Source organism: Pipistrellus kuhlii, unplaced genomic scaffold (genome assembly GCF_014108245.1).
Source record: "Pipistrellus kuhlii isolate mPipKuh1 unplaced genomic scaffold, mPipKuh1.p scaffold_m20_p_3, whole genome shotgun sequence".
Lineage (NCBI taxonomy): Eukaryota > Metazoa > Chordata > Mammalia > Chiroptera > Vespertilionidae > Pipistrellus > Pipistrellus kuhlii.
In genome coordinates this window covers 11,971,463-12,090,024 of record NW_023425529.1, presented here as the reverse complement: position 1 = coordinate 12,090,024, position 118,562 = coordinate 11,971,463, and the positions used below count along the sequence as shown (strand labels likewise).

The window sequence follows — 118,562 nt, the reverse complement described above, 5'->3', positions numbered from 1 at the left end:
TAGGATAATAAAACCCTAATATGCAAATTGACCAATCACTATGACTTGCACTGACCATCATGGGGCAGACACTCAATGCAGGAGCTGCCCCTGGTGGTCAGTGCTCTTCTACAGGGGTAGCACCACTCAGCCAGAAGCCAGGCTCATTGCTGGCGAGTGCAGGGGTGATGGCGGGAGCCTCTCCCACCTCCAAGGCAGCGCTAAGTCTGCAGGCAGACATCCCCTGAAGGTCCTGGACTGCAAGGGCTTGCAGGGCGGACTGAGGCACCGCCCACAGTGTACAAATGTTGTGCACTGGGCCTCTAGTTTCCTATAAAATACAATGTCCCTGAATATTCATGTGTAACTTACAGAGTTTCAATCCCCTGCACAAAGATGGGTGACTGGGAGTCTGATGAGAGCCTCAGATCTGGGTCTGCTTATTGGGATGCACTTTGGAAAAAGGTTTCCCCTAATCTTACAGCCAAGGTGCTCTCGGCTCAACCTAGGATATCCTTCCAAAGAAAATGGGGTTGGTTTGCACTTGTAAAGCTTTCCACAGTAAAATTATGGCCCCAAAGGTGAAGTCCATTTTATCTATTTTAGATACGAAGACAAATTTCTCCTTACTCTATTTATAGACATGCAAAAAAAAAAAAAAAAAAAAAAAGTAAACAAGCCCAGGCTGGTTTGGATCAGTGGCAAGAGTTGGGCCTGTGGACTGAAGAGTCCCAGGTTCAATTCCTGTCAAGGGCACAGGCCTGGGTTGTGGGCTTGATCTCCATCAATGATTCTCTCTCATCATTGATGCTTCTCTCTCTCTCTCCCTTCCTCTCTGATATCAATATATATATATATATATATATATATATATATATATATATATATATATATAAATAAGATTTCTAATAAAAAGGAAAGACTACAACTAAGTGGATGTCATTCTTTTTTATTGAGGGCAGGTATGAAAAGGGACTTTATTCTCCTTGCCATAATTTATTATATCCCTCTATTACATGGCTGTGGTAGGAATTATTTAAAGATTTTCTTGTGATTCTCCATGAAAGGGATAATCCTAAATGCAAACTTGACTTCTGGCTCTAAGTTTACAAATGCTTGTTGGAAAGTTCCACTTGGATGTTCTATCTTTCTAGCATCTCAAGTTCCGTTTATCTCCCCAGTACCGTTCTGGGTGAGGATTGGCCACAGGGGAATTTGTGTAAGATTTCAAAGCAGCAGGTACTACATTCTAAAGGTTAGTATAGACCCTAACCACTCTGGCTCAGTGGATAGAGCATTGTTCTGCAGACTGAAGGCTCCTAGATTCCATTCTGGTCAAGGACATGTACCTTGATTGTGGCCTTGATCCCCAGTAGGGGGCATGCAGAAGGCAGCTAACTGATCAATGTTTCTCTCTGATCCATTTTTTAACTCTCTATCCCACCCCCTTCCTCTCTGTAAAATCAATAAAATATATTGAAAGAAATCTTGTTAGGACTTCACTGAAAATAAAATAAAATTAAAAATAAAACAAAAATAAAGGTTAGTACCACATGAGGTGCTAAGGCAGCCCATGCACATCGTTGCTAACCTGCTGGCTCACTTTCCAGTGGGGCTGTGGCCAGCTGTGGAGCTCTTTCAGCAACTGCTGGGCCTTCCTCTTCAGTGTCTCTGAGTCTTGGGCCAGATGCCTGTGCAGTACCATGCCTCCTGCCTCATCAGTGTAGGTGGTAAGAGACAGATGGCACAGTCTAGTTTATGCTCAGGGGATCCAGTTTGTCTTAGTGGGTTCCATTTTGTCCCTGCTCGTCCCCACTTCATGTCCAGCTTTAGATCCAACCCCGCCCCTCCTCCCCGGACAGAGGCAACTTTGCTAGCTCCCACAATTTTGTAAGGTCTAATTCCTAAATTAAATCTCTTATTGCATATGACTTATACTGGTTTTGCTTTTCTCTGGTCAATTCCAGGAGAGCCCAATATTAATAATGGGTTATCTGAATTTGATTTGATTTAAAGGCGCTGATGACCAGCTGTCAATATGACACTGGTTGCCCATGGCACGAATCAGCCAAAACACTTTAATATCTCACTTGTGGACACCTGTAATCAATAGCTAAAGAATCAAGGTTTTTGCTGACTAAGTCATCAAAATATTCTGCTTCCATAGAATATTTAAGTGAAAATAAGACATACAGTGGAGTTGGTTGGTTTCTCCTAATTATGCCTAACTTGGGAAAAGGAAATGATAAGCTTAGGGCTTTAAAATCTCAGTTCAAGATGAGATAAAGGATCAGAAAGTTTATATGACTGTCTTCCAGTTTCTGCAAGGCTGTAATTTCTAAAAACCAAATCCCAAATCTAATCCTGAATGCAGCTGAATTCCCAATCCTGCAGGTCTCATGTTAAAGGTAGAGAATTTTATTTTATTTTTTGAGGAGCAGTGACCCTCTGAACATCGGAATGGGAACAAATGATCAGATTCAGATGATGCTAAGCCTTGAAGAAATAGAAATAGCCAGTAGAAATAGCCCTCCCTCCCTTGCTGAGGAGCCTAGACTCTTCTTACCTATAAAACCTGTAATGGCCTCCCCTGATTTGGTTGCCTTGCAGAGTCTGCCAATCCTCCTCCAGACTAATTTATTGTCTACATCTCCCATTGCCTCTTGTACCCATGGCAGGAGATCCTAGAAGGTAAGAAGACTCTCTCCTTAAACAAACTTCAGGCTCTTCTGAGCCGTTTTTCCACTAGGCCTGCCATTGGGCATGTCCTTCAAGATCCCAAATGTAACAAGAATTCTGTCAAGTCAGCTTAACTGATAATTGATAAAATTCTTCACCCCAAGTGGTATCTGATTACCTTGGCTTGCCTTCAGCAAGAATCCTGTTAGACCAATTTAGCAAAAATTACCCTATCTTCTCTCTTAGTAACTTCTCATCCACTGACCCCCTCCCCAATCTAGCTCCTTAGCTAAAAATACTCACTTTTAGAAATCATCTGCGTTCTCATGAACTCTGAAAGATAGGCGTTATTCCCATCTAGCTCCAGCTACATAATCTGCAGGGCCCATTACAAAAATGCAGGATCTCTTGTTTGTTAAAGAGAAAACCACGGGCCCAAAATGGCATCACTCATGCTAAAAGCCCAATGTATCAGACCTAGATTTAATGCCTGATTTAATTGCAGTTTCAACCTCTCCAAGAAACATAATCTTAATCAACCAGTCTGGACTTCCTGGTTAATCAACAGTAAAGTATTTCTGCCTTCCCTACCCCACCCCTACCCCATAGAAAGAAGAGGCAATCTGATTAAAAACCCTGGCCTTTTCCTTTATCCCAAAAGAAGATATGTGGATCTAAAAAGAATTTTTAAAAAAATTTCTTTATTGATTAAGGTGTTACATATGTGTCCTTATTCCCCCATTAAAAAGAATTCTTTCTTTTCTTTTGTTGATAGTTCCCTTGCTCATCCTTCTTCCTACACAAACCTTCCATTTTGTATTGCCCTTCTAGTTGCTAGATAGGATGTTGCCCGAATCATGAATTGCTTAATAAAGCCAATTAGATCTTCAAATTTACTTGGTTGCATTTAGTGGATTTTTTTTAACATGTTCACAAATTATTAATAGTTTCAAATGGTGACAACATGGCATTAAACCAAGCACAGGGTCCTGTGTACACTATATAAGGTGGCAAGCCCATGAGGCTGGCACTGCTTCCAAGTCTAAGAAACAGGTTCATAGAGATCAAGTAAACTCCCAAGGTTACTTTATCAAGAGCTGAGAAAATGTCAGAGCCAGAATGCTAACAGATGTGTGGAAAGACTCCAAAAAGAATCTGGAGACTGACTAGAAAGAAATGATAAAAGATTTATTTAAGAGTCTTAGAGTTTGCAAACTTGAAACACAGCTAGTCAAAACCCCCATAAGTGTTCCTTCCAAAGAACAAAGAAAAGTTGAGAGTTCTTAAGTACAACTAGAGGCCTGGTGCACTTAATTTGGGGGGGGTGGGGAGAATCCTTTCAGCCCAGCCTGCACACTCTCCAATCTGGGACCTGTGGGGAATGTCTGACTACCGGTTTTGGCCCGATCCCGGGATCAGGTCTAAACCGGCTGTTGGACATCCCTCTCATAATCCTGGACTGCTGGCTCCTAATGGCTCACCTGCCTGCCTGGCCCCCCCACTGCCGGCCTGGTCGTAGGCAGTCATCTTGTGAGGGTGTGATGGTCCATTTGCACATTACCTCTTTATTATATAAGACATATATTCTAGAGAATTACAGTATCAGTCCTGCATTCATAGCCCTAGGATTAGCCTAGGATGATTATCAGTCAGATGTTAGGCAGTCTGGATGATGGCTGTCAGGCAGATATCAGGTCCTGGACCCCGAGTCCTTTTCAGGAAGTAATCAGAGGACTGGTTATGTCCAGATACATCTGTCTGGACATGGGACTGGAAAGTTCAAAAGTTTACGTTCCCAGACTAGTTGGAACAAGAATTGAATCGGTTTCTCATGCCTCTCAACCTTCATAATTTTACTTTTAGCAGCTTAAAGTGACTCCATTTTATATATTCCTTATTTTTACTCTTTCCTCAGAGGTTTGACCTCTACTAAACTCTTCCGTAATTAACGTAGGCCCTTCTCTGTTAGCCTGAATCTAATGAAGATTTCCTAAACTTATTCAACACACAAAAACCTGTTGCCAGCCACATTCACTCTAGTTCATCTCTGGACCCCCAGGGCTCACAAGGCGTTTGTCGAATGTCTCAATGTTACATCAAATACTGTGATGAAGCAGCAAGCAGTTATGTCTACCTTTCGAATTCTTTTTAATATATTTTATTGATTTTTTTTTTTTTTTTTTTTTTTTTTTTACAGAGAGGAAGGGAGAGAGATAGCCAGAAACATCGATGAGAGTCATTGGATGAGCTGCCTCCTGCACGCCCCCCACCAATGTACATGCCCTTTACTGGAATCGAACCCGGGACCCTTCGGTCCGCAGGCTGACGCTCTATCCACTGAGCAAACCGGTTTCGGCCCTTTAGAATTCTTGCTGCACATTTCCTTTTAAAATCCTCTCCGAAAGTCTGGCAGACCTGTCTACATGCCAATGGAAGTGACACTACATACTGCGGTGACATTCTAAACGCAACGCCCGAAATGATTCACATAAAACATTCCGTTTTCTTTTCTTTTTTTTTTAAGCGACTATTATACTGGAACTCACTTAAGTGGAAAAAAACGGAAGCCCCGGCGTCAAGGAGAGACTCTTCAAGGTGAAGGGACAGAAAGAGGAGGTCACGAGCGAAACACCCACACCGCTCCAAGCGCCGGCCCCGCTCGCGCGCCTGCGCAGAACGAATCCTGTGGCGCAGGAGCCGGACCGGAAGGGCTGGGGCCGGTGGGGCGGGGATAGGGTTGCTAGGAGAACGCGGTGACGTTGCGGCCGAGGCGCTCTTCTCCCCCAATGGGTGCCGCGCGACGGTAGTGACTGGCTGCGTACGTCACGCTGACGTTGCGCGAAGGACACTCTTCTAAGGGCTCGGAGGACGTTCGGCCTCTGTGAGCCGCTGCGTTTCCGCGGAGCGCCGGTGTGTTCGCCATCTTAGAGGAGTGAGTGTGGCTCGGCCTTGCGCGCGGCAGGTGCGGGGGACGGGGAGCGGGGAGAGGAGCCTCTGGCGGGGGGGGTTTGATGCTTTGGCGGTAGGCCCGGCCGGCTTCCTCTTTTGGGGGAGGCGACCGTGACCTCCTCAAGGACGCGGAGGCGGGAAAACGAAGGCCGGGATCGGGGACCCAGGCTGCCGGCGCCCCTGGCTTCCTCCTCTGACCTCCCGCCCCTCCTCCCCTAGGAAGATGTTCTCGTCTGTGGCGCACCTGGCGCGGGCGAACCCCTTCAACGCGCCCCACCTGCAGCTCGTGTACGATGGCCTCGCGGGCCCCTCCAGCAGCCCCGCCGGGCCCCCGGGCCCGCCCCGCCGCTCCCGCACCCTGGCAGCCGCCGCTGTGGAAGGTGAGCTCGGACCCTGCCCCGCCCGATACGCTCGTATTGCCCCCTCGGGGGTCCGCGGGGCCTGGAGGGCAGGGAAGGACGTGCCCTGGACTGCGGCCCCGGTGCCTGCGGGAGGATGTCAGCCCACTCCTCCTCCCAGGCCGGGTGTCGGGGCTCTGGCCCTCCCTCAAGGGCGGGGGAGGCCTCGGCGCCGCTCGCTCCGTGACCTCCACGTCCTCGAGGGAGCAGAGGCGGAGAGGCCTCGACTATTAGCTCCTTATCTCCGCCGTAAGTCCGCTTGGTCAGCAGTGGGTAAAGTCTCCTTCCTGTAACCCCTGGTCACCTGCAGGTCCAACTGTATTATCTGTCCTTTGATTTGGCCTTACTTTTATTCTTAGAAGTACTCCCTCCTCCGTTAGGTATTTCCGAAGTGTAATCATATTAGTTGGCCCAGGGTATATGAGATAACGGGGTTTCTTTTAATAAGACTTGTGGAGGCCCCAGATGGGCCGTAGAAAGGACATAATTGGCAGGATCCATTTGGTCTTATTTCTTGGGGTTCTTGGGTGGTTAGACCCCGTTTAAAGGAATTGTGTGTGTTTTAAATCAATTAACATCTGGAGTGGATGTACCGAGAAACCTGAAAATTGTAACTCCAGCACGGTTACATTGTACCTGTAAAATCCAGTGTTTATTTTTCTTAAATTAGGCATGTGTTTCTGTTAATCTTTTAAGTGTGGGTACAAAACCCTTTTACGAGCATTCCGTCCTTCCATTTTGAAAGTTAAAGCTAACCTCATTTGTGTAGTAAATGTATTGGAGTGCAGGAATTTATGTTTCTCTAGTTTTATGGTATAGGAATCCGTAAGTGGGGATGGTATTGGTTAGTGGCTGGGAAAACCTAGAATTTTGCAAACTGAGTGCAGGCTCCTCCTGAGTTTGATTTGTACTCTGAAGTGTGTTCTTAGCGATTAATGATTTGAAGTTTGATTTTAATAATTAATGTAAAAAACTTTTTCTCACAGAATCTTCATAATCTTTTAGTGATTGTTTTCATTGTGACAGTGAATTTCTTGTTACTCGACCTAGGTGGAAACTCATCTTTCAGCTTACTTGTAAACAGGTGGCCAGAGCTATTCTGTTGTGATAGTACAGTTATTTCACAGGGAAATAGTTCTCTTCGTTCCCATGGCCTTCGTCGTCTGAAGAAATACTTACTTGATTTTTTTTTTTTTTTCCAATCAGAGGAGTATAGCTGTGACTATGGATCTGGCAGATTCTTTATCCTTTGTGGAATTGGAGGAATTATTAGCTGTGGCACAACACATACAGCATTGGTTCCTCTAGATCTGGTTAAATGCAGAATGCAGGTTTGTTTTGCATGTGGGTCTGAATAAAGCATGGCTAAGTTGTAAGATGTAGTCATCTACTAACAAGCTGTGTGGAAACCTAACTGTCCAGGAGGTAAGTGGAGAGCCAGTCATAACATGAGTTTTATACTAAAATGCATGGTGTGTCTTGTCTTATTGCAGAGTACAGTTGTGAATATGGCTCCATGAAGTTTTATGCACTGTGTGGCTTTGGTGGGGTCTTAAGTTGTGGTATCACACACACCGCCGTCGTTCCTCTGGATTTAGTGAAATGCCGTATGCAGGTTTGTATTGGGATAACACTGTTAAAAGTTTTCATGTGGGACTTAATTCCAAATAATCTTAAAGGACTTGACAAATGAGAAGAATTTGAATACAGAAGAACTGCTAGAAATCTGAGTAGGAAACCAAACTTGAATATCTTCGTTTTAATTAGTGTTTTAAATCCAAGAAATGCCTCTTTTAAAATAAGAATGTGGGCAGATTGTGGATCTTAGACTCTGGCAATAAATGCTTTTTTGTTGTTGGGCTCAATTCTGGCTAGAGTGCCTCTTCAAGGCCTCCTGGTTCTTTATGTTCCAAATAGTCATTTTATAAGCAGTTACATGTCTGAGTGGGTAATCATTCTTTGTGTATTATGTGAAGTAACTTTACAACTCTTAATTGGTAAGATTAAGGGAGACAGTGCTATGTAGATTTAAAAATGTGTCTTAATATTAAAATTTTGTGGGTATAGCTTTTTATTCACTTACATAAAGGTTTTTAAATAATTAGAATATCTTGATTAGGATTATTGAAGCAAAAATAATCAAACCTTAAAAATTTATTTGTTCCAAACAGGATTAGAAGTCTACTTACCTAAAAGAGAAAGGAAGTGAAATATTAGCAGGGAGAGGAAGGTGATGTATACCAGCCCTTGTAGTACTGGCAGAAATAGTGAGATAAGATTTCCCCCCCATTTAATTACTAGAATGGATATGAAATATACCTTTTTTAAAACTTTATGCATGTCTCTTGAAATGTTGAGGTCAGAAGACGTACTTATTATGTTGATGTACCTTTTTAATTTGTATTAAGTTCACAAAACTTTGTTGACTTTATAGTATAATTTACTTAATGGGCTAGCCTATATTACAGATATACAGGCAAACAGGCAAGACCTTTCAGGAGCAAAAAGATTATGACTTGCTGAAAAGCTCAGGTGGTGGTTAGCATTTTTAGCAATAAAGTATTTTTTATTTAAGGTATGTACATTGTCTTTTTAGACAATGCTATTGCACACTAAATAGACAATAGTATAGTGTAAACAACTCCTATGCACTGGGAAACCAAGAAATGTGTGTGGCTTGCTTTATTTGTGGTATTTATTGCAGTGGTCTGGAACTGAACCTGCAATATCTCTAAGGCATGCCTGTAGACTTACCTGTTATTTAGACAGTAGTTTTGAAACTAAATCTTTAAAAGTGGCAAAGTTGGGTGGTGAAAACTCATTTAGAGTCAGTTTTGTTATGTAATTTTGTATTGTAGATATTTTATCCTCTGAACTAACCCTCCAAGACATAAATCTAACTGTAAAAAAGATAAATCTCAATGTACACCAAGCATGTCAAATTCATGGCTTGTGGGCCATGAGTTTGACATGCTTGATGTACTCATTGTTACAAAGATGATTATAAATAAGCAGTTACCATGTGGTGTGCTTGCATTGTTCTACCTTTTGTGTAGTTGCTGAAGTTTATTTTAGAACCAAATGGGAAGAAGAACTAATCAGGAAATTAAATGTTTATGAGAAATGTTAGCTCTTTGGTACATTTTTTCTTTCTTTCTTGTTTTAAATATAGGTGGACCCCCAGAAGTATAAAGGGATATTTAATGGATTTTCAGTTACACTTAAAGAGGATGGTGTTCGTGGTTTGGCTAAAGGATGGGCTCCAACTTTCATTGGCTACTCTATGCAGGGGCTCTGCAAATTTGGTTTTTATGAAGTCTTCAAAGTCTTGTATAGCAACATGCTTGGAGAGGTATGTAAGTTAACTTTGCAATTGAAAGTCCTGAGCTTTTAACTTAAAGTTTAAAACCAAAAGGGATCTTAGATTTTTGTTTGACCCACCTCATTTTAGAACTGAGGAAATGGTCTCAGAAATGGTAAGCAGCCGAAACCGGTTTGGCTCATTGGATAGAGTGTCAGCCTGCGGACTGAAAGGTCCCAGGTTCGATTTCAGTCAAGGGCATGTACCTTAGTTGTGGGCATATCCCCAGTGGGGGGTGTGCAGGAGGCAGCTGATTGATGTTTCTCTCTCATGATGTTTCTGGCTCTCTATCTATCTCCCTTCCTCTCTGTAAAAAAATCAATAAAATATTTTTTAAAGAAATGGTAAGCAACATGTTCTGAATCATAAGTCTATTTTAGCAATGAAAAGATGAAAAAAAATGTATATCATTATATTTTAGTGCTCTTTATTACACACTGCTGCTTTCCAAAAAGTTGGATTTTGAGTTTATATCAAGAGTTTTATTAAGGGAACTTACACATGAAGTATGGATGCCCTCCATACCACATGGCAGGCACTAAGGAGTTATTTAGGAGAGATGGTTGGGAGACTTGCATGTGAACTGCCCCAGATAAAGAGAAAATGCCTTACATGCTTGCCTTGTGGTAGGGCAACGGAACCCACACACCTAGGGTGTAGGGGACCAGTCCATCAGTAATTCTGGGTGAATTTTCAGGAAGCAATCTCTGTTCTGAATCTAGCATGAGGTTCCAGCAGTGGTCACTCATGGCCCAGTCTCTCCTCCACAGGTTCTTAGAGTGTAGTTCAGGGATCAGCCATTCTTGGTACCTAGATGTTAAAGCTATTCACATTGCTCTGTGGTTGATGAAGTTAGCAGAGAGAAACGTTCAGCTCATATCATGTGTTACCCATGGACAGTATGATAGAGAAACACTTAAAATGTCTGAAACTTAATTGTTTCCTAGAACTGTCCCTTAAAGTAAAATTGAAAACAGCCCATTCACGACCCTCGTGTTTTTCAATTAGGAAAACACCTATCTCTGGCGCACATCACTGTATTTGGCCGCCTCTGCCAGTGCTGAATTCTTTGCTGACATTGCCCTGGCTCCTATGGAAGCTGCTAAGGTTCGAATTCAAACCCAACCAGGTTATGCCAACACTCTAAGGGATGCAGCTCCCAAAATGTATAAGGAAGAAGGCTTAAATGCGTAAGTAAACATTTACCTAAGTTTGTAGTATGAGGTCCTCATCGGAGGGAACTGCATTTGTTAGCATTAAGCCTACCAGACTTCAAAAAATTTTTGTTTAATGTCCATCCTTTCAACCCCTTTACATAAAACATAAACTCCAAGGGCAAGAATAAATTCATAACATGGTTTGAGCCCTGAATTAAGGATTTTTTCTAAAGTAGGGAGGGACCATTTGTTTAATAGTGACTTGATATTTGACCTGAACATTAACTTAACTTTTGGGGAGACTTTATTAGAATTCATGTCATCTGTGTTCACAGTTAAGAATTTGCATATGGTCAGGTCACAACATGCTTCCTTAGATCCACCTTTGTGGATGCCAATCTTGAACTGAGTTCTACTTGTAAACTTACTGTTTCTTGTAGTTCCAGTCAAGAAACATCCAGCAACTTTCTGGTTGTACAGTCAAAGGTGCTTGAGTCATTGGCATGTGAGAGAAATATACCTGCATGTTAGTCTTCGGTTCTGATACAAATGACATGCAATTGTGCTGCCATTTTTGTATTATCAGAACTTGACTGGTGTGCGGACACTTCTGTTAATGATGGAAATTCTGCTAGATAAATATATGCAACTGAGTAAAATAAGTCCTGTGATTTTCTAGATTCTACAAAGGTGTTGCTCCTCTGTGGATGAGACAGATACCATACACTATGATGAAGTTCGCCTGCTTTGAACGTACTGTTGAAGCATTGTACAAGTTTGTGGTTCCTAAGCCCCGAAGTGAATGTACCAAGGGAGAGCAGCTGGTTGTAACATTTGTGGCAGGTTACATAGGTATGAATTACTTAGATTATGCTTGTCTGAAATGAAAAACAAAGACTTATTTTTATTACTGACCTCTTTTGTGAAGAAAAAATATTCTAAAGAAGCTAGTATATCTTCCCATTGCATTTCATATGACCTTCAGGATTCATGGTTCAGGGGTCCTCAAACTTTTTAAAGTGGGGGTCAGATCACGGTCCCTCAGAGAGCTGGAGGGCCGGACTATATGAACTACTAATTCCTACTGTAACACCTCGGCTGCGCTCACTGCCCAAAAAACCTGGCGGGCCGGATCAGACTCCTCTGCGGGCCGCATGTGGCCCGCGGGCCGCAGTTTGAAGACGCCTGGTACATGATTAAGCTTGGGAATACATTGATTTGACTGCTTCTATTTATTTTGTTTAAAACAGATTTAAAAATATAAGAGTTGATCAAAAGCTGAATATAAAAACTTTTGAAAGATTGGGTAGATCGCTTTATAACCTTTGTCAGTCTTACTCTAATTCTGATTTGTTCTAAGAACAACAAAATTTTATTACTTTGTCATGTCAAAATTGTTGGCTGTGATGTGTTTTTTTGTTAAGTGACTCCATATTGAATCATATTTCTTGACTTTTTCAGCTGGAGTCTTCTGTGCAATTGTTTCTCACCCTGCTGATTCTGTGGTGTCTGTGTTGAATAAAGAGAAGGGTAGCACTGCTACTCAGGTCCTCCAGAGACTTGGATTTAAAGGTAGGATTGTTCTTTCTCTAAAGAAAGAATAACAGTTGGGTGTATATTCTACTTTTCACTCATATTTCATATTTTAACCAGGTGTGTGGAAGGGACTCTTTGCCCGTATCATCATGATCGGCACTCTGACTGCACTTCAGTGGTTCATCTATGACTCCGTGAAGGTCTACTTCAGGCTCCCACGACCTCCTCCTCCTGAGATGCCAGAGTCTCTGAAGAAGAAGCTTGGGTTAACTGACTAGATAGATCGATGCACATATGGACTGAATCTGCTTTTGGTCAGTGTTGACGGAAGTGCAAAAGGAACTTTTATATATTTGACAGTCTAGGAAATCTCTTCCTGATATAATTACTGTAGTACTCTTGCTTAAGGCACGAGTTTCAAATTTGCTGTTGAAATAAATCCAACTGGTCATGATTTGTCTGTGACTTGATAATTATTTTTAAAGATTTAATCCTAAAATGAAAAGAACTAGTATAAAACCTCCAGAGAAAAATGCAAACTAACCACTTGGTTCGATCCTCCGATCCCTACTCATAAAATGTCATGTCTCATGTTTTGTCACTCAAGAGAGTTCTTATATTTTTAGGAAACATCCTAAATTTTAAAAAATTTGATTTAATTGTTCAATTTAAATATGGGTAAATGTTATATTTTTGAGAAGTTGATTTTGGCATATAATTGAATTTTTGCATTGTGTACTGTGCTCTTTAAAATCCATGACTAGCTAGCTGGTTTGGCTCAGTGGATAGAGCATTGGCTTGTGGACTGAAGGGTCCTAGATTCAATTCTGGTCAAAGACACATGCTGGGGTTGTGGGCTTGATTCCCAGTAGGGGACATACAGGAGGCAGCTGATCAATGATTCTAATCACTGACGTTTCTATCTTCCTTTCTGAAATAATAAAAATATTTGTCCTGGCTGGGTAGCTCAGTTGGTTATAGAGCATTGTCCAGATGCACCAAGATTGCGGATTCAATCCCCAGTCAGAGCACATATAAGACAGCCAACGAGTGCATAAATAAGTGGACCGACAAAGTGATGTTTCTCTTTTTTTTTAATCAATCTTTATTGTTCATATTACAAAAGTTCCTCATTTTTTCCCCCCTCCACCAGGTTCCCACCCCACCCTCTGCCCTTTCCCCACCCCCATTGTCCTCATCTATAGGTGCACAGTTTATGTTCAGTCTCTTCCCACACCCACCACTCCCCTTTTCCCCGAGAATCGTCAGTCCACCACTCCCCTCCCGTATTTCTGATTCTATTATAATCAACAGTTAATATTATTCATCAGGTTTTTTAATTTCCTTTTTTTTTAAATTAATAAACATATTTTTAAGAATAAATTTTAAAATCTAATAATTTTAAACCTTGTTTTTTCTGCCTTAGGGATTGAGAAGCAAACTTGTTTATATGTAAACTTGCCTTTGGGCTATCAAAAGGGGTAGTAGTCATTCAAATGTAAATGAACACATGTTTAAAGATAGCTGCTGGCTGGAATTGGATTACTTGTTCTGGGTGGGAAGGGCATGTCCTCCCCTTTCTCCATTAAAATTAAGGTGTTAGCTTTAAAACCTGTTTTTGGCAAGAGACCTTAAACTTTCAGAACTTTAAATTTTTCAGGTAGCAAGTTAATTATTTAGCATTTTCTCAAATCAATAATACCTCCACATGCCCAAGGATATACTTCACACAAAAGACACATCCAAATTGATCAACCAACCTCATCCAGACCCCACACAAGGCACTCACAGATCAACACCCCAGCGCTACAACTCAACACATCCAGATCTAAGCCTTCATCACTTGATTCAGCAGGCCCTCAAGTTCCCCCAAAAGTTTCCAGCCATGTCTGAGAAGCAGCCCTGAGGCATGGGCAGGCGAGGAGCGAGCTGTTCCGGCGAGCTGCTCCGGCGAGCTGCTCCGGGTCTGGCCTCTCTTGTCCTGAGCCTGGCCTCTGTTGCTCTGGGCCCGGCTGCATAGCACCCAGCTGCTCCCAACCTGGATGCTCCGGGTCCAACTGCTCTGGGCTCTGCTGCCGCTGCTCCGCGCTCAGCTGCTCCGGGCCCGGCCGCTGCTGCTCCGGGCCCGGCCGCTGCTGCTCTGGGCCTGGCTGCTCCCGACCCTGCTGCTCTGGGCCGGGCTGCTCCGGGCCTGGCTGCTCCCAGCCTGGCTGCTCCGGACCTGTCTGCTGCTGCTCCGGACCTGGTTGCTCCCGACCTGGCTGCTCCTGACCTGGTTGCTCCGGGTCCGGCTGCTCTGGGCCTGGTTGCTTCTGCTCCGGGCCTGGCTGCTCACAACCTGGCTGCTCTGGGTTCGGCTGCTCTGGGCTCGGCTGCTGCCACTCCGCGCCCAGCTGCTCCATGCCTGGCCGCTGCTGCTCCGGGCCTTGCTGCTCCGGGTACGGCTTCTCCGGGCCTGGCCGCTGCTGCTCCGGGCCTGGCGGCTCCGGGTCCGGCTGCTCCGGGCCTGGCCGCTGCTGCTCCGGGCCTGGCGGCTCCGGGTCCGGCTGCTCCGGGCCTGGCCGCTGCTGCTCCGGGCCTGGCTGCTCCGGGTCCGGCTGCTCCGGGCCTGGCCGCTGCTGCTCCGGGCCTGGCTGCTCCGGGTCCGGCTGCTCCGGGCCTGGCTGCTCCGGGTCCGGCTCCTCCGGGCCTGGCCGCTGCTGCTCTGGGCCTGGCTGCTCCGGGTCCGGCTCCTCCGGGCCTGGCTGCTGCTGCTCCGGGCCTGGCTGCTCCCGACCCGGCTCCTCTGGGCCTGGCTGCTGCTACTCCGGGCCCGGTTTCTCTGGGCCTGGCTGCTGCTGCTCCGGGCCTGGCTGCTCCCAACCTGGCATCTCTGGGTCCGGCTGCTCTGGGTCTGGCTGCTCCCGACCTGACAGCTCCCGAAGTGGCTGCTCCAGGTCCAGCTGCTCCGGGTCTGGCTGCTGCTGCTCCAGGCCTGGCTGCTTCCGACCTGGCTGCTCTGGGTCTGGCTGCTCTGGACCTGGCTGCTGCTGCTCCGGGCCTGTTTTGCTAAATTATGCATATGTAGTAACATATAAAATAAAATTGGACTGAAAAAGAAGTAACAGCTTAAATCTCCATTTTTATGAAAACTTCATGAAGTGTTTTGATCATATTTTAAAGTGAGTTTAACATTTCCATGATAACTTTTTTTGGGCTAGAGATGTCCATATGTTCATGATGTTTGGTGTATGACAGTCTTACTGCTAAATTAGAGTTATACACTGTTTCTTTAGCATAAGGTTATATAAGTGTTCATATAATTTTTTTTAATCATTTATGAGATAAATCACAAAATAGTTGTTAAAAATATCAGATACCACATGGTTAAAGAACAAACTGATTCCAAACTTCCAGGAGTCTGTAGCTCAAAAGTACTATGCCTCTACTGAAATAATAATGTGGTTGCTTGCCGAAACTGATTTGGCTCAGTGGATAGAGCATTGGCCTGCAGACTGAAAGGTCCCGGGTTTGATTCCGGTCAAGGGCATGTACCTTGGTTGCGGGCACATCCCCAGTAGGGGGTGTGCAAGAGGCAGCTGATCGATGATTCTCTCTCATCGATGTTTGTAACTCTCTATCCCTCTCTCTTCCTCTCTGTAAAAAATAAATTAAAAAAATAAAATTGGATTACATATATTGCATTATATGTTTAAAAATAATGTGGTAGCTTAGTAAGTCAGCTCCTCCTCTAACAATTCTTACTGCAGATATTACTGAATCATTTTTCTCTTAAAAGGCATCCATGCCTTCACATTTTTAGCAATGGTCATAGGAGTCCATGAGGTGTTCCCTTCACTGATAGAGTTTATGAAGCTTTGGGTTATTACAATGTGACGAGTTACTTAGAAAGCAACAATTTGAAAGTTTTCATGAGCTTCTATGCATGCAACAGTTAATAAATGCTGGCTATGATGAATGAAAAGACAAGACATACTGTAGTTCTTACCTAATACTGTGATGTGATGTATAAGTCTGCTGGATTTCTTTGGGGAATGTGATATATGTGAAATTGGAAAATGGAGGATAATTCATGTGAAGGACAATATTTCAAGACCCATGAATCAACCCCAGGGGGTTGTATTAAGCAAGACTTAAAACATCATTAACGTGAAAATATGATGTGACCCACTTTTACTTAGAGATAAACTGATTTACTGATATTATTGACAATTGATGAAACTTTCACTGATAGTGCGGGGAATTTTCACAGCTGAGGATGACACCCTCATAAGAGACCATATATATTATTGAAATAAATAAATTTACATTGTCTTCTGTTAGGGAACAGATGAAGTTTTTCATCCTGTATTTGCCATCTGACTTGAAGACAAAATCATGACCATGAGCTTAGTGACATTCAGATTTTAGGGTCCTTCTCAGCATGGCTATCAAATTACTGACAGATTTGTGAGTCATTATTTCAATGAGTAGAAATAGCACCAAATAAGATGAATGCCTTGTTAGAAACAAATATTCTTCATAAATGAATTTTCAGATAAATTTGTATTTTTTAGTGCAAAAAAATTTTTCATGTCTAAAATGCATGATTATATCTTAGGATGATTCCATGGAACAATTTACATTTCATTTTGTATCATTATGAACAAATACTGCTTAGGATGGACTACAATGACGATCTCCCTTTGTGACAGAGAGCTGTTTACAAAAATAGTCCATGCTATATAACTTTTTGTACATCACTTAATGGCTTTGCCCTTTACTAGATGTGCCAGGCAGTTTAGACATGTTAATGCTAGTATTCACAGCAGCCTTGTAAGGTAAAATTCTTATTTATAGATGAAAAAAATGAAGGTTCACAGATACTAAATTTTTCTGAGGCCACAGAACTAAGTGGTGGGAAAGCCAGATTTGGAACCCAGATATCTCTGACTTCAAAGTCCCTTGGTTCTACTCTGTTAAAACAGGATGACTCAGTCTTCAACAAGCCTGGCTTTGCCAGTGTAATTATGGAAAATCTATCACAATTATTATAATTTGGAACAAGAGAACTCAAATATCCAAAAGAATAAATTCAAAATCTAGTTCCACACACCCATGAAAGCATTTGAAAAATATGATGAGCACCCAGTGGTTAAGTAAAATATAAGCAATAAATTTGTTAAACTTCAAGAGGAACAGCAGTTCAAGAAAGAGAAGAGAATAATATGGAATCAAAGAAGCAGAAAGAACGTTTCTTTGGGTTCAATTTGGAATTACATGAATCAATTTTAATACTAATTATAGTAGCTAACATATAATACCAGACCTAGTCTTTTTAAAAATAAGTATGGCCCTACCTGGTTTGGCTCAGTGGATAGAGCGTCAGCCTGCAGACTGAAGGGTCCTGGGTTCAAGTCCAGTCAAGAGCACCTGCTGAGTTATGGACTCAATCCCCAGTAAGAGTGTGCAGGAGGCAGCTGATCAATGATTCTCATCATTGATGTTTCTATTCCTCTCCCGCCTCTCTGAAATCAATAAAAATATATTTAAAAAATAAACATGTCCATAGAAAAGAACATATACTAAAATATGAATAGTGTTGGCTGAGGAAAACCATTACGTCTTTTTAAAAAATATATATATATTTCACTGATTTTTTATAGAAGGATAGAGAGTTAGAAACATCAATGAGAGAGAATCATCGATCAGCTGCCTCTTGCACACCTCCTACTGGGGATGTGCCTGCAACCAAGGTACATGCCCTTGACTGGAATCGAACCTGGGACCTTTCAGTCCACAGGTTGACGCTCTATCCACTGAGCCAAACTGATTAGGGTGGAAAACCGCTAAGTCTTAAAGAACCAGGGAGATGAGGGCAAAACTTCACACCTCCACCCAAGGCGTTGCAGTCTCTGATCAGGTCAGCCTCCCTCAAGTTTCTCTTAGGCAATCCTTCTCAAACTTCAATATCCACATGAATTTCCTCAGAATTTTATTACAAATGCAGGTTCTGATTCAGCAGCTCTGAGGTGGAGCCTGACATTCTATATTTCTAACAAGTGCCTAGGTGAGGTTGATGCTCTGGTCTCTTTGAAGGAGAGAGAGCTCTGTCTATATTGGTAGTGGCCTTGTGGTTCCAGAACCCATGAGCCCTGGTTATTAGCACAATTCTTTCCTTAGGATACTCATGAAATTAATATATTAAACCATCTTCCCCTCCCCAACAGGAGATAGCTTGGATTACTGTTTCTTGCAACCAGAGCTTTGATTACTAGTAAACCCCCTCATAGCCAACTCTAAGTTCGTAAGATCAGGGGATACTTGTTAGCCAGCTATGTAGCCCCTGAGACACCTAAACATGTGCTTGGCACACATTAAGCATTCAATAAATGTTTTCAAACAAATGAATTAAACAACTAAGTTTGACAAAACTACCTCTTTTGCCCTAGCTGATTTGGTTCAGTGGATAAAAGCATCAGCCTGTGGACTGAAGGGTCTTGGGTTCTATTTCCGTCAAAAGCACATGCCCTGGTTGTGGGCTCGATCCCCAGTAGAGGGTGTGCAGGAGCCAGCTGATCAATGATTTTCTCTCCCTTCCTCTTAGAAATCAATGAAAATATATTTTAAAAAAACACACAACTTGCCAAAACCGGTTTGGCTCAGTGGTAGAGCGTCGGTCTGCGGACTGAAAGGTCCCAGGTTCGATTCTGATCAAAGGCATGTACATTGGTTGCAGGCACATCTCCGGTAGGGAGTGTGCAAGAGGCAGCTGGTCGATGTTTCTCTCTCATCAACGTTTCTAGCTCTCTATCTCTCTCCCTTCCTCTCTGTAAAAAAATCAATAAAATATATTTTAAAAAGTTAAAGAAATAATTTCTTCATGTTTAAAAAAAAACAACAAAAAATAAATAAATAAAAAAACACATAACAAAACCCCACTAAAAACAATCTCTTCTTCTAAATGGATAATTAATGTAACAACCCTGATTCTAATGGCAGGATCCAGTTAGGACCCCAAACAAACAGACTATGCTACTTGGCAGTCAGTGAGGATAAGTGGGGATTCAGATCCTGCCCCATCTAGTTTCCCAGTGCTAGGCTGGCAGATCCTTCTTCTCCCCACTTGTCTGTGTGTATACGTGTGTGTGTTTGTGTGTGTGAGGGGGATGCATAAGGTTCTTGCAAAAGAAAGTTTCAACTGCATGTTTTAGCATACTTATTTTGAAAAATCAAGTGATCAACCCTTTTCAATATTTTATTTTTACTGTACAAAACTGAATCATGTACAAAATAGTATTTACTCCAGAATTTCATTATTTCTAACTTGTCAATCTCTTCATAACATGACAGAGGTCCTATTTCAAAACCAACTTATTTCAATCTAACCTAAATAATTTCAAGCTAATCCGTACCTGAAATGTGTGTTATTTCATCTTTTATATCCTTAATCTCAGCTTGGACTATTGTTAAATTAGATATTTTTTCATGTAAGAAAGCAATTTCCTTCTCTCTTTGTAATAAGTCAGCAACAAGTCTCCCAATGCGTAGTGTTAAATCATTTACCAATGGTTCCAAACGGGAAAAGTCCTTCTTTAGATTATACACCTTAGGCTTTAGATCATTTGCAAAAGTCACTGTCTTCAGAACTTTAGCTCTGTCACTTTCTAAGCTTAACAACCTATCTGTATGCTTGTTGAAGTCACTCTTCAGCTCCAAAAGGATCTTCTTAACCGAGTTAATTCTCTGTGAATTTTCAGATGCTGTCTTTCGGAGCATTGATGTTCGGTCAATGCTGCTGGAAAGAAGATCACCTATGTCTTTTACTGTATTTTTTTCTGCTTTTTCTATTTTACTTTCCAGTTCTTGCACAGAGTCTGTCAATGATGTTGTATCAGATACTAAACCTGAAATACGGCGCAAATCTGTCTTTATAGTTGTAATCTTGAGACCAACATCTTTTGCCATGGAAGTTGTACTTTGGTCTACTTTTGTAACATCTTGTGAAAGAGTTGTCAAATTGTTGTTCACTATGCCCTGTTTTTCAGTTATCCTGTTGGACCAAGTTTTCAACTCATAAATCTCCTCCTGTAGATGCTTTAGATGAGCAATTATTTGAAAAGACTTCCATTGTTCCATGATAGCTTCAGACTTCTGACACTATAAGAAAATACAATACCACAGTAACTAAGTTGATTAAGATTTCAACAGTTAAAATTTAACTTAAGTTTTGTTAATCCTCACCCAAGGATATTTTCCCATTGATTTTTAGGGAGAGTGTAAGAGAGAGGGAAAGACAGAGAGAAACATCGATGTGAGATAAACACATCGTTTGGTTGCCTCCTGCATGAGCCCCAACAAGAAGAGAAGAGAAGCCTGCAACCAAGGTACCTGTCCTTGACCGGAATCGAATCCTGATGATCTATCCACTGAGCCAAACAGGCCAGGGCTCAACTTAAATTTTGTTAGTTTTTTTTTTTTTTTAAACATATTTTATTGATTTTTTTACAGAGAGGGATAGTTAGAAACATCGATGAGAGAGAATCATCGATCAGCTGCCTCCTGCACATCCCCTACTGGGGATGTGCCCGCAACCAAGGTACATGCCCTTGACCGGAATCGAACCTGGGACCTTTCAGTCCGCAGGCCGAAGCTCTATTCACTGAGCCAAACCGGTTTTGGCAAATTTTATGTTAGTTTTAGCCATAATTTCACTGCTCCTCTGGAAAGCATTTGGTAAAAAATGTATGAAGTATATTACTAATGAATAAGAAGGAAAACATTAAGGAAATAGAAATTGTTATTGAGAATGACACTTCAGTTATTATTTTTGTATTATCAATCCTCTGTACAGTTACAAAATGAGCTAAAGGATAGTGACTTATTTTTCAGTTGCTGGAGAAGGGAAGAGCCTTCTAGATGAGCACTGGTAGAATTGGGGGAGGGGTAGCGGTCAAACAAGCACTATAACTTCTGAGACATAAGTTGTGTGTAGTTATAACAAGTCCAGAATGGATGTCCAAGACACTTTATTTTATTTTTAAAAATATGTAGTTTTTTTACAGAGAGGAATGGAGAGGGATAGAGAGTTAGAAACATTGATGAGAGAGAAACATCAATCAGCTGTCTCTTGCACACTTCCTACTGGGGATGTGCCCGCAACCAAGGTACATGCCTTTGACCAGAATCGAACCTGGGACCTTTTAGTCCTCAGGCTGACTCTCTATCCACCGAGCCAAACTGGTTAGGGCCACTTTAAATACACTTATTATCCTATTACTTTTATGAATAATTTTCTGGGGTATCTAACTATCTTAAATAATTCAATTTAACTAATTCTTAAGTTCCTAGTATAATATATTATTAGGCATGTCAGGTGTGAGAGACATAAAGATGAGTACAGCTTAGACTGTGGCCTCAATTCAGTTTACTCGTTTAGTAGAGAAGACATACATGTGAAAAACAAAACAACAAATAAACAAAAGCTATCTCCACGGTTCTAAAATTCCATGATTCCAAATACAAGTGGCTCTTAGTTTTTGTATGTTTCAATGCCATTGTCCTTCCCCACCATCCACTGTATACTGATATCTCTGAGCTGTCGTTTTGGTTTAACTTGGTCACATTAGCTGATGGACATTTTGAGTGCCTGTCAACATTTCAAGTTGTTGTTGGCGGTGGAGTGTGCAGGAGGCAACCAGTCGATGCACCTCTCCCACATCAATGATTCTCTTTCTCCTTTGAGGCTGCCCTTCCACTTTCTCTGAAAAGCAATGGAAAAAATATCCTTAGGTGAGAATTAAAAAAAAAGAAGTCAAAGGAGCAGCTATGTAGTTGCAAAGAAATAGAAGGCTGAAATGGGCCAGTAGAACAGTTAATTAATTCAAAGCAGCAATCCAATTGCCCCATCATATATGTTTGTAAATTTTAGAATTTTTTTCCTCAACAGGTTTATGCTTCATTAATTATTTGTGGGGGAGGTGCCCCTCCCCCCCTCCCTTTTTTGATAGAGAAGTTAGATTGTGAAAATGTCATTGCAACTGTGGCAATAAGGGACAGCCACAAATGGGAAGGAAATCAAGTAGTAATTGCAAAACCACATTTTATTTTTAAGGGGGAAGTTTTGCAATAAAGTATATTCACTGAAACTGAAGATCCCCAAGGGTGAAAAGAGATGGCTTATTTTCATTACTAGGTTAACATTTATTAATGTATCTTCTCTGTAAATGTTGCTTAATAGCACATAATTAAGACACCTCAGAAAAAGCTAAGTTTATTCTTTTTTTTTTTTTTTTTTACATTTTTAAGATAAATTTTATCAGAATTGAATGATTCTTATTTAAGAAAATCACAAATCAGAGCCCTTAAATAAATGCCATGAATGCAATAACATCTGGCCACAGGAACATCAGGCCAAATGTCCTTTAACTTTAGCTATATTGACCTCTGCTTTAAATGTTCTACTCTTGTTTTAAACCTCCCCAAAGCACACATTTGTCTAGAACCTGATGAGACAAGAGTGTGCGTGTGAGATCTAAGACTGTGCTATAACAGGGAAAGGCTAACACTGATGTGCAAAGCGAAAAAGAAAAGACAGCGGCTTCTGCAAAAGGCAACAAAACAAAGAAAAAAAACAAGTCTTGCATGTGTCTCCATCTCGTTGCTTCCATGTTTGAAAAAAGGAGCCTGTATCTCGCTAGGCTGTGGCTGGAATCCACGAGGTGTTCTGTGTCCAGAGGTCTGGGCTCAGTGGTGCTCTCAGCAGCAGCCTGGCGCTGTGGTTCTGAGGCTGGGTGACCTGTGCTTTCAGAGAAGCAGGAAAGGATCCTCTGGGTGTGCTGCAGTCTCTCAGAAAGAAGTTCATCAAAGTAGCGAACATCGGAAGAAACTGGTCTTCTTTGATTGGTTTTCTGTTATTTTCACTGGTCCACCTGCTCCCGATGAATTGCTGTCGTTCATTTTTCTGTTGAGTTTTATCATTATATCTCGTGCAAGTGTAAAAAATGCCTCTTCTACATTTGTACTGGATTTTGCACTTGTCTCCAAGAATTTAATCCCATAGTCAATTGCTAACTTCTCCCCTCTTTCTTTTGACACTTGTCTTTTGTCATTCATATAGCATTTGTTACCCAGGATTATTCTTTCCACGTCTAAAGAGGCATGCTCTTCAATGTTTCTTATCCAATTTTTAATATTGTCGAAGGACTTTTCATTTGTGATGTCATAGACCAGCATGATTCCCATGGCTCCTCTATAGTATGCTGTCGTGATGGTTCGAAATCTTTCCTGGCCTGCTGTGTCCCATATCTGAAGCTTAATTTTCTTTCCATCAAATTCTATCGTTCTGATTTTAAAATCAATTCCGATGGTGGAGATGAAGGTGGTGTTAAAGGCGTTCTCCGAAAAGCAGAAAAGGAGCCAGGTCTTGCCCACCCGAGTCGCCGATCAGCAGCAGCTTGAACAGATAATCGTCCATCTTCGCCATCTTCTCGCTCTGGCCTGTCTGACCCGGGAGCGAGAGCAGTGGCAGAGCGAGGCGGAGAGAGCCTAAGTTTATTCTTACTATATAGTAAGCCTCTTTGCTTTACTTGGTAGTTTACAAAAGCAATTTATCAAGAACTTCCACTGAGATTTACTAAAATATAAACTCAATACACTGTAGGAATTGTCTACTAATTGTTTTTCTGAATTATTTAAAATAAATTCTTTAAAAAAAATATATTTTATTGATTTTGTACAGAGAGGAAGGGAGAGAGATATAGAGCTAGAAACATCGATGAGAGAGAGTCATTGATCAGCTGCCTCTTGCACACCCCCTACTGCGGGATATGCCCGCAGCCAAGGTACATGCCCTTGATCGGAATCGGACCCAGGTCCCTCAGTCCCTAAGCCGACGCTCTATCCATTGAGCCAAACCGGTCTCGGCTAAAATAAATTCTTTTGGACAGACCCAAAAGTTTGTTTGCAAGGTTCCCAATCTTGCTAATTTTCTATGTCCTCATTTGTAAAATGGGTCATAGTTAGCAAAGCTGTGGTGAGAAACTAATGAACAAAATAAACTAACAACAACAAAACATATAATTTATTAGCCAATGTTACCCCAATAAACTCAATTAAAAAAAGAAGAAGAAGAAAAAAAAAAAAAGACATGCAGAGTGCCTGGCTGACGTGGCTCAGCGGTTTAGTGTTCACCTAAGAACCAGGAGGTCGAGGATCCAAGATGGCTGCGCCCAGGTGAACACCTAGCCGCAGCCGCACACAACAATTTCAATAAAATACAACTAAAATATAAAACGGACATTGCCCAGAACTACAGGAAGGTTGACTGACTGGAAATTCTACAGTGAGAAGCAAGGAGAAAACCAGAAGGAGGCGCGGAGGAGCTGGAAAAGCCCAAGGTACAGAGACGCGGCGCGCGGAGAGGACGGAGCCGGAGAGGAGGGAGGCCGAGTGCCTGGCGGGCGTTCCCTAGCGGAAAGGAGAGAAAAGCTCCGACTGTGCTGGGCCCCCAACTGCTCTGAACCCCGGTTCTGGGCCAGACCCCGGGGACTCAGGCTCAGCCATAGGGAGCCGGGCTGTAAGGCGGAACCCCGGGGAGAGGCGAAAGGAGGTCCCGGAGGCGCGCACATTGCGCGCAGAGAAGGGACGGTCTGCTGTGCCGCGGGATTGCCCTGACGGGAAGGAGACTGGGGCTCCAGACTGCTCTGAACGCCACCTCCAACTCCATTTCCAACTGAACTGAACCCCAATACCGGGCTCATTGTGGGAGAGCATAGACTGTTTGGCAGCAGGCGAAAATCGAGGGCACCTTTCTCTCAGAGGCGCTGGCAGCAGCGAGCACTGAAGGACCCGCATAGGGCGGGGCTGACAGAAGCCAAAGCTGCAGGCTCCACCCTGAAACCCCGTCCCATCTGTAACTGCGAAATGCGACAACAAAATAGATCACAAACGAAAGAAATGGAGGACAAAAAGCGTCTGGATATAGAGTTCAAATCTACGCTTATAAGTTTTTTCAAGAATTTCTTAGAAAAGATGGATAAGGGCTACGAGGATATGAAAAGAGATCAACTAGAATTAATAAGGAGTCAACAAGAAATGATAAGGGATCAACAAGAAATAAAGAATACATTGTCTGAAATAAAAAATATTTTACTGAGTCCTAAAAACAGAAGGGAAGATCGCAAGAATCAAGTCAAAGATTTGGAACATAAAGAGCCAGAAGACACTCCTCCACAGAAGCTAGAAGGCAAGAGAATCCAGAAAATTGAAGATAATGTAAGAAACCTCTGGGACAACTTCAAGCGAACCAACATCAGAATTATGGGGGTCCCAGAAGATGAGAGAGAGCAAGATATGGAAAACATACTGAAAGAAATAGTGACAGAAAACTTCCCCTACCTGGTGAAAGAATTAGACTTACAAGTCCAGGAAGCGCACAGAACTCCAAACAAAAGGAATCCAAAGAGGACCACACCGAGACACATCATTATTAAAATTCCAAGAGCAAAAGACAAAGAGAGAATATTAAAAGAAGCAAGAGCAAAGAAGGTAGTAACCTACAAAGGAGCACCTATACGATTGTCAGCTGACTTCTCAACAGAAACCATGCAGGCCAGAAGGGAATGGCAAGAAATATTCAAGGTGATGAATAGCAAGAACCTACAGCCAAAAATAATCTACCCAGCAAAGCTATCACTCAGAATCGAAGGCCAGATAAAGAGCTTCACTAATAAAAAAAAGCTAAAGGAGTTCATCACCACCAAACCAGAATTATATGAATTGCTGAAGGGGGTTCTTTCAGAAGAGAAAGTAAACAAAGATAAAAATTATGAACAACAAATACATAACTATCAACAAGTGAATCTAAAAACCAAGGAAATTAAAAAAATCTGATGAACAATATTAACTGTTGAATATAATAGAATCAGAGGTATGGAAGGGGAGTGAACTGACGATTCTTGGGGTAAAGGGGAGAGGGGGGCGTGGGAAGAGACTGAACATAAACTGTGCACCTATGGATGAGGACAATGGGGAGAGGGGAAAGGGCAGAGGGTGGGATGGGAACCTGGTGGAGGAGAGCAATGGTGGGTGGGGGGAAAGGAACATTTGTAATAATATGAACAATAAAAACTTATTAAAAAAAAAAAAAAAAAAAAAAAAAAAAAAGAACCAGGAGGTCATGGTCTCATTCCCCATCAGGACACTGGGGTGTGCAGGAGGCAGCCAGTCAATGATTCTCTCACATCATTGATGTTTCTCTCCCTCTCCCTCTCACTTCTTCTCTGATATCAACAAAAATATATTTTAAAAAATCATGATGGTGTGTCAAATATGGTGATAGGCCAAAAAATTAAGTAAATAGAAATGAAGAATACAAGAGATCACATCTCTCTGACAGGATGGACAGTGAAAGAACAAATTCCAGCTAACTTTATAATCTATTTTATTAGTATGAAAATAAAAACAAACAAATACAATTTTGTCAGTGCACACAGACAAAAACTTAGACATTCTGAACTCGAGGAATTTAATGTTAAGATTTCAGAAATTAATGCTGTGACTTTTAATAGAAAGACTCTTCCACTTTTATGACCCACAGCTATCCACCGTAGTAGAACTTATTTGGGATTTCCCCCCAAATGTGCAAATTTACGTAGTACAACTAACTACCTGACCACAACTACCTTTTGTAACTGACTGCTTTCAAGTTGTTTGTGCTTAATTCCATTGAAACTGCATTACAAAAAGGGACTACAGTTGGTTATTGGCAAGAATCAATAAGAATAGTGCCTCCATATACAGTTGTCTTAGTTTTCAACACCAAGTTTGGACACTCTTAATGTATCAGTTTATCAATAAAAGTCTCCTGTGCTCCCCCAATCCTGCACATTTCTGATTATAGTTATTAGAAAAATACGGCTAGGTCTCTGCTTAATCACCTTAGCATGCCTGTCTTATTCCTTATGATCCTATTATGTAATTTTGAGTAAAATAAATCACTATGTGAAACAAATCTGGTTGGGTAATTAGTTTGGGGACTCTAAAATAATGACATACTTTTTTTTTTTTTTTTCAGCCTGTGACATTACTTTCCATAGAACTAAAATAATGACATACTTTTAATTTCCCTAATTGTCATCATTTCTCTCTCTTTTTAAAAATGTTTATTTTTTGTGTACTTGGCTCACTGTGGGGAGTGGCCCTGAGGCAAGGGAGAGAGGGTGGAGCCTGAAGAGCAGAGCCTTTTATTTATTTATTTTTTTAAAAAATGTTTTATTGATATTTAGAGAGAGGAAAGAAAAGGGAGAGATAGAAACATCGATCAGCTGCCTCCTGCAAGTCCCCTAACTGGGGATGGAGCACACAACCCGGGCATGTGCCCTGACCACCTGGGAATGGATGGGTGACTTCTTGGTGTATAGGTTCAGCCATACCATCTGGGCAAGCAGAACCTTTTAAATTTCTTTCATCAAATCCTGTGCCTGTGTGAAGAGGCCGAAGGTTGCACACAGTCTGGATAAGAAAGTAACTGCTCCGGCTTGGGGAAGGCGAGTGGAGGGGATGCCTGGAGAGCTGCAAGTCGGTGGGAAGCTGAACCGGTCCCCAGAAAGGGGAAGCAAAGGCCTTGTCCTCGGATCATTTGGCATGTCTGCCCGTGGCCTTAGTTTGCAGTCCTGTGGTGCACATTTTTGTTCGTGGTCAGTTCTCCTTCTGGTGCATTCAAGGCCAGTACAGTGTCTTACTTATCTTGGCTTTAACAAACTCAGCATGGGCCAGCTGCCCAGCAAACATCTCTTAAGTGAGTAACATTAATTCACAAATATTTACTGCACTCTTGTCAGGTAACTTGGGCTGTTCTGGTCCTTGGGAATGTATCAGTGAACAACACAGATAAACCCTTGCATTTCTAGAACTCATATTGGGGATGATAGTTAAAATAAGTTACATATTGTAGAAAGTTTCTTAGGGGGACAGGGAGTTGAAAGTTTACAGTTTTATACAGGAGGGGCAGTGGAGGGTTAAGAAAGACCCTCAAGCCCTAGCCGGCGTGGCTCAGTGATAGAGTGTCGGCCTGCAGACTGAAGAATTGCGGGTTCGATTCCAGTCAAGGGCACATGCTGGGTTGTGGCCAATCCTCCTCACCCTGTAGGGGGTGTGTGGGAGGCAACTGATGGGTGGTTTCCTCGTATCATTGATGTTTCTCTCTCCCCCTCTCCCTTCCTCTCTGAAATCAATAATATATACTTTCCATAGCTGCTTAAAAAAAAGAGAGAGAAAAAAAAATCCTAAAGGAGAGGAGGGAGCATTCTAGGTGAAAAATCAGTGTAAAGGTGTGAGCAGGGAGAGAGGGAAGGAGTGGAAAGTGGTGAGGCTGGAGAGTTAAGGAGATGGCAGGCTGGCTCTCATTTCTCATTTTGCTGCTTTTCCCTCTTTAAAACAGTCACAGACTTATTGGTGTATGTTCTAGATAATTTATCTAAAAATCTTGTATCTAGCAAACTCAGGAGTCTGTAACACAGTCAGAACCTTTATAAAAAAAAAAAAAAAAGCCCAGCTATACCGAAATATCCCAAAAGTCTATACTTCAAAGCATACATACGGCATTCATAGGAAAAAAAAAACTTAAAAAACAAAACAAAACAAAAAAATCCCAAAAACCCAACGATATGGGTGGGGCAAAAGTAGGCTTACAGTTGTTTGTATGGAAAATAATATGATAATGAATAAATAATAATACAAGAATAAATTTTTGCTTACTCACAACTGTAAACCTACTTTTGCCTCACTGTATGTTACTCTTATTTGAAGATTCTAACAAGTATCTATAACACAGTTTAGAACCTTAACAAAAAGTAAAAACATTTCCAAGGCTCCACAGTTTTCAAAAAGTGCATATTAATGCATACCAAAGTACCCCAATCTTGCTCTTGGGCATGCTATTTTTTTAATAAACAAAATTCCTATGAACTCTGTGGTCTGGACTCTTAGCCTGTAGTAAATTACAGAGGAAATGAAGGCCTGGCTGAGGCTGGCACTTCACCGACACACCTGACAGTAACAGGTCAGTGGGTCACCTTTTCAGGTGACAGAAGAGATATAAGAAGAAGACATAAGATTTGAAAAATAGCAAACTGGGGTCACTTAGAGGAGGTAAACACCCCTCATTAGCTACTAGAGATATTAATATATTTGGGTCCAATGGGTGAAATTCATAATAATGACCATTAATAAGAAGAACATGAAACATATGAAGGATATTGCTTTTTAAAAAGTAGAGATATATATGTATATATTTTAGAGTGATTCCTATTTAAAATGATTAAAATGGAATAAGTTGTATTGCTTAGAGATAAGCTTTGATTGTCTGGATAATACATTTCTGTGGACATCTCACTTCTTTTCCAATAATGTAGGGTAAGTGAGACATATCAAAATAACACAAAAGCAGGGAACTAATAAATTGATGTATAATATATGGTTCATCAGAATAAATGTAGTGCATTTAAAGGTCACTATCAATTCCTTTATTTTCTAGATTATGTTCTTTTAAAGTTCCCTTTTCTCCTGCACCTGAATATACCATAAAGTCATGGACTTTTCCTTTCAGAACATCCAGCTCATTTTGCATCTTTAATATGCTGTTGTCGTACTGAAGTCCTTCCAGAGTTTTCTGCATTTCCATGATCTCAGATACTGCTTTCAGCATATCATCTTCCATATTAAACATCTGGAGAGTTAAATCTTCCATTTTCTTTTCTGTCCCCATCAGATCCTGAGAGACTCTGAGAACAGAGCGAACTGCACTCTCAATGGTTGGCAAATGTGTCTTGCATTCCTCAACTTTGGGCTCGTAGTTGGAAAGCTTATTGGTCAGGTCTTCATCTCTGGCCAAGAGAGCATGCTGTTCCTCTTCTAACTTTTCAACTGCTTTTGCATCAGAGCCCAGCTGCTCCTCGACGCGCAGGAGATCCTCCTCTTCTTGTCTTTTCACTGTTCTGATATTTCTGAGTGTGCTGTCTTCCAGGTCTTTCAGCCTTTCCGTGAGCAACTTGATGCCTTGTTCAGCTGAGTTAATCTGAACAGTCACTTGCGAATGCATATGCTTTGATTCTGATTTGAAAGTGTCTGTCTGAGCATTCATTTCTTCCAGGCTTCTCTCCCAGAAATTGGTGACATTTTGGAGTTTCTCATTAAGGCTCTGCATCTTTTGAGCGAGCATCTCTTCACTAATTTGAATGTCATGCATGATATGCTGGAGGCTGGATACTTCCTGCTCAACCTGGGTCACCAAAGACATGGATGATGTAGCTTCTTGCAGGATACTTTCAGTTGACTCAAGCTGCATTTATAACACAAAACAATTCCCAAGGCTACTTAATAACTTTTATATTAGGGAAACATACTTTAACAGTTCAATGTGCCAATTTCAAATTCTAAAGATGTCTAAAATACCAAGTAGATCAGAGCCATACTGGCAAAAACATTTATTAATTTAACGTTGCTTTAATGTATTTGAATTTAATAGATTAGCACTATGGCAGAGAAATATACCTGAACTTACAATCCTAAATATTCGCACATTTTTATGAAGGAATATTTAAATGAAAGATAATGTTAAAGGGAGCCTGAAGTATAGCACTTTTTCTTTTTTTTACTCCAATGGAAAACAACTTTGTTATTTCCATGGTTATTTGGATTTTTTAAGAAATTCTAAGTTAGTTATAAAATTTGTTCACTTTTCTAAATCCAATGATTCTGGAAGAGTTTCTGCCTGAAAAAAAAAAAAAATTAGTTGACCAACTTCTGTGGAGAAGGTACCAGAATCAGATCTTATAAATAGCACAAAGGCAAAATGAAGAAAAAAACCAGTTTAGTGAGGCAACTTTGTCAATAGTAAAGTGCCCTAAATATCTGTAAATTATGGTAAAGCTCCTGGCATGTCCTCATATGTGTCCAGAACATAGATAGACCAGGTTGTACGCCTTAGTCTACACTCACAAAGATAGCCTTCACAGGAAGGACTAGAAATGAATATTAATTTATCAAATGTTTTCAGCCTTGTATTGAAGACTTAATACTGTTCAAGACACAGTTCTGCCCTTAAGCAGCTTAGTGTAATTGGTGTGAAAGCCAAGTCTATATACGCTATGATCGGAGAAGAACTGTGGAAGCACTTACATGGGGCACCCAAATGAGACTTTGATGATCAAGGAAAAGTATTCTAGAAGCATTATCTAGTATATGCTTCTAATTACTTCCTCTCTAAATCATCCTACATACTACAGTAAGATTAAGCTTTTAGAAACTGCTATGTATATCACGGTATAATATGTTTCCTAAAATATTGGTACAATATGATGTTTACTAGGATCAAGTCCCAAGTTCTATAACCTCTCTCTATGCTTGTCTTCCCTCCTCTTTGCTTATGAGTTCTGTCCTTCCTCCAAAGCTCAGCTCTTCAGTGCAGCATTCTCCCATAACCCTCGTCTGACAGCCTGAACCTCTGTACAGCAGCACATACTATATTATGTATTTGCCACCTACTTGGCACTCAGCACATATTATTCAAGAATTTTTGAGTGTTCACTCTGTGCCAGACACTGGACATAAAATTATAGATATAGTATAGTTCCTGGCAGGGGAGAGAGAGTTTTGGATCGTTTATGACATATATTCTAGAGTTCCAATAAGATTTATTGAGTGTCCTCTGTTCCATTATTATATAGAGATATAGGGATATAGAGATACAAGACACTGTGATTAGCCTAAAAATCAGTAAAGGAGTCAATTAACAACAACAAAATCACAATAGATTATGATTTGTATTATGACAGAATTAGCACAGGAGAATGGATGCTTAAGGAGAGGTTAGAAGTCTGGATCTCAATGAAGAAAGGCTTAGGAAGTGATTTGGAAATCGGACTGATGAATGAGACAGTAAAGATAGGACAGCTTCTAAATTCCTTAGGCAATAATGTACACCTTGTACATTTTTGTAGTCCCTGTATCTTGAGGTATAAAGAACATGTTTGCTGATAATTAGGAAGAAGATTGGTGCCCAGCTGGCACGGCTCAGGGCTGAGCGTGGACCTATGAACCAAGAGGTCACAATTTGATTCCCATTCAGGGCACATGCCCGGGTTGCGGGCTCGATACTCAGTGGAAGGCGTGCAGGAGGCAGCTGATGGATGATTCTCTGTCATCATTGATGCTTCTGTCTCTCTCTTCCTCTCTGAAATCAATAAAAATTTACTTACAGAAAAAGAAAGAAGAATGGCCATAAACCTTCTGGGCCCACCCCCATCATACCCGAAGCAGTTCCAGGTGACAGCGGGGAACAATGTGCAACCCCACTGAGTAATATAATAGGACCACTTCGAAACCTTGTTTACAAATTATCTTAAAAGCCAATTTTGAGAAATACTTGTACATTGGTAATACTGCTAGGTTTAGTTGTCTTGTTAGCAGCAATTAACCTACCCGGACTATTCATCAGAGGCGTATATCTCGAGTACTCAAAAGTTCAAAAGGATAGCTGGGACCAGTTTGGCTCAATGGATAGAGCGTCGGCTTGGGGACTGAAGGGTCCCGGGTTCGATTCCGGTCAAGGGCATGTACCTTGGTTGCGGGCAGATCCCCAGTAGGGGGTGTGCAAGAGGCAGCTGATAGATGACTCTCTCTCATCGATGTTTCTAACTCTCTATCTCTCTCCCTTCCTCTCTGTACAAAATCAATAAAAAATATATTAAAAAAAAAAAGTTCAAAAGGATAACAAGGTCTCAAGATTTAATCTGCAAACACATATATAGTGACTAGTATACCACAACTAGCTATAATTTATGGGCTGACAATATATTTTGATTGGGGCTATCTCACCTAGTCTCTTTCCTCTGTATAAAATCAATAAAATATATTTTAAAAAATATATTTTAAAAAAAGCATTTTATTTGCTACCAAAATTTTTCATTTAAAAAAGAAATCTTTCTTCAAAATTTGCTTTCCATAGTTTGTAAGCACATTCAGTTTCTGTTTCCTGCCATTTTTTCCCTATCATCTTCCCCCTGATGAAAGGAGCCTCCAATAATTATAACCAGATTCTAACTTGTGTTCTACATCAAAATACCAATTCTTGCATCTTCTTCCCAGAGGCCCCAAAGCTCACATTTGATCCCCTAACATATTCAATGGAATGTATGATTTTCATCCATGGCTTTTACCTTCTGAGGGAATATATGCCCATTTTGTGCATGAAACTGCAGGAACTTAGACCTCTATTTTTATTTCTGTTTATTTTTATAACATTCTTGCTCACCCTGGTGACAGGCACAAGTTCTGTCTACCTTATGACTTAAGTAAAGATTTAGCACATAAGAAATGAACAAACAAGGTATGTTTACCAATGATACCTTGGTCCCCAGTAGCCAGGCAAGGCCCACAGATGCCTCATTGATTACAGCAAACCCTCTCCTGAGAAGTGTAGTAGTTAACATTTTTAAAATCTGTTGCACATTCTAAGAATCACAGAAATAATGCATCTGCATCTGCAGCTTGAAGAAACACAACAAAGACCTGGATTTCAATTTTCATTTGGCTACACAATCAATATTTATTTTTTAGGTTAATCAATCTTATATGCACATATATATATGTTTACCAGTCAGAAAGTAAAGAATAAAACACCGATGAAACTGCCCAACAAATGCTTTTCCAATTCTAATTTTATATAAAAATATCAAGTATATACACTTGATATTTAAATAGAAAACTGAGGCCACCTCAATATGAGCATGTTAGTCTTCTCAAACAATAACAGTAGTTGTATTATAAAAAATTATTTATCTTTCAAAATGTAATTTAAGTCTAAATTGGATTGAAGGGAGAATGTAAAGAGGTAGGGAGACCTGTGAGAGTTAAAATAGCATTGTTTAAAAGGCAGGAAAAAAGAATTTATGAACTGGGGTAGAATGATGATAGGAGAAAGGAAAATGGAAAAAATCTTCCCAAATAAGCCAATTAATAATTACCTTTTCTGAAATTAAACTGATTTTACTTTGCAGCCCTTGGAATTCTTTGTTTTCTATTTTCAGTAACTGGTATTGGTTTTCCACATTTGTAAATTTTTCCGATTGTTGAAATACAAACCTGGAAAAGAAAAAAGACACATCACTATCTCACCTGTTTAAGTCTGAATTTTAAAGGAGTATTTTATACCCACTTCTGGTAAGGATGATAAATTCTGGTATGGGTTGTGGCAGCTATTATTAGTTTATTTCAATAAACATTTAGGTAGGTAGTGGTTTAATGGTCCTACTCATGCAAAGATGAGTGAAACTGCCCGTCTTCAAGTTCACAGCTGGCTCAGTGAGCAAGACGGTGTGACAGTTATAATAGATGTACGCAGAATATTTGAAGGAAGAAATAAGAAATTTAGAAAAAAAAAGTGCTCTCAACTATTTTGCCTAGGTTTAAAAAAAGCATTTTAAAATTAAAATGTAGAAGAGAAAAAAAAAGCAAGCAGTGGAGTGGAAGAAAGAGGACATGATGGTGATTAGAAGTTGCAAAATAACCGGATTCAAAAAGGAGGAACATAGGAGTCACTGTTAAAGTGACAATAGAACACAAACACATATATAATTATTTATAAGAAGAAATACAGCTGAAACCGGTTTGGCTCAATGGATAGAGCATCGGCTTGGGGACTGAAGGGTCCCGGGTTCAATTCCGGTCAAGGGCATGTACCTTGGTTGTGGGCATATCCCCAGTAGGGGATGTGCAAGAGGCAGCTGATTGATGACTCTCTCTCATCAATGTTTCTAACTCTCTATCTCTCTCCCTTCCTCTCTGTACAAAATCAATAAAATATATTTTTTAATAATAAAAAAAAGAAATACATGTCATATTGATGTACTTTGGATGATCTAAAATTAGAGTGTTTTCCCATCTGGCAGATAGTACAGGGCAGAAGCATGAAAAAGTTATCCCAGTCTTAAAAACTATAAATGGACTGTTGTGTTTTTATAACTTGAAATGAGCAAGCACAAAAGACATGCTTCAAATCTAGCACCATTCTGGTCCATCTACCATGACTCAATTCTTTGGGATCTGAAAGAGCAGCAGTTGAAATTCTTTGTGTGTGTGTGTATTTTTAAAATAAATATATTTTATTGATTTTTTATAGAGAGGAGGGGAGAGAGATAGAGAGCTAGAAACGTCGATGAGAGAGGAACATCGACCAGCTGCCTCTAGCACACCCCCTACCGGGGATGTGCCCGCAACCAACGTACATGCCCCTGACCGGAATCGAACCTGGGACCTTTCAGTCCGCAGACCGACGCTCTACCACTGAACCAAACCTGTTTTGGCTCTTTGTGTGTTTGAGGCATCAAAAAGCAGTGAAGGGTTGGGAGGGGGGTCAAAAAAAAGAAAATGGGCCATCTGTAATGCTGTCAACAATAAAAAGAAAAAAAGAACAACAGCATGACACAGCCAGCCATTTTTCAATCGTTATTCTATCATATTAAATTCTTTTTTTAACAAAATAAATCTTTATTGTTCAGATTATTACAGTTGTTCCTCTCTTCCCCCCCATAGCTCCCCTCCACCTGGTTCCCACCCCACCCTCTGCCCTTATCCGACCCCCCACTGTCCTTATCCGTAGGTGTAATATTTTTGTCCAGTCTCTTCCCACACCCTCACACCCCTTTTCCCCCGGATAATTGTTAGTTCACTCCTTTTCTATGCCCGATTCTATTATATTCACCAGTTTATTCTGTTCATCAGATTTTTTATTCACTTGATTTTTAGATTAACTTGTTGATAGATAATGTATTTGCTGTTACTTTGTTGTTCATAATTTTTATCTTTACCTTTTTCTTCTTCCTCCTTTTCTTAAAGAATATCCTTCAGCATTTCATATAATACTGGTTTAGTGGTAATAAAATCCTTTAGCTTTTTCTTATCTGTGAAGCTCTTTATCTGACCTTCAATTCTAAATGATAGCTTTGCTGGGTAGAGTAATCTTGGTTGTAGGTTCTTGATATTCATCACTTTGAATATTTCTTGCCACTTCCTTCTGGCCTGCATAGTTTCTGTTGAGAAATCAGCTGACAGTCATACGGATACTCTCTTGTAGGTAACTGTTTTCCCCTTGCTGCTTCTAATATTCTCTTTTTGTTTTTTGCCCTTGGAATTTTAATTATGATGTGTTTTGGTGTGGTCCTCTTTGAATTTCTTTTGTGTGCTTCCTAGACTTGTAAGTCTATTTCTTTCACCAAGTAGGGTAAGTTTTATGTCATTTTTTCAAATAGGTTTTCAATATCTTCCTCGCTCTCTTCTTCTGGCACCACCATAATTTGGATGCTGGAGGTGCTCAGATGAGGCCCAGCTGTGAAGTGTTGGTATGTTTGAAGTTGTCCCAGAGGCTCCTTATACTATCTTCATATTTCTGGGTTATTTTTTCTTCTCTGGTTGGCTGGTTTTTTGCTTCTGTATATTTCAAATCTTTGACTTGATTCTTGGGATCCTCTAATTTGCTGTTGGATCTGTGTATATTATTCTTTGTTTCAGTCAGTGTATGCTTAATTTCTAATTTCTTTTTTCATATCCTTGAGGGTTTCACTAAATTTCTCGGAGATTTCTAGAAGATTCTTGAGTAACCTTATAACTGTGGTTTTGAAGTCTATATCCAGTTTGCTTTCCTCAATTTCTGTCATTTGTGACCTGTTTTTTTTTGTTTCCGCTTTGTTGATAGAGTGGCTTTGTGTGCTAGGTGTCCTATAGGGCCCAGTGGCTCAGCCTTCCTAATTACCTGAGGTGGACACTCTAGGTGCACCTTTTTGTGGGCTGTGTGCACAGTCTTGTTGTAGTTAAGCCTCAATTGCTTTTGGTATCACTGGGAAGAATTGATATCCAGGCCAATTGGCTGTGAGGACCAGTTGTGTCTATAATGGGAGAACTTCTGTGCTGGAGATACCTTTATGGGGAAGAATTTGCTTCAGTGGGGTTTTGGTGCTCACTGAGTCTGCCTTGAGTGTGTCTCTTATGTATATGAGGAGTTGTAATCTGGATGGTCTCACTATGACCACTGGGTACATTGGCTCTTGGATCTCCAAGGAGGTGAAAAGTCAGCCACTGCCTGAGGCCACTCAGCAGGAGCTACAGAGAGATCTACAGACTTTTCCTCTTTGTTTGGGGTTTGGAGGTGCCCAGATGAGGCCCAGCTGTGAATAGATGCAAGCTGCTGTCAAGCCTTGGGCCTTCTTTTGGAAGCTCTCTGATCCAGCTGCAGTTTGTTAGGTTTTAGGTTACAAAAGGCCAGGCCATTCATATGTAAAAGCCTCTGCATACAGCTTGGGTTGGGTTGTAAATTGGGTGGGGCAGGGGTCTCAGGGAATCACTATGGGGGAGCAAACAGCAATGGCTGTCAGCCCTGCCCCTAAGAGGTCCCTGGGTCTCTGTGTCCCGCAGCACTGCGCAGGAACAATGATCATTGTGAGCACCCCTGAGAGAACGCCACCCTCGTGTTCCAGCCCGATGCCAGACAGTTCAGTTTCTCCCCATATGAGTCTGGGTCCCCAGAGTCTCACCCGGAACTGGAGTTCAGAGCAGTTGGGAGCTTGTAACTCCCTCCTGATTGAAAAACACAACAGCGTACCCAGTTGCCAGCTCTTTTCACATGTGCCTCTGTACTTCTGCACTTCTGTACCTCTGTACCTCTCCCAGTCTCAGTGTGCTTTTCTCTATCCTTCTATTTGTATAACTTCCACTCAGCCAGCCTTATCCATGGTTCTGGATGACATCTGTTTTGTCTTTTAGTTGTAGTTTTGATATGGTTGTGCGAGGCAGCAAGTTCAGGTGTTTATCTATGCCACACCTTCAGCTCTCCCAGACTTTTTAAACAAATGTTTACAATGTCAGATGAAATACATTTATTTATTTATTTAAAATGTATTTTATTGATTTTTTACAGAGAGAAAGGAAGAGGGTGAGTTTAGAAACATTGATGAGAAACATTGATCAGCTGCCTCCTGCACACCCCTTAATGGGGATGTGACTACAATCAAGGTAGATGTTCTTGACCAGAATCGAACCTGGGACCCTTGAGTCCACAAGCTGATGCTCTATCCACTAAGCCAAACCAGTTAGGGCTGAAATGAATTTATTTTAGTGATGGCTCCCATACATTCTATAACACTGAATATGCTAACATGAACTTTTAAAAATATATTTTATTAATTTTTTACAGAAAGGAAGAGAGAGGGATAGAGAGTTAGAAACATCGATGAGAGAGAATCATCGATCAGCTGCCTCTTGCACACCCCCTACTGGGGATGTGCCCGCAACCAAGGTACATGCCCTTGACCGGAATCGAACCCGGGACCCTTCAGTCCACAGGCTGACGCTCTATCCACTGAGCCAAACCGGTCTCAGCCTAACATGAACTTTTAAACAAAACTTCTGGTTATTAGAAAACGCCATTATTCTAATTTTTTAAAGATGGATATGTAGACTTAATTCTTTTTTGATTGGTTGTTTCATTCTTGGCTTTTAAGAGGTTCTTTTCAGAATATAGGCTTATCTGGGACCAGCAGACCAAGGATAGAGACCATTCTAAAGAAATACATCTAATTTCAAGGACTAGTTTTATCATTCATCACTCCAGTGTTGCCTCATAGGTTTATGCTGTACATCAGTGTGTTTATTCAGAATAAACTCAGTACGATAAAAAGGACTTTTTGTGAAAGTTGATCCACTATAATAATACATTAGGATTTTCCATTTTATTAAATATTTTTAAATGTTTATCTCTGCACTTCTCTTCAATATTAAGCAAAAGCTTGAAGAAAACTGCCATGCTAGTGGAAATATAATTTCTGATGACAATTTGTAGGTTTTCTTTTTCTTTTCTTTTTTTTCATGGTTAGCTGCTCATCAAAATAAAAAAAAGAGGTAAGATTCATCATTGCTACATACGAGTAGTGCAAGCATAAAGTTGACTTATGGTTAGTAATGAGAAAATGAAAAGTGGTTTGTTTGCTGGAGTATTTGCCAGATACTATTCCAAGTGCTTTATAAATATTAACTCTTGAACATAAGATGATGACTTTTTAGAAGTCAAAACTGTATGCTTAGAGAAGGTGACTTTAATTCTGAAAAACTAATTTTTAAAACAGGCTTTTTAACAGGAGCAGTTCAAAGCCTTTTTACACCCATCTTTTCTAGTTTAGATGAGATAAACAATTAGGGTCTGATTAGGGCTACAGCTTGTAATTGAAGATAAAGAAAAAAAGAACTATAAGTAGCTCTGGAGTATAGATTTCTATCTCTAGGGCCTTCACTATTTATTTATTTAAAAATACATTTTGTTGACTTTTTTTACAGAGAGGAAGAGAGAGGGATAGAGAGAAACACTGATCAGCCAGAAGGGAATGTGCTCACAACCAAGGTACATGCCCTTGACTGGAAACGAACCTGGGATCCTTCAGTCTGCAGGCCAACACTCTATCCACTGAGTCGAATCGGTTAGGGCCCTTGCCTCTTAATAATACTGGGTGAGTGTGGAGTTGGGCAACTTTGGCTCTGCCATTTACTAGCTATGTAACCTCTCTGGGCAAGCTACTGTAGTTATCTTGGCTAGTTTCCTCATCTGTCAAGAGGGGATACTACTACTGAGTTCATGGGACTGTACAGATTAAATAGGTTCTTATTTACAAAGCTCCTAGACCAGTGGTTGGCAAACTCATTACTCAACAGAGTGGCAAACTGCAGCTTGCGAGCTGGTTTGCTGACCACTGTCCTAGACAGTGCCTAGAGTGTAACATCTTAGCTGTTCTCTCGTACCCCTTGCCTTTTTTTTTGGACTGCATTGTGTAGCTGTTTTGCCATCCTTCTGAGAAGCCTAGAGTGGGTGATAGAAACCCCAGGCTTGTCTCCCTTTGAAACCAGGGTAGGGTTTATGGCAAATGAAGGATGCAATGAATTGGATGAGACCTCAAACAGGAAAGAGAATAGCTCTTATTCTGTTTTGGGCCTCTTCTCCTTATCACATAGGTAAAGGTCTTGAAGTCCAGCTAGTGTGGCTCAGTGGTTGAACATCGACCCATGTACCAGGATGCTGCTGGTTCGATTCCTGATCAGGGCACATTCCTGGGTTGCAGGCTCACTCCGGGGGGGGGGGAGCGGGTGGGGGGGGGGGGGGGGGGGGGGGGGGGGAGGAGGTAGGCCTGCAGGAGGCAGCCAATCAATGTTGATATTTCTTTCTCATTCATGTTTCTATTTCTCTTCCTTCTTCTAAAATCAATAAAAACATATTTATATATATATATATATAAAAGGTCTTGGAGGCTTAGAGATATGGGAGAAAAGGACCCAGGTTAATTGGCTACCGTAGTAGGGTTTACAAAAGGAACCTTTCTGACTCCATAATCCATTGGGACTTCATACAGATCCAGGGCCCTTTCGTATTATACTGCATTTCCATGTTGTATTGCCTCTGCACAGCACCTTTAAGACTTTGATGGTGGCAGACAGCTGATTGAGGACTAATATATTATAGGAATTTCCCTGGCTGTTTCAATGTAATGAGAAAGAGGCAAATAACCAAAGGCGGCTGTTATTATGGACCTTCAGCAAGAAATGAAGTTTCAGGGCTAATGCTAGGGCCAGTATCCCCTTAGTCCTATTCATTTTTAGCTTAATACTGAATGGTCAGAAAAATATTGATTATATTCCATTAAAAATTTTTTTTTATTGATTTCAGAGAGGAAGGGAGAAGGAGATAGAAACACCAATGATAAGAATCATTGATTGGCTGCCTCTTGCATGCCCACACTGGGGATCAAGCCCACAACCCATGCATGTGCCCTGACCAAGAATCAAACCCTGACCTCCAGGTTCATAGGTCGATGCTCAACCATTCAGCCAGACCAACGGGGCAAGAATAAACTATCTTTTATTTATTTATTTATTTATTTATTTATTTATTTATTTATTTTTAAATATTTTATTGATTTTTTACAGAGAGGAAGAAAGAGGGATAAGAGCTAGAAACATCGATGAGAGAGTCATCAATCAGCTGCCTCCTGCACATCCCCCACTGGGGATGTACCCACAATCAAGGCACATGCCCTTGACCGGAATCGAACCCGGGACCTTTCAGTCTGCAAGCCGATGCTCTATCCACTGAGCCAAACCGGTTTTGGCCACCAAACTATCTTTTAGATAAAACTTCACTAACAACAAAAAGCTGAAAAATGGTGTTAGCCATGATTTTGCTGTATATGACTTATAGTGTGTTAGATGATAGACAAAAAACAACAACAAAAAAACACAACAGAGTTAGCTGGTTGTTTAAAGAGCTTTTGACTTCTTATACATAATTATCACAAATGTGTTTAAAAATTTTATAAAGAAAATTTAGAAATCTGTTGAAACTTCCAAGAACACTTTTTTTTTTTTTACACTGGAACTTCTGGTTTTTATTTTTATTAAAAAATATTTTATTGATTTTTTACAGAGAGGGATAGAGTCAGAAACATCGATGAGAGAGAAACATTCATTAGCTGCCTCCTGCACATCCCCCATGGGGGCACACCCCCCATTGGGGGCACATCCCCCACTGGGGACGCGCCTGCAACCAAGGCACACGCCCCTGACGGGAATCGAACCTGGGACCCCTCAGTACCCAGGCCTAAGCTCTATCCACTGAGCCAAACCAGTTTCAGCGGGAACCTCTGGTTTTTAATTTACATAATAAGCTTGTAAAGTATCATTTATGTCTTATTTAGTAACTACATACACAACTTTTAAACTTTTTGAAAGCAGAATTTCTTCAAAAACTTTTTTAAAAAAAATATATTTTATTGATTTTTTACAAAGAGGAAGGGAGAGGGATACAGAGCTAGAAATATCCATGAGAGAGAAACATCGACCAGCTGCCTCTTGCACACCCCCTACCGCGGATGTGCCTGCAACCAAAGTACATGCCCCTGATTGGAATCGAACCTGGGATCTTTCAGTCCGCAGACCGACACTCTACCACTGAGCCAAACCGGTTTCGGCTCTTTAAAAACTTTCTTAAGAGTTTACAAACAGTATGAAGCTAACACTCAAAGCCATCTTGTTTTGAGTAACTGTTATCTCTAACATATTGTTAAACTGACAAGCCAGGACTTTATCTGTTACACTTTATCTATTTACTTTCTAAACAAGAATTCCAAGCCTAAAGGCCTGAATACACTGAAGTAGAGAAGTCTTGAAATCCTCTTAAAGCAGTAGGGGTTTAAACTTTCCCTCTCAATGTAATCTCAGTGTAAGAGGATGGATCAACTGTATTGACAGACATTCATATTCAGTGTTGCATTTTAACCATCAGGACAGTGTCAGTACAATAAGCATTAAACAGCTGACAAACTGACCAGTAGATGCTAAAGCATGTATTCTAGAGTTAAAAAATCTCAAGGCTTTGTTGTAAGTCTAGTATTTTGCGATGCCAAATGTTTATTTGGAAAATACTTACAAATATCTTGCCAGAATAATTTTTTATTCCTGAAATTACCATGAATAAATATTTGCTATAAACAGTGACTGCAGTATTTCTACTTCCAACTCTTGTGGCAAGAGATTTCACAAGAGTAATTAACAGTCAACTATTTTATTTTATTTTATTTATTTTAAAAAATATATTTTATTGTTTTTTTAGAGAAAGGAAGAGAGAGGGATAGAGAGTTAGAAACATTGATGAGAGAGAATCATCGATCAGCTGCCTCTTGCATACCCCCTACTGGGGATGTTCCCGCAACCAATGTACATGCCCTCGAATGGAATCGAACCTGGGACCTTTCAGTCTGCAGACCGACACTCTACCACTGAGCCAAACCGGCTTCGGCAACAGTCAACTATTTTAATAACTATCATAAAATCTGCCTATTTAAGAAAAAAGCTTTAGATACTGTTTTATCATTTTGCAAAGACAGTTCAAAACCTTCCTACTGAATGTAATTTCTTTGGGTCTTTAATGTAGGCACTAACAAATTAATTCTGTGGAAAGTAATCTCACAGGGTAATTTGATCATATATTCCTAACTGGGCAGGTCATGGCGGGTAGTCACATCCCAGGAATATAACTTTTTTAGTAAAGGTTTGCCTTTGCCTTAAGCAAGCCCTGTCCATTGTTAGCACACATTTGAAATAAATTATAATAATCTCCCTCAAGAGAATCAATCTTGTTAACTATCCTGTAATCAAATCCCCAGCTTGCTTTTCCCCACATTTATATATTCTTCCTTAAATTCTCTCCTTAATTTCAAAGGCATAAAAAAAAAAAAAACACCTGCAAAACTGTTACTCTCTGGGGCATTTTAGATCTTGCTTCCCAGCAATTGTCACCAGTTCTGGCTCAAATAAACTATTAATAAAAATTCTCTAGTTTTGGACATTTCTTATGCCAACAGATTATTATTAGTGTTATTCCCCTGGAACATGAACTAAATTTTTGAAAAAGTGAACAATTTGTGATATAATTTAGCTTCCATGAACATGTATCTTCAGATAAATAAATCCAGTAAGTAAATCCAGTTGTATCAGGTTCCAGAGAAAAACAACATATATCTTTGAGCTAACTAAATTCTATTATTGAATAACCTTCCCAATACAAAAAGGGTTTAACTTACCTAACGAAGGCCATGCATTTTAAGATATAAGAGCAGTTTTCAAAACAGTAAATTCAGTACATTTATTCCTTGATCAAAAAAATATTCCATAAAAATAACATTAGTAAAATGATAATATATCAAGGGAACATTTAATAATCAACATTTCACATTACTGTGAAAATCTTTTATTAAGTTTGACTTAGGATGAGTCACCACTAAAGTACAATTCAAAACTTAATAGCATGAAAAATGTTCTAGACTACAGGATGTCCAGGCCCCCTTCTAGAATTTGATTACTTTTGAAGATGAATAGCTAACTTCAAAATACCTTTAAAATCAATGAAAAATGGAGGGAAAGTCTAATGTAAAGTGTGTCTTGTCACCAGTGCTACATACTTTTGTAGCTTTCCAGTACCAAAACTCGATCTGCAGCTTAGGAATAGACTTTAAATTCATAACGCACGCACACTGATCAGAAGATGAGAAATCTTCCAAACTTAGACATAATCATGAACGTTTGTTGCTTTGAGATCATATGAATTCTTGAAGGATTGCAAACGTGGCCGTTAGGCATTTATAATAGGGCGGGGCAAATCTGTCCCAGACAAATACATAGCGGAATGGATGGAATAACGTGTTTATAAAAAAACAGTAAAGCTCCTAAAGTGTAGCAGGCACTGAATAAAAGTTTGGCCGGATCTGTTCTCTCTTAAGAAATGGCTGACTCGTTCCAAACTTTCCCCTCCACTGCAGTGGAGCGATCGGGACAGGATCCTAGTGCAAAGTTTAAAATGAGTCAGTTATAGGGAAAAAGCGAAAGAAAGAAGTTGGGCTGTCCCTTGGTTGAGGTCGAGGCAGAGGAACGGAAGCCGCAAAACTGGGGGTTTTGGAGATGTGTTTAGAGACGTGAGGATGCCCAGCCGGGTGGGGCCAGGGCGGGATCCCCCTGGAGGCCGGACTCGGGGCCCGTGGGACTCGCGTCCACTTACCAGGCCAGGCCCAGGCTCACGCCCAGCGACAGCAGGCTCACGCCGGTCCGGGGGTCCGCCCAGCCCCCGCTTCCACCGGCCCGCGCCTCGGCGCTCTTCCCGCCCTCGCTCCGCTTCCCGGGGTCCGCGGGCGCGCCCTTGGGCCCCGACTTCTTCCGGCTCTTCACCTCGGACATGTCTGGAGGCCCCGAGGACAGCTAACTCCGGGGGGCGGCCCTACACACACAGGGAGCGGGACGTGGCCGCCTCAGCCTCCGCGGGAAGCCACGGCGGTGACCGCGCCCCCTCCCAGACTGGGCCCCGCCCGCGAGCCAGGCCCCGCCCACGAGCCAGGCCCCGCCCTCTCCCGGCCATCCTCGCTGCTTCGCGGCTTCCTCAGTATTCAATGCTAGTTCCTCCAGCTGAGTCAGGCGGCGACCCCACTGCCGGCTTCCTCAGCATTCAATGCTGCCAACCCCAGGAAATCGTAGATTCCGGGCGCTGGCGGGCCGCGGGGACGGCGGGGCGGGGTGAGGCAGTGCGCGCCAGGTCCAGCGCGCCGCCGCCTGGGTCCTCCCCTCACGGGAACGCGGCGCGCCCCCGCCGCAGAGCCACGCCCCCCGCCGCAGAGCCACGCCCCCGCCGTGGGGCGGGGCGCAGGCGCTTTCTCCTGCGTGCGCGGGCTGAAGCGGAAGTGGGAGCGCGCGCGGCGGCGGCCGCCCGCCTTGGGGCTGGGCCTGGGGTGTGTTTATTTGCATGCGCGGGCGCGCGCCGTGCGGCTGGGCGGGCTCCGCGGGTTTTGACTGCTCCGCGGTCCCAAGGTAAAGAGGCGGCAGCCAGTGGACGCGGATGTCCCATTCCTGCACCGGAGAGGTGAGGGAGCCAAAGGTGAGGGAGCCGTCCGGGCCGTCAGCTCCCCGCGAGGACTTGAAGTAGCCAGGGCAGCGTCCAGATTGGCACTGGGCGGGGTCCCCCCGGGCGCAGCTGCCGTCCGAGGGGAGGGAAGGAGCGACCGTGGCCCTCCTTTCTTTGTGTCCGGGGTGGGTCCACCGACGGGGCGGGCCTAGGGCCGGGCCTCCTCTCTCACCCCGGGTCGGTGTTACCTGCCTGGGGAGGAGGCGCCCGCATCTCCGCGGGTCGGAGGTCCCCGGAGGCGTTCGGCGCCCGGGGCTGCGGAAGCCCGGGACTTGTCCGGGCCTCGCACCGGTCCTGCTTTCCCTTTCGGAAGTCCCGGTTACGGACAATACCCCGGCCCCCCTAAATTTGGTTTTCAACTCTGTCCCCGCAGGGCTGCTCTCCCCAATAAGATCTTGGGGGGAAGGTTTGGGTAAGTTTGCGCCTCGTTTTTCTCCCCAAGCCGGCTCTTTGGAGGCTCAGTACCCATTTCAGAAACTCTGGGGCAAGGTACTTTGTCTACCAGGAAGAAAAATTATCTAAAGAGGAAGTAGTCAACCATTAACGGGTGTCCTGGGGTGAAATTGCCCTCCTTTAGAAAGAATAAGAGCTTTTACATCTATGAAGACTTTTTTGACTTTTCGTTTTGATGTGTCTGCAAAAGGTGGGGTACTGAGAATCGACTCGGGATATTTCAATTTGTGCACTTTAAATTTTACTTATTACTTTTTGATAGATTTTTATTGATTTCAGAGAAGAAGGGAGAAGGAGAGAGAGAGAAACAGCAATGATGAGAGAATCATTGATCGGCTGCCTCCTGCACGCCCCCTACTGGGGATCAAGCCCCCAACCCGGGTATGTGCCCTTGACTGGAATCGAACCTGGGACCCTTCAGTCCGCGGGCTGATGCTCTATCCACTGAGCCAAACCAGCTAGGGCTAAATTTTATTTTTACTAAGTCTCTAGGTAATTAGAAATTAGTTGGAAATTAGTTTCAGATTGTCAGAATGTCTATTTTCCTAGACCAGTGGTCGGCAAACTGCGGCTCGAGAGCCACATGCTACTCTTTGGCCCCTTGTGTGTGGCTCTTCCACAAACTACCACGGTCTGGGTGAATCTATTTTGAAGAAGTGGCGTTAGAAGAAGTTTAAGTTTAAAAAATTTGGCTCTCAAAAGAAATTTTAATCATTGTACTGTTGATATTTGTTTCTGTTGACTAATGAGTTTGCCGACCACTAGGCTAGGCAATTGGACATAATTTTTAAAAAAATATATTTTATTGATTTTTTAGAGAGGAAGGGAGAGGAGAGAGATAGAGAGCTAGAAACATCAGTGAAAGAGAGACATCGACCAGCCGCCTCTTGCACACCCCACACCAGGGAATGTGCCTGCAACTAATGTACATGCCCTTGACCGGAATCGAACCTGGGACCTTCCAGTCCGCAGACCGACGCTCTATCCACTGAGCCAAACCGGTTTTGGCATGGACATAATTTTAAAAATTCATTTTTGTTTTGTCACATCGAGTTTTGTTGCTTACAATTAAGGGACTTTTTATGTTTAAATTGAGATCATAAAAACATTATTAACATTTAAGAAATCTGAAAGCCATGATTCTAATCATAACTTTTTCTTTAGCAATTTCATTCCAGGCCTGGACATTTTATGAATCTTGACAAGCATAGGCAAATGTTCTGCTTCCCTATATTTACAAGTGCCACACTTGGTGGCCCATTAAAAACATGGTAACTAGAGGCTCGATGCATGAAATTTGTGCAAGAGTAGGCCTTCCTTCCCCTGGCTGCTGGCACCCCCTTCCCTGTGGCACATGGGACTGGACTGGCTTCCCTCTCTTGGGACCTGGGCTTCCCCTTGCAGAGGGAAGTCCGTCCGCCTGCTATAGCCTGCTGGTCAGTAGCCTGGGTCTCCCTCCGTGGGGCCCGACTAATTACATTGCACCCACCTTGGATGGACTGGCACCTGTGCGTGTCACAGTGTCTGGGATGGGCGTCTGGATGGATGGTTGTCCAGATGGATGGGCGTCCAGATGGTTGTTCCGCTATTATCTGTTTGGTCGATTTGCATATTATGCTTTTATTATATAGGATAGGATAATTGAAGCTTACTGTTTAGTGCTCCTGCTACTTGTGTTTATCTCTGTTTTTGCTCTTAGACATAACATTCTAATTATCTCTTTACTTTTAATTCCGAATAGATTGTGAACTTCATCAGGGATATGATTTAACCTTCTCTGTAAATGTAGGGCTTGGCACAAGAAGAGGCTCAAATGTTTATTGAATGCATAAATTAATATACATATTTAGACACTCACTAATACATTGGATGGTGTTCTGTTACTGTTTTAAAACTTGCATACATTCTGATCTGGGTTTTATACCCATGGAATAGTTTGCATTATATTTGAAATAAAGTTGGTAGAAACTTAAGTAAAGAATGTTATTCTTTCTTTGTGGTCTCCTGATCCAAGAAATGACATCAGAGTGTATTTCCTGTTGCTTGGTCATACTTAGCAGCTCAGCAGAAACATCGGTGGAGTGAGCATATGAGAACTGTGTTTATCGTTGAAGACAGAGCTGACATACACGTGTGTGAGAATTATTATGCAATACTAATAATTAACGTTCTAATTAGTCTTATGTTGAATAAATAAAACAAAAAGGTTTTATTTATTTTATTTTTAAGTATATTTTGATTGATTTCAGAGAGGAAGGGAGAGGGAGAGATGGAAACCTCAATGATGAGAGAGAATCATTGATTGGCTGCCTCCTGCATGCCCCCTACTGGGGATGGAGCCCGAAACCCAGGCATGTGTCTTGACCGGAATCGAACCTGGGACCCTTCAGTTTGCAGGCTGACGCTCTGTCCACTTACCCAAACCAGCTAGGACGAAAACAAAAAAAGTTTTTCAACAGCCCTGGCTGGTTTGGTTCAATTGATAGAGCGTCAGCCTGGGGATGAAGGGTCCCGGGTTTGATGCTGGTCAAGGGCACATGCCTGGGTTGCGGGCTCAATCCCCAGGGTGCGGGGGTGGGGGCATGGTGGTGTTCTCTCTCTCCCTCTACTTCCTCTCTGAAATCAATTAAAAAAAAAAAAAGGTTTTTAAACACCAGGATTTCAGTATGATTATTGTTTATAAAATTTTAACTTAAAAAAGTAAGTTTTTTTTATTGTAAAAGTGACGATATCTATTGAAAAAAAATTAAGACAATATAGACCAGTACAAAAGAAAGATGGGGGGTGGGAGGGTGTAGGAAGAGGAAAGGAGGGAATCCCAAAGTCTTGCTACTTGGAAGTAATCCAGACATTTTGTTGAACAAACTTTGAAACATCTCCCTATATATTAAGTGCTACATATTTTGTGTTGTACATGGGATCATATTTCTAACACATATTTTGTGCTGTACAAGGGATCATATTTCTAATTTTTTCAACCAGCAATGTGTCATTAGCAAGCTTTCCATGTCAGTACATGGAGCTGTGTTTTATTTTAAATTGGAATGTATCTCATATACATATCCTAATTTTTAAAATCCATACTCAGTTTGGTGGGCATTTTGGTTGTTTTCATCTTAGTTGAGCACTCTCTGTTAACTCTTTTTGTGGATATTTTTGCGTATATATATATATGAATGTCTCCTTGGGATAAATTCTGAGGAGTGACATATCTGGGTTAAAGAGAATGCTTACATTAGCTGAAACCGGTTTCGCTCAGTAGATAGAGCGTCGGCCTGCGGACTGAAGGGTCCCGGGTTTGATTCCGGTCAAGGGCATGTGCCTTGGTTGTGGGCACATCTCCAGTGGGGGGTGTGTAGGAGGCAGCTGATTGATGTTTCTCTATATCTCTCTCCCTTCCTCTCTGTAAAAAATCAACAAAATATATTAAAAAAAAAAAAAAAAAAAAAAAAGAGAATACTTACTTTTGTATCCTAGTCCTAGATTGCCTTCCAGGAAAGTTGCATTCATTTTGTGCTCACCTAATGTAATGCATAAGAATACTAATTTTCTCACATACTTGAAAGCATTAGATTTTGTCCATTTAAAGAAATCTTCACAAAAAATAAAATTTTATTTTCTTTAAATATGTTGATTATCATTGAAGTTACACATCTTTCATATATTTATTGCCCTGACATATATTTTGATGTTTGCCTGTAGCTCATGGTTAACAGCTCAGAAAGAGAAAAATTTGAGGGAGAATGGATGCAAAAGCTCGAAATTGTTTGCTTCAACATAGAGAAGCCCTGGAAAAGGACATCAAGACATCCTACATAATGGATCACATGATTAGTGATGGAGTTTTAACACTGTCGGAGGAGGAAAAAGTAAAGAATGAGGTAAAGCCCTCTGAGGCAGTCTATACTTTAAAAATTAGATTTTATATGCATATATGCATAATCCATGAACACATACAATAGTGTTGTGAAGGCTTGGGGGGAGGTAAAAATAAAATGGAGGGGTTTAATGGGGAAAAAAGGGGGACATATGTAATACTTTTCAGCCATACAGATAAGTTTTTAAAAATTAAAAAAAGTTTTTAGAATTTATTTCAGAACTTGCACTGTTCTCCAAGGATTTGTTGCAAACATATTCTTTATAGTACACTAAACTACTCTTTTTTTTAGCCCACTCAACAGCATCGAGCAGCTATGCTAATTAAAATGATACTTACAAAAGATAATTATTCCTACATATCATTCTACAATGCTTTACTACATGAAGGATATAAAGATCTCGCTGTCCTTCTCCACGGTGGCCTTCCTGTCATCTCTTCTTCCAATGGCAAAGATTCAGTTGGTGGAATAACCTCTTATGGTTTGTATGCATACCACTTGCACCTTCTGTCACATTGCTATCACAGTGGCTGCATTGCTGCAGTTTTATCTTATTGTAGATGGAGTCTGCTGAAGACACTAATTAGTTCACTGAGAAATGTGTGTGAAAAAATTATTTTCCAACCTAAATATTTTTATTTGCATCTATAGTAACTCACATTTTCTTTTTGCTTAGTGAGCTATCTACTGCTCTGAGGTAAGACAGATATATCCTAATTTTTAGAGACAATAAGATAATTGATTGGTCTTTACTTAAGTTCTTCTCCAGTTCTGTGCTTTTCAAGTTCATAGGAAAGAATAAGACTTATTAGAATTCTAAGTTCTTAAAAGGAATTCCATTTTCTTCCCTGCACACTCTACTACGCAGTCTAATCTGAGAGAGAGATTGGCGAGTCAGAGAGAAATAGGGTAAGGGCACATATAGATGGAGATTTTCATTGTCTATAGTCATCTTGAATGGTATATGTTTGCTTTTGTTCTGAGAAATCAGAAAGTTGAAGTTAATATGCTAGCCACATTTTTTTCTCTTGGGAATTCTGAAGCTAAGGCCTCAGCTTTATACTCTCAAGTTGTTATGATATTATTTGAGTAGTCATTTCAAAGTTCTATTCATGCTTGCTTTATTTTGAATTTCAGTAAGAACAGTCCTATGTGAAGGAGGAGTACCACAGAGGCCAGTTGTTTTTGTTACTAGGAAGAAGCTGGTGAATGCAATTCAACAGAAGCTCTTCAACCTGAATGGTGAACCTGGATGGGTCTCTGTCTATGGAATGGCAGGTTGTGGGAAGACTGTATTAGCTGCAGAAGCTGTTCGTGATCATGTCCTCTTAGAAAGTAAGTTTTGATTACCATGTGTTGCTGGCAAAGCAGATATTCTATTAGTTTCCTGTTGCTGCTGTAACAAATTACCAAAACTTTGGTGGCTTAAAATAACACAGATTTATTATTTTTACAGTTCTGGAGGTCAGAAGTACAAAATAAGTCTCACTGGGATAATATGCAGATTGACCATCACTCCAACACACAATATGGCTGCTCCCATGTGGTCAAAGATCCTGCCCCCATGTGGACACAAGATGGCCACCACAAGATGGCCAGCAGGGGAGGGCAGTTAAAAGAGACCAGGCCTGCAAGGGATGGCAGTTGGACGCAATCCACCCTGCAGGGGAGGGCAGTTAGGGGTGACCAGGCCGGCAGAGGAGGGAAGTTGAAGGCAAACAGGCTGGCAGGGGAGCAGCTAGACATAAATCAGCTGACATGGGAGTGGTTAGTGGGTGATCAGGCTGGCAGGCAGAAGCGGTTAGGGGCAATCAGGAAGGCAGGCAGGCAAGCAGTTGGGAGCCAGCAGTCCTGGATTGTGAGAGGGATGTCTGACTGCCCGTTTAGGCCCAATCCCATTGGACATCCCTCATAGAGTCCCATATTGGAGAGGGTGCAGGCTGGGCTGAGGGACAACCTCCCTCCCCCATGCACCTGTGCATGAATTTTGTGCACCAGGCCTCTAGTATTGTATAAATTACACTGTTGGAATAGAGTTTAAATACTTTATTTAAAGGAAAATATTAGCGACAGTTGCAATTTTCCCCTGTATATTGAGCTTAATTCATAGTCCTCATATGCTCTTGTGAGATTTCAAGTACAGAGGATTGAATTAATCATATTTTTTATAGTCTTTTTAAAAAAAAATATATATATTTTTATTGCTTTCAGAGTGGAAGGGAGAGAGAGAGAGAGAGAGAGAGAGAGAGAGAGAAATGTTAATGTTGAGAGAGCATCATTAATAGGTTGCCTTCTGCATGTTCCCCACTGGGGATTGAGCCTGCAACCCTGGCATTTGCCCTGACAGGGAATTGAACAGTGACCTACTGGTTCATAGGTAGATGCTCAACCACTGAGCCACATTGGCCGGGTTACTTCACAGTCTTTATCATATTAGGTCTGTAGTTTCTTTCTGTGTGTATTTCCTTTTAAAAATTTCCCATTCTCATTTCTGTTCCCCTCTTCTAATGGAAAACACACTCCTCCTCTGCACAACTACTACACTACTTAATTTCTGACACCACATGTGTTTTCCACACAGCCAGCAATTCTTCAGCACCAGCTGGGTATCCTATGATATAAATTCCATTCTGACACTCTATCTGGAGATAGCGTCTGATCCCACTGGTTAAAGGTTCAGTCCCACAAGACTATTTCTCCCCCGTATCCTGCCTTTATATGCTAATCACAATTCCAGATTGTTACCTATGCTTGTGACCAGAGGCTTAGTTTGATAAATTTCCTAGAGCTGCTCACAGAACTCAGGGAAACATTTTACTCACCAGATCACTGGGTTATTATAAAAGGATATAACTCAGGAACAGCCAGTAGAAAGAGATGCAAAAGGACAAAACATGTGGGAAGGGATGGAGCTTCCGTGTGCTATTCTCCCTATACCTCCTTGTATCTACAAAGCCAGAAACTTTCTGGAGCTCACCCTTTTGGGTTTTTATTAAGGCTTCATTAAGAGTCATGCTTGATTAAATCACTGGTTATTGGGGCTTGAACTCATTCTCCAGCCTCTCTCCCCCTGAGTTTTTAAAGAATGGAAGCTTTTTCCAGAGGCTGCCTACCTACTTGCTTCTGTCCTTCCAAGAATTCCTTGATGCTATTATATTATTAATTGCTACCAGGATAAACCTTGTGTGGAAAGTAGGATGCGGTTAATTTTCTCTGAATAAAGGCATTTTTTCTCTGATGAAGTTTCTCTGAATGAATTACAGAATCATACAAGGCTAAATTGCTCCCTCTTGTGACCACAGTCAAGATGTTTAGATTCTTTCTGAAATGTGGAATTAATACTTCAATATTTGTCATTTTGTGATGGTAGGAGTTTTTCAGATCAGAAGGTCATTTGATATATATATATATGTATTTTTATTGACTTCTTACAGAGAGGAAGGGAGAGAGAGAGCATTAGAAACATTGATCAGCTGCGTCCTGCACACACCCCACTGGGGATGTGCCCGCAACCAAGGTACATGCCCTTGACTGGAATCGAACCTGGGATCCTTCAGTCCACAGACTGACACTCTATCCACTGAGCCAAACCGGTTTCGGCTTGACCTATATTTTTAAAGCTAGTAGTGTTTTATTTTTTCTTGCATATGTTTAAAATGACCTCATTTAGCTTTAAATTAGGAGAGAAAGACCTTTGGTGTAACAGGTAGTTAAATTTAAATCGAAAGAGTTTACTAGCTAGCTATATCAAAGAAAGGTTACTTTTTTTGCCTTGTCTTTAATCCTAGGATGATTAATTTTTTTAAAAATAGAAAACACAAATTTAAGAATAAAAGAACTATAGGAGCAACAGGCAGTTTAAAACTTGGTTTTAAATATTGCAGTAGTATATATGCAAAGCTCATGGACACAGACAATAGAGTGGTGAAGGCCTGGGGGAGGGTGTGGGTATAGGGTGGAAGGGTCAATGGAAAAACAACAGACAAACGGGATATCTGTAATACTTTCAACAATAAAGATACATTAAAAATAACTATTACAGTAGTAATATTTTCATTTAAAAAGAAGATAAAATTTTTCCACTTACCTTTCTCCCCTTTCTCCTAAATTCTTCACCTGGGATAGTAATGTTAACAATTTACAGTAAATTCTTTCAAACTTTTTCCTGTGCATTTACAAATATATACACACAGAACACAGCTATAACACTAGGAGGAGCCAGAAAGTGAAGCAGAAATCAGGGATTTACTGCTTTGTAACTGTTGCCTTATTCTAAAGGAAGCATAAGGGAACTCAGGAAGCTGTCAGGAGTAAAGTATAGGACTTGTCCACCTTCTTCTAAGACACTGGCATTGATCATCAAACCATGCTTCATGGAGCCATCTTTACTGCAGCTATCACAGAGTTCTTTGTCTCCTGGTCACTTGACAAATTCAGAGTACATTGCCAAATTCTGATCTTGCCACTGGTATGATCTAAATGCTACTGTTCCCCATATTTTACATTTTTTTTTCTATCTATGGGGAACTGATATAGTCTGTGAAGGATTAAGGTTTTTGATCCTTAATAATATCCAAGTAAAAATATATACTTTAAGAAATGCTGTGCTTTAATTGACAATAATGATGTTAATAGTTGACAGAACAGTAATAATAATGTCAGCTCTTCTTGAGTGCTTACTAGTTCAGAGCTTACTATGTGTAAGGTGCTCTCAGATCTATATCACTAAGAAAGTCTGTTACAGCCCTTTACAGTTAACACAGCAAATTCACATATTTTATACCATTAATTTCTCAGAGTAACTCTGAGATAGGTAGGGTGAACAGTCATTTCAGTATAATGAATGAGACTAAGGTTAAGTGATTGCATAGCTAGTAAGCATTAGAGCCAGACTTGAACCTAACTTCTTACTTTAAGTCTGTATATGAGAACCATAGTGAGTTACCCATTTCTAGACATCAGTGGTTCTCAGTCAGAGGAGAATTTGGCAATGTTTGGAGACACTTTTGGTTGTCGTAACTAGGGAGGGGAAATGCTCCTAGCATCTACTGGATAGAATCCATGAGGCTGTTAAAAGTCTTGCAGTGCACCGGACAGTCTTTCACAGCAATGAATTGTCTGGTCAAGAATATCTAGAGGCCTTAGGTTGAGAAACTGCTGTCCAGTGATGATTGATGGCATAGATAAAGATTGTGAAATTTTGTTTGGTAAGATTTTACTGATAAAAAGCAGCTTTAGCCATAGCTGGTTTTGCTCAATGGATAGAGAGAGCATCAAGTTCGATTCCAATCAAGGGCACATGCCCGGGTTGCAGGCTTGATCCCTACTAGGGGGCATGCAGGAGGCAGCCGATAAGTGATTTTCATCATTGATGTTTCTTTCTCTCCCTGTCCTTTCCTCTCTGAAATAAAAAAAAATCCTCCTATCTAATAAAAGAGTAATTATGCAAATTGACCATCACTCCTACACACAAGATGGCCAACAGGGGGAGGGCAGTTGGTGATGAGGCCAGCAGGAGAGGGCAGTTGGGGGGAACCCAGGCCTGCAGGGGAGGGCAGTAGAGGACAACCAGGCCTTCAGGGGAGGTCAGTTGTGGGTGATCAGGCCAGCAGGAGAGGATAGTTGGGAGGGACCAGGCCTACAGGGAAGGACAGTTGGGAGGGACCCAGGTCTGCAGGGGAGGGCAGTTAGGGGTGACCAGACTGGCAGAGTCAGCAATTGAGGGGGACCAGACCTTCAGGGAAGGGCAGTTGGGAGGGATCAGGTCTGCAAGAGAGGGCAGTTGGGAGCAATCAGGCCTGCAGAGGAGGGAAGTTGGGGGTGACCAGGCTGGCAGAAGAGGCACTTGGGGGCAGTTGGCGGGGGGGTGGGGATGACAAGGTCTGCAGGGGAGGGAAGTTGGTGGTGATCAGGCCTGCAGGGGATCAGTTAAGCATCCATCAGGCTGGCAGGGGAGTGGTTAGGAGCAATCAGGCAGGCAAGCAGGCAAGTGATTGGGAGCCAGCAGTCTTGGATTGTGAGAGGGATGTCTGACTGTCCTTTTAGGCCCAATCCCATCAGGGGCCTAAATGGGCAGTTGAACATTCCTCGAGGGGTCCCAGATTGGAGAGGGCTGAGGCTGCGCTGAGGGACACCCCCCCACCCCCATGCACGGATTTCGTGTCTAGTATATATAAAACAGGTTTACTTCAAACTTAAGTTTCTTTGTATTTTGAACTTTTCTTAGATTCAGGCTACAAAACTCAGAAATACCTACAAAGTAAAATTTATACCCTTAATCAAAAGAAGTTGACAATGTGATGAGATTGAAGACTGAAACAAATCTGCTGCTTATCAGTAACATATTTGGAAAAAGGACTCATGACCAGAGGCCCAAGTTTATTCATCTTTTCCTCAACAGGTTGCTTCCCAGGGGGTGTGCATTGGGTTTCAGTTGGGAAACAAGATAAATCTGGGCTTCTGATGAAGCTGCAGAATCTTTGTACACGGTTGGATCAGGATGAGAGTTTCTCCCGGAGGCTCCCGCTTAATATTGAAGAGGCTAAAGACCGTCTCCGCATTCTGATGCTGCGCAAACACCCAAGGTACAGATGGTCAAGTTTAGTTCCAATGATACTTAACTGCTGACATCTTGAGAGCATCAAACCCTTTCCTTGCTGTTTGGTAGAGGATCTAAGAAAGAACCATTGCTTTCCTGCTCTTTTCTCTTTTATGTTAAAAAAAAAAAAGGCTTCCCCTGGCCTAAAACTTTGCCTCCTATCTAACACATCATCTCTTATGTACCATTGTTGGCTCTCAAGAAATATTTCTTAAGTAGGTGAGTGGTCTTGCTAGAAAATGCAAGCTTGTTACTCTGACCACTGTTTCTAATGGATTAACAAGAGACACAATAAATCTAGAACAAGAGACAGGATAAGTTTAAACAACTGAGCCAGGAAGGATTTTTTATTTAATTGGGATCCTTCTATTGCTGTGTTGAATTAGTTTTTGGGTATGTACTTCGAGTTTATTTGTTTATTTTAATAATTCAGCAAATCCTCCTGTATAATAAGCCTAATATGCTAAGTGTCTGGCTGCTCATTCAATCAATCAAAGTATAATATGCTAATGATATCTTAAGGATGCTCAACTGCTAGATATGACATGCACTGACTCTAGGGGGCAGACAGTTGACCAGTTGACCAGTTGCTATGAAGTGCACTGACCACCAGGCGGCAGATGCTCAGACTAATAGGTTAGCTTGCTGCTGGGGTCTGACCAATCGGGATTGAGTGAAACAGGCTAGACAAGCCCTGGAGCCTTCCTACAGTTTCTCCCTGGCTGGCCAACCTCCTGCGTCCCTCCCTGACCCTGATCATGCACCCTCATTGTGCACTGGTGGGGTCCCTTGGCCTGGCCTGTGCCCTCTCACAACCTGGGACCCCTCGTGGGATGTTGGAGAGCAGGTTTTGGCCTGATCCTGCAGGCCAGGCCGAGGGACCCCACTGATGCATGAATTTGTGCACTGGGCCTCTAGTACCAATATAATTATGTGCTAGGCACTGTTACCAGCTACTTTAGTTTTCACTAAGCCAGAAGGGAGATAGCAGCTTAGTTGCTGTTTGTGTGGAGGGTATAGCCGGAGATTCAGTCAGTAGTTTAATTTCCATGATCTAGTGGCATTCCTTTCATTTGCTCATTTAAGTAGCACTGAGTGTTGTGCCTGGGTGAGTGCTGCAAGAACAGAGATGAGTAAAGCATTCCTTGGGAGTGTAACAGAAAATTGGTGAGAATTAAGTGATGGCACGATTCACTTGATGTAGTACATACACTGTCTTATGTATCAGTTGCTGAGTATGGCAGTGATTCTCAAATTGGTAAGCGGATTAATATCAGGGTATCAGATGAGAGGATTAATTTTTGGAAAAAGCTTCTAAATGATTATGATGGCTACTCATTAGAGGGAAGCTTTCTTTTCTCTGGATTTTTCTCCTCCAGTTCCTTCTATTATCTCCCCTTCCCTTAATAGTCACTGGTATCTATTCTTCTGGAGAAAATAGAATTGAGACCACTAACCGTTTCCCTTTTTCTTGGTCAGTAATTTCTTCCTAATCCCATTTTCCTTTGCAAAATGAAAGTGATTTGTATTTAGGAAAACATTATAATTACTGTCAGATGTATCGGGCATGGCTTATAACGCCAGTCATTTCGTTTTTCTCACAGCATTATTTTGGTTTATTCTTCTGTAATTTTCCAACCTGTGTATATACTTTTTTTGTAGTGTTCAGAAGTAGTGTGCCATTCAGATAAAAATACGTAATTATGCTATCAGGTTTTAGTGGTATTTTTTTCTCATTTGTTCTGGTGAGTTTAAAAAAGTTTTTGGAGAGTCCAGGCAGGAATTGACACAGAGGTTCTTTGTCATTATGAACTGATGAAAAACACCCCACTAGTGAACCAAATGAACAATAATTTTGCTAGTGTATTCTATTAGGTTGGGACATGTGAAATTGCTGGTTTTGTAGGTTAAAAAAAAAAAGGTTAAAAATCATCATTGTTCTATGATTAATTCTAGTGCTAACCTGAGCCCAGTTGCCATTTGGTTTTGGTGCTTAAAGACTGAATTGGAAACATACCATTACGTGGATAGTTCTTTTTAGGCACTGATTTCTAATACTTACAGCCTTTTTTTTAGAGGTCCCTTAACTTTAATATGCCTTGAAGGTGGGAGGAAGGGGCAGGTTCAAAATTTTTTTCTTTATTTGAATTAATACGTGAGTGGGCAAAAGTATTGGTTTATTTTCCTATGGAAAATAATACAATAATTAATAAATAATAATACAAGAATAGATGTTCTCACAACTGTAAACCTACTTTAGGCCTATGCCTTTATTGTGAAAGGGATATGGCAGTAGTGGCATTCTCTTTTTTTAAAAGAAGCTTAAAATAAATGTCATTAGTGACTCAATACAGTTCTTTTAATTAGGTCTCTGATGATCTTGGATGATGTTTGGGATCCTTGGGTATTGAAAGCTTTTGACAATCAGTGTCAGATTCTTCTTACAACCAGAGACAAGAGTGTTACAGATTCAGTAATGGGTAAGGATTACTAATTTAGTTTTTACTACCTTTATGTTTTAATTCAATTACATTTCAATATGTGGCACACCAAATTACTTACTATACCTTGTGATTTTGCAGGTCCTAAATATGTAGTCTCTGTGGAGAGTGGCTTAGGAAAAGAAAAAGGACTTGAAATTTTGTCCCTTTTTGTTAATATGAAGAAAGCAGATTTGCCTGAAGAAGCCCATAGTATTATAAAAGAATGTAAAGGTATTTATTTTGTATCTGAGGGGGTTATAGAGATGATAATTTACCCTGTTGTGTAAATTAAGTTAATGAATATGACAATTTAGCACTGTACCGTCCATAAACTTGACTAGAATATTTGGTATTTTAGATTCTTCTCTGATACCCTAAATGTATAATAACTCTAAATGTCATGATATTTTGGTATTCATTAATTTATTCATTCATTAAAATAATATTAAGTGAACACTTGCAGCATCTACAATTATAAAAGTGTAATATGCTAATTAGACTGGATGAAGCTGGGGCTGTGAGGGAAGCCCGTGTCCTGGATGCCTGCTGGTGGCTAGAGGAGCGTTTTTCAACCGCTGTTCCACGGCACGCTAGTGTGCCGCGAGATGTTGCCTGGTGTGCCGTAGGTGCAGACAAGACAAGAATTTTATAATTTTTCACTATTTTGTTTACTTAATATTTCATAATAAAGTAATTATAAAATACTTTCTTTGTGTTTATTTGATTCCTATTCAAGAGAATTACTTTATATATAGTCAATATAGGCACAGAGTTAAATTTTTTAACATTTTCTAATGGTGGTGTGCCTCGTGATTTTTTTCATGAAACAAGTGTGCCTTTGCCCAAAAAAGGTTGAAAAACACTGGGCTAGAGGGAAGTGTGGGTCCCGGGTGTCAGAGGGAAGCCCGGATCCTGATTGCTAGAGGGAGGCCAGTGCTGGCAGCTGAATTTCATGCATCGGGCCTCTAGTCTTAGCATAAAGACGTGATCTCTGCTGTCAAATAACAAAAATATAGTGAGAGCTTAAAATTCTTTTGGTTGGGATTTTATAAAAATAGTATTCTAATTTGAAGCTAAAAACTGGTTTTGTCTTCTTGATTTACATTTTTTAATAGTGAAGTTAACTTTTTTACTTACCTATTGAATTTTTGCATTTTAATAAGTTATTCTTGACTAACTTTTCTTCTGTGATATAAGTATTTTTTAATGACTTTTAGGTACTCTGTTGAAGCTATTAGCCTTTTTTCATGTTCTCCTCCCCCCCAACCAAAATATTTTCCCTAGTTTTTTGTCTACCTTTTAATCTCATTTGTATCTTTTTCAAATGCAAAACTTTAAACTTTAAAAAAATCCTTATCTGAGGATTTGTTTTATGGATTTGAGAGGAAGAGAGAGAGAGAGAGAGAGAGAGAGAGAGAGAGGAACAAACATTGATTAGTTGCTCTGGCATGCACCCTGACTGGTATGTGCCCTGACTGGGAATCAAACCCATAATCTTTTGATGTACAAGACGATGCTCCAGCCAATTGAGCCACCTGGAGAAATTGAAACTTTATGTAGTCAAATCTATCAGCATTGAAGATTACTTTTTCCATTGTTGTTAATGCATAGAAATACTTTCTTATTTTTTTTTTTTTTTGCCATTATAATAGATACTTGGTTTGGAGATAATTGACTTTAAAAAAAATCTTAAACTTAGAAAAAAGAACTCGATGTTTTATAATTATAAAGCTGATGCATATTCACTTTGAAACTGTGAATCTATAAAGAAAAATAAAAAAACTATTAATAATCTGATAATTATTAGGGTAATGAAAGTATTTTTACCAGTCTTTTAGGACATACAACTTTGGGGGGAAAAAATCAAGATTATGATGTGGTATACATCATATAAAATCTTGTCCTTTTTATATAACAAATCTTGAGGATTTTACAATGCCATTAAATATATTTTGAAAAAAATTTACTAGTGACATATGCTTTAATTCAGTCATTTCTGTTATTAAGATTTTTCATTATCTTAAGTAATTCTGTGATGAATATGCTTAAATGAAATATTTATTATTTCTAATAACTTCCTTACAACAAATACCTAAAATGAATCTAAGAGTTAAAAATACTTTAAGGCTCTGGATAACATGCAGCAATAAATTGATTCTTAACTTAGTGGTGATTCTGAAACGAGATGGTGTTAATACAGTGATTTTTTTTTTTTTTAGGTTCTCCTCTTGTAGTGTCTTTAATTGGTGCACTTTTACGTGATTTTCCCAAACGCTGGGAGTACTACCTCAGGCAACTTCAGAATAAGCAATTTAAGAGAATAAGGAAATCTTCATCTTATGATTATGAGGCTCTGGATGAAGCCATGTCTATAAGTGTTGACATGCTCAGAGAAGACATCAAAAGTTATTACACAGATCTTTCCATCTTTCAGAAGGATGTTAAGGTGCCTACAAAGGTAATAAAAGGATCAAAAATCCGCATCGCTGGGTATTTATGGCATGCAACCTTGGATGTAGTACCAAGGATATTGTTACAGAGGCTACTGGAAAGATAAGACCCGCATGACAGAGGTGGTGGGTTGGAAGGTTCAGTCTCCTTCAAGGGCTCGATGTTGAACTGGGATGGGTTACCTAATTTTCAGTGGTTCTAGTGAAGCTGGAGAAACAGCCGGCTTCTTTCTCTTTTCTATCTTGAGGAATGGTTGAGCTTCTTATGAAATAGAGAGATTCTTCTTCAGGGTTTTAAGATGTGATTTTTGTGTGTGTTTATACCTTGTCTACAGTCCTGCTCATTGTATTTTGATTCCTAGGTGCTATGTGTTCTCTGGGACATGGAGACTGAAGAGGTTGAAGACATACTGCAAGAGTTTGTTAATAAGTCTTTATTATTTTGTGATCGGAATGGCAAATCATTTTGTTACTACTTGCATGATCTTCAAGTAGATTTCCTTACAGAGCAGAACCGCAGCCAGCTTCAGGTACTTGCACCTCTGTATGCTCTTTTTTTTTTAACTATATTTTGAAATATTTTTTTTGTTGTTTTTTATTATTTTTATTTTTATTTATTTATTTATTTTTAATATATTTTATTGATTTTGTACAGAGAGGAAGGGAGAGAGATAGAGAGTTAGAAACATCAATGAGAGAGAGTCATCGATCAGCTGCCGCATGCACACCCCCTACTGGGGATATGCCTGCAACCAAGGTACATGCCCTTGACCGGAATCGAACCCGGGACCCTTCAGTCCCCAAGCCGATGCTCTATCCATTGAGCCAAACCGGTTTTGGCTTTTATTATTTTTAAAAATAATTCTTTACTGTTGAATATTTTGAAGTAATTTTAGACACAGAAAAGTTACAAAATAGTACAGAGATTTTGTGCACATACCTTCACCTAGTTTCTCCCAAAATTAATACCTTTATGTAACTATAATGTTACTAATTCACAGACTTTGTCTTTTGCCAGCTTTCCCACTAATGTCTTATTTTGTGGTTCAGATCCAATTCAGGATCCCATATTGCATTAAATTGTCATGTTGCCTTAGTTTCTTCACATCTATGAAAATTCCTCAGCTTTATCTTCCATGGTCACTTTTGAGGAGTCTAGCTAGTTTTTTTAAAAAAATTATCTTTACTAATATTGTTGAAAATATTACAGATGTCTCCCTTTTATCCCCCATTGACACCTCCTGCCACCACTTCTACCTCCTCCCCAAACCTTCACCATACCTATAGTTATTTTGCATACTAGAGGTCTGGTGCATGCAGGGGGTCCTCTGGCCTAGCTTACCCGTTCTCACAGTCCGGGAGCCCTCAGGGGTGGGAGGCGACCTGGTGATCAGGGAAAGGTAATGCCCATCACACTTCTGCTGCTGCCACTGCTGGCAGCGCAAGCCTAGGCCGGCCCTGGTTACCTGAGCCTCAGGTGGCTCTGGGCATCTAAGCAGCTGCCATCTGGGGTTTGCCTGTGCCTCAGGCCAGCCCTGGGCGCGTGGGGGGCTGAGGGGACTGGGAGACTCCCGAGGCAGGCGTGCGGAGTGGCAGGGCCTGCCTAGGGCTGGGCCTGGCCTTGCCACGTGCCTGCTGCCCTGGTGGGGCTGAGGGGACTGGGCGCTGCCATCTTGTGGCCATGGGTGCCACCATCATTGAGGGTGGGACAGTCAATTAACATATTCCCTCATTGGCTTTGGGCGCTGCCATATTTGTGATGGTATGGGTCAATTAGCATATTCCCTCTTTATTAGATAGGATTGTGTCCTCAGTGAATCATATCAGGGTGTTGATACATCTTATTATCAGTGATGTTACCATTGATCACTTCATTAAACTAGTATCCACCAGTGTCTCCACTGTTAAAGTTGCTGTTTTTTCTTTTTGTAATTAATAAGTATCTTATGGAAATATTTTCTGTCTTTTCTTAAATAGCTTTGGAAGCTGATGTTAGTGTAATGTTTAGCTCACTGATTCGGTTCTCTGCTTCTTCTAGTCTACTTTTGATGCTTTCTATTGAGTTCTTTATAGTAGCGATGTCATTTTTCATTTCTTCTTCGTTCATCTTCATTTCCTCTTGGTTCTTCTTCATTTCCTCTTGGTTCTTACTCATATTGTCAAATTTGTCTTCCATTCTTTTTAGCCATCTTATGATCATTACTCTGAATTCTTGCTCTGGTAGGTTACTTGCCTCTAACTCATTCACTTCCTTTTCTGGTGATGCCTGCTTTTCTTTCATATGTGGGCTGTTTCTTTGTCTCCCCATGATCTCTCTTTTCAGGATGTCTGGTTATGTAGTTCTCTCTCTCCTTTTCCCCATACAGTGGTGCACTCCTTTGAGTCCAAGTGTTCACACCGCCCAGGACCGGCTTTCTGGGGCTCCCAGCTGCTTCGTGGTTGCTGTGGCTGTGGATTTTCAGGCCTCTGACAAGATCCACTTTTCCTTTAAAGATGGCGAGATTTCCCCATCCAAGCCCGTAGGTCTAGTGTAATGTTTAGGTTATGAAATTGTTTCTGTCCTCTGAAATGTTTCCTTTGTGTTTCAGGATCTACATAAGAAGATAATCACGCAGTTCCAGAGACATCACCAGCTACACACTCTTTCACCAGATCAGGAGGACTGCATGTACTGGTACAATTTCCTGGCCTATCATATGGCCAATGCCAATATGCACAAAGTAAGAGGACCAACTTAAAAATTATTTTCTTTTATCTCACTTTTATTTAGTCCTGTGTTTAGAATTTTTTAATTTATAAAAATAGAATTATAGACTATGTAAGAATTTTTGTTTTTGCTGCTATTTTTACTTGCAGTGATTTTTTTTTTTTAAAGGTACCTTAGTAAGTGCAGTAAATGAACCACCTAAAATTCACTTTCTTCTTAACAGTAGCTTTTTTTAGAGGCAATATGAATTTGTTTTTAAGGTTTGAGAAGGAACGGAGGGTGGCGAAGTATATCCATTCATTCAAAAAATATTTATTAGCCCAGTTGGTGTGGCTTGGTTGCTGAGCTTCAGTCTGTGAACCAGGAGGTAACAATTTGATTCGTGGTCAGGGCACATGCCTGGGTTGCAGGCTCTATCCCCAAGTAGGGGACGTGCAGGGTGTTGATGATCCTCTCTCATCATTGATGTTTCTATCTCTCTTCCTCTCTGAAATCAATAAAAATATTAACAAATATTTATTAAATGCCTGCTATATACTGTTATTGTTATTCACTGTGAGGCTATGCTCCAGAGTCCCTCCTGTCATTGAGCTTATGTTCTTGGGGAGACTGACAATGGACAAATAAATGTCAGGGGGCAATAAGTGCTCAGAAGAAGAAAAAAGCATGAAGGAGAAAGAAAATGATGATATAAAGGTAGAATCTTCATCATTTGCCGATGGATTTGATAGGCATTGTAAGAGAAGAGTCAAAGATGACTCCAAGGTTGTGCAGAGGAAGGATTAGAGTTGCCATCGACGGAGATGGCGATGCCTGTGGGTAGAACAAGTATTTTTGGGGGTGGAGTGAAGGTTAAGAACTCATTTTGAATATATTAAGTCTGATACTCATATGAAGGTATCTAATTGGAAATGTTAAGCATGTAGTTGGATATATGAATCTAGGTTTCTGGGGAAGATTATGGACTAAAGATAACATTTGGGAACCATTAACACATAAATGATATTTGAAGTCAATTACCAGCTAACTTTTAAAAATGTTAACATTTTGGAAAACTTTGAGTAATTTTTCTTTTCTTTCTTTCATTTTTTTTGTTTATTAATCCTCACTTGAGGATATTTTTTCCATTGATTTTTTTCTTTTTTTTCTTTTGAGAGTGGAAGGGAGGGAGGTAGCAGGGAGAAAGAGAAAGAGAAACATTGATGTGAAAGACACACATCAATTGGTTGCCTCCCATACATGCCCTGACCAGGGTAGGGATCAAACCAGCAATCCAGATACATGCCCTTGACCAGGAATCAAACCTGAGACCCTTTGGTGCTCAGGCCAATGCTCGAACCACGGAACACACTGGCCAAGGTGAGTTATTTTTTTTATGCTTAGGTACATTAATTCTTGGTTACAAAAATGGTGTTGTAGTCTGGTGGTTGTTTTTTTTTTCCTTTGGTCATCTTCCCCAAGGACATTTTCCCATTGATTTTTAGAGAGAGAGAGAGAGAGAGAGATACAAGAGAGACACATTGATTGGTTGCCTCCCACACACTCCCTGACCAAGGCCTGGGATCGAGCCTGAAACCAAGGTACGTGCCCTTGACTGGAATCGAACCATGGGATCCTTCATTCCATGGGCCAGTGCTCTGTTCTTTGAGCCAAATCAGCTGGGGTATAGTGTTTTTTTTTAGTTTTTTTTTAAGGTATTCCAATAAATATCAATGGCCTAATTTACTTAACCAAACTGTAATTGTTAAACATTTAGGTTGTTTTCAGTTTTTAGCCTTTATGATGCTGTAATGAATATTCTGTCTTTGCACTTATATTATTTCTTTTGAAAATTCTTTGAAGTGGAATTAATAGGCTCAGGTATTTTTAAAAAAAATCCACTTCAAAATTTGTTTTATTGATTCTAGAAAGGAAGAGAGGGAGAGAGAGAAAAATCAGTGATGAGAGAGAATCATCATCCTGCATCCAGTATAACCCCCACTGGTGATTAAACCAGCAACCCAGACATGTGCCCTGACTGGAGGTCACTGGTTCATAGATTAATGCTCAACCATCGGCTGGGCTATCTTTTGTTTTATTTTCTACTTAATTATATTATGTGATCATCTTTTTATGTCAATTTATATATAGCGACATAATTTTTAAATCTGCATACTATTTCATTGTGTAGCTAAATTATGATTAGCCAGTTGATCAATTAGCTTGTGTAAGTATACTCATCTGATTATTATCTCAACACACATATTTATAAGTGTAATTTGTGGGTCAGTTTCAATTTTAATACAGATTGCCAAACTATCCTCTAGAGAAAGGTTGCTTTGACTGACATCACTACCAATAGTGTAAGACATGTTCATTTCCTCTGATTACAGCTGATATTCTTTTTTTTTTTTTTTAATTATTGATTTTCTACAGAGAGGAAGAGAGAGGGATAGAGAGTTAGAAACATCGATGAGAGAGAAACATTGATCAACTGCCTCCTGCACACTCCCTACTGGGGATGTGCCCGCAACCAAGGTACATGCCCTTGACCAGAATCGAACCTGAGACCTTTCAGATCGCAGGCCGACGCTCTATCTACTGAGCCAAACCGGTTTCAGCTATAGCTGATATTCTTATCATTTCTGTTAGTCTTTAGAAACCTGATATTAAAAAATAGTTTGTGATGGGTAAGTCTTACACAGGCAGCCCAACACTGAAGTTTTCACCAACTTGGATCCTGTTTCAACGATTTTTCAAAGAAGACACAATGAAAAAGAATTCTTTAAAAAGTCTTTATCTTTTAAAATTGATTAAAATGCTACCAATGTTCCCATCCAAGATTAAAGTGAGTTTAGAGGTAGAGGATTAAGTAATGACTTTGTAATTAAGTATGTGCACAGAGAGTTTAGATAACATGTTATTTTATCATCGAAATACTTTAGGTTGAATTTGTCCTAGCCTTTATCCTTGCTCATGTAAATAACTGCCTATGAGCCATGAAAGGTAAATAGAATTAGCTACTGCTTAAGATAAATTATATTCCATAGAAGCAATGGTAATGGTTAAATAGGATAAATAACAGCTAAAATTTACTAAGTATTTTTATTCTATCAATATTTGTTCCAAGCATTTAACACATACTAACTCATTTAAAGTTTTATCACACCCTGTGAGATAGGGCTACCAGTATCTCCATTTACAAAATGAAGAAACTAAGGTTCCAGCCTGGTGGTGGTGGGGGGAAAAAAATTTGTGCTTTTTATTTTGTGAATTGCTTCTCATCCATTGCCTTTACCTATTTTTTATATTGGGGTATTTATCTTTTCTTTTCTTTAAAAAAAAAAACCAACATAGTTTATTGAATGCTTTACCCAGAGGAAGTGGGAGGGATAGAGAGTTAGAAACATAGATGAGAGAACAATATCAATCAGCTGCCTCCTGCATACTCCTACTAGGGATGTGCCCGCAACCAAGGTACATGTCCTTAACCAGAATTGAACCTGGGACCTTTCAATCCGAAGGCCGATGCTCTATCCACTGAGCCAAACCTGTAAGGGCTATTTTTTTCCTTATTTTTAAAGAATTTTCTATAAAACTGAATGAGTATTTTTATTCTATCAATACTATCATTTATCATACCTGTTATAAAAATGTTTTCCTGGTTTATTTTTTGTCTTCAAATTTATTTATATTGTTTTCTACTACAATATATTGAAGATTTGAGTTTTTATTTCATTAAATGCACCATTTTTCTTTTTTGTATATAGTTTACTTTGGTGTCAAGCCTGGGAACATTTCCTTTACTGCAGGCTTATAGAAATATTTACCTGTTTGTTCCAGTATTTTCTGAAGTTTTCTATTTTCTATTTAAGTCTTCAATCCAACTAAAATTTATTTTGATTCAAGGTGTGAGGCTGACGCTCTATCTACTGAGCCAAACCGGTTTCAGCTATAGTTGATATTCTTATCATTTCTGTTAGTCTTTAGAAACCTGATATTAAAAAATAGTTTGTGATGGGTAAGTCTTACACAGGCAGCCCAACACTGAAGTTTTCACCAACTTGGATCCTGTTTCAACGATTTTTCAAAGAAGACACAATGAAAAAGGATAAATAGGATAAATAACAGCTAAAATTTACTAAGTATTTTTATTCTATCAATATTTGTTCCAAGCATTTAACACTTCTGAAGTTTCCGGCTCACAGAGACCCAGCTGTACAATACTAGGAAATGGTTGTCATCCAACCATTTTCTTACGAACTATTTATGTGTTTCTTTTCAATAGTTTCCTTTTTGTCCTTAAATTTGAGTGTCTGCTAGGTTTCTCTCAGTAGTGCTAGGATAACGATGGTAGATTTAAAATTCTCTGATTTCTTTAACAGGGCCCCTGATCTTATTATTTATTTATTTTTTGAAAGGAACTTTGTGCTTTAATGTTTTCCCTGGATTGGATTAAAGCAAAAACGGAGCTTGTAGGCCCTGCTCATCTGATTCATGAATTTGTGGAATACAGGGATATACTGGATGAGAAGGTATTTATCCATTCAAAAAATAAGTCTTGAAAGGACATGATTGTTCTGACATTTAACTCTAGGGTTTAATATCGGGACGAGCAGAATAGAAAGGGACGAAGAAAGATAATTTTCTTATTTTGACTTTTGATTATTTTAATTATTTTGCCTCCTAGCCTATTGGGAATGTGAATAGGATTGAGTTTTGAAATTTGAAGAAGTAAAGCGTTAAGAGTTTTTTTTTTATTTTTTATTTTTTATTAAAGACTGTATTAAGAAAGTAGTACTTTGATAATGAGATATTTATCCCATGTTTAAAAGTTTATTCTATGTTTAAAAGTCTATATTTGTTACCTAAGTGGTTGGTTATTCAATTTTAGCTCACACAGAGAATATGTCATTTAAGCCTTAAAGTGATGAGATCACAGAAACAGAAAAATGTTGGCTCTGGTTATGCTTCTAAGAGATTTCAGTTTGTTCATAGGATTATGCAGTCTGTGAAAATTTCCAGGAGTTTTTATCTTTAAATGGACATCTTCTTGGACGACAACCATTTCCTAGTATTGTACAGCTGGGTCTCTGTGAGCCGGAAACTTCAGAAGTGTATCAGCAAGCTAAGCTGCAGGCCAAGCAGGAGGTCGATAACGGAGTGCTTTACCTGGAGTGGATGTAAGTAGGTTAGGAGAGACCAAAGGAAGCAGCGTGCTAATTATGTCCTTATTTTTTCAGGTAGTGAATAAGTTCACTCCAGGAAGATTTAACTGCAGTTCTTCAGAAAAGGCTGGAACTTTTAATAAGCATTCTTACTTATTGAAAAGTGTTAGAGAAGTAAGCATAGGAGAAAAGTACATGTTCAAAGAGTCCATAGAAATAGTTGTTTGCCTATATGGCAGTTTGACAAGTATTCTAAATATTAACACCAACCTAAACCAGTTTGGCTCAGTGGATAGAGTGTTGGCCTGCTGACTAAAAGGTTCCAGGTTCAATTCCGGTCAAGGGCATGTACCTTGGTTGCAGGTACAACCAAGGTGGGGGGTGTGCAAGAGGCAGCTGATCAATGATTCTCTCTCATCGATGTTTCTAACTCTCTATCCCTCTCTCTTCCTCTCTGTAAAAAAATCAATAAGATATATTAAAAAAATATTAATACCAAATGCTTTATTTAGTGTAATATAATAAGTAGTGAAGAACATGGGCTTTGAAGCCACAAACCTATTTTGAGTCTCATTTCTAAAATCACAGTTTTGTGATTTTTGAACAATAAGTAAAATGGAGATAACAGTGCTTTGAGGTAAGTACTATTTTTGTGAAGATTAAATGAGATATTGGATATTAAATGATTAGCACTTTGTCTTGTACTTAGTCCTTATTAAACTTTCCCTGGACCACGATTCTTCTAACTTCAGAAAGAGGCTATTTCGTTTTGCTCTTATCAATTAGTAATCTTAATCTTATCAATTAGTTAAAGGAAAGCTAAACTATCACCTTTTTCATGCCTGTAATATACATAGGCTTACATTTTATTCATTTTATCTTCAGAATCACCTTATAAGGTTCTCGTAAATATCATTTGCCCTATTTTGCAAATGAGAAAACTAAGGCACAGAGAGGTTGAGACTTGATTAGGTTTGTGTGACTTGCTGAGTTTGGGGGGTGAGGGGCTGGAAAAAGAGAGAGAGAGAGAGAGACAGAGAGACATTGATGTGAAAGGCAGAAATATTGATGTGAAAGAGAAACACATCAATTGGTTGCCTCCCTCATGAGCCTCAACCAGGGCCAGGTATTGAGCCCGAAACTGAAGTACATGCCCTTGACCGGAATTGAACCAGGAACCCTTCAATCCTCTGTCCATTGAACCAAACTGGCTAGGGCCAACTTTGACTTTTAAATTAAGCACGAAACCATTTAACATATATTCTTTTTTTTTTAAAAATATATTTTATTGATTTTTTACAGAGAGGAAGAGAGAGGGATAGAGCGTTAAAAACACAGTTGAGAGAGAATCATCTATCAGCTGCCCCTTCTACTGGGGATGTGCCCGCAACCAAGGTACATGCTCTTGACCGGAATCGAACCTGGGACCCTTCAGTCCTCAGGCCTCGCTCTATCCACTGAGCCAAACCTGTTTCGGCTAACATATATTCTTATATTCAAAGTGACTGACAGAAAAATCCTGACTGTTCTGATACTTTTCTCATTTTAAGTATATATTATATTCCTTTACACTTTTGTTCTTCATTTTTATTTATTTGTTCCTTTACCCTTTAGCCCATGAAAAATAATATAATATTTATTCCTGTGGGATAGTTAGTATTCAGTAGATTAAGATACACAGAAGGTAACATTACTTTATTTACTTTTTCTCTATATCTGAATAATTTACTTAGAGAAGAGTGGTTTTAGAGTACATCATCATAATGGCAGGTGTAGTGTCATGCTTTAGTTAGGAAATGAGCTTCATTTTGCCATCCTTTCCTTTTAAAAAACAGGGAGGTTTTCTTTTAGAGGGAATCCTTACATAATTTTTTCTCTGCACATGTTATTATTATTAAAGCATCAAAGGAAAATAGAAGGTGATGTGGATCTGATTAACTAATTTCTTCCAACTCAGTGACATTTGTAACACGACAGGTTGCTTGATATAGGGTGGCAATTCTCTTAAAATGCCAAGTTTGTTATATTATGCTTTTTTCCTTCAGGTGACCTTCTACATTTACCTGTTGGCAATTTAATTTTAAGAATTTTGTATTTTGGGGACTATAAGCTAAAAGACAGTTTATTACTGAAATTTATACTCACTTGTTGGGTTTCTGTTCTTTTTTCCCTTGTATTTAGAAACAAAAAGAACATCAAGAATCTCTCTCGCTTAGTTGTCCGCCCCCATACAGATGCTGTTTACCATGCTTGCTTTTCTGAGGATGGCCACAGAATAGCTTCTTGTGGACCTGATAAAACCTTACAGGTAAAATATGTCTCTTGAGAAAAATGGAAAAGGGCATGTATCCAAAACTATATGTATTAAAATATATTTAAGTCCTAAAAGTCAAGTAAATTGCACATAGAAATAGAGAAACCGAATCTCTTGAACATTTTATAAAAGCTTTCTCTATGTCTAGTGATTTTAAAGATATGTTAGTGTGGTTTTTGTTTTGCTTTCCATAATTCTAAACTTGCCAAGTGACATAGAGGTGGCTTTTACCCTGCTCATCAGTTGTCTTCACCCATGTGCCAGCTAAAGATAATGAGGAATTAATAATTGTTGAAAGACATACGACTTTCTAGCAGAGTGAGCAGAGCTCTGACTGAAATACAATGATTAAGTAGAATACCTATTTTATCACCAGCTCAGGCATAGATTTCTGGCAATAAATGGAATTGGCTAGGTTGTTTCCTAAGGTGCCTGAAGGAATTTCCTTTAAGTTCTCATTTGTTTTCAGAAAATATGAATGAGTGCTTTACTTTAAACTTGTGCTCTAACTTTTGATTTTGAAGGAATCAGAATTAAATTAGTTAAAACTTTCAAAATTAGTCTTTGCAAGATTATTTCTATAACTCTTATTTCTATTCCTGTGTGTGCTTTATTACTAATTTTGTCTTTTGAGTCCTGGAAAGAAATTATATTGCAAGAAATATTTTATATTTGCTTGTTAAGAATTTGTGAGACTATTCTCAAGAACTGAAGCTAAACTCTGTTAGCTCTTTTTATTAATATTACAAACATTTAACAATGGATAGTTCTCTATTTTAGAGCATATAGATTCTGACACAAATTCTGATTTTTGGGTTGATTTTGCCACGGTTCATTTTTGTTGCAAAATAACAATGATTAAGATCTTTTCAGGAAAGATTTTTATTAAATAATGATTCATGGTTAAGTGATACATAGTAAAAACAATTTTGTTGTTGCTTGTGCAGGTGTTCAAAGCTGAAACAGGAGAGAAACTTCTAGAAATCAAGGCTCATGAAGATGAAGTACTTTGCTGTGCATTCTCAACAGATGACAAATTTATAGCAACGTGCTCAGCGGATAAAAAAGTGAAGGTAAGGAAACATTTTCCTCTTCAGTTGTAATCACCACAGAATTCATTCCACACACACACTCTCCCTGCCCCCCCCGCATAACAGAGGGACTAGGATAAGAAAGGTTAAAGGACTCCTTCTTGCCTGTTGATCTGCTAACTTGAGGTAAATTAGTTTTATCTGTTGTAAGTGTTTTTTTTTTTTTAAATATATTTTATTGATTTTATACAGTGAGGAAGGGAGAAGATAGAGAGTTAGAAACATCGATTAGAGAGAGTCATCGATCAGCTGCCTCTTGCACACTCCCTACTGGGGATATGCCCGCAACCAAGGTACATGCCCTTGACCGGAATCGAACCTGGGACCCTTCAGTCCCCAAGCCGACGCTCTATCCATTGAGCCAAACCGGTCCTGGCTATCCATTGTAAGTTAACTCTCTCTGAAAAACCTCTATATTTAAGTCCCAGTAAAGATATCCAGGCTGATCAGTCTGAGATATTTACCAGGCAGCTGAGAAAAAGAGTTACAAATTAATAAGTTTGTCTGCCATTTATTAACTGGTCTGTGGGATAAATATCATTTTAAATCTTGCTTACCATGCTTGTAATTCTGAGGATGGTCACAGAATAGTTTCTTGCGGAGCTGATAAAACCTTGCAGGTAAATGTCTCATGAGAAAAATTGAAAAGGGCACATACCCAATACTGTGCATATTAGAATATATTTAAATCCTAAAAGTCAAGTCTACTGTTACTGCACAAAATTACAATCTGAGATTGGATTCTGTTGTAATTTGTGAAATGCAACCCAGATTTTTTACCTTTATGAACTGGCTTATATTCTGTGCAAAACCAGATGGATGAACAAATTAATAATTAGGTTAGTAGTCTAAAAAGTAAATAGAGAAAAATAAATACAGGGTAATTTTTATCTTTGTTAATTTTTCTTTCTTGTTTCTTGTCCCTAAATTTGGCTTTTAGCTAGAGCATTTATGCAGAATATAAGATAAATTGAAGTCCAAGGGAATGTTTTACATGATAAGTGGAGGGGGAATTTCACTTCAGGCTTTTTTCAAAGGGTTGTGGAGTGCTGAATTTGGCTAGGTGGAGTAGACCTTAGGAGACTTGAGAACAATAGAATTGGCTTAGGAGTTTTCCTGGAGTTTCTGTCCACTTGAAGAAGGCTCTGGAGTGTCCAGACTAAATTGAGATCTTGGAGAAATCTATTTCTTGATATATTGGACTCTCTTAGGTGACTTTACAACCAACTAGTTAATTTACTCTGTACCCTTTACTCTAAGTCAGACTTACAGTTGGCCACTCTGAGCAGTTCCAAAGTCAAAGTTATAAGGAGTAAAAGGAAATAATACCAAGTTTCTCTTTTCTAAGAATTCAAAATTTAAAGCAAGAGACAGAAATTAAAAGAACTTCAAAATAAAGGAAACTCTCTGGACCTCTGGGGAGTGCTTTGATGAGATAAAAAGAAAATGCTTATGAGAGGGACATTAGTACCTCTGAGAAGTCAAAGCCCAGTGAAGAGTGATTAGGTAATTTATTTCACTTATTTATTGTTAGATGGAGTAGACATGTTTAGTCAGTCATCCTACATAGTAATTAGAATGATGATTTTTTTTATTGTGAACTCAACACTGCATTTTCTTAAATGATCAGTTTCACTCTATAACTTAGGAAGTAAGTATTGATCCTATTTTTCAGGTGAGGAAACAGGTTCAGAGGGAAATTATTTGTCTAAACTCATGGAGCCAGGGTTGGAAGCTAGGTTTCCCTCAGAATATACTGTCTATTTTTTTCACCGAGCCATCTGCCTATACTTATTTATTGGTATCTTGAGATCATATCCTTTTTCCCATTTGATACCATTCTAGTGGGACAGGTATACGTATTTCTTAAGAGGGAACTGAGATACAGGAAAATTAAGGACTTGCCCAGGGACACTTAAATTAAAATGATTTCATCATTCCCAGCGAAGTCCATTATTCCATTCGCATATAACACTTCTCTGCATGCTTTCATTCATATTACCATCTAAAATCTTGCCCTTGAAGACTGTGATGTTTTGAGGAGATTCCAGTTATGCTATAGAAAGACACATGTATAGACTTGCAAAGTAAGCTTTTTATAAAACTATTTGACATATTTTAGTGAAGTGGGAGGTGTTTATTAGCATCATCTACGCCCGAGAAAATCTGACAGAGTGGATAGCATCCATAAAGCAGTTCATATTTTATTTGCTTTATTTCAAAATAAGAGGTAATGATAAATTTTATTTTGAAAAATTTCTTTAGATTTGGAATTCTGTGACTGGGCAACTGGTACAAAGCTATGATGAGCACTCAGAGCAAGTCAACTGCTGCCACTTTACTCACAGCAGACATCACCTTCTCTTAGCCACCGGGTCAAGTGACTGCTTCCTCAAAGTAAGTGTGAATAATGAGAATTATGTAGTACATTTGTAGACCTATCAGGACATCGCCTTTGACTTTCTTGTACATTTCAGGGCTCTTTTGGTTGCAGTGACATAGACTTTCATATTAGCTCACTCAACAGCAACAAAGAAGGTATTATTGGCTCATGTAACTGGAAAGGCTAGAGGGAGAATGGCTTCAGGCATAGCTGATTCCAAATGCTTAAACTATGTCCTCAGGCTCTAACTCCCTGTCCATCTCTAGACTCGGCTTCCCTCTTTGTTGGTTCAGGCATGGTATCTCTGTGTGACAGGAAATAGAGCTATTCTCAGCTCGGCTTATATAGGTCTTACAGCTCATAATCACAGAGGAAGAGAAACTTGCTCTTTCCCAGATTCTGCATATTTAATTTTAGAGAAAGCTGTAGTTGACCTGGTTCCGGTTACATACTCATTGCTAAATAACCCTACTAGCCAGTAGGATGGAATCCTTAGATTGGCCAAGAGTCACAAGTTTAGTCATGTAGAAATTGGACAGATGAGGTAACGTCAGCTTCTCTTGAGTTATAAGTGGGGTTTGATTCAAAAGAGAGGTTTTGTTGTCAGAAGAAGGGGAAAGGTGCCTGTAAGGGGGGAAAAAAAAAAGCAAAAAAACAACAACCCTCTAAAACCAAAATTAGATATTTATTTCACGTTTGCTAATGCTTATAATTACAAATTATAAAAGAGACTTATCTTTTTTCCTCACTTAAGTGGCATACTAAAGATAGCTAGATTAAATTTTCTTGGATCCTAGAAATGTCTGCTAACTTCTTTTGGATTCTTTTTTTGGTTTGGTTTATGCCCTTTCTTTGTAAATGTCACACCATTTTTGCATTGAGACATTGCATTTTTTGGTGAAGTGGGTAAAACATTTCAGTTTGAAAAACCTCATAGTCTCTGTGTTTTGACATTTAAATAAGCTATCTAAAAATTTTTATGAAAATATGGAAACATTTGTTGAAAACTGCCTCCTCTCCTTTTCAGGAAGTTGAACCTTTTTCTTTTTTTTCCTCCTAAAGAGAACTTAAAAAAAAGATATACTTTTTAAAGAGGATATATTTTATTGATTTCAGAGAGGAAGAGAGGGACTGAGAGATAGAAACATCAATGATGAAAGTTAATCATTGACCGGCTGCCTCCTGCACGCCCCCTACTGGGGATTGAGCCTGCAACCTCGGCATGTGCCCTTGACGAGAATCAACCTGGGATCCTTCAGTCCGCAGGCCAACGTTCTATCCACTGAGCCACACCAGCAAGGGCCCAAAGAGAACTTTTATATAGAAGCTCAGTTTGTAGAAGAGATAAAACGCACTTTTCTTGTATTGAGGTGGGGGTATGGGCCTGTATTTCTAGTCTCTCTTGTTCCTTCTTTTACTCTCCCGCCCCCCTTAGTGCCTTTTCAGACATGTTTCTGGAGTCCCTGGGCCCTGCAGACACAAATTGAAAACACCAGATTGGATCAAAACAATATAGTAGCATAAAATTATCTTACAATTATAGATCACTTTTACTCAGTAAAGTTTATCCTATTGAGTAAACCACCATTAAAAGTAAGACTGTTGTACCATTTCAGAAAAGCTCTGCTCTATTTGAATGAACCCACTTCTAAAACTAGATGACTTTTGAAGTATATATGACTAATTTGATGTTAATGTTAACATTTTGTAGGGTGAGGAAGCTTATATTTCCTCCATTTATTTATTATTATTATTTTAAATATATTTTTATTGATTTCTGAGAGGAAGGGAGAGGGAGAGAGAGAAATAGCCATGATGACAAAGAATCATTGATCAGCTGCCTCCTGCCTCCTTGTCCCCTACTAGGGATCAAGCCTGCAACATGGGCATGTGCCCTCACTGGGAATCGAACCATGACCTCCTGTTTCATAGGTCAACGCTCAACCACTGAGCCACACTGGCTGGGCTATTTATTATTTTTTAAAAAAATATGTTTTTATTGATTTTAGAGAGAGGAAGGGAGAGAGAAATATCAATGATGTGAGAGAATCATTGATCAGCTTCCTCTTGCATGACCCCTACTGGAGATCAAGCTCGTAATCTGGGTATGTGCCTTGACCAAAGTTGAACCAGTGACCTCTTAGTGCATAAAACAATCAGCTGAGCCACCCTGGCCTGGGCAATATATTTCCTTCTGTTAAATGTAGACAAAAATATCTAAGATGTAGGAAGGGATTATTTGTAATCAAAAGTTTTAATTATGAACAAGTTTTACTGTAAGACCTGTCATACCACACTTGCATTATCCTAAGGGCTATTAGAACTCACTTCTTGTGATTCTTGAACTGAGAGAAACCAATGAAAATATGTAAGTCTAAAGTTGCCCCCATGTAACTCGCTCCTCTGAGGAACTGGATTTACCTGATACTGGTTGGGATAAAGGAACCAAGCATGGAGATGACCATGATAAACAGGACTTACCTCACTTACTGATCATTTCCTAAGGATTTAAATTAATGTGGGGGATACTTGATTTACCCTTTTGAGTTTAGTCTAGTTAGCATAAATCACCAGAGATTACAATTGCCCCTTTATTTGCATTTTTAAATGCTTTTCAACCATACCCAAAAGGAGAGGAGATAATCATGAACTCTTCTGCTATCCACCATTTAGCTCCAACAATTGTCAACATTTTCCCAATCTTATTTTATTTTCCCACAAACCCCAATTTTTTTGGACTAGAGCATTTTTAGCAAATATTATCACATATTACCCTAAAATACTTCATGTACACATTTCCCCATTAGTCTCAAAACATATCTTTCTACCATGGGTTGATTGGGGTCAGAATCTGAAGTTCAGGTGGGCATTTGTTATTACGCCTCTTAGGTCTTGTTTATTCTATAAAAGTTCCCCTTCCTCTCTGCTTCTACTTTTTATGCCATTGATTGGCTAGAGAGAAATTGAGTCATTTGTTCTGTGGAATGTTTCACATGCTAGATTTGGTTGATCAATTCCGGAAGGTATTGTTAAATTTGTTCTTCTAACCCCTTATTTTTCCTGTCATATAATTAATAGTATATCTATCTTTGCTATCCTTATATTTTAGAGTCATTTTTTAGAGCATTAATAGATTTTAGCTTAGTTAGTACACTCAAGCTTTACATTGGGAAATCTTAGAAATGACCACTTTTTGAGGTGGATAATCTAGCCTCTAGAAGAATTTGGGGTGATTTATTTTGCATATTACTTATTGTAGAGCTGAATAGAATAATAAGGACTCTAAACCACCTTGTTAAAATAAACAGTAATTGTTCAGTTACTTAGTGCTCAGACTAAAAGTCCAGGCGAGCCTTTGAGTCCCTGAGTGGATTTAGGTGCTGACCTAAGGGTTGCCCCATTACTTGTTAATCACAAGTTCATCTTTGCCTTTCACACCTTTGTGTTTCACACCTTTGTGTTATTGTGAATTGAACATCTGCCTGTAACTGAAAAAGCTTAATTGAAATGGAAGAAAGAACTTGACATGATTTCTAACTTTCCCTCATTCAGTATTAGTTTTTTAGTTATATTTTTATCTTTCTCAAATAGCTCTGGGAGTTGGATCAAAAACAATGTCGAAATACCATGTTTGGTCACACCAATTCAGTTAATCACTGCAGATTTTCACCAGATGATAAGTTTTTGGCTAGTTGTTCAGATGATGGAACGTTAAAGGTATGCTTTTGTTTATCATTAAAATGGGATGTAATTTTATGGCCTTAGAATTGGGTTATGGAATTAGGATTCTGTTTCACATTTCTGCAAAAAAAGTGGCCACTTCCAGGACCTTATTTAATGTAACTGTAATTACTTGTCATAATGATTGTTTATTCATGACCTTATGCTTTAAAGTTCATAAATTTGATTTCTTAATTTTTAAGATATATTTTATTTTATGACTTCATAAAATCTTTTGAGATGTATGGGGGTCAAATTTGTAAAGGTCCTGTTTTTATTTATCATTTATTTATTCTGCCTTTTATGTTATTTCTATTTTTAAGAAGTCTCAGTGGGGGAAAACTCAGAGCTAAGGAAAAAAGTTTAGTTTAGTCTCCTAAGTCAGTGGTCACCAACCGGTGGTCTGTGAGGTCTGAAAGGTTGGCAACCGCTGCCCTAAATTATAGTTCTAAAAAAGCCAAATTCTTTTTCTTTTCTTTTTTTTTTTTTTTTTTTTTTTTTTTTTTAGGTTTTAGACACATTCTTTAAAAAAAAAAAAAAATCTTTATTTTTCAGATTATTATGAATGTTCCTCTTTTCTCCCCCCATCGCTCCACTCCACCTGATTCCCCCCGTCCACCCCATGCCCTTACCCCCTGCCACTGTATTCATCCATAGTTGTAGGATTTTTGTCTACATAATCTTTTCCCGCACCTCTCACATCCCTTTCCCCCTGAGAATTGTCAGTCCACTCAATTTCTATTCTCTGATTCTATTATATTGACCAGTTTATTCACTTGATTTTTAGATTCACTTGTTGATAGATATGTATTTGTTGTCATTTTGTTCATAATTTTTATCTTTACCTTTTTCTTTGTCTTTCTTTTCTTAAAGAATACCCTTCAGCATTTCATATAACCTGGTTTGGTGGTGATAAACTTCTGTAGCTTTTTCTTGTCTGTGAAGCTCTTTAGCTGACCTTCAATTCTAAATGATAGCTTTGCTGGGTAGAGTAATCTTAATTGTAGGTTCTTGATATTCATCACTTTGAATATTTCTTGCCACTTCCTTCTGGACTGTTGAGAAATCAGCTGACAGTTGTATGGGTACTCCCTTATAGTAACTAACTGTTTTTCTCTTGCTGCTTTCAAGATTCTCTCTTTGTCTTTTGCCCTTGGCATTTTAATTATGATGTGTCTTGGTGTGGTCCTCTTTGGATTCCTCTAGTTTGGGGTTCTGTACACTTCCTAGACTTGTAAGTCCATTTCTTTCACCAGGTGGGGGAAGTTTTCTGTCATTATTTCTTCTAATAGGTTTTCAATATTTTGCTCGCTCTCTTCTTCTGGCATCTCCATAATTCGGATGTTGGTGCATTTGAAGTTGTCCCAGAGGCTCCTTACACTATCTTCATATTTTTCGATTCTTTTTTTGTTTGTTTGTTTTTCTGGTTGGGTGATTTTTGCTTTCTCATATATTTCAGACAGTGTATGCTTAATTTCTGACTGGTCCTTTTCCTTTTTTTTTTTTGCATTCTCATTAGGATCCTTGAAGGTCTTACTATGTTCCTCAGAGGTCTCACTAAGTTTCTTGATGGTTTCTAGAAGATTCTTGAGTAACCGTATAACTGTGGTTTTGAACTCTATATCCAGTAGTTTGTTTTTCTCCATTTATTTCATTCGTGACATGTTTCTTTGTCTCCACATTTTGGCTGCTTCCCTGTGTTGATAGAGTGGCTTTGTGTGCTAGGTGATCTATAGGGCCCAGGGGCTCAGCCTTCCCAATCACCTGAGGTTGATTGATGCACCCCTTTGTGGTCTGGGTGCACAGTCTTGTAATTAAGCCTTGGTTGCTGTTGGTACACTGGGAGGAATTGACCTCCAGGCCAATTGGCTGTGAGGATCAGCTGTGTCTATAATGGAAGAACTGCTGTGCTGGAGACACCCTTATGGGGCAGATCTTGCTTCAGTGTGGCTTTGGTACTCACTGAGTCTTGAGTGTGTCACTTATGTATGTGAGGAGTTGAAATCTGGTGTTGTCTCCCATTGACCACTAGGTACACTGGCTCCTGGATTTCCAAGGAGGTGCAAGTCAGCTACTGTCTGAGGCCACCCAGCAGGAGCTACAGTGAGATCTGCAGATTTCTCCTCTTTGTTTGGGGTTTGGAAGGTCTTTTTTTTTCCTTCAAATTTAGTAAATCTTATGGCTTAGATTATTACAATTGTTTCTCCTTTTCCCCTGGGGTTTGGAAGTTTTGGTGCTCTCTGACCCTGCTGCAGTTTGTTAGGTTAAGCTGCGAAAGGGCAGGCCATTTATATGCAAAAGCCACTGCGCACAGTTCAGGTGGGTTTGTAAATTGGGTGGGACGGGGGTCTCAGGGAATCAGTAGGGCATGGCAAACAGTAATGGCTGCCAGATAGCAGTCTCTGTGTCTCTGAGTTTTCGGGTCCCTGCATCCTGTGCCCCAGAGCAGTGAATAATGATTCCTGGGCACACTTCTGTGAGAAAGCCAGCCTCACTTTCTGACCTGATGCCAAACAGTCCAATTTCTCCCTGTAGGAATCTGGGTCCCCAGAGTCTCACTAGAAACTGGTGTTCAGAGCAGTTGGGAGCTTGTATCTCCTTTACAATTGAAAAAAACAAAACAAAACAGTGTACCCAGTCATCAGCTTGATTTGCGCATGCACCTCCGTACCTCTGCTTTTCCGTGTCTCTGCACTTCCTACACAGTCTCAATGAGCTTCTTTCTTTTCTTCTAGTTGTAGAACTTCTACTCTGCCAGCTTTCCTGTGGTTCTGGGTAATAGTCATTTTGTCTTTTATTTGTAGTTTTGGTGTGGTTGTGAGAGGTAGCATGTATAGGTGTATACCTTATGCCACCATCTTGGTTTTCCTCAAAAACCCAAATTCTTCCTCCTTAAATCTTCACCTAACTTCTCCAGTAATCTCCCTATTTTTTTGTCTTTTTTTTTTTTTTTTTGGTCTCTACAATCATTTTAGTCTGTTTATTGATTCTCCTTTCTTCCTTTGTTCTTAAGTCCAATCCACCTTTGGCTTCCTTGTCTTTTGGTCTACCTTTCTCCTCCTATTCTCTAGTGTTTGCTGTGGTTCATGCAGTCATCTCTCATGTCTAATAGCAGCTTCCTAAGATGCACTCTTCATTCCTCCTTAGCCCATTGCAGAGCTTCTAGAATCCTCCCTACCTCTTTTTTCATCTTGCCACTTTTAGCTGGGGCAAAAGGTGCCAGGTTATAAATTGTGATAAACCCAGGTTCATCAGTTATTAATTCGAAGGCTCTTCACCTTCCATCATTCTGCTGCCTCTGTTCCTACCAAATTTCTTTATTCTCCCTCTAATATATTAAACACTAATTGTCACTTCTAGTCGGGGTAATTTTGGGGGCTTATTTCAGCTGGTTTTCTATATATGTTTCATTAGTTGTTCTTAGTGTTTTTTTTTTGTTTTTTTGTGTGTTTTGCTTTTTTGCCTGCATTTCACTTGTCCATAGTTTTTAATGACCTTTAAAACTATGCAAAGCCTTCTTCAGAAAATATTCTCTTATAACATCCATCTGGTTCAGAGTATATATACATATCTATCTGTATACCTATGTTGATAGATAGATAGATAGATAGATAGATAGATGAAAGAAATAAAGAAAAAGGAAGGAAGGAAGAAAAGAGAGGAAGAAAGAAAGGAAGGAAGGAAGGAAGGAAGGAAGGAAAGAAGAAAGAGAAAAGGAAGGAAGGAAACTGCTTGGTTTGTCTTCCAATTTCTACTTGTAAATGTTTTCTGCTTAGTTCAGTCATTTTCATATGTCTTGTATTTCTCTGGTAAGGTTGAATATAGGTTTATGATTGGCAGAGACCTTGTCATCTTCTTGTTGTATCCCTTTGATGTTCGTAGAACACAGTTAAACTTAAAACATGCAAACAATACATTTTATTGGCATATACCTCTTCCAAGGAAATACTTGAATCCCTTTGGGCACTTTTTTTGTTAGAATCTCTAGAAAAGGAGATATGTTAAAGCTACTAGGTGACTCCTAAATTATAGGAAGGTAAATTCTCTTGATACTGACCCTCTGGATGAGTCTTAATTTTAATTTTAATAAAATAAAAGAAATATTTTTATTGATTTCAGATAGGAAGGGAGAAGGAGAGATAGAAACATCAATAATGAGAGAGAATCATTCATCGGCCTCCTCTTGTACATTCCCATAACCCAGGCTTGTGCCCTGACCGGGAATTGAACTATGACCTTCTGGTTCATAGGTCGACACTCAACCACTGAACCATGCCAGTCAGGCTGGCTGTCATTTTTAATGTTGAACTCTAATGTCATACTCTTTAGATCTTTTGTGTTGATCTGATGGGGTATTCAGAGAAAAATCTTCAGTCTTCTACCTGTAGAGTATGTCTGGCTGTCAAGTTCTGAGAAGATTTCTAGGCAGAGCTTTCAGCATATCTTCTAATTTCCCTGTTTGCAGAATGGTGTCTCTGGATGCTACATTATAACTCGGCTTGGACTGGGTCCTGTGTTCACAATTACTGCATGCTGTCCATGCAGTAGATGTGAAGCGCACTTCCCACGTGGCACAGCAGAGGGCAGCAGTGGCAAGTTGTTCGTCTACATCTCACTTTTCTTCCAAGCTCATTCTTACTGGCCACACAGCCTTCTCCACACTTGCAAGGCTCTTTGAACATTTTATTTAGTTTTCTGTTCTGCATTTCAGGCAGTGCTTCCAATTGTTTTATTTTTAGGAATACACTGAATAAAACTGGAGTTCTTAATTTAAAAAAATAATAAGTAAAAAAAATCATTAGGTAAAGTGAGTTGTCGTTTGCGGGATATTTATTCCTGGTGGCATTCTAGAGTGTGATTTGAGATGAAAATAAACTTAAAATGTTTTGGTTATGTTTTTAATTAAAGCTTTGGGATGTGAAATCAGCAAATGAAAGGAAAAGCATTAATGTGAAGAAGTTCTTCCTAAGTTCAGAGGAGCCTCCAGAGGATATGGAAGTGATAGTGAAATGTTGTTCGTGGTCTTCTGACGGTTCTAAGATAATGGTGGCAGCAAAAAATAAAATCTTCGTAAGTACCAATATTTTAAAAAGTCAGAGTTAAAGAAAATTAAAACTTCTGTTGATTTTTGCATTTTTGCATTGTTTATTGTAATAAAAAAAGTATAGCTACATGATTTGGCTCTGTTACTTTAGGGGATGTTGATAGGCCTTGTGAGAAAAGGTCTCCATGGTCATACAGGTTTAGGAATGGTAGTATATGTGTTGCTTCCCCCTTATAAGTAATTAGTGTGTATAACCTATTGTATTTAAGGCTCCAAGAAGTCCTACAATACAGAAACAATTTGTTTAATCCGGTGTTCCTCCGGTTTATTAAGAGCATAGAATACTTTCTGCATCACTTTTCGTTGTTGTTTTACAGTTTTGAATATGTTGGTTTAGGTGATTAAAACTTTTTTTTTTTTTTAATCCTTACCTGAGGACATTTTCATTAATATTGGATTGAGAGGAAGGAAGACAGTGAGAAAAAGAGAGAGAAACCTCAGTCGGCTTCCTCCCGTAAGCACCCAAACTAGGGATCAGACTCACAACCTGGGTACATGCCCTGACCAGGAATCGAATCTGCAACCCTTTGGTGTACAGGACGATGCTCCAACCACCTGACCAGGGTTTAGGTGGTTTCCAAAGTGCTTTCTTATCCCTAAAATTTTGTGACGGATAAGCAAAAAATACTCATCAATCTGAAGACATTGGTGAGATTTCTATGAAGTAAATGAGGAAGCTATGCAAAAAAGTAAAAGACAAGGAATTTCCCTCCTCTTTCAAATCTAATAATAGCTTATATTTGTAATTTCTTTTCATATAAATACCCAAGCAGATTGCAATTGCCCAATGATAATAATAAGACAAATGAGGTTTATTTTATTTATTTATCTTAAAAATATATTTTATTGATTTTTTACAGAGAAGAAGAGAGAGGGAGAGAGAGTTAGAAACATCGATGATAGAGAAACCTCAATCAGCTGTCTCCTGCACACCCCCTACTGGGGATGTGCCTGCAACAAAGGTAGATGCCCTTGACCAGAATCGAACCTGGGACCCTTGAGTCCACAGACCAACACTCTATCCATTGAGTCAAACCGATTAGGATGTCAAATGAGGTTTAGAACAACCAAGAAATTTGTTCAAAGTTACATCATAACTTGGAGAGACAAGTTTTATGGCTCAGCAACATTCCATTCTAACAGTAATTTTAGAAGATTTGAATAAGAGATATTACAATTTTATTTTTAGCTTTATTGAGGTATAATTGACAAATAAAATGTAAGATATTTGAAGTGTATAATGTGATGATTTGATGTATCACCATATTCTATGAAAAGATTCCCCAATCAAAATAATACAACTGTTATCTCACATGTTTACCTTTTTTTTGATGAGAACATTTAAGTTCTATTCTCTTCACAAATTTCAGTTATGCAGTAGTGTCCTTAACTATAGTCACCAGGATATACATTAGATCTTCAGACCTTATTCATCTTATAACTGAAAGTCTGTATTCTTTTACTAACTTCTCCCTTTCCCCCTCATTTCAGATATTACATTTTAAAGAACACATTGAAATATACCATATGGTTATATAAAAACCCATTGAGGGACTGTTTGTGTTATTATTATCAATTTAGTAGCTATAACCCTTAGTTTTTTGATGAACCACTACATTTTTCCATAGCATCTGCACCATTTTATATTCCCACTAGCAATGTACAAGAGTTCCAATTTCTCCACATCCTTGTCAATACTTATTTTCCTTTATTGTATTATAATCACCCTATTACATGAAACGGTATCCCATTGTAGCTTCATTTGCATTTCCCTAGTGACTAACGGTGTTGAGCAGAATTTGAACATTTTAAAAGAAACGTTACATTGAGAGAGGAAAATAGTTTTATATTGCATGAAATTCCTTCTTAGTTTAAAAATCTAGGCCAGCTTTTTATTTTACCTGCTAAAATAAAGCTACTCTAAGATTGCCCTTAACTACACGTAGATCCCAATTTCTTACTTTTGGTCTCTCCATTCCCCTCCTCTTATTTCTTTCCAACTCTTTTGTGTTGTTAGTTCACACCTATTGTTAGGTATCTTCTTTTTGCTATTCAGTAATCGAAACAGCTGCCTGTTTCATATTTGCCAAGTTTCCTCTCTCACTCTCAGCCATTTATTTTTAAAATTGACCTGTCCTGGAAGGCATTTTAAGTATAATTCCCTGTCCTTTGTGATTGGCCCCTGTGCTGCTTACCATCTGTCATGGTGCATTCTGGGACATTTTCTTGGCTTCCGCTGAAGCTTATTTCCCTTTGCAAGACTGCTTTACCCTTACATTGTTATACTGTATATATATTGGTATAATTGTTTGTATCATTTGGAAAAAATTTTGAAGAGTATACTCAGCACTTAAAAATATTTCAAAATTGAAATGAAATTTGAGTTACTCAAGAGTAGCTCTTTGGTTAAAAAATGGAAAAATGATTAATTATAATGGAGTAATTTGGTAGCTCTGAAGAGAACTAGAAATGATTGAGCTAATTTCATTTTGGCAAGCCTCTGCTATATATTATTTTGATTGTCTTCATTTCTGGTTATCTATTTTCTCTTTTGAATAAATAAGCATTAGGAAGAACTGCTCTGTATGTTAATTTGGCTACTCCAATTTTTTCATAGGGCTTCTGTTTCTCATTAGGCCAGAGAAATCATCTGTGATTAATTTTCCTTTATAGGAAACATGTTTTAATATGAGTGATAATTTAAGAATATATGTATATTGATTTATATCTTACTTATGACTGTTAATATGCTAATTATCAGTAATTATAGTGTATTTTCAGGATTTATATTTTATATTGGAAATGGGAGGATAGTCTTTTAGAAATAAATTTCGATTCAGTTTGGGTATAGCATAATTTAAAAAATATCTTACTTTCATAGCTTCTCTCTTTTTTATGTTGACAGCTTTTTGACATTAATACCAGTGGCCTATTGGCAGAAATCCAAATAGGCCTTAATAGCACCATCCGGTACTGTGACTTCTCCCCTCATAACCACTTGGCAGTGGTGGCTTTGTCCCAGTACTGTGTGGAGGTGAGTAGTTGAATTTGTGCTGTGAAGTCTGGGTCTCCAGTGGTACAAGGATGATGAAGAATGGGCTGTTTAAACCATTAACTGCTGAGGATGTTTGCTTGGGAAATTGTATTTTCTTCATCTTTATTACTTTATTAGGTTAAAGACTTGACTGTATGATAGATCATACTGGGAATGACAGTATTATTCACCAAGTATTTGTTGGATGGGTAGTATGTGCCATGGTCTGAGGAAACAGTAGACTGACCACTGGTTTTCAAAGCAGAAACAAAGCATCTCTTAAACAAGTGGTCGGCAAACTCATGAGTCAACAGAGCCCAATATCAACAGTACAATGATTGAAATTTCTTTTGAGAGTCAAATTTTTTAAACTTTAACTTCTTCTAACGCCACTTCTTCAAAATAGACTCGCCCAGGCCATGGTATTTTGTGAAAGAGCCACACTCAAGGGGCCAAAGAGCCACAGGTGGTTCTCGAGCCGCAGTTTGCTGACCACTGTTTAAACAATAGGCATAGCTCTTCTGTAAAAGTAATGATGAGAGATGAGTCCAGTTCAGATTTCTTAGATCACTGAGAAGGATAAGAGGGAAGATAAATTTATAATTGTTTCACGAGGATGTTCATTGCTAAGCACTAATGAATAAAATGACTCTTGTATTTGTAATTTAGCATTTACCTGATAGGTTTATATTCAGAGTCTGTGCCTCTAGCCTTGGGAGAATCCCACCCAGTGAATTGCTATATATATATATATATATATATATATATATATATATATATATATATATATATATATATATTTAAAAACAATGAATTCCCTTATATTTTCCTCCAAAGATGGATTTGTTTTTCCATTCTTTGTTACTACTCATTTCTTTTTCTTTTTAAAAAAATATATTTTATTGATTTTTTACAGAGAGGAAGAGAGAGGAACAGAGAGTTAGAAATATCAATGAGAGAGAAACATTGATCAGCTGCCTCCTGCACACCTCCTGCGCACCTCCCTACTGGGGATGTGCCACAACCAAGGTACATGCCCTTGACCAGAATCGAACCTGGGACCTTTGAGTCTGAAGATCGATGCTCTACCCACTGAGCCAAACAGGTTAGGGCACTACTGATTTCTTAAGTGGTTCTTACTACCAGGTAATTTGAAGTCCCCTCTGATTACTGCCCAATAAAATGAGGATGGGCCTTTATCTGGAAAATTATTTGGTACACAGGTTCTCTTCAAAGGAAGCTTGATTACTGCAAGCACTTCTTCAGTGTTCTGTGCTTATTTCAGCAATTATTAGTGAGTTTTCCAACCTTGCCCCATATTTTGAAGGTCTGTGTGTGTATGTGTGTGTATGTGTTTGTATGAGAGAGTGAGAGCGAGAGCGAGAGCTGCTGAGCTATACGAGTTCAGTAAGGAGATACAGATGAAATGAGAGTGAATGGATGAGTTCTGTAAGCTCCTCCTAATTCTCTGAGTTCATCAGTGCAACTAACACTGAAGAATTTCCCTGCTAAGATTCATTGCATTGGGAGCAGAGGAGGTGGTTGGGAACAAATTCCAATCCTGTTAGAAACAGTGTGAAGTAGGGTGCTATGAGCAGTGTTCTCTTGGTAAGGCCTTGGATTGAAAGATTCAGTTCCACTAGGAATCTTGCATTTTACCTGTAGATCCTCAAGGTAGATGTGGTTGGAAATTTCCCCTTTATGGATTTTTTTTTTTTAAATCCTCACCTGACGATATTTAAAAAAAAAATCATTATTATTATTATTGACTTTAGAGAGTGAGAAAGAAACATCAATGTGAGAGAGAAACATCTGTCCGTTGCCTCTCTTAAGTGCCCTGAGTAGGGATCGAACCTGCAACCTTTTTGGTATATGCACCAACCAACCAGTCACCTGGCTAGAGCCTTCTCTGGGTTTTGTCAGGATTTTTAGGAAGTTTGGAGATGCAACCTGTCTTTCTGCTTGTCCTGTCACTTCTAAAATTTTTATACGATTCTTAGAAAGCTCCTGGGGACATTATCTTTCTTCTTGAAATACAGGGATGAGGTTTGGGAGGCTCTGGGTAACAAAGAAACGATTGGGTGGGGGGAACTAGAAGGGAAAAGAGGGAAAGATTTCAAGGGAGATTTTTTAGTAGTATAACCACTTTTATCTCTATGTCCTACCTTGGATTCTAAAGGCAAGGCAGAGAAAATTTCATGTACTTAATTTGTAGCCATAGAACTCACTGATTGAAAACCACTGGGCATGTGATGAAGCACTTGTATATCCGTGCTATTCTGAAATCATAAAGTAGGTCTGTAATTCAGACTGTAATGAGAGGAACTCGGGCACATATGGTACTTCATTAGACTGGAATATATTTGAGTCATTTACAGCAGTACCGAGGACAGAATACAGCCCGGCTGATGGTAGACACTGACAATTTGTAACAAGCATGAATAACAGGAGAAATGTGTACATGTACAATTAGTACCTTCATTTGTTACAGGATTTTGCAATCAGTTGAAATGAGGATTAGATGACAGTGGAAAATAGTCTGAACATAGAAGCTTCTTGTGTTCATCTGTTTATTAAATTGATTTAAAAAAAACCACATAAAACATTTGCATGATTCTAAACCAAAGCTTTATACCGTATTTTTCGGACCATAAGACGCACTTTTTTCCCCCCAGAAGTGGGGGGAAAAAGTCCCTGCGTCTTATGGTCCAAATATAGCCTACACATATACTTTAAAAAAAAAGTTTTTTTACTTGCCCGGCTCTGTGTGGTCTCTGTGTGCTTGCCCGGCTCTAAAATGGTTCTAAATGCTGCTGTTTACATTACAGGGTTGATTACATGTGTTTATGACTGTGATGTTGGGTTTTAATGCACATAAAATATTTTAGGACACTATTTGTTTCAGAATCTTTTTTTCTTCATTTCCCTTCTCTAAAAACTGGTGCGTCTTATGGTCCGGAGTGTCTTATGGTCCGAAAAATATGGTAATAAGTTATATTCAGATAAGTCATGCTTTCATCACTGTCCCTTCCCCTCCACTCTTTTTCACCCCCTGTCCATAGATATCCTTTTGGTTTTTTGTTTAATATTCCAATGTTTCTTTTTGCATATATAAGCAAGTATTTATATGTACTGTTTATCTCCACATTTGTATCCATTTATATATTTACGTTTCTTATTTTGTATTGCATAGTATGTACATATACATATGTGTATATATTCTTCTACAGAAATATATATACTCTGCTTTGTTTTTATAAACAGCATTGCCCAGAAACTAGTCACATCAGGATGTTTTTCTCATTACTTTTTTTGGCCTCAGAGTATTTCTTTAAACGGGTAATACATGTAGTTTATTCATTTGGTTCTGTGGGTCATTTGGGTTGTTTCCAGTTTTTTTGCTTTAAAAATAATAAAATGCTCTGGCCAGGTGGCTCAGTTGGTTGAAGTGTTGCCCCATGTACCAAAATGTTATGGGTTTGATTCTAGTTAGGGCATACACCAAGGCTGTGGGTCCTATCCCCAGTAGGGGTGTGTACAGAGGCAATAATCAATGTTTCTTTCTCTCTCTCTCTGTCCCCCTTCCTCTCAACTCAATAAACATATCCTAGGGTGAGGATTAAATCAATCAATAAATTAATTAATTAAAATAATGAAATTAATAAATAGTCTGCACAAGTCATTTAATATCTATAATAATTAAAGTATAATATGCTAATTAGACTGGACAGCCGACCGACCTTCGGGATATTTTTCTGGACGAAGCCAGGGCTGTGAGGGCCAAGCCCCTTGAATGAATTTCAAGCACCAGGCCTCTAGTACATATATAAAATACTTATGAGTGTGACTTCCTGTATGCTGTGTTTATTCTATAGTTGTGGAATGTGGACTCCGGTTTAAAAGTGGCTGATTGCAGAGGACATTTAAGTTGGGTTCATTGTGTAATGTTTTCTCCTGATGGATCATCATTTTTGACATCATCTGATGACCAAACAATCAGGGTGAGAAATACTGACATTTTCATTTTAGACATTTATTGATGGTAAGCTAAACCTCCTACAAACTAAAAAATTGATGGGCAGTATCAGGGGGAATGAAATGGGAAACCAGTACATTTAGATTTATACTTGAAAAATGCTATTATACGGACATAACAGTTTCATTCATATAGGACATATTCATTGAGTATTATCATGGGCCAGGTGTTGGAGAAATTCAATGATTAAACTGTATTTTGGTTAATTTAAATATATTACAGTTGATTTCTTAGAGTAGTATTGACTATTTCCTCTACCTTGAATTCCCACATCAAGTTTCTTGCCAAGTCTGATTGGTTCCACCTTTCCATTTTCTATAATTTATTTCTACTTTCCCATTTCAAGTTTAGGTACTCATTACCTGTTGCCTCTCTTGTATTAGATTCTGTCTTGGTTTTCTACTTGCTGTTTCCAAGATATTTTCTTCAAAACAACAACAACAACAGCTACCAGATAGTGGCTCCCTTGCATGCCAAAGTAAATGTGTACTGCTAAATCTCACATCAAATTTTTCTACATTATGGCCTCATTCTGCTGCAGTCCGTCTTCTAGTTTATTTCTATAGGTGACCTACACTAAACTGCTCACATTTCCCCAAACATCTTGTAGTTCCCTGTCTCTTTACTTTTGCTTATGTGGTTTCTTGTGTTTGGAATACCTGACTTCTCCATACCTCTCCTTATTAAAATCCTAATGGTCCTACAAGCCATAAGACTCCTCTGAAGTCCTTTGTAGTGTTCCATTTGGGGGACTGTCTCTCCTCAGAGTGCCCTGTAACTCTAAGTCATTTTCTTATGGTACTCCCCAAATCCTGCCTTAGACTTCGGTATAGATTTGATTTACTCCTCATCTCTAATACTCTGTTGCTCCTCTGACTTGTGCACACAATATAAATGATCAACTTGCTGAGACCAGGCACTTTGGTTTGTCTTTGTAGCTTCCAGTACAGTGTTTTGCACAAATTGTAACTAAAATTCAATTGTAGTACTTACTGTATGCCTGATGTCATGCAAAGTGCTATACATGTGTTTGCTAATCCTCACAATAGTCTTTTGTGCAGCTGAGGAAACAGACACAAAAAGGTTAAGTCAGCGCTACGCAAAGTGCCAGTCTCAATAAACTTGAGCCAGAAGGATAATCCGTGCACTGCTTCTTTCGCCAAGGAGTCTTGTTTAAAAAATCACTAAGTACACTGTTAACAGTGTGTAGTGTAATAGAGTGGAATTACATTCTGGTACAAGCCCCTTATCTTGGTATCAAACAGTTTGAGAACCAACAGAAGGTTCTTATCTTTGAATAGCACTGTGTTTACGTAATCTGCCTAAAGTTACAGGTTGAGCTAGAATTTACACTAGCACCCACCACTTTAATACCAACTGCTTCTTACTATAGCATGTACAGGCAGTTCTCGGGTTATGTTGTTTCGTGGTTATGTTGCCATCTCCCATTTATTAAAAAAAAAAAAAAAATTCCGTCATTTCAATGTATTTATTTACCTCAAGTAAAAGTTAGGAATTATCTTTCTTTTAAATTTTTTTTACTGTTTCACTTTATTACTGCTGTGTATGTGCTCCATATGAGTGACGTAGGTGGGTTCCGACTTATGGTGAAAATTGTGTTACATTGTGCCATAGGAACTGATCTCTGATGTAACCCGAGGACCTATTGTAATTAATAAATGTTTATTATTGAATTATAATCTAATAAATGAATATTTTTTTAGCATGATTGCCATTTTGAGTATGAAGCTTGTTTTGTATTTTGCTAGGGCTTGTCTTTATTAAGACAAGAATAATACAGTAATCTTATTTTGTTTTTTAAAAATCTTTTAATCAGCTCTGGGAGACAGAGAAAGTTTGCGAGAACTCTGCTATAATGTTAAAGCAAGAAATAGATGTTGTATTTCAAGAAAATGAAGTGATGGTTCTGGCAGTTGACAATATAAGACGTCTACAAGTGAGTATTTTTTAGAAAACAATTGAAAAATTTAAAAATTAAAAAAAAGTATTGTTGAATGTATTACATATGTCCCCTTTTTCCCCTCATTGACCCCCCTCTAGCCCTTCCCTGAGTCCCCCCACCCCAGCCCATTACCACCCCATTGTCTGTGGCCATGGGCCATGCATATATGTATACAAGGATCTTGGTTGAACTCACAATTCACAATTTTTTCTTGTTTGGTTTTGGGCTTGGGCTCAGGCACAGTTGTCTAGTATCTATCAGATGCTCAGGTATCAGTTGACTAAGTATATAGGTCTTGAGCTGAGGCTCAGATAGTATTTGGAAACACCTCATTCCTTTTCTGTTGGTATCAGTGGTCACATGCCTTGATTTGCATGGAGTCTAGGATATCATGAGGACAAACTTGAACTTGTCCACAGCAGTGATTTAGACATGTCAGTTGGAGTATGCAAGGGGGATGGGCATACCAATGGGAGTGTTATTGCAGGGAAATGATAACAGGGTCTTTGAAAGAACAAAGTCACATCAAGTGAGGAAGGAATCTGACCCATTGGAGCTGAGCTGGAAGGAGCTGGGCTTCACATACTGAAATACTCCTGTTTATTCACTCATTTACTCACACATTTGTTCAAAAAATATTTCTTGAGTGCTTCTTATGTTCTCTGAAAAGTTTTTTAAAAATATATATTTTTATTGATTCCATAGAGGAAGAGAGAGGGAGAGAGAGATAGAAACATTATTAATGAGAGAGAATCATTGATCAGCTGCCTCCTGCACGCCGAACACTGGGGATTGAACCCACAACTCAAGCCTGTGCCCTGACCTAGGAATCAAACTGTGACCTGGTTCATAGGTCGACGCTTAACCACTAAGCCATGTTGGCCGGGCAATAAAAGGTTTTTAAGGCAAAATTGAAAAGGCTTTGTCATTTAGCGATACAAACAGATGTATCCTAGATCTTGCCCCTCATTGAGTGGGACACATAAGAGGAAGGCATTTCTTAAAAAAAAAAAATATATCTATATCTATATCTATATCTATATCTATATCTATATATCTATATCTATATCTATATCTATATCTATATCTATATCTATATCTATCTATATCTATCTATCTATCTATCTATCTATATATATATAAATCAATATATATAATTGACTTTTTACAGAAAGGAAGGGAGAGGGATAGAGAGTTAGAAACATTGATATCTGAGATTAGGGCAAGGAAAGCATTTCTTGACTGGCTGATGAGGAAAGATGCCCCAGAGTCAGGTCCATGGGCAGAGGATTGATAGGAGTTTTGAGTGTTGGTAATTGAGAGCAGATGTCTTCAGGATCATTGGGTTTAAGATAGGTAGCAAGAAACATGAGAGATTGCAATGAGATGGTGAAGCAGAGCTAGAAGAAAGAGAAACAATAGAGAAGAAAAGAGAGAAATAGCAAGGGCTTTAGACAAGAGACAAGCCAAGAGTAGGCCAGAGCTAAACATGTTCTAGTGCTGCAAAGCTCAGCTTGATGTAGTGGAGAGAACAGTGATTTCACTCAGGAGACCCAGGTTCAAGTCCCGGCTATATTATCATCAGCTAGTTCTGTGATTGGAGTAAACTGCATCCCTTCTCTGAGCCTCACTTTCTTCAGAAGTCTGTGAGCTGGTTATATGGTCAAGGTGGAATTAAATCCAGGAGACAAGTACCTGGGAGTAAATTGCCTATGTATGGCATGTGGTAGTTTTTCCTTGTCTACTGTGGAGGTCAGTCAAGCTGTGAGACACACCTACACATGGCTTGTTCTGTATTTTACAGATTTTACATTCGTCCTTAATATGTTGATGCGGGTCATCTGATGCCCTGTATTTCTGGGATGAATTGGGATTTGGGTTGAATGTGAATTCCTCACTAATTTAGCAAACTGGTTCTTGGGAGATTTTTCAAGTGCAGTTTTCTTGTCTTTAGTGTCCTCATGCTTCTGTTTTCTTCATTAAACTTGTGCAACCTTTCTTTAACAGTTATATCATTACTATGAGACTTAAAAAATTATCTATGTATATAAGAGCCTAAGCAACTGTTACGACCGGTCCACCGAACAACTGGTCGACCGGTCACTATGACACTTACTGACTACCAAGGGGCCTGACGCTCAATGCAGGAGCTGCCCCCTAGTGGTCATTGCGCTCTCTCAGCCAACCTCCCACAGTCCCTCTCCCCGGCTGGCCGGCCCCTTCTATCAGGACTGGGTGAGACAGCTCTGATCAGCCCCAATCCCCAGCCAGGCTGAGGAACTTCACACAAATTCATGCACCGGGCCTGTAGTCTGACTATTGCTATTTTATTCTATGGCAATAATGTGGGAGACTTTTGAGGATAGTTTCCCCCTCCCCCCTCCCCCTCTTTTTAGAAGCTCAGCTGTTTAAGGACAAATAATAGTTGCTTTAAGTGAACAAAACATTTTTAGTCACTTTTAAAAATATATGAAAATTGATTTTTGAGAGAAGATATTAAACTTTTAGAAGTTCCATCTTTATTGTGAATGTCTACTATGATAGATCAGGACATGCTGGGTAAAATATTGTAAAGAAAAAGCTACCTTGATTAATTGACCCTAAAATCTTGTACTTGAAATAAAGATTACTGCTTATTTCATACTAGAGGCCTGATGCAGGAAATTCGTGCAAGAGTAGGCCTTTGAAGCTGCTGCGGCTACCTCAATCCCTCCCTTCCTTGCAGCTGTGGTGGCTGCCTTGATCTCAGGACTGCAGCCTTGGCTTTGTCTGAAGGGTCATCCGGAAGGACGTCCGGGCAGCCATTTGGTCGGTCATTCGGTCGATTTGCATGTTATGCTTTTATTATTATAGATTATTATGGATTGAAAAATAATTCAAGACATTGATGTTGTAACACTCAGAGAGAGGTATCTGAAAATTGATTTAAGCTTGAGAAATATTTTCCTAGGTCACATGTTTTAGTTGTGTGATAAGCTATCTTTATGAGGGGATTTAAAAAAAATAATAATTAGCATTGGTACATGTTATGAAATGTACCAGCCACCCAAATCATGCTCATGGGTTCTTCTCCAATGCTCCCTCTTCCCCCCAAAAAACGGGGAAAAAATAATTTATATTGTCTTGGAGTGATTTGGAGATTACAAAACCCATTTTAATTTTAATTTGTCTTTTTATGTAATGTCTGTCTCAGTCTTGTTTTCACCAACCCCCTTGAATAATATCAGAAAAGTGTCTTTTTACAAACTGTAGCCCTATTAAAATGGGCTCTGTGAAGAAATGGAAAACCAGGCTGTGGAGCTAGCTGTGGGGTTAGAGATCAGACAGCTGTGTCTGAGGCGGCGGGCACAGCAGCTGCTTTTTAAATATTTTAAAGCTCATTTTATCTTATGAAAATGTATTTGAACTGCGAAGGTGAAATGAAAGGAGGGCGTGAAGTGCTAAAAGCAGCTGCTGAGTCTAGGAAAGGGCTTTGTTGTTCCCTTGGGCACTCTTGTTGGTTATTTTCTTTGTTTTATTATTTTTCAATTAAGGTCTCTGTTCCAGGAACAAAAACTGCTCTTTCAGACTAATAACTGATTGTGCCTTATTTTTCTTTAGCTCATTAATGGAAAAACAGGTCAGATTGATTATCTGACTGAAGCTCAAGTTAGTTGCTGTTGCTTAAGTCCGAATCTTCAGTATGTTGCATTTGGAGGCCACGATGGAGCCATTAAGGTATTCAGTTCTCAACTCCAGTCAATTTGTGCAATATAGATATTTATTTAAAATTAATCATGTGTCTGGCATGTGGACATGTGCTACATAAATCTGTGATCTATTAGTCATTCTCCTGTTAGACCAAAGATACTCTTAAATTATGTTGGTTGTATATTTTCAGATCACCTTTACCACTGTTTTTCATGCTTTTTGTCTTTTTGTGTTCCTTATTTTCTACTTAGCTGTTTTGCTGTTTTCAAAGTATATCAAATATTATCAGAGCTTCTGTTACTATGGAAAGAGCAAATTTTCCCCTCTTCTCAGAAGTTCAGCCCTTTAGGGATAAGTTGTTTCCATTTTGGTACTGATAAGGTTTATTGGGAATAGCTGTGCAGAGTTACCTGTTTTACCACCTCTTGCTGTTCTACTCTATACACCTGTTCACCACCTGAAATTCTTAACTAATCAAACAAGACCAAATAAATAATAAAAGCTGATTAAATGACAAAAAGATAGTGTAATAAAAATCATTTTGGATAAAAATGATTTTCTCACCGATGAAATTCATCACAAATGTGTATTTTTTCTAGTTATATAATAGTTTTTCCAAGAACATTGGCTTCTTCAACTTTTTCTTACCCAAGCTTTTTGGAATTAGTTCTTAATGTATTAATTAATTATTTATTAATATATTAATAGTGATATTTATGTTACTTTTTATTCATTTTTATGAGAAATTACACAAAATATTCTCCTGTCCATATTGACCCACAAAGGGGAGACTGTATGTTTATACACAAAGTGAAAAAGAAAGCTTTTGGGAATTGATGTCAGTATTATGGAACTTTAGCCTTGTCTGTTTGTGCCATGGATTCAGAGCTAAGACTTTGGGTTTTCTTTTCATTATCCTGAAAAGTTATTTATTAATTGTGAAGATGGCTCCTACTCTGAAAAAGTGCATTGTGGATCTTTGTTAAGCATGGAATGATTGTACATTTATGGGTGAACCTTGCTCTTCTCTCTCAGTCTCATCTCTCAGATTTATACACAGGTATTATGATTTATTCCTAAAGGATCTTTGGCTCCCCTTTTCTTTTTTAACTTGTTGCCAGCACTACATTCTTTTTGTTTTTACTATCTAATCTTATCCTTATCTCCCTCAAAGTCATCAAATAAATAACATAAGTGAATCATCTAAAATTACTGCTACTTAACTATTTTTAACCTTTGAAATGACAATTTTATGTGATTCACCCTAGAAACATCAAATAGTAATAACAGCTACTATGTATTAGGTGTTAACTGTGTCACATGCTGTCATTGGATGTTAGTTATTATTCTTGTTTTACAGATAGATGTCTGAACTCCTAGTTTCCACAACTTTATAAAATCAGTAAGTGGCAGAGCTAATATTCAAACCCTGAGCTTCTGTGCTCCCCCCATGGAATTATGAAATCCTCTATCCTCATTCAGGAAGGCTTTCATTTCTACAACCCCTTTTGTTTTTTATGGGACCTTATTTTAGATTTCAAGGTTAGGTTTGAATTTCTACAGTCTCCTATTTTATTATTAGTAGTATTATTTTAAATATATTTTACTGATTTTTTTACAGAGAGGAAGGGAGAGGGATAGAGAGTTAGAAACATTGATGAGAGAGAAACATCGATCAGCTGCCTCCTGCACAACCCCTACTGGGGATGTGCCCGCAACCAAGATACATGCCCTTGGCTGGAATCAAACTTGGGACCCTTCAGTCCCCAAGCCGATGCTCTATCCATTGAGCCAAACCGGTTTTGGCCCATCTTAAATGTCATTTTCTTTTTGGACATTGAGCCCAGACTGCCACTTGTTTGATGAATTGGGTAGTTGAATACTGAGAAGGACCACTGGTTCCTACTGCTATGTGGTCATTCCAGTGAGTCTTACAGGAAGTTTAAGCAAAAAACTCACAAAACACACATGTGTCTCGTCCAGTGAGTGTTTTAATTTAGGGTGTGTGTGTGTGTGTGTGTGAATGTGTGTGCACAAGCACATTGGTGTGCATGTATGGATGTGTACCATTCATTTGTGGCATTAGTTAAATTGAAAGTACTATGAGATGGAAGTTCTATACCCTTCTGTAGTTGGTTTAATAACTTTAGGGTGATAAGATTGGGTCTTGCTGAGTTCCTTTGCATTAATTTTCTGTGGTTTTCTACTTTGAAGATTTTAGAACTCCTAAACAACAGAATCTTCCAATCCAGGAATGGGCACAAGAACACTGTACGGCACATCCAGTTCACAGCTGATGGGAAGACTCTGATTTCAAGCTCTGATGATTCTACAATTCAGGTGAGAAGGAGGATAAACTCCTAACACATGTAACTCTGACTCTATCAAAGGAACACTTTGATTATGGCTCACATGTGGTGTAAATTTTAAACATTTATTTAACATCATATTACTGTGGGCATACATTCAGACTATGCACATTGCTTTAGATGAAACCCAATTTGTTTTAAAATTTTCTGTGGGTGAGGCAGGCAATTTAACTTAGAATTCTCTATTGGAAGGTTGTTTATTTTTAAATCAAGGATTCATTTGAATTCTCCCACCTGCCTTGGTATTTGGATTTGTATCAATAAATACTTTTTGCCACATTTATGTAATGCCTCTTTATTTTTCTTTATAGCAATAAAATCTCATTGAAATAATTTTTCTCTCTTTTAAGAGGAAGATGTGTATCATAAGGATGAATCTTGGAAAAAGAATAGTTCACTATAATGAATGATTGTGGCTATAAAGACCTTAAGCCTTCTAAATGTTCTTTTAAAATTTATTTTTATCAAATTTCAATGCACATAAATTTAAGACTCAAGTAGTAGTATTTTAAGGCTTATTATGAAAAACAGACTCTCCCATTTCTCATTCTCCAGGAGCACCACTTTTAGCTTTTGCTTTTGATATTTATCTTCATGTTCCATGTTGCATGCTTATAATACTAATTCTTGATTTCTATTTTCAGGATTTATCTACTGACCTCCTTATGTGAAAATTTGGCTTTTTTTTTCCTTCTCCCATTTATCCTATCTATAATTTAGACATATACCCTTTTATCAATCCTCACTATTTCTATATAACAAAATTTTGTTTAGGTCATTAGTGACATTATTATGACTAAGTAGACTAAGTGTATTATGAATGTCTTTCCTTAATGCAATTTAGGAAAGTTCTGCCTGTGAGTAGATGTAGCTGGAAATTATTTTACCCTAAAACGTTGCTATTAATAATTTAATCAGAAGAATAACTTACACTATTCAAAGCTATTTTTGAAAAAGAAATTTTTAAAATATATTTTTATTGATTTCAGAGAGCAAGGGAGAGATAGAAATATCAATGGTGAGAGAGAATCATCGATTGGCTGCTTTCTACACGCCCCACACTAGAGATTGAGCCCACAACTTGAGCATATGTTCTGACCGGGAATCAAACCATGACCTCCTGGTTCATAGGTTGATGCTCAACCACTGAGCCACATCAGTCAGGCTATTTTGGAAAATTTTAATGTTATAAATTTGGGAGTCCTATTTCAGTATAGAAATTTATCATAGGCTCCCATGGTACTGGCGTATTAGCTGTGAAACTCCGTGAAATATTCATCCTTTTTCCTTTCTATGGCTTTGAAATGGGTAAAACTAAACTACATCTGATGCAATTCTGTTGAGACATTGTATACTGTATAGCCTTTCTGTCAAAAGCTCATTTCAGGGGTCTTATGTCCTGCTTAAAGATCAGATATTTTCAGCCGGAGGGAGAAATGTTTTCTATGAAAATCTTTGGTATTGGAGTTAGATTATTTTTAGAAATATGAGTTAAGTTGTGTTTCATCCTCTTTTTTCTGCTCTACTATAGGAATAATTTTTATATTTAAAATGTTTTTTGAGTATACATTTATGTAACAAAACTCTTGGTAGGTATTTCCAAGAATAGACTGGTTGAGTTTTAGGTGAACTAAAGTTATTGCTAACATTGGAAGAATTAACTTGTCTGATTTTAGCACCTAGAGTTGTGAAAATTGAGGTCTAACTTGGTAGTTTTTAATTCTTTACCTTATATGCATGAAGCCCAAGTGGCATCTATTCTCACCTGAATCAGTGTATGAGAATGTATGATTTTTTGGAGGTAGAAGAAGATTCTTCAGCATTTTTTAAAATTTAAATTTTATTATTTATATAACTGACAAAATTCTACAGTATAAATACATTGCAAAAATTATACCAAATGGTACAGACACCCCCAAACTCAGCCTTAATATACTTCACTAATGCTGGTAGAAGTTTAGCTGTTATATAAGATGATTCAATTCAGTATGTTTGAGCCCAATAACAACAACAGAAAATATCCCTGTCATCATTGCCTCATCAGAAAGCTCCTGCTCTGGATTTCAATCTCCCATTCAAATAATTGCTAAATTCTTTGTTATATCTGCTCAGGAAGGCTCTCTGACTTCTTGATGTGGAGGGTAGCAATAAGAACATAAGGCAGGCCTGGCTGGCATTGCTCAGTGGTTGAGCATTGACCTGAGCACATGCCCGGGTTTTCAGGCTGGATCCCCAGTAGGGGGCGTACATGAGGCAGCCGATCAGTGATTCTCTCATTGATGTTTCTATCTCTCCCTCTTCCTTTCTGAAACCAATCAATAAACAAATCTATACTAATAATAGAGGAATATGCAAATTTTCCAGAACGCTATCATGTAACAATCAATCAGAATGGGGTTGGGGCTTCTCAGCACACCTGCGCTGGGGGCCTGAAGGGCATGAACAAGAAGGGAGAGCAGTTAGGCAGTTAGGGGGATCAGGCCAGGAGGGGAGAGCAGATAAAGCGATCAGGCTGGCAGGGGAGAGCAGTTAGGCAGGTAGAGGGATCAGGTCAGGAGGGGAGAGCAGTTAGGGGCATCAGGTAGGCAGGCAAGTGAGTGGTTAGGAGCCAGTGGTTCCAGATTGCGAGAGGGATTCCGGTTTGGAGAGGGTGCACTGGGCCTCTAGTATTTATAAAGAACTTAAGGCAGGAATGAACATGGAGTCAGACACAGCTGGGAATGGCAGTGCTGGTCAACCAGAAAGAGCTATTAATAGTAGCCACTATCATCTAGTCCAGTAAAGCAGAAAGTCCGGTGACAATAGCGTAGGATAGTTTATGTTTAACTGCACAGGTGCCTTTCCTTTCTGATATGATATGGTGAGCCAGAAAAGCCCCTGACATATCACTGGGTTCTTAAAATGCTGAAATTCCTAATTCATTCTCTAAGTTATTCTCACTTCCAGCTTCTCTTGCTCTCATAGAAGATACCTTGCCCCTGCTATCCTGTTTCTGTGAATGAGCACTCGGAGGCAGAAGAGTTGGAGAGAATCTGAGATCTAGGGCTCAGTGGGGAGGTTGGCTGCTAAATGTGGAGGAGAAAGGAGTAAAGAAAGGAGGGATAAAGGAGATGGCATTTCTTTTACGGCTTTACCTAAGTCCAATAGGAAAAACCTTAAAGACATTTCTGCTTCTTAACCTTCACAGTCAAAACCAGATCCAGAATATTACTACTATGCATACTATGCATACCTGTAGTGGTGGCTGATTTCTAAAAATAGAAGAAAATTCGGTGGAGACCTGCCTGCTTGTCCACAGCTCAGATATCAAGCTCTGGGCTGTTTTGTCAAATATTTTCTCAGCCTTTTTTCCCCCTACTGTTCCTCTGCATGTCCTGTACTCTACCGAGATTGTGGACTATGAGCAGGACCTTATAATCTGTCCATGTTTTCCTGCTGCCACTCACGTCTTTTGTTTGAAATGCCCCCCACAGTTTGTGAACCATACTTTCAAACCATACCTCAAGCCTACTTTGAATGTATTTCCTCTGACAAGTCCCTAAGGAATCGCTTTTTTGAGTTCCACAGAACTTTAAAAAAAAAAAAATTTTTTTTATTGATTTCAGAAAGGAACAGAGAGAGAGAAAAAAAAATCACTAATGAGAGAGAATTATTGATCAGCTGCCTCCTGCACGTCCCCTACTGGGGGTCAAACCTGCAACCTGGGCATGTGTCCTTGACCAGAATTGAGCCTGGGACCCTTCAGTCCGCAGGCTGATGCTCTATCCACTGAGCCAAAATAGCTAGGGCTAGTTCCACAGAACTTTTTTTTTTTTTTTTTTTTTTTTAAATATATATATTTTATTGATTTTTTTTACAGAGAGGAAAGGAGAGAGATAGAGAGCTAGAAACATCTATGAGAGAGAAACATCACCAGCTGCCTCTTGCACACCTCCCACCGGGGATGCGCCCGCAACCAATGTACATGCCCTTGACTGGAATCGAACCTGGGACCCTTCAGTCCGCAGACCGATGCTCTACCACTGAGCCAAACCAGCTTTGGCCAGAACTTTTATCTGTATCAATAGCGCTTCTATTTGTTTGTTTGTTTGCTTTTGGGACCTCTCATTTTCTTTGTTAGACCCTTAGATTTCTTAATGCTACATTCTTGTTTCATTATTTGCCTGACATAGGTGTTAATTAAATATTTGTTAAATTAATTTCAAGTCTAGAATTAAGACTATAAACATAGTTGCTTTGATTTAGTGATTAAGGGTTCTGTACATGGACATGACATAGAAGTAAAAGTTTTGCTTACCTATGTGCCTTACATTTTTTTTTTTACTATATTTTAAAAATTGAATTTATTGCGGTGACATTGGTTAATAAGAATATATAGGTAGGTTTCAGATATACATATGTTTTCCTATGTATACATACAAACATGTATGCATGGCTTATTTTGTGCTAGTTACTTATCTTATTTCAGTTCCTTCTTCCCTTTTTCCTGAGGACTTTACTTGGAACTCCATGTGAAAAATGAAAAATAATGTATATGTCACTTCCTTTGTCATTTTGAGGATTGCATTAGGTTATAGCTAAGATATCTGGATCTTGGAAATTCTGTGACCTTGTCTGGAGCTGCTCTGGTCAATTGACCTTGTCACGCAGCAGCCAGTAGGATTCAATAGGTTTAGTGGAGCTAGACTCTCCAGACTAGCCTGGCTTATGAGGTTAGAAAGCTGTAATTAGGATAATTTTCTCTGGAAAATTTAATCAGATGGTGAGCTCGCTAGCATGTGGTGGCTTTTCTCTATCTTCTGGTGTAATTAACTGCTCTCCAGCAACTGAAGAAAACAAATTTTATTTAGGAAGAAACATATTTTATTTTACTCCTAGTCAAGTTATTTAACCTCAGGTTTTCTCTGTCTGTATAATAGGGCACCATATTCTTTCTAGGGGATCACATTCTCCCCACCCCCCCTCAGGCTATTATGGGGAGAATGTTATAACACTTACATTTTTTTTTTTTTAATATTCAGGTATGGAATTGGCAATCAGAGGAATATTTCTTCCTGCAAGCCCATCAGGAAACAGTGAAAGACTTTAGGCTCTTGAAAAATTCAAAACTGCTTTCCTGGTCATTTGATGGAACGGTGAAGGTAATTTGAAACAGATTTTCTTTTTCAAGTATTCTAATGTTGCAGTGATGATAATTGTGACGGCCAGAAGCAGATGGCTGATAAGTAACTACTTAATTTTCAAACTTGTGTTCTCATGTTGTTGTCAGTTGACTGCGTGTTCTTTGTGTTTATGAACATCTGTACTGAAGGGCAGGTGAAGGGGTCAGAACAACCAGTGTGCTAGTGCTCTTGTTGTATAGGCCTGACCTCTAGATGATTATGTTCAGAAACACAGAATGGTCTTAAAAGTGTCAACTTCTGAGTTTTTCTTTGAAGGTATGGAACGTCACCACTGGACGAGTAGAAAAAGACTTTGTCTGCCACCAGGATGCAGTACTTTCTTGTGATGTTTCTCCCGATGCCACCAAGTTTTCATCTACCTCTGCTGACAACACTGCAAAGGTAGGTGGGTCAGCTGAAACGTGCATGCATAAAACTTTGGTATCAGTTATGTATTATGAGTCCTATGTATTATGAGTCCAAATAATGTGTAAAGTGGAATAATACGTTTCTGTCTGCATGTCTGTCTTATTGTGTGAGTTTTTGGAGGATTGCCATTGGCCTTTAGTTGGTATCAGATAGATTAAAATGAATAACATTAAGGGCTTTCGATTTCTTCCTTACTGGTTACTTTTATCATTACTAAGCAGATGCAATCTCTGCTGCATATTATAGGCAATAAAAAGCATTGGAAAAGGTTTACATTTAATTTCACACCCATAGTAAGGTTTTTTTTATATAATTGATATAAGTTGGTGTTCCTGAAAATCACATTTCAGTGAAATGGTGCTGCCTATTTGGGGACATTGAATACTCCATTTTCTTCTTTTTTATCCATCTTGTTAGTGGCATTATTATCTACCTATCTTTCCAAGCTAAATATAAACCTTGGAATTGCCTGGGATTTTACCCTGTCTTTTGTGCTCTGTTGATTACTTATTGATATATCTTGGACCCTTTTCCCCCTCCCTGCCCCCACATTTAAGACCAGGCTCTCCTTCCTTCATTGGTGGGCCTGCCTCTGGTCTGTGCCTCCTCCAGTTTATCTTCCCTACTGCGGTCTGAGTCCCTCTGAAACACCTCCCTGACCTGATGGTTTGTAAGCCAGATTCCTTAGCTCATCACCATCTCTTTCTTTCTTTTTGTTGTTTTATTTTTATTTATTTTAAAAATCTTTGTTGTTTAAAGTATTATGAATGTCCCCCCTTCCACTGACCCCTTCTAGCCCGCCCCTGCCCCCCCCTCCCCCCAGCCCAGGGTCTCACCATCATTGTTCCCTCTGTCCAGGGTCCTTCTCCCTCCGACTTTTTGTGCATGCTATAACTGTGGCTTGACATGACCTTCTATTCCTTTTTACCCCGGAGCATTTTGACTCATTCTTCCCTACCTAGATTTGATGCCCGCTCTTCAGTGAGCCCTTTCCTTGCCCTCAGGCAAGATTAGCTGCTTCACCGTCAGTTTGCCCATTCCATGTTTCCACATTTATCAGAGCATTTACTTTATACAGCTGTTCACTTAGCCATTCATAAGCCAGCGTTCTGATTAAATTACAAATTTTCAAGGATAGGGGCTATATCCAGTTCATCTTTGTATCACCAGATCTTAGCTCACAGTGCTTGGAAGATGGTAGTTTTCAGTCTGTGCTTGTTGAATGGTGATGACAGGATCATAAGGGAGAGTATTGGAAAGAAAAGAACTCTATTTGACTGCCAGGATTGTAGGATAGTATAGTGACTAACCTTTAAAGAACTCTTGTCATATGTTAGGCCCTGTGCTAGGAATTTCACTCTATTATCTCATGTAATCTTCACATCATCAGTACTTTGGCCCCCATTTTATAGATGCAGAAATTAAAGCAACAGCAACTTATGTGGATTGCCTTAGGCCATAAGGAACTAGTAAATAGTGGAGCCAGAACGCACAGACTGATCTTTACTCACTTATTGTTCTTTCTTCTAAATCTAAAGTTAAGAACTTTGATCCTTGAGCTGAGTTAATTTGAATAATTAAAGGGAAACTCAACAGGGAACAAGGTTACAAGTGGGACTTGGGCCTCTCAAGAAGGTTTGTGAACTTCTATATGATCAAGTTTGTGGTTAACTAACACTCAAGGCAGGGTTTGCAGATGCTTATTTTGAATGTATTTACTGTTCCTAAACAATCCTAATTGTCTTCCAGATTTGGAGTTTTGAACTCCTTTCCCCTCTTCATGAATTGAAGGGCCACAAAGGCTGTGTGCGCTGCTCTGCCTTCTCTGTGGACAGCACCCTGTTGGCGACCGGAGATGACAATAGGGAAATCAGGGTAGGGTGTTTGCGATGTGAAGCACTGCTCCTCGTGTAGCTTGGGCCTAACCCCCTGCACCACATTGGGAACCTTTGTTAATGCGAGCGGGAAGCACTGGGTTCTGGACGGATGGGTTCTTTGTTTTTGTCTGTGTGCATTGTGTTCACAGCTGCACTGTACTGCAGAAAGAATTCATTTTAGAGCGAAGCATTTCCTATGTATGTGAGGAGGCAGATGCCCTAGTTATTTGCAGTTGGTTCTCTGCTGTTATCTTGAGGATGAGTCATCTTAATTCTTGGACCTGAACCAAAGATTGTTTTTAGTGGCAGAACTTGGGGAAAATAATTTTGTAAATCATTATCTAGATTATAAATGAATTGCATATTTAGCTGTTTTTAGTACTGAAAAACAAACAAACATCTCTTTAGCATCATACCCAACAGTCAAGTTTTATAGTGTGGCCCATGGCAGGCCTCATGGCTGCCTGCCTCTGGTTCTAAGAAGAAATGGGCACTTGATGGGAAAGGTTTGGGCACTGGGGATGGCTGCTATGGTAACCAGTATATTTGAGGAGAGTCTTGTTTTTTTTTTTTCCCCTTCTTTTTCTTTTTTATAAAAAAAGAATTTAAAATTCAAGGAGTAGGTATATAATGCAGAAGGAGAGAGTCTGCAGTTGGCAAGAATGTAGGCATTCCCAGATAGGCTTTCCAGGAACAAGGAGATTCCCTGCGTGAGCACTGAGTAATCAGTCTTCTTTACACCGTTCTCATCAATGCCACACCAGCCGAAGTGGCCGTGGGGGGCATTCCTTTTCTCCAAGTTCTCATTTTGGATGAAGGGTTCCTTTACTGGTTATGAGGCAGTGTTTCACTTTTCAGAAACCCTGAAGGAAAGAGTGCCTCTCTATAGTATATCTTACGGAATTCTTTCTAATGAGCTTTTCCATTTGATTCTTTTTTTTGGGTACTTTCATGGCCTTATTTATTTATTTATCATTCATTCACTAATATTACTTTATTGAGGTATGCTTAGCATGTAAAAAGCTATACATAGTTAATGGAAACAATTCAGTGAGTTTGGGGATATATATATATACACACACACACTCTTGAAATCACCACTACCATCAGGCCCTAGACATAATCATCACACCCCAAAGTTCTCTCCCATTATTATTATTTTCTTTGTGAGTAGTAATAACACTTAACATAGGGTCTACCCTCTTCTGAGCACATTTTAAATACCCAATACAGTATATATATCTTGTAAAACAAACTTTGTAACCTTTGACTATAACCTCCCCATTTTCTCTTCCTCTTAGCCCCTGACAATCATCATTTTATTCTCTGTTTCTGTGAATTTGACTATTTTAGATTCCATTTAATTCTTTTTGATTTTTTATGCCTCTATTTTTTTAACTTTTAATTCTTTTAGATTTCAAAGAGAGGGAGAGAGAGATAGAAACATCAATGATGAGAGAGCATCAGTTATCTGCCTCATTCATGTCCCTATTGGTAATCAAGCCCATATCCAGGCATATGCCCTGACTGGGAATCAAACCATAACCTCCTGAGTCATAGGTCAGTGCTCAACACTGAGCCACACTGGCCAGGCAATGCCTCTATTTTTTAAAATTTAAACTTCATTTTCTGAAAAAAAATTTTTTTTTAATCCTCAGCCTGAGGACATGCTTATAAAGAGGGAGGAAGATAATGAGAGAGAGAGAAAGAGAGAGAGAGAGAGAGAGAGAGAGAGAGAGAGAGAGAGAGAGAGAGAGAGAGAGAAAGAGAGAAAGAGATGTGAAAAAGAAGCATCAATTGGTTGCATATGCTCCCTGACTGGGGTTGAAACCTACAATCCAGGTATGTTCCCTGACTAGGACTTGAACTGGTAATCAACTGAGCCATTCCAGTTGGGCTTTAAAAAAAAGAAATCTGATATGCATTTCTTTGAAAAGTTAGAGTACTGCTTATATATTAAGTGTTACTGGAAATAAATGGGAATATTAACATCTGTAAGTAATTGGGTTGTTTATTAAGAGTCTAGTAAAATAATCAGGCATATTTAGAACCTTATTGGGACTTCTAGATTTTTTTTGACTTCGTGTTTAAAATATATATGCTTTATATATTTAAATGACATCTGTCAACATTCTTAGTGGTTAATCTTAGAGTATAATTCTTTCTTTATTTTAAAAAATATATTTCTTTATTGATTTCATAGAGGAAGGGAAAGTGAGAGAGAGATAGAAACATCAATGATGAGAGAGAATTGTTGATTGGCTGCCTCCTGCACGCCCCCGACTGGGGATTGAGCCCGAAACCTGGGCATGTGCCGAACCTGGGACCCTTGAGTCCGCAGGCTGATGCTCTATCCACTGAGCCAAACCAGTTAGGGCTAGAATTCTTTTTTAAAATAATTTGTTGGGGTGACATTTCTTGTTGTTTTTATTTTGAGGAAGTTCATATGCTAGGTCTTTTTTGTTTATTTTATTTTTTCCCCTGTTATTCTTTTTTTATTAAATGAAGAGAGTTACCGTATTTTAATCACTCTGAGTCCTTTTTTTTTTTTTTTTTTAAACTTTTGGGAGTATGGTTAATGATAAATATTGTAAGCAATGCATTTGTGGTATAATTAGTATTTTTAAAAAATTTGAACAAGAGAGAACTCAATCTAAAAAAGTCCCAAAGGTATCATTGAATTGTAATTACATTTTTTAAGAAAGATTTTCAAATATGTTTCAGATGAGGTAGCTATTTATAAAGAATTTCTGGGCAGCCCTGCTAATGAATTCTATCATGTTTATGTAGATATGGGATGTCTCAAGCGGTGCGCTTCTTCATTTGTGTGCCCCGATTTCCGTAGAAGAGGGACCTGCTACCCACGGGGGCTGGGTGACCGACCTCTGCTTTTCTCCTGATAGCAAAATGCTGGTCTCTGCTGAAGGCTACCTTAAGGTAAGAGCTCATTAAAGACTGAAAGAAAAGAACAGTCTGTATCCTACTGTGTAAGCTGTTTTCTTTTCCTGTTTCTCAGGGTGTCCTCATACAACCTGGCAGAGTGGAAGGGTGATTCCGATTATCCTGTTTTGCGGTGATGAGGCTGAGAGGTGCAAGGCCACCTTCCTCACATCTGTTGGAAGTTTTGGTGCCAGTGTGGGGGATGTTCTCAGTCCAGAGCTCACACTGCCCTGTACAAAGTCTTAGAGGATCACCATGACTAGAGAGTGGGGTGTTTAACTTAGTTTTATTTTCTACTTCATAATTATTAACTATTTTGGTTGAAAGTCTTGAAACACATTTCTGAAATTTTCTTAAGTATTAGTAGTAGTGGTAATAGTATCCTATATCCTATATAATAGAGAGGCAATTTGCAAATTGACCATCATTCCAACACACAAGATGGCCGCCCCATGTGGACACAAGATGGCCACCACAAGATAGCCGGCAGGGGAGGGCAGTTGTGGGAGATCAGGCCAATAGAGGAGGACAGTTGGGAGGGACCAGGCCTCAAGGGAGGGCAGTTGGGGGCGATTGGGCCTGCAGGGAAGGACAGTTTAGGGGGGACCCTGGCCTGCAGGGGAGGACAGTTTGGGGGGACCCAGGCCTGCAGGGGAGGACAGTTTGGGGGGACTCAGGCCTGCAGGGGAGGATAGTTGTGGGAGATCAGGCCAACAGAGGAGGACAGTTGGGAGGGACCAGGCCTGCAAGGGAGGGCAGTTTAGGGGGGACCCGGGCCTGTAGGGGAGGACAGTTAAGGGGGACCCAGGCCTGCAGGGGAGGGCAGTTGGGAGCAACCAGGACTGCAGGGGAGGGCATTTGGGGGAAACCAGGCCTTTAGGGGAGGCAATTGGGAAGGACAAGGCCTGCGGGGGAGGGGGGGCAATTGGGGGTGACCAGGCCTGCAGGGGAGGGCAGCTGGGGGTGACCAGGCCTGCAGGGGAGGGCAGCTGGGGGTGACCAGGCCAGCAGGGAAAAGCATTTAGGGGTTACAAGGCCAGCAGGGGTGGGAAGTTAGGGGTGACCGAGTCGGCAGGGTAGGGCAGTGAGAAGCAAACAGGCCTGCAGGGGAGTGGTTAGGGGGTGATCAGGCTGGCAGGCAGAAGCAGTTAGGGGCAATCAGGCAGGCAGGCAAGCAGGCAAGTGGTCGGGAGCCAGCAATCCTGGATTATGAGAGGGATGTCCCATTGCCCAGCCCAGACCCCATTCAGCCTTCTATACCCCAATCAGGGGCGGGGCCTGTTGGCCAAATAACCTGTACGCGCGCCCTCTCCCCCCCCCCGCCCCCCCCCCAATCTCCAGCCTGGCCCATGGGTCCTCATCGGGGCAGGCCAGCCTGACCCCACCCATACACAAATTCGTGCACCGTGCCTCTAGTTCTTTTATGGTTTATAAAATGCTTTACTTACATAATCTCCTCAGCCAGTTTTGTGAGGCCTGAATTTTATTATATTTGGTGTAGGGTGAGGAAATTGAAGTTCATGGAGAATTGTGACTTCCCCAAAATTGTGCAGTCAGTAAGTTGGCGTATACAAACTTACTATGAGTGACCACTGTGGCCAAGGCTGTGTGTTGCGGTGCCTCAGGGTCATTTTTTGGTGCTTGCATCTGTTTATCTGTCCTCTTAATAAGGATGTGTTAAATGCCACTGTGCGCCGAGACACTGGTATGTGGTTCCTGTCTTTGGTGACATACAGTCTATGGTGGGGAAGCAGACAGTAAACAAACAAAGTCTCTGAAGTGTAAGAGGGGTTCTGACATGTTTGCATATGGACAGTGGAGCCCAGAGGGGAGGCTGGTTAGCAGAGGCTTCCTGTGGAGGGGGATGCTGAGGGGAGGCTGCTGAATAGTGGTTTACTTAGAAAATGAAGATGATACTGAGCAGCGTACCGACCATTTACAATAGCTTTCTAGTAAATTAGATCGTCTGATACTGTTATCTCTGACCGAAGACATTTAAGTGTAGGAGATGATCCTGTCTAACACAATGTAGATGTTAAAAAATATTGGCACTAATGAAGTTTTCTGGTTACACGGGACCCATGTAATTGTAATTTTACTCAACATAAAAACCTAGCTTATAAAAAAGGTAAAGAAGAGGGCAGTTTTTAGTTCTGTGAGAGAATGTCCATATGGTCCCTTTACAAGGGTGCATTGAAAATAGCCTGCTGTTGCCCTAGCTGGTTTGGCTTAGTGGAGAGAGTGTCAGCCTGTGGACTGGAGGTCAGTTGCCTCACCATACACCAAATATAATAAAATTCAGGCCTCCCGGGTTCGAGTTTGGCCAAGGGCACATGCCTAGGTTGCAGGCTCGATCCCCAGGAGGGTCGTGCCAGAGGCAGCCAATCAATGATTCTCCCTCTCCCTTCCTCTCTGAAATCAATAAAAGGGATAAACAAATACCATGCTGTTTGCAAGATATTGCATTAACCTATGCTTTTTGGGGGCGTGCCTTTACTTAGTTATTAGGGATTGTGAGGCTGTCACCACTTGTCCCCCTTTACTGCTCTGAGGATGATGCTATTTGTGTTGGGAGCTGGGAATCTTGATCTTTATTAACTGCTAAAAGCTGCTTTGGCACTGAGCTTCTAGAGACCATGTCAGTTGATGCTGTGGGCGCCCTCAAAGGCTCATCCATATTCGTGAGCCTGGCTTACAAGATGGGATAGAGATCAGTGACCAGGTTTCCAGAGTTCTTGGGGGACTTTGAAACGAAGCCACAGCATAGATAGCTGTGCTGTAGGGGTTTTGCCTCATGGGTGAGAGAACCTTTCACCTGCGTATTCAGTCTCTGTTATTTAAGTGACAATCAGGCTGCTCTTCCCTCTGGTTAAGCTGATTATGATGCAGCCCAGCCTGCATCTCCCCAGCGTGGTAATGAAACTCTCCAAAGCACAGAGCAAATTAAAAGTAAAAAGGAGCAGCTGCTGCAGTGTCCAAGAAAATGGGCCTTTTGAGTCTGTTTACTCTACAATCCAAGTTGCATAAATTGAATGTCAATAAGATAAAGTAGGTATCCAGTAGCTAAAATGCTCTTAACTTTCCAAATTATTCCTATTTCTAAGTTAAAAATGATATAATTGAGCTGTCTACCTGTGTTGTGCCACAGGGCATGTATACTGTTAGAATGACAAGAAATTGCATTAATTCATACTCATGAGGAGAAAGGCTGGTTTGAGATATAGAATACAGGGAGGTAAATGTAGGTTTGCTGTTGCTTAGAGGCAGCAGAGTGTGATGGTCAGGAGAGGGCCTTAGGGCAGACTGCCTGAGTTCAAAGCCTGGCTCTGCTACTCATTAGCTTTGTTAAATTAATAATCTAATTAATCATAAGATTATTAAACTCTCTGTGCCTTTGTTTTTTCATCTGTAAAATGGGCACAATAATTTTGACCTCAGGGTTAGGAGCATTAAAGGAATTAATACATGTAAAGCATCCAATATAATAAGAGAGGAATATGTTAATTATTCGTTACACCGTGAGGTGTAATGACTGACCACGTAACAACTGGATCACAGGTCTTCAGGAGGTTGGGGAAGCAAACTACAAGCGGGTGGCGGAGAACTACAGGAGGGGGCAGGGCAGCAAGCTATGAGGGGGACAGGGGGAGCTGTAGGAGGGTGGGGCAGCAGGCAGAGAGGTACAGGAGGGTGGCAGCAACCTACTGGTGCATGGATTCATGCGCAGGGCTAATAGTTTCTATAAATAGTACATAGTGTACCCTGAGTAAACATTAGCTGCAATTATTTAAGAAAAAAATTCACTTCATTTCTTAGAGCAGTTTTAAGTTCACAGAAATATTGAGCAGCGTGTAGAGTCCCAATACACTCCCTGTCTCCTCTATCAATGGCCCACCATCAGAGTGGTACCTGGTTCTATTGATGAGCATTCATTGACACATCCTTATTACCCAAGGTCCATAGTTTACATCAGGGTTCACTCTTGGTTTGGTTTATTCTGTGAATTTTGACAAATGGCATGTGTCCACTATTGCGGTGACATACAGAATAGCTTCACTGCCCAAGAAATCCCTTGTATTAACTACCCTCTAATATTGCTTTTAAGTCCATATTCAAATTAGTGACTAGTGTAGTGTTTCCAAGTAGAGTGGTCTGCTTTAATAGAGGGAAAGTGGTGGTGGGAGCACTGGATGAGGAAGCCAGAAACTTGTACCTCTGCCAGCTGGGTGGTCTTGGGTGATGGGGCCTCTCTTCTCTCAGCACCTTGGTTTTCTTCTGTGTAAGGTGAGGCAGTTCCTGGGTGACCTCTAAGGGGCTGCTACCTCTATCATTTGCTCCTAGCAACTCAAAACAGGAATGTGTCCTCTGCCATCTTGCTTACATTGCTGTTTTATAGAGCAAAATTGTCAGTTCTGGAAAATGTCACATTAGTGCATGTTGCTTCAGTGAAGTTTATAAAGTCCATGGGGTGTACTGGTATTAGTTGTTATTACTGATAGTGAACATGAAAAATTGACCCAGTCACATGCACAAGGCAGAAGGCCAGGTACTGCCACGGATGCAAAAGTGAGTGACATCATTAATGTGTTCCTAACACTCAGGATCTTGATGTACCTGAACCCTTTTCAAAAGAGGCTCATGCACAGTGGCTCTTTTGCCCTCATTTTAGTCATGAACTAAAATGGTAAACTTTATGGGTAAACTTTTAGGGTAAACTTTATGACTTCCATCTGGTAAGTGAATATAAATATTGTTAAAATCTGAGTGAGTTCAGTGATTGGAAGGAGAAGGGAGGGACCTGGCCAGAGTACATGCTACATTTGAGAAGCTCAGAATTTATTTAGCAAATCCATATATAAATGACAAGAGCTTATAAAGAAACTTGGTCATTGGCTCTTGAATCACTCCTGGTGAAAGGGAAGATTCAGTAGAGAGGACATTCTATCGTGTGGCCATATTATGAATAGCCTGGATGCCTGCCAGTTTGTGTCTGCGGGGCATTTTTAGCAGTCCATCACCTTAACCACTCGGCCACCTTGTCCCCAAAGGGGCATTTTTAGAGAAGAGAGGGAATTCTTTTTTATAATATATTTTATTGAGTTTTTACAGAGAGGAAGAGAGAAGGATAGAGAGTTAGAAACATTGATGAAAGAGAAACATCGATCAGTTGCCTCTTGCACACCCCCTACTGTGGATGTGCCCGCAACCAAGGTACATGCCCTTGACAGGAATCGAACCCGGGACCTTTCAGGCTGCAGGCTGATGCTCTATCCACTGAGCCAAACCGGTCGGAGAGAGGGCATTCTTCTGCCCATTCCATTGAGAAGGACGTGCAGACAGGAGCTCAGCCCAGCCATGGCCATAATGGACGAGTGGCCTTGTGTCTGCCGCTCTGCCGCTGCACGCCTCTCCCCGTGGAGGGAGGTGTAGGGTCGCTCTGAGGCAGTCACCAGGGTGGTCAGGAGAGGCTGACCTGGTTGATAACTGTATTCAGCGTTAGCTGTGGACTTCTTTCCTGCTGTTTGCTTGAAGTGTGGGCGTGGGGAGGTGATAGGGTGAAGGGTCTGGCTTGCACTACAGATCGTCACACAGTGTAATTACCATTCTAATGGGAATTTTATTTTTCTCTGAACAGTGGTGGAATGTCATCACTGGGGAGTCCTCACAGACCTTCTACACAAACGGAACCAACCTGATGAAAATACACGTGTCCCCTGACTTCAAGACATTTGTGACTGTTGATAATCTTGGTATTTTATATATTTTACAGACTTTAGAGTAAAATTGTTAAGCATTAATATAAGTCCAACTCTTAAATTTTGAATTGGAAAAAATTGTGATGAGCTCTGTATTTCAACTTTTTATAAAGCTGTGAATTGTTTTACAGTATTGCATTCATTACAGAATTGTTTATGGTTTAAAGAATGAAACTAATGTAGCTTTTTCCCCAGTGAACACACCTTTAATCTTGTTTTTAAAAAAATCATCATTATTTTTTAACAATTTGTCTTTAAGATGCAAATGAAAATGTAAATATGTACCTTGTTATATACTGTTGGTAAAATTCTCTCTTGATACATTCAAATTGGTTGACATAATTAATGAGGATAACTGGGAGGAAATATGTATTTTAATGCTGTCATTATGCGAGTTGGGCCTCAGAGTAGCAGTGGCCTGCTTTCTGAGCCACATTACCCCACCGGGGCATAGTTTCCCAAATACAACCTTGGGGCTTATTTGCACTCCTTAAATTAGCTTTAAAAATATTGTGTCTGTGAGCACAATTTGCAATATTTCCTTTAATTCACTACATAAGTGAGTCTTGGATTTCAAAATGCTTTCTGTGGAGTGAAAATTATGTGTTGCAGAGTCAATTTTATTGGTCTACCTTCCCTCACTAGTTGAGGACAGCCCGTGCCCTAACGGACTACCGTGGTCAGCCTCTGAGCTGGGCCCTGTCCTGTTCCGTTTTTTTTTGTTTTTTTTTTTTACCGGTACATACCAGACCTTCCTTAATCTCCACTGTTTTTCTCTCTCTCTGTGTGTGTGTGTGTGTGTGTGTGTGTGTGTTTTAAAGCAGTTGCTCTACAGTTAGATATTAGTAAATCAGATTGATTGGGGAGGAACCAATTTTAATAACAGAATTTTCCTAAGAAATATAGAATAGTAGAAAATCATTTTCTTCTAATTCCATGTATTTTTAAATGAATGGCAATGTCAGTGCTATTCTCTTAGTGAATTTAGGAGAATTCTCAGAACCACAGTCATCGGGACTCTGGATGGTGTTCCCTTTGACTCTCAACCAGTCTGTCTCCCATCCCTTCTCTCCTTATCTGCTTCCTTTCCTCCCTGCCTCTCTGGGAGGTTAATCTGAAAAGGTAGATTCTGACAGGGAAAAAGCACATCAGCATCAATAATTAGCTTTTTTGACCTCTTAATTAGGAACCTTAATTGCAACTTAAATCTAAACATTTCCCCAGAATTATATTGTTAAGGGATATGCTGGTAAATTAATGATAGAAGCGGTTGCTACATAAAAAATAACCAAGGCTTACAAATTTATTGCTATAACAGGGACTAAATCAAATGAATATTAGTGTCAGTGGCAGGTATGCCATGAGCCAGTTTTTATTGTTATCACATAATAGGGTGGGCAGGAGTACTAGACCACTCCAGGTGTATTTTAGATTAGATATTTCTATTTAGCTTTTCAGAGAACCATAAATAGAGTGAATAAAATCTTTTACATTTTTAAGGTGGTTCTTTTTTTTTTTTTTTTTTATAGGTTAAGGAACTTGTAATAGACTTAACTGCTTAACTGTGATTTAAGCAAATGTGATGTGCTGTCTTAATTTTATAAAAGAAATTTATGTAAATAGCATGTTCTGCTTAGAGTATCCTCATCAGAATTTTATCTGCATGCAATGTTTAGGAACTCGTTTGTAGCTCAGAGTGTAAAGTATTAACTTTTGGAATCGAATCACTTGACTGTTAAAGTATAACAACCAACATCAGCTCTTAAAAGCCCTTGATGGCCTGCGTCTTAAAAATAAATTAAGAAGGAAAACGGAAGAAAGACTAGGTGACATGAGGAATGAGGAGAAGCTGGGAGCATGCAGCTGCAGGTTTCATGGCAGCTCAGGTGGTCAGTCCAGGGGAGGATGTTGCTTTGTTCTTGCAGATACGCATTTTGTCCTGCTTTTTTATTTCATTTTTTTTTTTTGTATTGGAAATTACATTGCATTTTATAAATATAAAGATTTTTTTTACATTGTAAGTGTCTTGTATGTTTTGTATCTATGGTACAGTTTACATGATGTTTTTTTGTCTTTGGTATACATTTTAATACATGAAATAGAAAATTTATTATAAAAATAAAATTCCAAAAAATATTTTTGGAAAACATTTTCAGATTGTTTCATACTTCTTGCTTGTCCTTTGTTGATTAGAAAACAAATGTGAAGGGTTCTTCAAACCAAATCAACAATCTTCTGATGAAGCGTTATCGGCTCTGTGAAATTCACTTCTACCAAAATTTCTGTCTTCTCAGTCTGTCTGATCGCTGCTTGAAGTAGCTAGCCTGCAGGGTTAGTTAGACATTTTATTGTGAAACATTAGGGAAAAGTAAAACTTTTTTTGGATAGAAAAGATTTGCTTCCAAATTATATGAAATGAATAAACATATCCCAGAGTGTTTAGGTTGGCAAGTACGGCAATCTATGACTCAGCAAATGTTCTGTGTTACCGTAATTTACTTACCGACCTTTAGAGAAGGAGAAAATGGTTTTCTTATCATTCTTAATCTCCGAGGATAGTCACAGGAATAGATTTTCTTGCCCACAGACCTTCTCCTCAAGGCTACAGGTGTGCAGTTATTAACATTCCCGCCTTAGGAAATCAGCTGCTGTTGGGCTGTGAGTTCCACCACAGAATTGTTGGGTAGTTGTGTGCATGCGCGTGGAAGGGGCAGAAGAATTTGCATCAAACCTGGGACTCCTCAGAGACCGGGTTTTTGAAGTCATTTTGGCATCAATAGCAACTGGCTTCTGAATCAGATGATGTTGTGAGGAGACCAAAAGCTAGGATATTTTCATTTCAATTATGATTCAGGAAAATGAGTTGCTGTTGTTCATTGTAAATTCACTCCTGAGGTCAGGCCCTCAGAACAGGGAATACTGCTTAACTCACAGAAGTGGAGAGAAAAACCTGCCTTTGCGATTTCCCATCACCCAGGGCTGGAATCAGAAACCAGAGAGAGCATTCCAAGCCCGAGTGTGTGCCTGGTGGTTCTGAGCAGCAGATCAAACTGGGAAACACCCAGCAGGTGAGTGAAACGCCTGCTTAGGACCCAGGTGGCTGCTCAGAGCTGGAGCAAATATTCACATTCATCCAAGCAAATCTTCATCGCTTCCCCACTCAGGGCACTGCCCACCCTTATTTTATTAAACATTTTTTTTTAAAAAAAGTTTATTTCAGAGAGGAAGGGAGAGGGAGAGAAAGATAGAAACATCAATGATGAGAGAGAATCATTGACCGGCTGCCTTCTGCACACCCCTCACTGGGGATTGAGCCTGGAATCCGAGCATGTGTGCTGACTGGGGATTGAACTGTGACCATTGAGCCACACTGGCTGGACCCAACCCTTATTTTATCTTCACAGT

At 39.7% G+C, this 118,562-nt stretch overlaps 3 protein-coding genes, 1 long non-coding RNA gene, 1 other non-coding gene and 1 pseudogene across 23 annotated transcripts; 3 read left to right on the top strand and 3 right to left on the bottom strand.

Moving 5' to 3' along the window:
* Nucleotides 1–5,460: 5,460 nt before the first annotated feature.
* Nucleotides 5,461–12,513, top strand: SLC25A3 (solute carrier family 25 member 3). Of its 5 annotated transcripts, none has more exons than XM_036458962.2 (8): nt 5,461–5,590; nt 5,827–5,987; nt 7,212–7,336; nt 9,178–9,357; nt 10,375–10,556; nt 11,203–11,375; nt 11,985–12,095; nt 12,177–12,513. In XM_036458962.2, the coding sequence occupies exons 2-8, from the start codon at nt 5,831–5,833 to the stop codon at nt 12,335–12,337; spliced, it is 1,089 nt and encodes a 362-aa protein (XP_036314855.1). In that variant the 5' UTR covers nt 5,461–5,590; nt 5,827–5,830; the 3' UTR covers nt 12,338–12,513. The 5 variants fall into 5 exon arrangements, with proteins under 5 accessions (XP_036314855.1, XP_036314858.1, XP_036314857.1 ...); XM_036458965.2 differs by lacking the exon at nt 7,212–7,336 and adding an exon at nt 7,499–7,620 and having other exon boundaries at nt 5,465–5,590; XM_036458964.2 differs by having other exon boundaries at nt 5,482–5,590; nt 5,831–5,987.
* On the top strand, nt 10,886–11,132 carry LOC118731091. Its single transcript, XR_004991785.1, has one exon. It is a non-coding gene; the product is annotated as a small nucleolar RNA SNORA53 (small nucleolar RNA).
* Nucleotides 12,514–19,281: 6,768 nt separating the features above from the next.
* LOC118729301 (IKBKB interacting protein) lies at nt 19,282–44,997 on the bottom strand. Of its 2 annotated transcripts, none has more exons than XM_036456736.2 (3): nt 44,680–44,997; nt 34,064–34,181; nt 19,282–20,198 (listed from the first exon to the last, which is right to left on the bottom strand). In XM_036456736.2, exons 1-3 carry the CDS (start codon nt 44,853–44,855, stop codon nt 19,443–19,445), a joined length of 1,050 nt encoding a protein of 349 aa, XP_036312629.1. In that variant the 5' UTR covers nt 44,856–44,997; the 3' UTR covers nt 19,282–19,442. The 2 variants fall into 2 exon arrangements, with proteins under 2 accessions (XP_036312629.1, XP_036312628.1); XM_036456735.2 differs by lacking the exon at nt 19,282–20,198 and adding an exon at nt 28,466–30,378.
* Nucleotides 22,339–23,538, bottom strand: LOC118729302 (annotated as a pseudogene).
* Nucleotides 26,465–28,197, bottom strand: LOC118729303. The gene is made up of 2 exons (XR_004991189.2): nt 27,140–28,197; nt 26,465–27,078 (listed from the first exon to the last, which is right to left on the bottom strand). It is a non-coding gene; the product is annotated as an uncharacterized LOC118729303 (long non-coding RNA).
* Nucleotides 44,998–45,397: 400 nt separating the features above from the next.
* Nucleotides 45,398–117,308, top strand: APAF1 (apoptotic peptidase activating factor 1). 14 transcript variants are annotated; one of them, XM_045587625.1, is made up of 27 exons: nt 45,398–45,531; nt 49,729–49,907; nt 50,196–50,385; nt 51,042–51,239; nt 56,305–56,488; nt 58,870–58,982; nt 59,085–59,216; nt 61,205–61,443; nt 61,798–61,965; nt 64,024–64,155; nt 68,543–68,656; nt 69,120–69,304; nt 71,471–71,597; nt 72,551–72,676; nt 74,960–75,091; nt 78,669–78,794; nt 83,706–83,867; nt 86,807–86,935; nt 90,811–90,936; nt 92,809–92,928; nt 96,535–96,651; nt 98,839–98,964; nt 104,015–104,134; nt 104,432–104,557; nt 106,334–106,459; nt 109,252–109,398; nt 115,037–117,308. In XM_045587625.1, the coding sequence occupies exons 2-27, from the start codon at nt 49,770–49,772 to the stop codon at nt 115,181–115,183; spliced, it is 3,750 nt and encodes a 1,249-aa protein (XP_045443581.1). In that variant the 5' UTR covers nt 45,398–45,531; nt 49,729–49,769; the 3' UTR covers nt 115,184–117,308. The 14 variants fall into 14 exon arrangements, 13 of the variants coding, with proteins under 13 accessions (XP_045443581.1, XP_036312327.1, XP_045443585.1 ...); XM_036456434.2 differs by having other exon boundaries at nt 45,409–45,546; XM_036456433.2 differs by lacking the exon at nt 45,398–45,531 and adding an exon at nt 45,706–45,840 and having other exon boundaries at nt 49,727–49,907.
* The last annotated feature ends 1,254 nt before the right edge of the window (nt 117,309–118,562 follow it).

Coding starts and splice junctions, on each gene's coding strand:
- LOC118729301 (XM_036456735.2), bottom strand. CDS start 44,855: ATGTCCGAGGTGAAGAGCCGGAAGAAGTCGGGGCCCAAGGGCGCGCCC. Junction 34,182..44,679: donor GTGAGCCTGGGCCTGGCCTG/GTAAGTGGACGC, acceptor TTTCTTTTCCAG/GTTTGTATTTCAACAATCGG. Junction 30,379..34,063: donor TCAGTTTAATTTCAGAAAAG/GTAATTATTAAT, acceptor TTATAAATGCAG/CTTGAGTCAACTGAAAGTAT.
- SLC25A3 (XM_036458962.2), top strand. CDS start 5,831: ATGTTCTCGTCTGTGGCGCACCTGGCGCGGGCGAACCCCTTCAACGCG. Junction 11,376..11,984: donor ATTTGTGGCAGGTTACATAG/GTATGAATTACT, acceptor TGACTTTTTCAG/CTGGAGTCTTCTGTGCAATT. Junction 12,096..12,176: donor CCAGAGACTTGGATTTAAAG/GTAGGATTGTTC, acceptor TATTTTAACCAG/GTGTGTGGAAGGGACTCTTT.
- APAF1 (XM_045587625.1), top strand. CDS start 49,770: ATGGATGCAAAAGCTCGAAATTGTTTGCTTCAACATAGAGAAGCCCTG. Junction 68,657..69,119: donor GGGATATACTGGATGAGAAG/GTATTTATCCAT, acceptor GTTTGTTCATAG/GATTATGCAGTCTGTGAAAA. Junction 92,929..96,534: donor ACAATATAAGACGTCTACAA/GTGAGTATTTTT, acceptor ATTTTTCTTTAG/CTCATTAATGGAAAAACAGG.